Source organism: Ricinus communis, chromosome 5 (genome assembly GCF_019578655.1).
Source record: "Ricinus communis isolate WT05 ecotype wild-type chromosome 5, ASM1957865v1, whole genome shotgun sequence".
In the NCBI taxonomy this organism is placed as follows: domain Eukaryota; kingdom Viridiplantae; phylum Streptophyta; class Magnoliopsida; order Malpighiales; family Euphorbiaceae; genus Ricinus; species Ricinus communis.
In genome coordinates this window covers 1,304,320-1,445,131 of record NC_063260.1, presented here as the reverse complement: position 1 = coordinate 1,445,131, position 140,812 = coordinate 1,304,320, and the positions used below count along the sequence as shown (strand labels likewise).

Sequence of the window (140,812 nt, the reverse complement as noted above, 5' to 3'; positions counted from 1 at the left end):
CGTTTTGTACCTCCTGTACTAAACTGGACGGGTACCGGGTTTCCAGCCTATAAACCTTTGGATCTGTCTGAATCTCCGTTCTGCAAGCTGCAGAAGGGGGTTTGCCATATTCAATATTGAGTTGTGCCATAATTTCCTTGAACTCATCATAAGAAACGTCCATGACTGTTTTTCCTTCTTTGGCAAGAAACTCAATTGCCTCATCGAACATTGGCAGTGGCTTTTTATTTTTTCTCTGGGAACCATCTGGATCCCGATCATCTGGCTTAGGATGAATCTTTGAACAAGAAGTATCCAAAGACATCTTCTTTGGATTCTTCTGTGGATGCTGAAAGCAAGGTTCAGCATAATCCATATCATCATTACATAGGCATTCTGGCTTACACATTTCTGGGGCTACATCCCAGACAAAGTGTCCTCTGACTTGTGCAGCATAGATCTGGTTGCCAGATGCTTGAAAGGAGTGAATAGGGATCTTCTCCCTAGGCCGTGATACAGGTTGTATCATTGATGCTTGGAAAATTGATGGTGCTGAGGAAGATTCCTCAGTTCTTGTAAAGATTGTCTTAACAGTCCCATCCTTTTGCTGAATAAAGAGGGGATCTGTGGCTTGTACTGGTTTTGATTGAGATGCTTGGAGCTTCTCATAATTTGTTACCCACTCAATAGGAATTAGTTTCTGTAGATCTTCCTTTTCAAGCTGTCGAGGAGCTTGAACTATTGTAGGGGTCTGACCAGAATCAGCCATGATGTACAAAGCATCAGATGAGGCTTGAAAGCCTGGGATCTGCAACTTAAGTGCATGATCCTGCAATCGATAAACGATCTGATGGTGAAGAGTCGCTGAGAGAGCATTTTCAACCTGACTAGCTCCCGTGATTTGGACTTGTACTTTCAAGGCAGTGGATAAATAAGGATCATTCAGAGAGAGGACAAAGTTTTGGAAGAAAGTCAAAACAACACTACCAGTGTTAAGTGTTGTGACTATTGTCCCAATCACTACATGCTCGTACTTGAGATAACGAGTGTCCAGAAGCGACATCCGTGCTGTAACGGGCAATCCCATCCTTCCATGATAGGAAAGAACAAGTTGCACAGCTCCAAGATGGAGATGAGAGTAGCCTTGTTTCCGCCATTGTTCTATGAAAGAGGTGGGAATTTCTAAAGTAACATACTGCTCTTGAGAAGTAGCAGTAAGTGAACACTGAGAAAGTGAGGAAGATTGAACATATTCTTTTATGGTGAGGGGTTTTTTGTGGATGATTTGGTTAAAGGTTTTTCTGACAAAGTTCTGTTTCTTGAATATGTTGTAAGGGTTGATGATAGGTACCAGAGTATCTTCTATCTGTACGTTATCAGGGATATGGGAGATCTCAACAAGATGGTCTATCTTGTTAGATATAGTTTTCTTACAAGAGGGAGATAATTGAAGAGTAGAAGTATGTGAGGTAATTTCTGTAGACATGGTGTTTAGGGTTTTCTCTTCTTCTATAACCAAGGCTCTGATACCAATTAGAAGCCGAGAGCTGTTCATTCTATAATCCTCATGATGTAAACTCAAGGTAGAGAGTATCCTCAAGCTAAGACCACAAAGAGGCACCTCGCCATGGGGGTCTTTCTGCTCTTTTGGACCTCGATAACCGAGTTATCCCTTTTGGATCATAGAAGAAACAGATCGTAGCAACAATTAATTCATTGCCAATAGATCGAGAAGAAGAGAAAGAAGAGGTTTATAAAGCCATAAGAGAGAGTATGATAGACATACATGAAAGGAAAACTTGCTTTTTCTTTATTACCACAGACTTCTCCTTATATAGAGTGGAGAGTCGGTACAATCATTTAAAAGTTAGTGAATATCCCACTAATACTTACAAATAAAAAGTTAGTGGATATTCCACTAAGGCTAACAAACAATAATACACCACAACTTTAGCAGCCTATGACGGCCCACCATTATCACAAATAATACACTCCACTAACTGAGTGAATAATAATACAAAATAAAGACAAACACAATAATACAGAAGAGTGGCCGACAGTTGCATGTGATCAGAAGACATCATCATATGAGTCATCATCCATTGGCTGGGAGTCTTGCATGAGAGCTTCTTGTTGTGCCCTGGTTAAGGTAGGGTCATCTAGTGGAGTTGGAAAATCAGAGGAACAGAAATGTTCAATGGATTGTCCAGTTGATTGATGTCCATTGAATGTACATACTAATGGTGTTGAGACATTAGTTATCCTTGATTCATTTCTGTATTGCAGGACCTGTTTTAGGTCTTCTGTGATAGCTGGTGAAGCAAGATGTAGAGGGCTATTAAGTGTTCTCCAATGGTAACAGATATTCTGGGTTGCATATGTATTTTCTGTCAATCGGAGATAAGGCCTGTGTAATATAAAAATAGCATAGTATTCCGAAGCTTTGGAAATGTTGTCTGAGAATAACCGATGCTCATGGATAAGTTTCAGGAGATCTCCTGTCCATTGATATGGCGTTTTGAACCAGGTAAGGAATCTCCATGGATATGACCCCGAGTTTGCTTCATTGTTGAAGAAGTGTAAAAGATTCATAATAGGTACTTCTATAGCATGATGACAGACTGTAGATAGGCACCATAGAAACCATAACTCACTTTCATGCTTTGGATGTTCAGGAGATAAGTGATAAATCAAACACCAAGGGTAGTCTGGAAAGAAGAAGTTGGGTTGTATTAGGAGTGAGAAGGTTTGTTGAAAAGTTGCCAAATAATGGAACATCATGTTCCGGGCAAAGTCAGTGACTTGTTTGGTTGTGAGGTTGTTGGGAAGATCTGGTGGTGAAGGAGGTTGCAGGTTGGATCTGGAAGATGAAGAAGCCATAAAGATTATGGGAAGATTTGTTGTAGAGGTGAGGAGGACTATAGGCTGATTCTGAGGTTTGGAAAGTCTGGATAGGAAATCCGGGATTAGGTTTCTTATCCCTTTTATATGCTCAACCTTAAAGTCATACATGCTGAACCATGATTTTAATCGCAATAGTTGGGGTTCAGGCAAGGTCTTCTGGTTGGATTCAAGAATCTTTGGGAAGGAAAAGTTGTCCATCCGAACCAGGAAGTGCTGTCCAAAATTTCCTTGTAGGTCGTGTGATAATGTTTTTCTGAAGAGGAAAACTGACCCGATGCATATCCACATAATTGTTCCTTGTCGTGGAGCTTTTCTAAGAGGATGGCCCCCCATGCATAGTCAGATGCATCTGTTTGGAGAATAAGTTCTCCTGCTGACGGGATTGTAAGAGGTGGCGGATTGTGAGCTAGCTCTTTTAATTTTTTGACAGCTGTTGTTTGTTCCGCTCCCCATGGAGGAGGGTTCTTCTTGAGCATCTTTGAGAGGTGACACGTGTAACTAGACAGGTGTGGAATGGCCTCTCAAACATAGTTCAGGATTCCAAGGAACTGTTGAATTTGTTTTACTGATAAATTCTCTTCTAGAAAATTATCAAGTTCCTTTGTCAGGTGGGGACCATATGTGTACTGGCCATTCTTGAAATGCATTCCGAGAAATTTAATTTCTCGTTGGCCAATAGTGCTCTTCTTTTCTGACAGCATAATGCCATATTTCTGGATGATGGCAAGGAACTGTTGTAACAGTTGGTGATGGTCCTCTGCTGTTTTTGAGAATAGAAGGACGCCGTCGATGTAGATCAAAGAAGAGTAAAGGATAGGCCCAAAAATCTCAATCATTGTCTTCTGGAATTGAGATGGGGCCGTCTTGAGCCCAAAGGGCATAACAGTCCACTGGTATTGGGCATTAGGGATACAAAATGCAGTCTTGTATCTCTCTGTGGGCTGGATACCGAGTTGCCAAAAGCCCGCCTTTAGGTCAAATTTGGAATAGTATTGGGCCTTTTGGATGTGGACCTTGAGATTTGAGATCCGAGGGAGAGGAAATTTGTTGTCTTGAAGGAAATGGTTTAAGGGCTTGTAGTCTATGACAAGCCTCTTCTTTCCTCGGATCCTTTCAGACCTTTTTTCCACATAAAAGGCTTGGCAAGCCCATTGTGAAGTAGTGGGTTCAATTAGACCTTCTTTGTAAGGTGTCGGGCATTCCCGATCGGGCAAGGGCTAGGTCTGTGGGAGACATTCCCATGTGTGTGGCTTTAGTAGGGTTAATGTCTTCATTAAGTTTGAAGGGGAGGCTGATATAGAACTGTGGATTTTTCCACAGAGGAAGAGGATGTTGAAAATGTGAATGAGATTCTGGACAGAGCTGAAGGAATTTTTCTGTGTATGGAAGGAATAGTGAAATAGTATCTGTCACAGAAAACAGATTTGAAGTTTCAGTGTATGGCCGAAACTGTCTTTTGAACTTTATGCCAGTTGGAAGGATTTGGAGCTTTTGAGCTTGGTGATAAACATCAAATCCTATCAGGATATCCTTATTTGGAAGATCTGAACCAATGATATGCGTCCATACAACGCAATCAGGAAAGAACTGTATTCCGATCTTTTGTCTTGTGATCAGAGTGGTTTTGAAGGTTTGACCATTGGCTGCCCTGAAGAACTGATCATGGGGCTTCCAATACTCTAATGGGAGAACCATTGGGTTCATCATGCTTCTTTGTGCTCCAGTGTCAAAGAAAGCTATTACTGGTACAGGCTTGGAGTATTTTGAGGATAGTATCTGTATGGGAATATATGGGACAGGAGGAGGTTTTGTAGTAAATTGAAAAGTTTCAGGAGGTGGAGAAACAAAGAAAGAAGACAGTAGGGTTGGAGAGAGAGGATATTGTATTACATCTTCCAGAATACTCTTCTGACTTTCTTCATGCAGACCAATCATTAAGATTGGTATTTCACTATCGTCTGAGTCTGAAGAAGATTCTTGTGAGGACTCTGTGGAGTCTGAGAATTCCATTTCTAACCCAAATAAGCTTTATGGGGTAAGATCTTCTTGCTCTGAAAGTAGAGATTCTATCTTCTCTTCAAAAGAGTCTGTAAGAGATAAAGACATGCTGACTTGTTGAATCATCTTTGCTGACTTGTTGAATCATCTTTGCTGACTTTTCTGGATTTTTAGGACAATTTTTTGCATAATGTCCCTTCCTTTTGCAGATGAAACATCTGTCAGACTTATACCCCTGGTTCCGTTTTTTACGGAAGTATTTGAATCTCTTTGGGTTCTTTTCCCTGAACTTCTTGTTGCTGCGCGTGTATTTCTGGAAATGATGTCCAGATTTCTTCTTATGGGTTGTACAGACGCAGTTGGCGGCTTTGCACTTAATCTTGAGGTGGTTCTTGTTGCAAGCCTTTTGGACTATCAAGTCCCTTTGAGACAACCTTTTGAACAACTCTTGTTGATCACACAGTCTCTTAATGGAAGAGAGTGTGAATTGCCAGATTTCGCCAAGTGTAATAGAGGTGACTGGTCTCTTTGTAGCTGCAATCATATTGTTAACCTCAGGTTGTATTTCATCTGGCAGAGAGGTGATAAAGGTATACTTTAGTGTATCGTCACCATCATGTCCTCCAATGACATAGTAGAGCTTGGACATAGCCGAATAGTGCTTTTCCAGATCCTTCATTTTGAATGAACAGTATTTTCGATCAAAGAACTCTTGTTTCTGCTGTCTTATGACAAAGTCATAACTTCCAAGGAACTGGTTATGGAGGATCGTTACTGCTGCTGATGGAGTTGGCAGAGTGACAAATTGAATCCTAGTGTATTCAGGCTGGGACTGAAACCAATCTCTTAAGCTTCCGGTAAACCTTGTGACAAATTCGGCAAGGACTTTTTTGAGTGTGGCCCCTTCAAGGGTCATCTGAAGATCAATCCATGCCAAGAATTCGGAAAGCTTATCCTTCCATTTTGATGGTGGTAAGTCATCAAAAGTGAACCAAGGTCCTGTACTAGCTGATTTTGACCTTGGGTTTGGAGCTCCGGTGGGAGCAAAAAATGACTGAGCATCCTCATCTTCAGGTTCCACTATTTCTGGACTGGAATATTAAATTTCGATAGGCCATAGTTGAATTTCGACAACTATCGACTAGATTTTGATAATCGGTGATATTTTTTAAAATATAAATTTTAATATTATTTTTAAATAATTTATTTTATATTTTATTTTTACACCAATTAGTATAAATAAATTAAATATTTTTTTAAAAAATAAGTAAATAAAATATTAAAACTATAATTATAATTACATTATAATATAACTATTATTTTACTATAACCAAACAAGAAAATAGAATGATTATTACATTAACTTATATTACAATTTTTTTTTATATCACAAAATTAATTATATTACATTTCTCTATAAAAAAAAAAACATTATATTGCATTCCATTTCCATCTCTCTAAATCAAAATTTCATACTAAGATAAACAAAACTAAAACAAAAAAACTCGTGATTCGCACAGCCAGCAGTGGGCAGTGAGAATAAAGCAAGAAATTCAATTGCTACCTCTTTCACTCTTTCACTCACTCACTCTCTCACTTTCTCTTTCTATAACAGAGTTTTGAGGCAGACTTTTTGGACTCTCTCTTTCTTATTCACTGTCTTTTAGTAGCCTTCTACTGAAAAAAAAATCTATATAAATCACTCTGAATTTGGCAATGAAATAAATGGGATATCCTGTTTTAGACAATGTATCCTTTTCTACACTGTTACAAATTAAAATCCTTTAAAAGGATAGCTAATCAAGAAGTGAGAGAGTGAGTGAGCAAATGCAAACCAGGAGCAGTGTAGCATAGCTAGATAGTACTAGTAAAATGTAATGACCCATGAACAAGCACTGGTTTTGGTGCCCAATAGTCTCTTCTGGTTGGCTGTCTGTCTAATCCTTTCTGACAATACTTAGCTGTTCTTTTTAAACTTTACCTGAAAACTGAGTGACCCTTCTGCTAAATTCCAAACTTAATTTCCTTCTCCATTAGCATTCTCTTTTTATCAGTTACTACTGCTTGATAGTGTGTACAGTTCTTCTCTTCAGCTTTTTTTTCCAGTACTACACTTTTCTGCTATGGCTATTATCACAAACTTCCTCTATTTTAGCAATATCCCATCATAGTTTTTTTTCCCCACATACAAAGACAAAAGCTTTTCTCTTTTTCTCCTTCAAGAAATCGCATAATAGCGACAAATTAGAGATGGGCTGTGGTTTGTCAAAGCAAAATGAAGAAGATGATGTTGTAGCATTGTGTGGAGAAAGAAAAAGGTTGCTTAAATTGGCTGTGGAAAAAAGGTATGCTTTTGCAGACGCTCAGTTTAAGTATAATCAGTCTCTTTATGCTGTTGCAATGGCTTTGAGGTTGTTTGTTGCTAGACATTCTTCACCATCTTCTCCTTTTCTTCTTACTTTCCCTTCTTGTTCTGATACTAATGGTGATACCAATGAGACTATTCCCAATGACCCAATGTTTCTTCAACAAAGTCCAACTCAACCTACGCTTGAAACTACTGCATGTCAGCCTCTAGAGACAAAAGCACAAGAAACCCAAGAAGATAATGATGATAGTGAGGAGGAATCTGCGGAAGAAAGTGAAAGTGAAGAGCTTTGTGAGCATTTTTATGGGGAGAATGATCCACCCGAAGTGCCATCACCAAATGGGCAATTTGGGTGGGATTTCTTCTACTCTTATGATGAAATGAGGTCAGAGATGCTAAATGGGTTTACCCAAATTCATGATGACGATTTAAGGGCTGTGAGAGAGAAAGAAGGGATTCCAGAGCTGGAAGATGATGGAGAGAAAGTAATGAATGAGGATAAGAATGTAAAAAATTATAGTATGGGTCATAGAGAGAGTGGAATTGCAAATGCTAGAGGTGAAGATAATAATAATAATGTAGGCCAAGAGGAGACCAAGGGATTGGGAGTGATTGATACACCAGCAAATGGTAGGGAATTGTTGGAAGCACTAAAAGATATTGAGGACCATTTCTTGAGGTCTTATGATTCTGGTTTGGATATTTCAAGGATGCTAGAGGCCAACAGAGTACCATTGCAATCTGGTCTAGAGGAAATCAAAGGTGGGTTGTCTTTGTTGTTTCTTTCCCCTCACTGCTGTGCTTTCAATAATGGCTTGCAATTCATGTCTTTATATGGTTCGATAAGAAAATATAAATTTGTTCCATCAATTTACAATTGGCCAATGACATGAGTCTATGGGTCCATTAATTGTAACTTTGTTGGCTGTGTTACTGATTGTTAAGGAAAACTATCACCTATTTGGGACGAAGCTATTTCATTGATTAACATACAAAATCTGAAAATATGTATAATGTATAATGTATAATGTATTGCTGTCACAAATTATTCAAGAATGTTCACCAAAGAATGCTGTCAGTTATAGTATGATATTTGCTTATTGGCTTCATAACATAAAATCTTTTTTTTTCTTTCATGTTCTAGCTTAAACTGTTAAAAAAATGGAAATCCTTATTGACAATTGAAATGAAAATGCACATATTTCTCAATTACTTTACCAGTGTATCTTTGATGTTTTGCAATCAGAGAGCTCAAATAAGCTCATCAGATCAATTACATGGAACCGATCCACGTCATCGCGGTCTTCCTCCAGTAAAAGTCTCCTCACATCTACTTCTACTAATTCATCAGTGTGGACAGATTTCAAGGCTGATCTATTTGATGACTTTGGGATGGAAGCAGGGAGTCATTCATTGACTCTAGGGAGGTTATACGCTTGGGAGAAGAAGCTCTACCAGGAGGTGAAGGTAAATTATCATCAATCTATTATGTTGATGCTCCCTTTCTTTTTTCCTTCTAGTGCTGGTTTATTTAATTTCTATTATTGCATGTTAGGATCCCTCAAGATGGCTGGAGCCATTTCTTGTACTTGACAAATGAAATTTGATAACAATATGAGTATTATTACATTCTTTAACCAAAAATAGGGAAGAAGGAAAATCCTCTTTAACATGTTCTGCTTGCTCAGGCTGGAGATAAGACCCGGAAAATATATGAACGGAAATGCTCTTACTTGAGACGCATGGATGCTACAGGAGATGGCTTCTACACCATAGATAAATCGACGGATGAAGTAAAAGAATTACATTCCAGGATCTCAGTTGCAATAAGAAGTGTAGAATCAATCTCTGAGAGAATAGAAAAGCTGAGAGATACAGAGTTGCAGCCCCAACTTCTTGAGTTGCTCCATGGGTAAGAAACAAGAGTTAATGTTATAATTTTAATTATCTAATTACTTTTAATTTCTTCCACTTCTGCAGTCTAATGAGAAACTGGAAGATGATGTTGGAATCACATGAAACACAAAAACAAGTCATGCTTGAAGTGAAATTCTTCAACTGTCCAGCATATGAAAAGTTTTCTAATGACTGTCATCGTCTTGCCACTCTTCAGCTTGAGGCAGAACTTGATAATTGGTGTGCCTGCTTTTCAGCATATGTAACTACACAGAAAGCCTACATTGAAGCTCTAAGCGGCTGGCTTTCGAAGTTCATCGCTCCTGAATTTGAATTCTACTCCAGTAGAAAGTACATATCTCCACCTTGTAGAATTAATGGGCCGCCATTACTAGTGATTTGTCATGAATGGTTAGCTTGGTTGGACAAGTTGCCAGATAATGCGGTAACATATGCCATGAAAAGCTTTGGGAAGGATATTCATGCTCTGTGGAGTCAACAAGGAAAAGAGCAACAGCAGAAGAGGAAGGTTGATGACCTAGCCAAAGAACTTGACAGAAGGACTCTGGCTTTTCAAAGAGCAGAGAGGAGGATCCTTACGTCCAAGATTTCTGAGCAGGAGACAGAGGCTAGTGTGCGCCATAATATAGAATACTTAGTAGAAGGGAAAAGATTATTGAATTTGTTCAGAAATACACTAGATGAAGAGAAAGAAAAGCACCTGAACAGCATGCAGGGGACTCAGCAAATCACTGTAAGTGGATTTCAGACAGGTTTTTCTTCAGTTTTCGAGTCATTGGCGGAGTTTTCTAAAGCATCTGTCAAGATGTATGTTGATCTTGTAACATACAGTGCAAATGCAAAGACAGCTGAGAAAAATAATGGCGATGTATCCTATATAGATGGGATATTCTCTTAGGCTCTGAGTTGAAAAGAAGTGAAAATGGCAAGTAGATAATTGTTTGTGAATCTTGAAGTTTCTCAATCCTTGGTTATGTCTCAAAGATAAGTTGTGTGTATAGTGAGATTTTGTCAAAGCATTTAAAGTATTTTTTTTTAAAATCATGCCAGAAGTTACAGCAGGCTCTCCTCAGCAGGTATTTCTGTTCTATTACCAACCTTTTTCTTTCTTTTCTGATTGCCAGTAAATTTATCTTAACATTCCTACAATGCATTCTTTTCTGCAAGTATATGTTACTCCTTTATGTGATGGGGAAAGAACAGAAGAAACTAAATTGTGGCCTGCAAATTTAGTGTTGAAATTTAATACAAGTCTTTCTTGTTTATTCCAAGTAATTGTAAATTTGTATATCTGCTTTATATATTTACAAAAGCAAAAGTTTCCAATATCTGATCGTCTTTTTCCTAATTTCTGTAAAGATCAAATTGCACTGAAAATATTAAATGAATTATTTTCAGATACAGGGATGAATACTCATATATGTTCAACTGATATCTTCCTCTCTGCCTGCTTCTTCACTACTTTATTTCAAATTGTTATTATCAATATCAATGCTAACAGTACTAGCCTCAAAACACCTCAAGCTTACACTTTCAAAAGAGGGGCTATCCATCTCTATACGAAATCGTTGAAAACCTACACCATCAATGCTGACAAAGCTTTGAGAAGACTCCCAGTCTATTAGTCTTTGCCGTCCATGATTGTTCTGTTGATAACCAGACGATGATCGAGAACGCCTTGAAGGTTCTTTGTAAATGAAATTATCAGCTAAATATAAAGCCTCTTCTATTTCTTGCCACACCTGAGTCATTGTGGGACGGTTTTTGGGATTCTGCACTACGCATCTTAGACCAAGTTTCCCCATCTTTAGCATTATTTCCATGTTGCAAGTTTCTGTCAGAAGATTGGCATCTAATATTTCTGCAACGTTTCCCCTATCTAAGCTAGGCCTTGCCTGCAATTTACCAGCATTTACATATTATCCTCCACTTCATCTGTTGGCTATAGCCAAAAACTATTTAGTTGAGATGTTCATAGACAGTGAAATTAGTTTTACAAATGTAACCAAGTCCTCAGGTGGGCAATAATGATGTATAAAACAAGAAAAGAAAAGCAACTCAAGATAATTTATGGGCATCTAAGCATTTCTGGATGGACCTTGCTTACCCATTCAATTATATGATAGTTGGATTGATTCCTGCTTGAATCAACTGCAGGCCGAGCAGAAACAAGTTGCAGGAGTATAACTCCGAAGCTATACACATCGCTGAAGGGACTCAAATGAAAGCTAGAACAATAAGCAGGATCAAGGTAACCTGGTGTTCCTTTGATCTGGCTGCTAACATGAGATTGGTCTCCAATAGGCCCCAGCTTCACCAGTCCAAAGTCTGAAACTTTGGCTTCAAAATTACTTCCTACTAGTATGTTGCTCGGTTTTATATCACGATGGATGATGCTAGGCGTCACTCCATTATGCAAATGAGCTATTCCTGAAAAGTTCGCAGCAATACATGAATACCAGATTTTTTGCTGATAATGTTTTTCATAGACTGTTGCAGGCAGAACGCTAACCTTTAGCGGCTCCAATGGCTATATTAACTCTTTGCCTCCAAGTTAAGCTCCTCCCTCTGTTTCCTACATCCATTATGTGATTCAACCATTTCATATACAGGAAGGTTAAAAAGAGATTATGATGGAAATGCTACAAATAAAACTTACTTGTAATGTACTCGAGCAGAGAACCATTCGGAACATACTCATAGACCAGTACTTTGGCCTTTCTGCCTCCTATTTGAAGCACCAAAATTGAACAATATCTTTAAGATCTTCTACTAAATATAAAGGGCCCCATATGCATGGATTTTCTGTAAGAGAAATGATCTCATGAGGTACTAGCATCTACTTACCAGTTTCTTCACAAAATCCCACCAAACCTACAAGGTTTTTGTGCTTAACTTTGGAAAGTAGCCTTACTTCTGTTTCAAGGAAAACAAAAAGAAAATGAATTACTCAAGAGCTATGATTTTCTTTTTTTCTTTAAAAGGCTGCTGGCATCTTTGCATTCAACAAATTTATGATCTTCAGCAAATGAGCCTGTATATATTCATTGACAAAAAGATGATTATTACCATTTCTAAATTCTTCAACACTTTGGCATGAATCATTATGAGCCCTCTTGATTGCTAGAATACCTTCAACATCAAAAGTCCCTTTATATACATTGCCAAATGCACCAGATCCTAGCAGGCATTCTTCACTGAAATTCTTGGTAGCCTTCTCTAATTCCTCCAACCCAAATCTCCTCAATGATAATTCTTCATTTTTCAAATTTCCTAATTGATTTTCATCCAAAGTTTATTAGTAAACGATATCAAAGTTACATTACAAATTGCATAAAGTTCAAGCATTACGCATCGAGCAACATGTACTAGCAATTAAGAAGTACAGATTCAGATTAGAGACGCTGACACGATATGAAGGATAGATTCAAATTAGAGACAATGACACGATAAGACACGCTCACATAGATAGAACTATTTCTAAAATTTAGCGCGTGATATTAATATCGTGTGGATGTCGATTTAGTATCGGAAATGATATATGAATGCATACCAATAGAAGCATCGGTACTTCTTAAACTAGTGCAGTCAAGAATTCATACCCTCACTTTCTTTCTTTAATATTCATTCAAGGACTATAATTACAAATCAAGAATTCAAGAGTATTAACAAGAACATTAGAGAGTAAATAACCTTTATGCTTCCATCGTTGGAAAAAATAAGGAAAGAGCTTTCTCCTGAAAAATAAACATAAAGAGGTAGCCACGGAGAGTACTACAGTGACAATGATTAGAGCTCCTAATATATGTTTATGCTTCGAAAGAACTAAAACGGTTTCTTGAGGTGGTGATGGTGAATGAGCCACCAATATCGGTGGCTCCGCCGACAGAAAATAGTACTGCTTCTTCATCTCAACATGTACTATGAAGCTACCCTATTCAACTATAACTTGCATCTTTTGTTTACCTTTTCTCTGAATGAAATTTTCTTGACAAGAAGAGATAGAAAGGAAAAGGAAAACTGGGAAGCAAGATATTGTTTAGTCACTAAGCATCGCCGGCAGACCATATTGTCCAAATTATTGTTAACGAGTCAGCTCAGGTATTCATGTCATACAATTATGACTTTTGTTTTCCTCTTTGGACGGCACATCGGCCAAATAATAAGCATGTAGACCAACGTATATTATATTACTCCCAAGTTTTTGCATGTATTCGTTGGGGATGAACCATTCATAACCTTTTAACAATGTTTATGTAAATCCTTAGCACACTGGTTCTTATAATCTCTTAAAACGCTTTTAATTTTTATTTTAATCCAACAATCATTTAAATTTTATTTAATAATATTAAAATACTTACATGTAATATATACGTTAACACGTGAATGAAGCTAAATGTCAAAAAATAAAAGAGATTATAAAAAATGTAATTTAAGACATTTATCATATTAAATTAAAAATTAAAGTATTAAATGACGAAACGACTAAAATTCAGGTGTTCAAATATGCATTTGACGTAGCTTCTTTTTTAGGATTTATTAGTTTCTATGTTATGCATTCTTATTTATTAAGGTTGCACCCTTATTTTCTAATCTATATTTTGTCTCTTTATCCTTTAACCGTATGGTGGGTGATAGTATGAAATTTAAAAGGTGGTACCCTTTTTCTCTTTTAGAAATGGTACAATACTTGAAATTCTGTCTTATTAAAAAACCAATAGATGCAATGAAGAATTCATGTGAAATCGAACCATCAGTGCTCTGTAGCTTTCACAAACTCTAATGTAATTAAGTACTAAATCACATCATTAATTGCTTAATTGCTTGTCCTGTTGGGATATGGTTCTTGGATGTAATGCAATAAATAGTATTATTCTTCACAAGCTTAGGGCCACATGACGACGACAAATATTCCTAAGGATAGAAATATACATCCAAAACTTGGAAGAAATCATTGTAATTTTATCAGAATAAAAGACACAATAGTATCTACAAATCTTTATAAACAAGTCACAAGCTCTAATGGACCCAGTAAAAAGGGTTAATTTTATTAATTATGATTGTGATTGAAAGTAGACCGCATTATATAAATATGAATTCAAATGATGTCCATTAGCAGTTGTTTTAATCTATTAACCAAATATGTCTGACAACCAACTGTGTATTCATTTGAACCATAACCATTAATTTAAGACATTCTTAAATTTTCTCATGTATTATTGTTTGTGATGTATACAAGCACCTCAGACTTTAGATCTTGCTCATCAAATTAGGTGAAAGGGTTTTCTAATTGGGACCAAAAATTGAGGTATCTGAGACAAATAATATCATCCTCCTTAGAGATTCACTCTTTTCTTGGTCGCCTGTTGTGACTAGTAATTTGTTCTATCTAGTGGCTTCTTTTGCTTATACGCATTCATTAAAAAAACCAATTAATAAACCCATCGCTAAATTGATAAAAGGATCTGAATATTAGCGGATCAATGGCGAATTTTATTTTAATAATTATTAGATTTTTAATGACATAAAAAAATTTGTCTGTGGATAAATTTATAATTTACCTTCCCGATGTTAAGCCATTTTATTAATAATGAGAGGAGAGCAAGAGGGACGTTACGAAGTTGCACCTGCAACACCAGCTTATTAAAAATCAAATCCAAAAGAGTTATTAATAGTGTTTAGATGTTTAAAAACTAGATTTAACATCTTTTAATTTGTTAAACCTGTTTTAAAAGAAATATTAATTTTTCTGATTTTTATAAAAATAATTTTTAAAATTTAAAAAATAATAATAAAACAAAAATTAAAATTAGAAAACTCAATTTATACATATTCCCCACAAACACAAGTAAATGATGATCAAACTCCTCCAACGAGGTATAAAAGATAGAAAAATATCAATGATATTTATTTTTTATTAAATTTATGGTTTTTTTTATTTTTATTTTTTTACTGTATTAAAATTAAAAACATAATTTTTAAATTTTTTCGAATTTAAAATATAGATTTTTTTATTTCTCTTTAGTTATTTTTGAATAAAACAACTAAAAAACAATTGAAAAATAATTAAAAAAAATAAAAATAACTACATCATAGATTTGAAAAGAAAGAAATTTAAAAAAAAAAAAGACAGTTCTTTGAAAAATTTATATAGATAGTAATAATTTTTTTTTAAAAATTCTCATAAAAATCTCTTTATTTATCAATATTAGAGTATCGTAATAAAGTACGGACGGATCTCTTCCTTTATACAAATGCGTAAACGTTTAAAAAAATCGAGTACTCTATCACTCTGTTAGCAATTCTTTCCGACCCTTAAAAAAATAGAATTCTATAGATATAGCTGGAATCAAAATAAATAAAGAATATTTTCAAGAATTATAGACTTAATTATTAATATACTATAATTAATGGGTGAGTATGGTGTATGAAATTGAAAATAGCCCTCATCCATGTTTAAGCATTAATGTGATGAAAATAATATCAGCAATTGCAAATGTTGTGATAAAACTTGCCCTAAATTCTGAACCCATTTTGTTCACTACTATTTTGGGAAATTCAAGACAGGAAAAATATCTAACCCCAACCCTATCTGTTCCCATATGGAAGGCATTAATTGCAAAGAACTAATTATATATTTGTCTTCAATACTAAGATAAAACTGAACCCAAAAAGAAAAGGGTAGAAATAATGCTATTACTAATAAAAATGGTTCCCTTTGCGGCTTCATAAATGAGAATAGAGATAATTCATTGGGGGGTACAAAGACAGAGTGGGGCTTTTTGGATGAAGTCTACTGACAAACCTGAATGCTGCCCTTCACATAATAAATTTTGCCAACAACTATCCTGAAGAAAGTTTAGTATATGCACAAGAACACCAAGTATTTCAACCAAATTAAATCCTAAACAAAATATCAAAAACAGTCACTGCTATTGTTTTCAAAATTTAAAAATGCAAAAATTAATTGACACAAAATAAAGCAGCCACTCAGATTTGAATGCTTTTGCCCTTAGGTTTAGAATGGACCCAAAAAATAATAATAATAATAAACCAAATATTTGTGTGAATTATAATTTTATTAACTCCTCCTTCTTCGTTTGTTTCATTTAAAAGATGGTCATCTCATCCAAAGACAACACTTCCATTGCTTTATGTTTATGTATCGATGCTCTCTTCTTTATTCTCTATTGCATGAATTAATTAACCAAGTCCTGGTATCTTTTCATGGCTGTCAATTAATGGTCTACTTCCTATCTTTGTTCTTATTCTTAAGATCTTAAAAATTGCAAAGAAACAGGATTCATGTCAAGAGTACAGGAACTAAAATTACTATTACTCAAAAAATTTATACATATATTATATGACTATTCTAGTACAAAGATCGTGGGCATTCCAAACTACCAAGGCAACAAGATTACTACTCATCTAATCATCAGAATGAACAAAACAGAAAAAGCCTCGAAAGGTAATGCCGATATAAATAAGAAAAGCATTTCTGATATTGTAATTTACAGGGTGAAGAACACATCACAGATCCCTTCTGCACAATGGGCAAGATGCATGCCTCAGCAGCCACTTATCTATGCAAGGAAGGTGAAACATGTGATGACAATGAGGCAAGCTTCTAACTGTCTCACCAACCTGAAAGTCCTGTATGCACAATGTGGAAAAAATGTCAATTACACAACTTCTTTCTGATTTATCACACTTCTAGTCACCAGTCTAAAGAGAGATCTAATTGCCAAGATAATTAAGGAATCATACCTGAAGACAAACAGAACAAGCAACTTTCTCCCCTGAAGCATCTATAGTGTTGTTGCTTGTGATTTTGATCTTGGGTATTTTCTCAACGGTATCTCCGGTCAGTCCCTTGGCGCCGCCAGTATCAAAAATGTTCTGGACCTCCTCAAAACTAGTTTCAACAGCACCCATCTAATTGAACATATTGAGCTTTTAAGTAAAGGACAATAGATATTGACGGTGACAGTAATCAATCAAACATATTTTGCTAAGATAGTAAATTACCTGGCTTTGTACTGCACTTAGCATGGCTGGACCAATTCGCTCACGCACAAGTCTCCCACTAAGGAGGCTTGCAATAACATCAATCTGCCACATTAAAGACATTTCGTTAGTTGGGTGCTAAATCTGACCAGATGAAACATCAAACTTGATAATGTTAGCCGATTGCTAACGTATACACAAAAAAAAAACAGAGAATCTGAACTGCTCACCAAGTAGAGTAGACACCCAATACCAGATTCATCCGATTGCCAAAGAAGTAGAGAAGATTCAAAGACCTCAATTGAGAAAACAGCTCCTGATATGGCTCCTACTGCAGCCCCTCTGACAAACCCACTTTCAGTTTCTTGGCCTATCAAAGCGCCAGTCATGGCACCTAACAAGGTACCCACTGCAGACATTGATGCAAATTCCTTTAGCACATACTCTCAACACAGCAATTGCTTCTTAATAATTTAAATAAAACCTTAAAAAAAAAAGGAAAAGGAAAAAGAAAAAATAAAGCAAGAATAAAATAAAATAAATGGAAAAAGATAGCAAATGGTTTTTGAATAAAGACTTCATCTTTAATTCTAAGAAAACAAACAAGACTACTTAAAATAATACATGTTTCCTGAAGCATGATGATGGATACAAAGACAATGATCCCAAAACCCCTTTTGTCTCATATTGAAACCTTTTTAATTATAATTGTAATCCTACAAAACCTTGATATCCATATGATTCTCACCATAAAGCTCATGATCCTTTTAGATAAACCTATCAAGATTTTCAATACCTGGACTCAGAACTAATAACAGAACATACTAATACAGTTAAATCAATAATTAAAGAGAAATCCCATACAAGAACCCATATCCAGTTTAAGAAAGAAAGAAAAACCATAGCAACAACACAAATAGATCCAAGAATCAGATTCTATTTAATCAAGAAATTGAGACAACTTCATTAACAAGAATAAGAATTCCAAGGAACATAAACCATATGTTAAAGAAAACAAAGAAAGCAAAAAAAAAAAAACAATAATAATACCAACCTAAAGCAAAGAAGAAGGTAAAGATCGCAGAGAAAATGTTTCCAATTACAGCAGAAACTGCAAAATTGCAGACTTCTTTGATCTTTTCAACAAAATCTCCAAAGAAGGGCAATGAAGACATAGAAAAACGAGATGGGTATGGATAAAACTCCATTCTCTTTGGCTTTCCAGTTGTACAAGAACAAGAAATTATAGCTAAAAGGGGTGCAGTTGATCTGCAACAAAAGTTGAGTTTAAACAAAAATACAGACTTATTAGCTATATATACCTACAAAGGAGAGAGAGAGAGAGAGGTGGTGGATTTTATTGGGTATGCTTAGTCCTTAAGAGAGAAATGAAATGAAAAGAGAACCCTTCAAAACCTACTCGCATTTAAAGCTTCTAATATTTTTCTTTGGCACAACTTTCTCTATCTACCTGTTTTCTTTGAAATAGCAGCTATTTTCTTCTTTTTCCTTTTCAATATATAAAAGTAGGGTGTAATTAACATTAACATTTGAGGTTTGACATATTTCACCATCATCTCTTAGCATCATCATCGTATATTTATTTTTGAAGTTGAATTTCTTTAAATATAATGATTTATTTCCATTTTATTAAATATCTTTATTCTCTCTTCTAATTTATAAATATGCTAACCATACAAAAATTTTAACATATTTTATGATATTTTAGAAATATTTTATTTTTTATTTTAATATATTATATTAAGTTGTGTTTTAAAAACCAAATAGGTGTTTTTTTTTTAATTAAAAAATAAAAAGATTTGACCTCTATATATACTTTTATACATAATATTCTTTTCATGTAATTTAATATTTTTTATTTTAATTAATATCTTGATTTTATAGTTTTAAATATATTAATTATATTTTAATATAAAAATACGTTACTTAGTATATTAATAATATTCACTTAACTTAGATGGTTTATTATTCCTATTTTATTCAATTAATATTATATGCATTCAATTTTATATATTATAAAATTTATTAAATAAAAATTTTAATAATATAAAAAATTAAAAATATTTATAGTTAAAATAATATAATAGTTAGTCAGATATGAATTAATATAGATTAATAAAAAATAAATATACATATAAAAAAAGAAATCATTACTTAGTATCGCATCACATCTATAAAATTTTATATTTAATAAAAATAAAATTAATAAATTTAAAAGAATTATATAACTGATGAAATAAAATATAATTATTGTTCTATTTTTTATTGATATTGACTATAATCGATAAAGAAAAATAATCTCTTATTTTATTAGTAAATTTAATGATTCAAAACATTCATGAAATCGGACGAATAAATTGAAGTACATTTTTTAAGTGGAAGTAAAGTTAAGGGGCCAACTCAATGGACATGGAAAAAAATTTCAGGGGGGTATAGTAGGAGAAACACTCCCATTACCCCAATGTAGATTCTCCGATGGACGCCATGTCCACCATGTTAGCTCTCTGGCTTTTCGTCTAGAAAAAGAAGGGAAAAAAAAAACCTTACATCCACACACCAAAAAGATCATCTTGATATCATAATTACTCAAATCATCACAAACAAAATCCACTTATTGGCCGTAGACGGTGATGGTGGTTTTAGCGATGAGAAATCGACGACCATAGGGGAGACGGAGTGGGTGCAGTTTTATACTCAGTACAAGTATTGGACATGGAACTCATTATTTTTATCTTTGTATTTAATGGATGAATTACTGAGTTTTTTATAACAAACAAAAGACAGAAGGAAATGAGGGCGGTGCTGGTGCTTGTGGTGGTCGTCACGGTGGTGATCTAGTGTTGATGGTGGCGATCATCGTGTATGGTGGAGATGGTGGTTGTCATGGTCGTGTGTAGTAGTCCTTATTACGGTAAAATCTCTCATTAATTATATCCAACATCATTATAAAAAGTTTCAACTTAAAATTAAGACCAACCGTAAATGAGAATAATAAGAATTAATTTTTATAAAATTAAAACAATTTTATAAAATATATATTATACTATTTATTTTATCTTATTAATAGTATTTATATAATATTATAAAATATTAATATATTTTATTTTTATTTATTATTATTTTATTAAAAAAATTAAATATCTAAACCTCTATTGGATTATGGCTTCTTCATATTATAAATTTTATTTAGTCATAATAAATTACTATAAAACGATTTTATGATTTTATTATTTTGTATTTACATGTTTTATTTTAGTTAGTTATTACATTAACTAATAATAATTTTAATTCAATAGTAATTTTGATTCTAAAATTAGTACGTGACTAACATATTTATTAATAAATTAATTTTATTAAATAATAATTTTCAATCTTAAAAATATAATTATATGTTTAATGTTAATTAATACAAATATAGTTAATTTATTAATAAATTGACAAAATTTCTATTTTATTACTATATATTTTTAATTATGCTTTCTAATAAACTATTATTATTACATATATTTAATTTAGTGAAAATTAAGCTTTACATACTTATATAAATATTTTTATAAAATTTAAAAGTCTAATGAAAGAGTAAACTAAGAAAAAAATTATAATTTTCCTTTATGATTTTTTTAAAATTATTTGATTTTATTACTTTCTAACTAAACTAACTAAAATATCTCATTTTTTTAAAAAGAAAATATCATTTATTTCATACCGATTAAAATTTTAACCATCTCAAATCGAAACGAGTAAAATAGCTATTGTGATTAAGATGAATCGAGATAAGGCAATTTTATAAAATAAATTATATTATTAAATTATTTTAATAGTTCAGTAATAATTAATTCTAATACAATAAAATCCTACTCTCTATTTATAAAATAAATTGAAATTTAAAACCTCAAAATAAAAATCTAACAATCTTCAAAATAATATTTTTAAATTTTAACTATCACCTCATTTTATATTCTGAAATTTATCCATATATTACCTTCATTAATTTTTATTTTTTAGTCATAACATCTCATAATTTATGTAATTTAATTTTTAATATCATTTAATATTTCTTTTGGTCGTATTATAAAAAGAAATTTCATTATAATAATTTTATAATGATGAAAGATTTATATTTACTTTTTACATGTTAACATTAGTCAATTAGATTATGAATAATAATTTAACATATTTATAAGCACAATTTGTAATATAAAGTAGAATTTATAGATTTTATCTTTTAAGTACTTCTGACATTTATATAGCCTGCCTTCAATTCTTTTTTCTTTTTTCTTACTTACACATAGTTAACAGAAAAATATGTGTTACAAAGACTATTAATGAATTTATTTATATTTTCGTTTTGACGGTTTAAAAATATTATATATATATAATCCAGAACCGCGTAGTATCAAAATATCTCCTTTCAAACGACAAATTCGGAGTAGCAACCCCAAGCAAATGCATTTGGTTTGTCCACCTCAAAGTCATCACTTTCTTCACCACCACATTAGCTCTTTGGCTTTTCCTCTGGAGAAAAAGGAAGAACAAAATTGCATCCATCCTCCGAAAAATTCATGTTGATATCATTACTGCTCAATCAACACAAACAAAATCCGTATTTTATTTCTAAAACCCACTCTCTCCTATCCCACATTTTAAAAGAAATACTCATTTCACTCACAGCCACAGCCATCTCACTTCTCATAGCCATGAGAGTCTTAACTCAATAATCTAAGAAACATAAGCCCTGGGTTTATCACAGTAGAGATCAAGCAGTCTGTGACTGAGGGTGGATGTTGTTGAGCTGTGAAGCAGTGGCTGAGTTAATGACGTCTAATAATGGCTATTAAGTGAAGGAATAGACAGCTGAATGAAAAAGAGGTGTGGGTCTAATGAGTTGTTGTTGGTTGGTCGGAGGATGTGGGTTCAATGGGTAGTTGTTGGTTATAGATGGCAGTGGTAGTTTTAGCGATGAGAAACCGACGACAGCAGAGGAGATGGACTGGCCGTAGCTTTTGTACTTGCAGTATTTAAAGAGTCTCGTACGTGAAGAACAATTTGTTGGATGAAATAGAATTGGATGAAATTAATTGCTTTTATCTTTTTTGTTAAATCTTGATGGTGATATTGGCGTTGGTGGTGGTGGCAGATGCTGGCGGTGGTGGTGGTTGTCATGGTTGTGGCAGCTGGAGTAGAGTTGATGGCATTCATAAAATAAAATAAAAATAAAAGAGAGAAAGAGAGAGAGGGAGAGTTAATGTTAGATTAAGGTTATAAAGAAAACCGAATTTGATGATTTTAGTTATCAGTAGAATAGTTTGGTTAATTCGTACACATATCATATATATATACATAAATAAATATTATATGTCTAGATTAATTCAATAAAAGCAAAACTAAATCAACCTTATTTCTAAATCAAATTTTTAGATTAAGAACTAATGGTTGTAATATCAAGTTTCATCTTTCAATCCATTACTTGGATATCTAGATCAAGTAAATATAGGTACCAACACATTCACAAGCATTAAGCACATGAGTACTTAAATCATCATTTAATATCTTCAACTCAAATAAGATTCATTCAAAAATCATGGCAAAAATGAGAGAGTACATCCCCTTCTCTAAAGGGAAAGGGTTTCAGCCACACACAACTCCTAAAATAACTAAAGAAAAAAATTGTAGATTGAGCATACATAAAGTGACAGCAAAGTAAGTAAAAGGAAAGGTAAAAAGTGAATTAAAAGGAAACATTAATTATCTTTTCTCTCCTTTAATCTCCTCATTGATTACTCTAAAATGGCTATTTTTTTCTTTTATTTTCAATAAAAACACATTAAAAGCATCAATATTAAACAAAAATCTAAGTTTATTTAAGATTATAAAGAAAAATGAATTTGCTGACTTTAGTTATTAATAGAATATAATTTTCTCCTTAGAAATAACATTTATTTATTAGAAATGAAAAAAAATCATACTTTAGTTAATTATTAGTTACACAAAATATATATATTGATATTAGGTGATTTAAATATATTTAATAATTTAAAATTAACAGATAACTTTTTTTTATCTAGATCAAATGTATAAACCATAACTAATAGACATACACTATAACCAATAGAAGAATAATATGTATATGGTGTTAGAAAATCGACACATACTTCGTTATTTAAAATTAATAAATATATGTCAATCATCTAAGACATACAATTATATTAGATAAAATTTTTCAATAATAAATATATGTCAATCTTCGTTAGTTTAGTGTATAAGTAGGATAATTAAAAAAGAGGATTAATTTGTTAATGCGATATTAATTCAAGGGTGAAACTAACACTTCATCACATAGAAAGAAGGGGATTGGTAAAGAAAAGAATTCATAAAACTTCAGTCAATTAAAATAGAACCTTCTTTCCTTCTTCTTTTTCTTTTCCTGTCTCTTTGTGGAAGTTTCATTTGACCACAAAATAATGATCACAAGAAAGAAAGTTTCTAATTTTTCAATCACTCGTTTTGCACAAGAAGAGAGCAAATGTGATAGGCTCAGCTTGACAATGCCATTTATGCTTGACTGAATTTATTAAAGAAAGCAATTTTTGTGATTAATTATATTACATTATTCACACTATTAATAATTTCAAATTATTTATTATTTATTATTTAATGAAATGAATTATTACATTATAAATTATTAATTGTTTCAAAAGTATTTATTATTTGATGAACTCTTATTATATGATATAAGAATAATAAATTAATATAGAGGATAATTTAAGAGATTTTAAAGATCCGAATTTGTGATACTCAATTTTAAATTAATTAAAAATATTAAAGAAAATATAATAATAATACACTAAGTATTTTAAAAAATTAAAATTATGAAATTTTATATATAGTTTCTTTTTTTTTTCTTTTTCTTTTGGGCATTTGGACATGAGAATATCCTAAGTTGATGAAGCAAGGAAGCAAGTAGATGGGTTATTGTCTTAATTGGTTCATTGGATAGGGTAGATTACAATAGGCCACATAGAATAATTCCCATTTGGACCCAAGCATTACTTTCTTTGTCTCCCTCTTTTCAAGAAAGAGATTATCATTGTTTTTTTTTTTTCTTTTGTTATTTCTTTTCCTTTTTTCACTGTTGCTTTTTCTCTCAATTGCATTGAATGCTGACCATGATAACATGAATCATTTTTTATTTGGACTATACTTTGATTTAAATCTTATATCATATATTCTTAATCAAGAACGAATACCATCACATCCCATTAAAATCTTAAAATTAAACGCGGTCGGATAAGAATAGTATTTATAATTTTTAAAAAAATATTTTTATTATATTCGAAATATATCTCAAGTGATAAAAATATTTGTTTCCAAAATAAAAAATTAATTATTATTATAATATTACTCAAATATTAAAGAATATTAAAGAACTAAAATTAGTCAGTTAGATTATTTCGTTATATATGTTCTACAATGTGATTAGAATTATAAATTAAACATGTTAATTAATTTTTGCATGAATTTGATTGAGTTTCAATAATTTAATTAATTATATTGCTTGTGATTGTGATATATAATCTATTTTAAAAAAATGATATAAGCAACATAATGACATCCTTAGTCCAACCTTAGCTTGATAATGGTAATTTCTTTTTATAAATAGTAACATGTTGTTAATTCTTCAAAAAGAATAAAATAATTGTTTAGGCTTTTTTAAAAGAATTGTTGTTGATGTTAAAAAACACAAATTCAGAAATTTTATTTAATAAATTAATTTTAAGAATTTTTAATAGACTATTTTTGTCAAATCTATTTTTAAAGAAAATACATCAGTTTACTTTTTTATTTTCTAAATTTATTTTTAAAAGCAAAAAAATGAACAAAAAACATGAATATTAAAAATTAAATTTTATTATATGTGTTGAATTAAATTTTAATTATCAAAATTTTATTTTATTGTAAAATGTTGAACTCCAAGAAATTTCCATTTGGTAGGTGACAATTTTAAATTATTGTTTCTATTGATTTCTTTTGGTGTCGGTGAGATTTACACGTAATTTCACTACTAGGATTTTATTTATTTATTTTCTTTAGGTGAGGTATTATCTCTGTATTACTTAATTAAACATGTATGTTTCTTTATATATAATTAGGCATTAGCCCGCACAAATCAATAGAAACAATAATTTTTAATTCAATTAAGAAATATTATTAATTATAAAGATGTATAAATTAGTTTGTAATTCTAAATATAAATTTACATTCATATTAATTATATTAGAAAAAATTATAATGTTAAATATATAAATAAAAAATATAAAATTGTATTTTAGAAGTTTCTCTATCATTTTTTTATTCAAGGTTGAGAGTTTTTAATATATCTTTTGTTTGACTATAATAAAAGTTCTATTTGATATCTTCATGTGTAAAATTATAATTTTGATATAATCAATAATGAAAATAAATTTAGATCTATAAAATTATTAAATTAATTTACATATGTTATTAATTAAGTATAAATAATTTATTGGCATTTGGTTTGGTAACAAATAAAAAATAAATGAGAATATGGAAAGAAGAAGTATCACTTGTAAATCCCCATATTTCACAGAAATAGAAACAAAAAAGTTCAAATTACACATTATAAATAAATCTTTCTCTTGAGTAGCATAATTGTTAGAACCCAAAACAAAAATAGTAGTTGTCAAACAACTTTTTAAAATTATCTATTTATTTGATTAAAGACATATATAGTTTATTGAATTTTAACTAAACAATTAGGAAATTAATATTACTATTTTTTAGATTATTTTAGTGCATACAAATATTCTTTTAACTTTGATATGGCTTCAAGAATAGAATATACTAAAATTATGTTATTTTCTATTTGAATAAATATTATTTTTTGTTATTTCTAAAATATTAAAAAAATTAAATTTGAGTAAAGTTCAATATATATATGTCATCCAATTTACCGTAATCGAACACGGAAAAAATCATTGGCTTATCAAATTATCTTTCGAGCCATGAAAAATATAATATATATAGTATATTGTTTTGCTAAATAAACGGTCACAATTTATGAATTGCTAGTGAATGATTTATGATTTTATAATATTTGAAATTACGTCATAATCGACCTACTGTAATTTACTGATTTAGTTCTAACAATTATAACACAGTATAAAAAAGATTAATATTTTTTACAAATTACATATTCTTTTATTTAAGAAAACGACAACATTAAATTTTATTTTTTCAAATCATTTTTATTTCTAAAAATAACTATTTTGTTGATTCCTTAATTATTTTATTAATTTTTTTTATTTTATTAATTCTAAAGATAAAGTTAACATATAATATAAAATAAAATATCATTATTTTACTTGAGGAGTGTTTTTCTTATGCTGCGGTGGTCTAAGATAATGTAATAATTTATTTAGATTTTGAATATCATTATTTCACTTGCGAGAAATATTTATTGAGAGAGAGAGATGAGAATCAACGTAAAGATTCAGTTTGTCTTTGTAAAGGTCCAATTGCAGACGTGCGTCTGATCACATGCCTTGTTTACACGTTACACTGAATGTTATCCACAAAATTTTACTTCAATTTACTACTAAATTCTCTCTCGTTTAATTTCTAGATGCTTCCAATCAAATTAAAATAATCCCATGACTTTGCAACTACTTGCCATTTTAGAAACATTGCTAACCACAAGAAATTTAAAAATTTAAATTCAAAACTTCAACTTTTAAATCACTTCTTCCTAAGAATTTATTTGGTAATTAGAAATTACCCTAATTGGTATTGAAAATGTTTTAAATTCGAGTTTTAGCCTTTAATAAAAAAAATTAGGAATTTATTTTCTATGTATCTTATAGTAAATTGTGTATTTTCATTTCAATTGACAATCTCTTCACCGAATTCTTGTACATTGCTCTAGGCATATAGATACTTTTCATTTTTGGGGAAATTTCTCCTCACATTTTTTAATTTTAAGTGTGTTTTTCTTTTTATTATAGTCTCTAAATTTTAATTTATATTATAAAACCCTTTCTGTTTTAATTTAATAAGAATAAAATTCATTTTGCCTCATTTTTTAAATAAAAATTTCATCCATCTTAGTGAAACTATTCTCGAAATCAAGCCAAAAGATTTTTTTAGTATTATTAAAATTAAAATATAACGAATTTTATAATACGAACTGAAAATTAAGAATAACAACATAAAAAAATACGGCTAAAATTAGAAACATAAAATATATATAATATAAGAAAAACCATTTTTACTTAATTTTCAATAGTTGGACGATGGAAATGAAACTTTGAGGATAATTAAAACATAAAGGAGATTTGGGTTAGGAGACTAATCACATCAAAATAAATAAAAAGAAACATCACTTATGGCTGCCATTCTTTTCCATACAAAAAAGAAATGAAAGTTCGAATTGGGTGCTACATTAAGTAATTAAAATATATATAATTATTTATTTCCCAAGTAATCTTTTTTCTTTTAAATATTCATTACATAATGATGTCTCATCTAATCTTATTTCGGAATTGTATACTATTTTATTCAAGAAGGGCTCTAAGTTTTACACGTTAATTTATGATCCTTCTAGAAGCTCCGGACATGGTGTTTATACATGCGCCTCGTTACATAAAATAAAAATTTAAATATTTCTCTTTTTCTATAAATTTGATTTATTTTTAAACTTTTATTTAAATAGTTCAATTTTACTAATTAATTGTAATTATAATTAAATTAAAATTTCGGTCAAAATTAGATACTACATTCTTAACCTTAGATACTAACAATTTTTTTACTTTATCAATATCGTTTGTCTCTTAAAAAAAATATAAATCACGGTAAAAATGAGAAAAGAAATGATTTGACCATTTTTTTATTTTTCGTTTATGATTTTCATGTATCATTCATTTTCTTATTTATATGTAATCTGACTTTAATAATTCGTGGTGATGTATAAATATATATAGTAGTGATATATAAATTATTAATAATGACACATTATTATATTTTAATCGAGATTCTAATTTGACTATAATTATAATTAATTAATCAGATCAGGCCATTTAAATAAAAATTTAAAAATTAAACTAAATTTACAATTTTATATATATATATATATATATATATATATATATACATGGTCTATACGATTTCTGTGAAAAGAAATGAGACATGTTTGTTCCATATATTCTCATTTTTCATTAACAGTAAGTCAATATGATTTAAAATTTTTAAATATCAGTATATATGCATGTAGGCTATCTAGTCATGAAAAAGAGGTAGAGAAAACTAAAAAAAGAATTGCAAAATTTATAATTTTCTTATTTCTCATTTTTTTAATATCTAAAAATATTTATTTTATTTTAAAAAGAGAAGTTGGATTCAGTCGGATAAATTCGATTCCGATTTTATTATCAATTATAAACAGTGTTAGTATAATCTATCTGAAAAGAAAAGCTAATTGAATATATAAAAAAAAAAAATCATAAAATAATGTTTAATAATTTCTATGAGAGAGAGACAGAGAATGGCTGCTTCAAAAAGGATTGAAACTTGGAAGGAGAAAAAGAATAAAGAAAAGAAGAAGAAGAAGAAGAAGAAGATTTTGTTAAAATCCATGATCCAATAATACAACGTGCCAGGCTGCTTTTTGACATGAAATAATTAGGCCTATTTGCATTATTCTGATAATTCTTTTTCTTTTTTTCTTTAGTGGGTGGGTAAGCTAAATAAGGACCCACATTCTATGTCATTTGTTCACAAATGTTGTCTTAAGATTAATAAACAAATTTCCAACATGGATTGACCTCTTGTCAACATCCATGAATGAGATGTAAAACAAAAGACAACTTCATTGTACTACTACTGTACATTGGTGGTTTTCAACCAGTATCTCTCATCCCTGAGGTCTAAAACCTGTGGGCTGTGGACAGCCCAAAAAGGTTAAATTTCTTCTGAAGATTTTTAATGTTTGTTCTCTTTTCAGTTGGAAATTATAACATCAGTCTCATAGTGGGTTGGAGAATTTTAGAGTGTGTTCTGGCAGCAACTATGTACCCAACCGAATGGCAACCACCCAATTCCAAGTAGATGCAAAGGTAAAACTGTCACCCACGACAATGAAAAGGAAAGGAAGTTGCTTTCATTATATAAAAATAACTAGTTAACTAAAAGCATATCTTTTACTAATAACTTGTCAACAATATCAGCAACTTATCTGCAACAAAGGTAGTAAAGCATCCAAAACTGTTATTTTACTGCTCACTTTAATAGCTAAATCAGAAAAAAAAAAATTATGCAAGTTGAGAGTAATTGAATTATGTAAAAATATTACCTACTTAGTGTATTGTACTTCAATCCTTTATGCAAGAGGACTGAAAAGTCTTCACAATTGATGTGTCTTTTTTAGTACTCGCAAGTGCACGAACTGTTCCTATAGTAAGGGTAAGTTCACCACGAGGTCGATCTCTCAAGGAACTATGAGGCCACTTATTATAAAGACTAATTATCAACACAAAACAATATAAGTAAATCTAAACACTTTAAATCATTTATTTGAGAGGATAATGGTCATAAAGTAAAATAACTAAATAGTAAATAAAAATGCAATGCAAATGCAAATGCTTATGATCTAAAACTATATGCTAAAAATAGTATTTAATCTAGCCATTTACTTAGTAATCTCCTTGTTTTATTTTAAGCCTAGATCTAATGAATGAGACAGTGATGTGTCTTTTCCCTAAATCACTTAAGCTAATGATGCAACTTAGGTTTCTTATACCAACGTAGATTAAAGTAAAGATGATGTTTCTAACACTTTTAAACCTAAAGATTTTCATAACAATTACTATTGCTAAATTAATATGATGGTTAACTAACAATAATAACTGAAACTAATAAAGATATGAAGGTAAAGAAATCATTCATTAAATAAATAAATAACAAGGTTCGTACAAAAGTAGAAAGACTAAACTAAACACTTATGAAAACTAGCCTAACATATTTAACCCAATGATCATGGTATTAAATAGAAAGACATAAAACAATAAAATAAAAAGCTCCCTCAAGATCCAGAATTTCTTCAAATAGGAAGAAGATTGGTCCTCAGTCTCCACTTCTTGAAAAACTCATTAGATCCTCAAAGAACAATGAAAACTAAAACTAAAGTGTTTATGAAGAACAATAGAGAATTATGGAGAGAATAATGGTAGCAAGTGTAGAGAACAGGTAGGAGAAAACTCCCCTCCTTCTTCCTTCCTCTCCTTAAGGTTTTGCAGAGATTTATATAGAGGAGAGTTCTCCTCTAAATAAATATCTCTAGAGATGAGTATACTAATATAAGTCTATCTAATAGATAAGACTTTAAGTATCTTAATCTCCACCAAATACTATCTCATAAATAACTCTTAATATAAATCCTAATAATTATACAAAATGACTAAAATATCCCTTGGGCCTCATAATTAGCAGTCCATGCGTCTTAATCTTGGGCCTTGGCACGAATATGTCCCATTAAGCTTTTTTTAGCTCCATATTTTCCTCTTTTTGCTAATATTCCTGAAAATAGACAATTAAACTTAAGTGAGGCAAAAACACATATTTTCACCATTTTATATATAGAAATATATAATTAAAGCTTTAAAATACCCTTAAATATCTATACATAATTTGGACCGATCAATAACTTATGCGAATTAGAACGAATCATATAAAGAACTCTTAATTAAAGTGCGATCAGAACTAGTCCTTTTAAAACTTGTAATTATAATAGAACTCGTACTTGGTCAACATCTTATTATTCTACTATATAAGTTAGGTGTGTCTTCATCGATTATCAATAATTTAGTTAGTATTCTCATTTTTTAGAAATGAAAGGTGATAATTATGATATCGACATACCGCTCATTCGAATTCTCATGCAAGCTAATAATATTTGTTATTTCTTTTAAACCATAGGCAACTATTTAAGCCTATTATTATAAAGAGATAATTACAATTTTTTCCTCTGCAATTTGCTCTTGTAAAATTTAATGCTGATATGGTGTCGACTACAATGGGAATATGGTGTTATTTTGGTCAAAACAGTAACAATTGTGGTGGCCTATAATTGGCAGTATTGGTTTAATTAATTTGAATTTGATTCATGTGATACTAAATCTTTAATTTAGTGCGAGGAATCTATAAAATTCCGATGGAAATTAAATAAAATATATGTAATTAGCTCTTTATTGGAAGAAAAGTTTTACTCAATTTTCTTATTCTCTCGAACAATTTATTATTTTTATTTTTAGTCGAAGAAAAGGCAAAAGACACGAATAAGTCCTTGAACTTTTGATTAAAGTGCACTTAAATCCTTAAACTTTAAAATACTTCAATTATATCTCTAAAATTTGAAAAACTGAACAATTACATCCCTTTAGCTAAATTTTTTTTAACTAATGATAGTGGTTTTGATTTTTCATTGTTAAAGAGAAGAAGAAATTATCATTTTATGATTTTTATCCATTAAAAAAATAGAATAATAGTTCCTTATATGTAAGAGAAAATATGAATTCGAAAGAGTTCAAACAGTTTTTTAGCGCCTAAAATTAACTGGGTCTTATGCTATTGAATGGTGAAATAAATGGAGTTAACTTCAAGGATGTAAGTGTTCTCCTTTATAAATTTTAAGGATGTAATTAAGCTACTTTAAGGAGTGTTTTAATTTTATATAAAAAAATTAGGAGCTGCATGACATGAAACAAACCCTAATGAAAATTGTTCCAATCCTTCCGCCTCTTTCTTTCTCTCTTTCTCTCTTTCGCAATTTCTTTTATTCCTTCTTTTTTTTAACACAAAGAACTTCAATTATTGGCACTTAGCCATTGGCAAAACATACATCTCGAAATTTCTCTCGTCTACCAGATACAATCTATTCTTGAATTTGCAGCAAGGGGTAGCTTCCAATGGTTGTTCTCTGCTTTGTTTTTTCTTTGTCTGTATATATTTCTTTTTCATTCTTCTTTGTTTTGTTGTTATGTTTCATTTCAAAGTTTTTTAGTTTGAACTTTTGGCCGGTATAGTCTTTTTGTTGGTTGTTTTTGTGACGGTTTCAGGTTGGTTCAGCCTAGTACCATGTAATTCAAAACCCCTGCTAGCTTAGGTCCTGCAGGGTACTGTCATTTGATGGGGGTTAGAAGGGTTATTAGAGAATCTTGAAGGAATTGAACTGAGATTTATAAAAATTATGAAATATCAAAAAAATTGTAAGGAGATATTGCTAATGGTTTTATTCAGTTTCGCAAGTGAGCAGTAAGCACCTAGTGGATATGCTGAGACAATAAAATGACAACAATAATTGAAATTAGACAAAACTATACATGGGATGAGATCAAAGGAACAAATGTAGATGACGATGTTAATCATAATATAGTTAAAGAATCTGAATACTTAAGAATCATGCAAGTAAGCCCATGAGAACGAAGAAACCTTCACAACAAGTTGCATAATTAGTAGTTCTTGAAGGTATATTTTCTGAATTTTTAAGGTCAATCTTTTAACCACGAGCAACGCTACAAGCCCATCCTAGCTCACATCCAGAAACCCAAGAGCTCAAATTACACTTCTTGTTAGGTTGCAAATAGTGGGTTCTCTTTGATCCTCTTGAGAAGAAACTATTGAAGTTGAACTTTATTTCTGCTGTTGTGCATATGTGTTGTGTCAAATCTCCTTGTCCACCAAAATCTCACAGGAAATGTTCAGGATAAAATATAATCTCTAAATCAGTTTCCATAAAAGGAAATGTAATTAAGAATAGGTTTTTCATGGAATCAAATTACCGAATTCTATTTAACTACGCCATTCCTCTATCGAAGAGGAACAACTTATTCATGTTTCTATATGCACATATACATATTCTATGAAGATATGGTACCTTTGGTTTTCTTGGCACAATTGGTAATGAATATTCAGCTAGTCATTATTCTTGTAGCGCTGTTACAGAGAAAGATAATTACAACTTATTTATGGCAATTCAACAGAACAAGCAACCCTTCAACTACAGAATTGTGAGTGACGTTTCTCATTGTCCCTACTAGTTCATTTATTTCCTGAAGTAAAATTGTATATCAACAATCTCTGTCACTCCATCCGGTAATGCTCATTTAGCAAAAAATGCCAAGGCTCCAGTTTTTTTTCGAACATTTGCATTGGTGGGCCTTTTCCCTGTAAACATCTCTAACAAGAGAATCCCATAGCTATATGCATCACCATGTATTGAAATCTATGCACACTGTCAAAGTTATTCTAGTGGAGAACTCTAATCGGACAACAATACAACTAAGACTAAATGTATCCATGGGAGGAAGAATGGAATGTTGCCTTAAAGATTATTACCATGTGAAATCAGTTGTTAAGTTGCCTAGAGAAGAAGGGATGTCTTCTAAGAAATAGTTATCGCCTAGCTGCAGAATTGGTTGTTCCACAAGTCAAGTCTCCCTAACTTGACAAGATTGCCTATCCCTTATGGCGATGCTTCCAGATATCATGTTGTTATCTACTGCCAACAATCCAAGCATTGTTGACAGATGGCTGATGCATTCAAGTAAAATTACTCTAAAGTTATTGATATTTTACAGCAAAGATGCCTAGTTTAGTGGCATCTATCATAGAACATGGGAAGCTCAAGTCACTTCCTAGAAGATTCTCAGCCATGGTTAGTTCTTCAAGTCCATGAAGGTTTTCTAAGGAAGACACTTCCCTCATAAGGATGTGATGCACAAGCTAAAGACTCCCTTATGTTTATTAGGGAATGTGATGCCAACACTAAATGGAAGACTCCTTTCTGTTTATTAACACATTAAAAGCTTCATTAATGAGAGATTGAAGAGTGAAGAAGGATTGGTTCCAGAAACCATGTTAGAGCCCACATCAAACAACCTAAGATTTGTTAGTCTTCCTAAGGCATCAGGAATCCTCCCACCAAGATTATCAGTAGATTGCAAAAGTAGCTCAAGGGATGCTCCAGATAGATTATTGTCACTTAAACCAGCAAATATGATATTCGACAAAGAAATAAGTGGAGTCATTGTGCACTCTTAGTTCTTGTAATCTGCTCAGCTTCTAAATTTCTGAGAGGATTTCTTCGCTCGGGCTATTATTTTGAAGATTCAGTACCCTTAGAAAGCTTAAATTTCCAACTTTCATATCGAGTAGAGATCTGATCCATTTGATTTTTGGCATGTACAAAGATTGTTGAGCAAAGAAATCATGGGAAGAGAAAAAAAGTGTTGCATAGGTGCAGAAAATTGACCAAGACAGTGTTGATCCCATGTGTGGCATAGGCTGATTGATCATCAACAAGTATTTAACCTGATTGGAAGTAAGCAAAAGAAATAAATGAAGAATCATAGGTTCTGAATTCAGAATATTAAGATGTTTTGCATGAATCTGTGCTTGCTTTTCTTCTTTTTCTTTTGTTCCTAGAATTTGAAACATACTGAAATCTTTCCTATAGAAATTGGAACTATAATTTTTATAAAAAGCTGTATATATAATATTAATTTATAATTGTAAAGGTAGAATTGGTTGTAATTTTCATGAGATAAGTTGATTCAAAATTAGTTAAGATTTATTTATTTTTTCTCACTTTTCAATTTAATCATTTAAATTGTATTATAAGGTAGAAAATGTTATATGAATTAATATAAAAATTAGTAGTATATGTTAAAATAAAATAATTAGTCATTTATTAGTTACTAGTTTCTTTTGCTCATGTGTATTGCACATAAATATTAATTATTTTTTTAGTTATAATTTAAAAATAAAATGATACAATATTTTTAAATATATCATCATAAATTGTTAAGATTATGACAAAAGTCTTTTTCTATTGAACACTCATATTTAAATGCACATATTTATAACTTATGAAATTTATACTGATTTTGCGAGTAGCTATTAATAAAAAAATTAATATATTATTAAAAAATTAAAATTAAAATATTTTATGAAAATATATTAATATAATTAAATAATTATATGATTTATAATAATTATATTTAGCAACTAGTATGAATTATTTTTTCTTTTCTTACTTTAAAAAATTATAAAACTAAATCTTTTTAATTGTAATCATATAATTACGTTAAGATATTTAAAATATATTGAAGTCATTATTAATGTTTAGAATAAGAATAATTAAATGGAATTTGATAATTTATTTTTTATGAATTTTTAAAATGTAAAAAATTCCAAATGATTATAAAAATTTTGCAAAGCTTCCGTGTTTAAATCATGTCAATTACTTTGAAATTATTGTTAAATTTTAACAATGAGTTAATAATTTATTATGTTAGATGGTATATATTGTTCATAGCACTAATAAATAAATTTTAATTATAATTTTCTTTTAATTTTTCTATATAACCGTAATCCTACTTTAAAGAACTTATATTCATATTATTTTAAGGAAATATTAGACTTGATTAAGATAAAAACTTATAAGATTTAGAATCATTAAAATTATAATTCATTTATTTAAATTTTATACTACTTTTATAAATAGAAGAATCTATTTATTATTAATAAAAATATTTTTACTTTCTTAAATTTAAAAATAAATAAATTTATCATAGTTTTTAAATTACTGCTAATTCTTTATAGTTCTATGATCATGAAAATTGATTGTTTCATATCCACAACAAACAACCTTTCTATTTAATCATAATAAAGGACCTCATTTATAAGTATTTGATCAGTAATACATTACAAACTTACTCAATATTTGTTATTTTTGTGTTGAGCATTCAATTTATTTTGTAAATCTCATTCAAACTCTTAAATAGATCAGAGATGTCCATGGTGAGTTTTATGAATCTCTAAATATATTTATACTCAATATATAGCATTTAAAATTTTTATATTAGTTTATTTAAGATTATAATCATAGAATTATCTAATTTAATATTAATATGGTATCCTAACAAAACTTAAATTAAAAGTACTTAAATAGAAATTGATTATAACACTTTCGTATGATTATGCATGTATATTCTAATTGTTATTGTGTTTGTTTTGCTTAATATTATTTAAAAACTCTATTTTACAACTAATGTTGAAATCCTAATAGAGTTGGACAACCAATATTGAATTTTCAATAGAGTTAGACAACTAATGTTGAAATCCTAATAGAGCTAGAATCAGACTTATACTTAACAAATATAGGTATTTATTTTTAATAAAAGTAATCAATAAATGATATAATTAACTTAATTAATTAACTAAATAATCAATAAAGTTATTAAATTTGTGTGTCCTCCTCCCTTTCACACTTTTGTATATACTGACTTTTTTACTCATGTGTGTTGCACGCGAATATTAACTATTTAACTCATTATATTTAAAAATAAAATAATATATATTTTTAAATTTATCATTATATATGTTTACATTATTAAGATAATGACAAAATCTTTTTTCTATAGTAAATTCATCTATAACTTATGAAATTGATAGCAATTATTTGTATGACTTACCATTGATCGAGTTCGCTTATAACAACAGCTACCGTACGAGTATCGAGATGGCCCCTTATGAGGCATTGTATAGCCGGAAATGCAAATCTCTTGTGTGTTGGAATGAAGTTGGCGAACAGAAGTTAGTAGGACCGGAGTTGGTTCAGATCACTTCAGAAAAGATTCCTATTATCCCCGAGCGGCTGAAGACAGCTTTCAGTAGGCAGAAGAGTTATGCAGATCCGAAGCGGAAGCACGTAGAGTTCAGTATTAGGGAGTATGTGTTCTTGAAGGTATCCTCTATGCGTAGTGTGATGCGGTTTGATAAGAAAGGCAAGTTGGCCCCTCGTTATGTGGGACCCTTTGAGATTATTGACAGGATTGGAGAAGTAGCATATAAGTTGGACTTTCCACTGGATTTCTCGCATATGCATCCGGTATTTCACATATCCATGTTGAGAAAGTAAATCTCGAATCCTTTGCACGTGTTGCAGCCTCAATATGTAGAACTAAGTGAAGACTTTACCTATGAGAAGCAGCCAATTATGATCGTGGATACTCAAGTTCACCAATTGCACTCTAAGGTTATACCGATGGTCAAGGTGTTGTGGTAGAACCATTTGTCAGAGGAGTATACCTGCAAAACCGAGCAGGAGATGAGAGACCTCTACCGTCATTTATTTCAATCTTGAAGTAAATCTTGCTTATTTTAAAATTTGAGGACGATTTTTTTAAGGGGGGAGAATGTAATACCCGTGAATTTAAATTTTAATTGCTTCAATTTTAATAGAGGGTAATTTGATAAATTTTTTTAAATTAATAATACATTAAATATTGATAAGTTAATTATTTTATATATATGAATAAATAAACAATAAGAATATAATAATAATAATAATAATAATAATAATAATAATAATAATAATTAGATCAAAGGTGTCATTGTAGCAACTTCTTAGAGGGGGGACTTATTTGTATTTTCCTATTTTTTATTAACAAAATAAATAAATAAATAAAATAACAAAAAAAATTCCCGCCCTTTCTTCTTCTCTTTCCCCCGTCACTCTCTTCTCCCTTCTCCTTATTCCCTTCCATCTCTAGCCACAACCCCGCCACCGCCAGCCACCCAACTTCCCTCCTCCTTCCCATTCTCGCCCACGCTGTCCTTTTCCCCTTCCTCTCGCCATTCCTTTATCGCAGCAAGGAGAAGAAGCCGCCTCCTATGCTGGCACCGTCCTTTCGCCTGTCCAACGCTAAAAATGAGATTTCCACCATCGACAACCCTAAGTCAGCCTTTTCCCCGCTGGTTTTTCTCCGCCGGCAGCCTTCGTATAGCCTTAGTGGAGCCGATTTTCTCCTCCACAATCTAGCATTTTCGATAATAGTTTGATTTTGGTATTTTTGAACTCCCTGCAACTCAAGCTTCACGTGGCAGTCTCCGGATTAGAAATCCGACACCGTTAGCGGTACTGGCTTTCGGACCCCAGTGTTTCTCAAACGCACAGAAGTTTGAATTTCGACTCAGTATAATTTTATTTGGATTTTAAAAATTATTTTAAAATTATTATAAAATTTTTGGTGTATTAATTGTTAGATATAATTAATTAATTAAATTATTTATTGAATTAGTACCTGATTTTCGAATTACTGTAGATTAATTTCAGAAGGAGTTAATATTCTATTATGTAAAATTAGGCTGTGTTTAATTGAATTAAATGTGAGGAATATTGTGTGATTATATCGAAGATAATATTATTATTTTTTCCGGACTTTTATCTTTTTGAATTGTGATTTGGATTGTGTTGCAGAGTCGGGAAAATAATGCAGTTTTGGTGGCCCGACTCCCGTTAAACAAATGTAGAATATTTGAAGTGTTTCTAGCTGGTTCTGGACCTGTTATACGAGATATAAACGTTCATATTTTAGGGGGAGATTTTATTGAATTTTGGTAGAATTTTCGATTCAAAATTTCTTAGGCAGTCTAATCTAAGAGTCTAGGTTTAGGAAAAATTAAGAATATCTTATTAATTGAGTTATTTTTGTGAATAGATAATTCATCCGTCTAGCTAGTTCCACCTAAATCGTAGGAGCAAACTGCAGAGCACCACAGAACTGTGAGTTAAAGTCATATATCCTCTATACATGTGCCATGCCAAATTTTTATATAGCAATTTCAATTAATTATTACTATATATATTTGTTACGGTAGATATTACTGAAAATTTTTATTAATTCTATTCTATATTTAATTATTTGATTTATAGATTTAAGTTATTTTTTTATTTTTTATCCAATTGATTGATTTATAAATTTTAGATTAGCTATTTATTATTCATCTAAATAATTATTTTATAGAATTAATTATCCATTTATTATTTATTTGGTTAATTAAATTTATGACCGCAAATTATATGTTGTTCAATATTATTTAATAAGTTATTGAATAATAGTTAAGTTGCTTACTATTTATATATCATTTTTCGTAATGTCAATATTATGGTTGTATATTGACTCTGGATGAGGCGGCAGTAAAATATGCCACATGATGGGTTGCATCAGGACCGCATGCGCACCGACATTAATCAGAGACAGCTAGTAAAAGAATACTTTTGGGATTTGTCCTGGTCGAGTACAACTCTCTGGGCTGTGAGAATTTGATTGCTAGAGGAAATGTCCCTAGTCAAACACTATTTTTTGGACCCTGGTTGAGCTTCGTTCTCTGGATGCCAATCCTATTGGAATAAGAGAGCCGAAAGGCTGTTAGAATTGAAGTTAGGGTTCTGCTAAAGTGTTCGTCCCTTATGAGTCAAAAATCAATAATTTTAGACTATACTATCACTGTAGCACCCCAACTCAAACTTTCCATTGAATAACAATATATATATATATATATATATATATATATAACTTTATAAACATAATTTACTACTTAGTTACAATATACATTCATACAATTTAAGTGGCATGACATACTTAATGTATATAAGAAATATTTATACAGTACTTTAATTCACACAAGTTTCCAAAATGCCCCAATGCTTTAGATAACTCCTCTGGCCCACCTGATAATATTGACTGATGCAAAGAGAGCAATGCACAGCTAAGGCTATCTACAACTGCACTAACCTGAAAAAAAAATTTGCTAAGGAATGGGCTAGCGACTCAATAAGCATTTAATTTACTAAACTATAGTATATTAGGCTAGAATTATCAAATCTTTATCAATACACAAAATTATACCAACACTTAACTAACAATCACAAAATCAACCATTTCAGTTATTCTCATAAACATATAATTTCATCTCACGTAATGCAAATAATCTCAAACTCAACCAAGTCAAATAATTCAATTCCACATTATTTCTATCAAATTAGGATCAGATGACTCATCCTTACATTTCCTCACATTTTTAAATTTCAGTAACCACTTGACAAGACTATCCCGGTCTTGCCATCTCACATACTCGGGTAGCTATCCGCCCGGCTCAGCTTTCCCGATCACACAATATCCATACAAAAGTCATCAATCCTTAATCACAATCAATTCACTTCACAACACATCACAATCAATTCACTTTATAACAAGCCAAAAACATAACTAATATCAACTCAGTCAACCAAGAAATTATCAAGTAATCAAACAGCAGTCCCTACTCAATAAACACAAAGTTTAGTCTATTAAATACTTACCAAAAGTTATAGGATAACAAAGTAATCCTATTCTTTTTCTCTTACCACTTCCTTGCCTTTGGATGAACCTATTCACATATTCAATACAAATACAATTCAATCACAAGGCATATATATATATATATATATATATATATATATATATATATATATATATATATATATATATATTTACTATCAATAAAATATCATATTTTAACAAAATAACATATATTCTAGATATTAATATGATGCATGAGATGAATGACAACAAATCAACATATTTGTTGATGAAGGCAGCTTGTAGGTACTGACTTAGAAATTACACCAAAACTTATGTATAATTAATAAAAATCTCATATTTTTCAGAATTATACTTCCATTTTTATAGAAACCATAGCAGAAAGAATCACTTCAAAATCATTGGTATAGAAATAGTTATGGCATTTTCTATACAGCTGCTCAAATTTCCATTTAAACAGAACAGCAAAAAGTTTCCTATTAAATGACCAATCAAACGAATGAATTTTCTGATGAAACTCTCCAGATATAAATTTAACATTCTAAAGTTTCTATAGACACTAATTTTACTTAATTTGGACTTCTCTAGCTCAAGTTGTGAAACACACAATTAGCAACAAATTTCTGAATCCTAAGCCCGATTTCTGCTTAAAACAGTTTCGGGCAGGCCATATTAAGTTCAACATATCTCACGTTAAAAATTATGAAATTTTGCAGACATATACTAGATATATAAATGAACAACTTTCATGTTTAACTCTCTGCTTGGTTCAGCCTCTAAATACCTCAAAATGTCAGCACAAAAACCAGGTCACCTGCTGAACTAAAAACAGAGCAGCAGCAAAATCGAACCTCATAAGTTCCTACTCACTCAACAATCTTCAAAACCATTTTACAGAGATATTCTTGAGACATATACCTACAACTTTTATGTTTGAGAATTTTCGAGATAAAGCCTCTAAGGTCACGAAATAATAAGTGAAAAATCTGCCCAGAAATTTCAGCTTCAAGATCACAAGTAAAAGCATGTTTACTCTTGATTAAACAATTCCAAAACACATAATCATCAACAATTTCATATCATTAACCCTAATTTACAGCAAAATCAAGCAATTAAATTTACTCACCTTTGTTTTCCTTGATTAAAAAAGCTCAAATCTTTCAAGCTTAAAAGAAGAATTTGATTTTTACTTACTAAAAGTTTTGTAGAGTTTGATTTGGAAAATCAAAGTTGAAGAAGGAAAGGAGAAAAATGAGAGAGACAAAGAAGAAAAGGAAATTGGAAAGCATACGTAGATAAGAACAAATGAAAGAGGTGGTATATTGGTGTAGAAATAGGCAAATTACAATTTAATCCTCTTTCTTTCTAACTTTTCAATTTAGTCCAAAATCATTACTTTTCAATTAAATCAATATGTAACTAAATAATTTATTTATCTACCACATAATATAATAAAATAGATCATATATAATCATGATGCAAATGACATGTTTAATGACATGCTAATGAATATTAATTATTAATAAAAAGAAATAAATAAATTTGGTTGTGACAATCACACTTACCTATTAGTTTGTGATGTATCACATTATTTATCAACCATTGCACATATGGATATTTATTGCTATTTTATTTCAAATATATGTTTTTAACTCACTCTCGAAACTGACGATCTGAATTTTAAATTTTTTAGATGATAATTAGGTTCTCCATTGACTTCTTTTTGCAGCCCGATTTTCCCTTCCACTTCGGGCTTATTGTAGTTAAACCTTAACTTTTGTATTTTAACTTTTTTAGAATTTTAGACTCTTCACAGTAATGTATTTGGTATCTTATATTTTAATTTGATTTTTTAAAGATTATGGGATATTTGCTAGTAATCTAGCTGGAGAATTAATTTAATTACGTGCAGATTTATGAGTGAAATGTTAGGTTGTTTTAATAGTATATAATCATGTAAGCGTTTAATTGGATCTTTGGCTAATTAGTCTTGCTACGGATTTCGGTGGCTTTAAGTCTATCCATTTCCTAGCACTGGTCACGGACTCACAGATCGGTCGTAACAAAGTAAAGATTAAAATTGCTATATGTTGTAAAAGCATATTAATAATTAAATAATTATATATTTCATAATAATTATATTTAGCAAATATTTCTAGTATCTTTTTTATTTTAAGAAATCAAGAAATTAAATCTTTTAATTCTAATATTATATTTAAGTTAAAATATCTAAATATATTTAAGTTATTGATAAGTATAACTAAATGGAAGCTTGATAATTTATTTTTCAAGAGCTTTTAAAATGTAATAATATTATTCAAATCAATTTTAAAAAGTTTTTATATTTAAATTATATTAATTACTTTAAAATTATTGATAAAACTTAATAATGAGTTAATAATTCATTATTTTAGATGATATGCGTTGCTCATAGCACTATTAAATAAATGAACATCAATTATGATTTTGTTAAATTCAAATATTTTATTTTATTATTTATTATTATAAAATTAAAGAAATAAATATTTATTTATTACTCATGTACGATGCACGTAAATATTTGAAATAATTAATTTAATTAATTAATTGAATAATTAATAAATTTATTTTTCTCTTTTAATGCTTATATATATATATATATATATATATATATATATATATATATATATATGTCATGACAGGGAGTTTTAGAATTAGCTGAAACAAAAAGATAAATATTTTTTCTAATTTGATAAAAAAAATTCAGAGCTAATTATAAATTAAATTTTAAACTTTAGTCTTTTTAATAATTTTATTCAATTATTTTAAAATTTTAAAATAAATGCTTATTTTCTTAATTTATTTTTAAAAATACTTTCCAATGATATTTTGAAATGTTATAAAAAAAATGATGTAAGAAGTCGATTGTACTTACTAAAAAAATAATAATTATAAATCAATAGAAATACTTTATCCTAGATTTAAGAATATAATTATTAAAAACTCCATGTATGTGCATTCTTTTACGTATTTTACATCTAAATACAACATTTTTTATTAACTTTCTAATTTTTATGTTAATAAGTAAAATTTACTTGACATATTATTATTTTTTCATTGTAATATTTTAAAAATTATTAGTAAAAATATTTTTAAAAATAAATTAAAAATATAGATGTTTATTTTAAAATTTAAAATAATTAAATAAAATTACTAAAAATATAAAATTCAGTATTTAATTAATAATCAAATCAAAATGTTATTATAAATAAGTTTAATATTGTACTAAAAGTCTGAGAGCAAAGCTTTGAATTTTGTCAGATTGGCCCATCAATTGAGGTGACATAAAAGAAGATAATGGAAAAGTACATAATCAAATTGTTCAAATAGGACTGCATAATATTATAATATTATAGGAGTTCCAATGTAATATGCTAAATTTTGTGGGTATTTGTAATTCAAATTTTTTTTATCAAACATCTTTTTCTTTTTGTTCTGGAATGGGATAATATGGTTGAGCAAAATGCTAAAGAAAAAAAAAAAAACAACAAACAGAACTAATAATTTATGGGGTGTTTGTTATTATTTTTGTTTGATATTATTTATTTATTTTTAAATAAAAAATGAAATATTTTTATTAAAATTATTTTTATTTTCTTTGTTTAGAATTTTTAATATATAATATTTAAAAATTATTTATTTTTAATAAATTACTAAGTGTTGCTTTGATAATTTATGTTTTCTATTTTTTTACCTTCATAATTTTCTTTTCTATTTTTTTCACTTTTTCTCTGCACAATTTATTTTCTTATTTTTTCTTATTACATTTTTATATAAAATTAAATAAAAAATTATCTAACAAATAATAACTAAAGACATTAAATATTTTTTAATTATTTATAAATCAAAATAAAAAACAAAGAATTTTAGTTTATTTAATTTGATCATTTTAAAATTATAATAAATTCGATTAAATTTATTTGTAATCTAAAAAATCTATTTAATGCAATCAAATGGAGTATATTTAATATTACTTAATATATATTATGAAATCTAGAGTTTCTAAATAAATTTTATATAATTTGATTTATTTATTTCTATTTTTCACTTAATCTTTTATTTAGTTTCTTTTATTCGGTTTAATTTTTAATTTAATTAGATTTTATATTTCTAAAGTTGTCGTTTTATTTAATAAGTCACAGCCGAACGAATAAAATGCTCATCTCCACATACGATATTAATCAAGAAAAAAAAAATTAAAAAAAAAAAAAGCAAAAAGATCTGACAGAGGAACACATCACGTGAGGATCACTTGTCAGAATAGTCGTAGAAAACTTTGAACATAGTGAATATACTTCTAAAACGACAGCGTCGTTTCTTGGAACTCTTTTGAATAAAGAAGAAATCAAACGCCTACCTATCTCTCTAAATCAAGAACTATCCCACTGCTCTTCAATCTCACCTACCCCTTTTTTCTTTAGATCTCTCTTTATTTCCTCGCAATCCATTCAACGTCTCGTTTTCACCTTGGAAATTTAGTACTCTCAGATCGTGATCATGGGTACTTACTACAACTACGAGCTCTGTTTTGCTTATTTTTCCTTCTGTATAAGCTCCATTTTGTTGTTATTATTATTTGAGATTAGTTGCTGAGTCTGATGTTGATATGTGTGATTTTTTTTATTGGTTTTTATAGTGAATGAAAGCCCTTTTAAGAGTATACTGAAAACACTTGAGAAAGCTGATGGTGGTGCTTTTGGCAAGTATTATAGCTTGCCTGCTCTTAATGATCCACGAATCGGTTAGTGATCTTTCTGATTCTTTATTCTTTATACTTATTGTTTATTCTTGTTTTTCCCTTTTTATTATGTTCTATCTTTCTATTCATTGCAAGAAATGGGTGGTTATGGAAAGTGATACTTTGATTAAAAGCTGGAATCTTTTTCTATCATAAGTTATAGTTGACCTTGTCTTAGACTATTAGAATATGTCAAAGGTCAATTTCATTTTTCTTGTAAATAATAAATTCATGATTTAGAGTTAGAGAATTGGGTTGGCTTCTGTACTAATCTTTTTTTTTTTTAAATAATAATAATAAATATTATTAGTGAGTGGAGAGTTGATGTGATGGAGATTGGTGTATATGTATTGCTGCAGATAGGCTGCCATATTCAATTAGGATTCTCTTAGAGTCGGCCATCCGAAACTGCGATGAGTTTCAGGTTAAGAGTAATGATGTTGAGAAGATCATTGATTGGGAGAATACTTCTCCTAAACAAGTTGAGATCCCTTTCAAGCCTGCCAGAGTACTTCTTCAGGTCAAGAACATTGCTTTTTCAGTCTTTTAATGTTTTGTTATATGCAAAGTATTATCATTGCTAAATGGTTCTTGTTTATTGTTTGCTGGTTTCACCATCATTATTGAAACTTCTGCTGATAATGATGTATCCTTGCTGTCTCAGGATTTTACTGGTGTTCCTGCTGTTGTTGATCTTGCTTGCATGCGAGATGCAATGAATAGTCTGGGTGGTGATTCAAATAAAATTAACCCACTGGTGAGCTATGAATTGATTGCCATCTATGGTTATTATTAATGTAAAATAGCTAGTATTACTTAAAGACTGCTTTTTTTTTAATATGTGAAACTGTGTTCTCTGATGCTCAAGGATGGGCAAGTTGGTACTTTCCTTTTATTGTGGGTTTAACAAATGAAACTTGTACACCAGGTTCCAGTTGATCTTGTTATTGATCACTCGGTTCAGGTCGATGTGGCAAGATCAGAAAATGCAGTGCAAGCAAATATGGAACTCGAGTTCCAAAGGAACAACGAAAGATTTGCTTTCCTCAAGTGGGGCTCAAATGCATTCCATAATATGCTCGTTGTTCCTCCTGGATCTGGGATAGTCCACCAGGTGGAGCAAAATTTTTTGCATTCTATTGGTGATGCATAACTTACTTTTGGCCTTTTGTTGAATTGACTAATAAAATAGAAAGTGCAATTTGCTTTTCTGTTCTCCAATTAATACTTCTTCCTGTATTTTGAACTCTATTAATGTGATTTCCAGGTCAATTTAGAATACCTTGGGAGAGTTGTATTCAACACAGATGGCATGCTTTACCCAGATAGTGTAGTTGGAACAGATTCACACACAACTATGATCGATGGATTAGGTGTTGCTGGCTGGGGAGTTGGTGGAATAGAAGCAGAAGCTGCAATGCTTGGCCAGGTAAAACTATTTGATATGATAACTGATCTCTACTGTTTTGCAAGTTGGATAAACTGTGAGTGTTTCCTTGTTTATTGGTTCATCTTTATTACCTGCACCAAAATTGTCCATGAAAAATCTATTAAGTGCAAGTATGTTTGATTGCCTTGCCATGCTATGCTTACCATTTATTGCCAATAATTGATTATGTAGCAATTGCTGATGTATGCAGCCCATGAGCATGGTCTTGCCTGGTGTGGTTGGGTTTAAGTTGTCAGGAAAACTGAGAGATGGTGTTACAGCTACTGATTTGGTTTTGACAGTAACACAAATGCTGAGAAAACATGGGGTTGTTGGCAAGTTTGTGGAATTCTATGGTATGTCAACTGATACAATGATGGCTGTTGTGGTTGTTATAGGTTTTATTGTGAATCGTCGGCTTAGATGTTTGGTTCTTACTTTTCTGTGCAGGTGAAGGCATGAGTGAACTATCATTAGCAGACCGTGCTACTATTGCCAACATGTCTCCAGAGTATGGGGCAACCATGGGTTTCTTCCCTGTTGATCATGTCACACTGCAATATCTAAAACTGACAGGCAGAAGTGATGAAACTGTAAGTGATTAGATCATTGTAATATTTTGCATGTGGACAATTCATTTGCTAATGGAAAAATACAAATGCTGCAGGTCTCCATGATAGAATCCTATTTAAGGGCTAACAGGATGTTTGTGGACTACAGTGAGGTAAATAATCCACGCCATCTGTAAATTCTTTCTTCAGCTATACAATTCATATGCTGTTGCTTCTTCAGTGCTTGCTTGTTAGATGTATATAACAATCTCATTTTTTTATGTGAATTTATTGCATGATCTCAGCCTCAGATTGAGAGAGTATACTCCTCGTATTTAGAATTGAATCTTGAGGATGTGGAGCCCTGCATAGCCGGGCCCAAGAGGTAAACATTCGAGACCATGTCAAACTTCCTTTATATAAAGAAAAGGCATGCTCATAGTTTAGATTTGTTATATTCCAATATTTCCTGTGCACTCCTCAGAGATGCATGTGTTTTTGCAGGCCTCATGATCGAGTTCCTTTGAAGGAAATGAAAGCAGATTGGCATTCATGCTTAGACAATAGGGTTGGATTTAAGGTGAAATTTTTGTAAACTCAGAAAGGCTAGACACTACTTTATGCGCCTAAAACATTGGTAGTGAGTTTTTTGCCATCTAATTACAGGGAAATATGAAAAAAGAGAACTTTTATTTTTGTTCTTTATAGCAGTGCTAGTACAGCAATCAATAGAGAAAAAAAATCAAGGCTTTTGTTCTTGTCAAAGTAAATTTAACTCTACTTGTATAATAGCTTGATGTTTGTCTTATCATGGTTCCTTGTACCCCAACGAAGCATTTTCCGCATTAATTTTCTTGTATGGCTTTATAGGGATTTGCTGTACCAAAGGAATCTCAGAGCAAGGTTGCAGAGTTCAATTTTCACGGGACTCCAGCACAACTTAGGCACGGTGATGTAGTAATAGCTGCTATTACTAGTTGCACTAATACCTCAAACCCTAGTGTAATGCTTGGAGCTGCTCTGGTTGCAAAGAAAGCTTGTGAACTAGGATTGGAGGTTAGATGTCTCATCTTCAAATCCTGTTTTGGTCTTGATTAGTAAAACATAGCAAAAGAAATGGAAACTACAAGCTCAAATGGGCATGATTGGTTCAAGAGGCAAAAGTACGTGCCTGAAGCAAAAGAAGTACATTAAGATTGGCTTCTTCAGAGCTAGTAATATTATTTCTTTAAAAAAATTGTGCTTGCAGAACTTCGGGACTGGATTCTCATCTCTTAAACTATCTTATATTGAACATCTTTAGAACTTCTTGTTCAGTTTGGAAGCATTTTTTGTGACTGGGAAGTTGTATCTTGAGTAACAAAAAGTTGTTTGTTAAAACTCTGTTGCACATTTTATCAGGTGAAACCATGGATTAAAACAAGTCTTGCTCCGGGTTCTGGGGTTGTTACCAAATACTTGCAAAAGAGGTATTATCATAATTCCATTTGCTAAAACTTCTCCAATTGTCTGTGATATGTCTGAATTGTACATTACCTTTACAGTGGTCTGCAGAAGTATTTGAATCAGTTAGGATTCCATATAGTCGGTTATGGGTGCACCACCTGCATTGGCAATTCGGGTGATATTGATGAAGCAGTGGCCTCAGCTATTACTGAAAATGGTAGTCTTTTTTATGCATAGTGCTTCTTACTCTGTCTAGTGAGCATCATAGAACTGGTTAATTTCTATGCAAATGGATCCTAAGGAAAATAGGGCTTTTACTTCAGCTCTAAATGAAGCTGAATGGAGAGATGGCTCTAACTAACTTTACAACTGAAACTTAGTTAAATTAAGTATGACTTTTGCATTTTCAGATATTTCTTTTGACTATCTTTTGAACTCATAATCTTGTTAAATTTGTTCATCTCCAGATCTAGTGGCAGCAGCTGTGTTGTCTGGGAATAGGAATTTTGAGGGCCGTGTACATCCCTTAACAAGAGCTAATTATCTTGCCTCTCCTCCACTTGTGGTTGCCTATGCACTTGCTGGAACGGTACTCATCTCGTCTTTTTGTTAAACACATACATGCAATTGATATTGTGGAAGCCATATCTTTAGAACATGTATTAGTATGCACAGAGACGCTGTCTGGCGGCATTCGCTTTATCAGGTTGCTTGTTTTCTTTTGAAATTTAATATTATCTCATAAGGGGACAATGCTGCAGGTGGATATTGATTTTGAAACAGAACCTATTGGGGTAGGAAAAGATGGAAAGAAGATATATTTCAGGGATATTTGGCCATCTAATGAAGAAGTGGCAAAAGTGAGCTATTTAACATGTTATTTTGATATTACCTGATGCTTGGCATAAAGGAGCAGGTCTCTTATGGTTATGTTTCCATTCTTGCATGGACAACAGGTTGTACAATCAAATGTGCTGCCTGACATGTTCAAGGCTACTTATGAGGCAATCACTAAAGGAAATCCCATGTGGAACCACTTATCTGTACCTTCTAGTACTCTCTACTCATGGGATCCAAAATCAACATACATACACGAGCCTCCCTATTTCAGAAACATGACCATGTCACCCCCTGGACCACATGGTGTGAAGAATGCCTATTGCTTGCTTAATTTTGGGGATAGTATTACAACCGATCACATTTCACCAGCTGGTAGCATCCACAAAGATAGTCCTGCTGCTAGATACCTCATGGAACGTGGTGTTGACAGAAGGGACTTTAACTCTTATGGAAGCCGTCGTGGTAATGATGAGATTATGGCAAGGGGAACCTTTGCCAACATTCGTCTTGTCAACAAATTTTTGGGAGGAGAAGTTGGACCGAAGACAGTTCATATTCCTAGTGGGGAGAAACTCTCTGTTTTTGATGCAGCCATGGTAAGTTCTTCCAATCTAGCTATCCTCTTTATTCTGTTAGAAGACAAGATTTTCCCATGCTCAACTGGAGATTAAAGTTTGGTGTTGAAACAAAGAAGAATAATGTAAGAGAAAGCCTGTAAAGCTAATTGATTCTGTCTTTAGACATTCCATGTTTGTTTGGGTTTTGGTTAGCTTTTTGATGCTATGCAGGTTATTAGGGTAAACATATAATATCATTAAGAAATTTACCTAATTTATGACCCTGTTTATAACAGTTCTGGATGTGCCTAAAACATTGAGTTTAGAAATTGTACATATCTAAACCACTTTCCCAGGAAAATAGTAAATGGGGAGTTGCATTCTTTTGCTAATGCTGTTATAATCTCATTTTGGTTGTAATTTTTACTTTAATCCTTTTTCTTACCAGAGGTACAAGAGTGAGGGACATGATACAGTTATCTTGGCTGGTGCTGAGTATGGGAGTGGAAGTTCTCGTGATTGGGCCGCGAAGGGTCCAATGTTACTGGTACATTCTTTACCAGCATCTCATTTCATTCAATTTCTGTATTTTTCTTAAAGCTGTTATACTAATTTCTAATTCCTTAAATTGTAATTGGACCAGGGTGTAAAAGCAGTAATAGCAAAGAGCTTTGAGCGAATTCATCGCAGTAATTTGGTTGGGATGGGTATTATTCCATTATGTTTCAAGCCTGGTGAGGATGCTGAAACATTTGGATTGACAGGTCATGAGCGCTACAACATCGATCTTCCAAGCAGTGTGGCTGAAATTAGACCTGGTCAAGATGTCACAGTGACGACAGATAATGGCAAGTCATTCACGTGTACTTTCCGTTTTGATACGGAGGTATGTTGAGAGTAATTCAATCATCTTATGCTCTGAAGCTCAAATACAATGATTGCTTCTATGCCTTCATATTTGCCCGCCACCCATTCTTTACCTTGTTGCAGGTGGAACTGGCGTATTTTGATCATGGTGGCATTTTGCCATTTGTCATCAGGAACCTGATTCAAGCAAAACATTGAAATGGCAATGTATCAAATTAGCAACAATGTTGGTCTGAAAATGCTGAGCGAACGGGTAATAAAAAAGACCGGCTACATGGGTGCTTTCTCTTTGGTGCAGAGCCCTGTCAAATTATGAATAAATCAAGAACTGAGTTTTGATCATTGACACAGAAGATGATTAAATACATGGTCAATCAGGTCACTATTGATAGACATTAAATGCTTGCTTTGATTGGAGAAAAGCTATCTGGTTCCCCCTTTATTTGGTTGGAAATTTGTAATTGAACTGATGTTGGATATCTATAATTTCTATAAAATCATGAAAAATGTATTTCAATGCTGGTTATTGCTATTGCTCTTTCAGTTTTAATTAGTAATTCCTTTGGCTTGGTTACCTACATTCAGGTCTACCTTAAACTTTTTTCGAGCAATTCGAAGTTCAGCTCGATAGACTTTGTTTCAGCTCATTTAATAAGATTTTGTATTATAATTAAGTTAAAGTTAAGCTAGATGCCTCGTCAGCTATTTGTTAATAATATGTTATGAGTTAAAATAGCTCATAAAATATAATATTGATATTCTATTTGTTTTAAAAAGATAGTTATTTCTTTATCTGGTTTAGTAAATTATAGTTAATATATGTTTTCTTAAGTAAAATATTATCACATGTAATAAATTTTTATATTATATATTTTAAAACTATAATTTTTATATTAAAAAAAAGTTTAATAAGAGTTTTTAGAGAAATAATGGTAAAAATTAGTGACATCAATTTAAATATTTCTTATTTTTCAATCTGTGTGTAAATTAAAAGTAGGTCATCTTCTTGAGATGAAGGGAGTATTTTATTATTTTATTTATTACAACTGTATGAAACTCATTCATGCTTATGAGCCATCAAAAAGAATAATAATGAATTGGAATTGGACTCGGCTCTTGAAAAAGAAAAAAAAAAAGTATAAACTAGCTAAATTTTGGATTATTATTTAGTATCAAATGACACCAATGTCAAGTTAAATTTTTAATAGAAGTAGAGTTAATTTTTTAAAAAAACTTATATAATTGGTGAAATAAAATATATATATATATATATTATTGAAATTTATAGTTAAATTATATGTACCTGTTAAAAAAAATCTATTATTATATTAATAAATTTTTTATATATAATTAAACTTAACAAATCTAATGGTTTAAAATATATCTGACACCAATGTTATTTAATATCGAATCAATTGTCCAAATTTTGGGTCAGATTGATTACATTTTCTTACGGTACAAATAACTGTCAATAAAGAAAAATGACAAGATATAATATCATGTCTCTTACTCAAATCACCAAGTTGGTGAATTGAATACATAAACAAAACATATATATATATATATATATATATATATATATATATATAATTGTAACTATTTATAATATATTTATATTTATTTTTTATTAATATAACTTCATCACTTCTAACCATCGCCAACTATCCATGGTGATGGTCGATAATTGGATTTCAGCAACTAGTGACTTGATTCCAACAATCGATTTTCTGTTTCGGATAAACGTTGATCGGTTATAAATTTTCTAAAAAGAATGGACGACTTTGATAATATTTTTTTAAATAGTTTATCCTTATTTTATTTTATATTCACTGCTATAAATAGATTAAATCTTAAAATAAAAATTGTAATTACAGGACATATATATATATTTTACAATATCGAATACAATGAAATAATTATTAAATTATATTACATTATAATTTTAATTAGGTCACATGATTATTATATTACATTTCATTACATCATTTATCAAATATAATCTTAAATCCATTGATAATTGTTCGTGACAAATAAAATTAAGTTGAAGTCATCATAAGTTTATCATATTTCTGTCCAAGTCTTTGTAGGATTTGATAAAGCATAAAAAGTGATTATAGAAAAGAAATGATATCATTTTATAAAAGAGCTGAGGAGTTGTTCGGTATTTCATGTCTAAACAGTGACTGCAAAATAGGTATGGCTTTACTGTTACTAATATATTCTTCAATGACAGAAACAGAAATAACGGGAGAATATTGTCTCCAACAGAGATTTATTTCGGGGTAGAAAACAAATATTATCACAGTTACAAAATCAGGACAGAACAAATGTCTATGTATCAGCAACTCAAATTCACATATTCTATTTCTGCTGTAACCATTAATAAAAAAGACTAATTTATCCTCAAAGAAAAGGCTCCAAATTCTCACTGTGGGATGTCGAAGCTATTGATAGGAAGGCGTATCGCTGTATATAAGAAGATTACACATCGATTTTGAAGCCCATTTTAGTGATGGAGCCTTTTCCTGGAAGGGGCAACTTACAGATGAGATGTTTAGTCATACAATTAACTGCATAGAAGAAAGGAAGTAATGTTAGGCTAAAATCTGATGTTTGCATTGTGCCAATAGATACATAGAAAATTGAAGGGTACTTCGCTTGATTATTTACAAGGGTTTTGCATGTGGAGAAAGTAAACCGGGATATTGAAATATCCTAACCAGCTTTGTGTATCATGCAGCAAAAGCATACCCATACTTATCAGCTATAATTCTTAGTTTCAGTTCATGAGTTACAGCTCATTCAGTTTTGAGGAGAAAATACATTGTCATTGTTGAATTGAGAAGATATCAAAACCAAAGTAGTAGGTTAAGAAAAACAATTTGCAATCATATTATAAATATTTTCGTACAGATCATTTCTCACAAACTTTATATTTGTTAAAAATCCTATGGAGCTTGTGCCAAACAAGATATTTATTACCAGTCGGTTTTAATCTAAAAAATTAAGATTATTGTCCTCTGTTTTGAGTAGTAATAGTCACCTTCACAGCCATAACTCAGACTTTGTACTCATTCACACGCATCCACTTGGTAGCTGACCACTTATTCCCATTAATCACAGGGCAACCACCTGAAGAGAAGAAAAATTGAACTCATCAACCATTTAAAATTTGGATCACTAAATCCAGCAAATCCAACAAGCAAACGCAGTTCTATAGATGGATATCTGATAACTAACCATGCAAACTTGAAGGATCCAGAGTGGCATCAGGCTTCATGCTCCAGAAAAGCAATGCATCACCCATATTTGGTTTAACAGAAAGTCCTTTTTTTCCGCACTCAGACAATTCGTTCCACCAAGGAACCGCACTAAAATTTCCTTTGGCAGCAGGGAAGACAGTCTCACCCCCTTCTTCAACATCTGAGCTGCACAGGGTGGTGAAAATGAATATATTAGAGAAGAACAAAAACTTATATTAAATACATTGGAACTGGAACCTTCTCACTCACAGATACATAAGAAGAGTAGCTACGCGTTGACCCCCATTCTTTGTATTGAACTCATCATTAAAGTAGTCAAAGTGAGGCTCATATTTTTGCCCAACTTCATAGTGGAGAACTTGAAGTCCTTCCCCGTGCTCTGTAGACATTGCATTGGCTTAAGTCAAACTAATTGAATTGCATAGCTACATAAAAAGAACTATCACCATTGACCTAAACCAAAAGGGAAAAATGCAAAATTTCAAGAAATTATAGCACTTGAACAAAATGCTAACTTCTGAACTTGGAAAAACTTGTTCTTTGCTAGATATCTGCTACAATTAGTCGAATATATAGTATGTTCTAGAAATTGTATAAAAGCTAGTTTTACTCCAGTTAACTTCAATTTTGCAGTGTAATATATTTTATAGTGACAATTAAAATTTGCATTAGTGAAGGTGTAGTAATTGGTTCTAAATATAGCACCTGCGTGATACATATTTGATGACTGAGGGACCACATATTCCCTGGTCTGATTGTACATTGTGCTAGTCAAGTATCAATGCTTCAGAAGCACTAATAGTAATTACACTTAAATTAAGTTGAGGGTTAGAAAGCAAACAGCGTATATATTTCTTTTGATATTGATGACTAAGGAGAATTCATAATATAGAAAGAAGATTAAGATGGGGGTTTTATTCTCCTAGAAGTAGTTTTTACAAGGTTGAGTCATGTAAATGAAAGTGGAACTCCATGATACTAGTTCCAAGGTCATGGCCCTAGACTTTCCAAGTCAAATTCATATTTCGTTTTAGCAGTTCTTTTTTCTAAAAAAAAATGTAGGGAAGTTTTTTCAACTCCAAAAAGCAATACTACTTTTGTCAGTCTGTCAAAGAGCCATAGAAAGGTGAGCAGTTGATATTTCAAATAGCAGCACATTTACCTTTCCCCAGTTCCACTAGAAGGGCACATGCATCTTTGATAGTTAACAAGCAGCTATTATGTACTTACACCATTCCTAAATTTCTTACCATCCAGTAGCACCATTATAGGCGCAACATAAGCATAAAGCAACCAATAATAAATAGAAGTTGTGTATGAAAACTAGAAGCTAACCGCAAAGAATAATATGGTAAAGGTGAAAAAAAAGAGGGCAAAAGAGAATAAGAAGAAGAGCAGGGGGTTTTAGATTGGATTGGGGTGGTTAGCGAGGCAGGACAGGAAACAGAAGGAGAAGTATCAAAGTCTTTTCTTTTTTAAAAAAAGCCTGCATTAAAAAGCAGAGATAGAAGAAGCTCAAACTGCATACCTACAGGTATGAAGGAAAAATCAGCAATCCTTTTCTCAATGTCCCTGATCTTTTTGTCACGGCCTCTGGAAAGGAAAGTGCCAGAGCTTGTCCGCACTCTGCATATAAACAACTTGCAATTTGAGCAAAGCAGGAGCGGGACAATAAAAAGAAATGTAATAAAAGAAGTTCAATTGACAACACTGAACTTAACTAGCACAAGAAAAAGAAAGTAAAAAATCTCACCTGCTATCTTTACTCCTTCCAGTTTCACTATCAACAACTGTAGACTTCTGCATATTTGGCTTGGCAAGATTTATTAGGTATTCACATTCCTCCTTGGTCTGCCCATAAAAACAATCAAATTTACTAGCCATATATTAAAACTTAAGAATTCTAAAAGAAGCATTTCTCAATTTCAAAATAAATTAGGAATTTCAATAAAAGCTTAAACTGTAAGGAAACAAATGCGAAAAAGCTTCACAAATCTGTCATAAATTAGACGTTTCAGGATAGGATCCAAATATAACGATTTACCCCCTTGCCTATTCAGCACAAGATCCACTTAAAGTTCTTTACGTAGTGCTCGGACAGTATTAAAAATACAAGAATTCAGTGCCTTTTTGGTCATCAATTCTTAGTTGCTAGAATTCAGTTATAGCAACATAAAAGAAACAAGGCATTTTGAAAGAAAGGAAACAGGAATTGAATGGCCAAATCATACTTTTGATTTTCGTAATCTGAATTCACAAAATTGACATGAAAAAAATTATAAGAAAAAAAAAAAAACTCACCAAGAAATTATGATAAACAAAAGCACGAGGCTCCCAAGAGATCACCTCAGCCCATCTCTCTCCTTTCCCATCATCTCCATCAAAACTGCAATTAATAAACATAAATAATTACGAGACTGCCATTGAGTCTAATGCAACAGCAACAGCAACAGCAACAAGTGAAAATGACCTTTGTTCTTTATTATGGACAATAGTGGTGAGATCGTGAGCTTTATCACCGGAATTACTAGGAACTGATAGAATTCCAAGAGCCAGAAGAATCAAGATCACGAATGTGAACATCAAAAGCATTGTCAGTATCATTGTTGTTGGTGATGACGATTTTCTTGCTGGAAGACGTGAATATCTTGCTTTTGCCATTCTTTCTGCTGTTTCTTCAATTTGTTTTATGGAAATTCTTTTGAAACCCTAATTTTAAGAAATGATTAAATCGATCGATTTGGGGATATCTTTCGACTTTGATGTTTCTGAGTACAATTTTCTTTGAGCATCAATAGAATCAAGATCTAGCAGCCAGGAGACTGACTCTGTCTTAGCAAACGCGCCTTTTATTTAATTCATCTTTTCTTGCCAAATATGATGCTTCTTAAAATTAATTACTTGTGAATTTATTTAAGTTAATAATTTACCATTTATTTTATATATATATATATATATATACTAAAATATATATTTATATTTTTAAATTTATATCGATTACTCAATTTAATATTTTAATTTTTAATTAGTGTAATATGTATTTTAATTTTAATTTTATTAAATATCTAAAAAAAATTATTTTTTTAATAGCTAATTTAGTTTAATTCGATATATATTTATAATATTTTATAATATTTATACACTTTTATATAATATACGTTGACGTATTAAATAAAATATATATTAAAAATATAAATATTTTTTATTTATTAAATTATTTTAAAATTTTAAATATTAAACTGATCAAATATTAAAACTTAAAAATATAAATATACATTCTATTTTTATCTATAAAACTTAAAATTATTAATTTTATATTATATATAATTAGCAATTATGTTCTTTTTAATTTTTTTCAAATAATAAATTGATTTGAGATCGATGATGTTAGGTGATTTTATCATTGATGTTTTTGAATTTTATATTATATAATCTTATTTATTTAATATAAGTTTCTTTCTCATATACTGCAATACTAATAAAATTTTATTAATTTATATAAATATAAATATATAATTTTTAATAATTTTATAAAAGATTGTGAGCTATATAATAATATTAGATGACCACTTATTTAACTATTACCTGATAATTTTTCTTAAAACAATTGGTGAGATTTGAGATCTAATAGCCATTAGCTTACCCTTTAATTAAGGCATCAAATTATTATTTAATAATTTTGAAATTTACGCATTAATCATAATATATTAACTAATTATTTATTATATATATGATTGTGCAAGTGCAGCTAAATCGGATGTAACCTAATTAACTTTTTGAGGGAATAATTTTCACATGAATGCCTTTGTTGTTTATCAGTTTCACACTTTTATGGTTGTTTGTTTGTTTTGCATAAATTTAGTACCTTGAGGATTTCTTCAGCAACAATTCAGTACCTTATAATTTAAATCTTATATTTTATATCGATAATTCTAATTATATAATTTTATAAAAATAATATCAAGAAAAAAAAAGTTCATACCTTGAGTTTATGCTATTATTAATTATTTATAATATGCTTGCTATTGAAAATTATTACTTATACTTTATGAAAGTAATCTCGCAATTTCAATTATTTCAAATCACATAATTAATTACTTTAAAAATAGATAAAAAGGTGAATTTAACTTAAAAATTAACTTAATTGAATATTAAAAGAAAACCAAGATATGATTGAGTTGTCATCAATGATGTAAAACAAATCACAATTCTTGAAGTGTTAAATTCTTAAAATACTGATGTGAATGTTTTTACATTTTTTATTTTAAATTAGGCTTAATTGTTGAAAAAATTGTGTATTTTGTATTTGCTATTAATAAAGCACGTAGTTTTCAAATTTTTAATTTTAATACTATACTTTATTATTGATTTCAATTTTAGTATTTGGTGAAATTATCGATCAAATTTATTCAAATGACGTAAACTCTAGCAACAATAAGAAAATGATGGACTGAGTTAGCATTCTCATTATTAAAATATTCATGAAACTTCAAAAAAAATTATATTTGTTTAAACGATAATATTTTAGTAATAAAATGAGTCAATAAATCTAATATTGAGTTAATTTTTTCTTGATATTACCAGAATTCACTCAACGTCAATAATTTAGCGACTAATTTTATTGCAGGCTAAAATTAAAATTAATATTAAAATGTGATACTGAAATTAAAAATTTAAAAATTATATGCTAAATTTAATAAAAAGTATAAAATTCGAGATTTTTTATTTTATTTTACAGCCCTTGATGTATTAAATTCTTAAAACCCTTCAGATTTTTGATTTTGTATTATATATATTATATTGCGATATTAATTATTGTCGCAAAAAAATTTGATGTAATAATGCAAAAATATTGAGTTAGCCTTAAAGTGAGCAATAAATATCATGCCTAAATATTCCTCTTTAACTTATACCTACCAATAAAATGCAAGAGTTGGATGGAAATTAATTTATACAATTACTAGAGTAGAAATAGAAAAAAGAAAAAGAAATAACATGCATAGAAATTAATTCTATTTATAACTTTATTTTTAGGAAAATAAATAGGTAAATGGTGATCCATTGTTCTATTTTCTCCAATTAAAATTCATATGCCATTTTTTTCAACCCTGAGTTTAAGAGCTAAACTAGTAATATAAATGTGTGCCCTTTATTTTCTTGAAGTCATTAAATCTCTTTCTATAAACATCTCAAATTTTTCTTTATAGCAATTTTATTCTTAGGACCTAATAATTATTAAGGAAATGGAAGAGAAGTGCTAAAAAACATGCATGGTGATTAGATAATTGGACCAACATATAATAGTTGGGTACATGCAACATTATTATAAAACAAAAATAAATAAAGTCAACATATAAAAGAATTTATTTTCTTTTACTTGTGGGTTATGATCTACAAAGGATCATGGACCATTTTTTTTAATAAAATTAATTAAGACTTTGTAATTGTAACTAGTAGACTTTATATTCTCTGAAAGTTTTTTTTTTTAATATATATTTTTCCTTTTGCCAATGGAGACAAAATAGTAGTTGTGAAATATTAAATTAAACATTTGTAATGTATAATATGATTGAGCAATCCTTCTTGGAAATCTCCTTCTAGTCAAGCATCGCAACTAAGAAAGTTGATTTCTTTTTTTCCATTTTCTTTTTAAACCCAAAAGATGATAGAACAAGTCAATTAAAATTACTCTATGCTATATATACAAGTGGGAATCATCAATTATGCTCATGATCAAGTTTTTCTCCAATCAATAAATTACCATAACTCAATTTTGTTTTTTTTTTTTTCATAAAGAATTATTTATATAAATGAACTTGAGTGCTTAATTATGAAATTCATAAATTGAATATTTGATTTAAGGGAAAATCAAGCAATTACACATTTACATTAAAATATATAAGATGTTACAAGAAAACACTTCATTTTATCCCTGCTAATCCAAACATGACAAATACTTTATAAATAACATGTAGAAGAACACACTTAAATTGAAGCACCAGATCATACATAGCAGCAGCAACTCAACTGGTGTGTTGTGCACAATCAATAGAAGCAAATGGCAATTAGGGCTCAAAAGACTCCTAGAGAGGCAGGATAAAGGGCAGTGGGCTTAAATGAGAAACAATTTGGAATATAATTGGAATTTCTTCTTCTTGGAGGGTCCATTGTTTCAAGGGCTGGCTGGTTCAAGTATGCATACTTGCTCTTGGTCCACCTGCCATTTTTAATTAAAAAATCTGTCAGAAAAAAAAAAAACAAAAAAATGGAAAACATTAAATAGTCTTATCCTCCATTATTCATATGTTCTTCCTTTTTCTATTGAAGATCATGTTGCTATATGGTGGTTAATTTTCATTGTTAAAGTCATATTTATTTCAAAATTTAGGTTATTGACATGATATCGAAAAGGACATATCATTAGTTATCAGACTGTGGAACTTAATATAGTATACATATCTTAAATGAAATTACATCTAATAAATATAGAGTTTTTATTAGAAATCCAGCATTACTAAAAAAATAAAAATTACAAACAATTTATCAAGATTAGAGTCCAACCAATCAAATGGCTAGTTCTAGTCATTTTAGCATCAGTTAGACTCAAAATCCAATCCTATTAATCAGGCTTTACACTCTCTCATTCATTTAACTCTCATTTTAATTAAATTAATTCAAATTTCTAATATGATCTCACTCATTCATTACCCGATAAATCCGATCCTAAACTAAAATTTAAAATGAAGAATATTTATTTTGTTTCGCTCAATCGTTCTAGTCTGATTCATTCTAGTCTGTTTCGATCGAAATATCTAATTTCATTGCGGATAAAATTAAATTTTTAAATATTTATGCTTCCAATTTATACTATAAAATCTGCAAAATTATAATGATAATGAACATTTTTTTATAAAATATTTAGTTAATTATAATATTTCAATTAATAAAAAGAATTAAACATGTAATAATTAAATTGATATGTTTAAAAATAGAATATTTATATTTGTGTAATATATAAATCAAAAGGAAATATTAAAAATAAGTTAGCACCCAAATAAACTCTTCCAGTAAGGAATCCGAAACACCCATGGAAACAATAGTCATATCCTAGCATCTTAAACTTATGGAATCAAATTGCAAAGTAGCTAATTCCTTTTAACTGCTACATCAGTTAGAAGAAAATTGTAGTTTTGAGTGGAGCAAAGTCAATTTCCTTCCATTTAAATTTTTCTTCTTTCATGATAGATAAAATTATCTGAAATAGAAGGGTAGGCAGAGAAAGAAAGTCAACTAACCAATCCTTTATGCCAATGCGCACTTCCTTGTTCTCTTCATCTTTGTTGAGTGTGGCATTGGATTTTTTGTCCAGCTTACTGTCCTTGGTATCGTCATCATCATCCTTCAAGGAATCTTCAAATTGCCTATAGTCTTCTTCCTGCACCATGAAAACTCTTTCAATCAATTATGCAAGTTGAGGAAGTTAAGATGTCACTATCACATTATTTAAGCTAATCCAACCATTATTCATAAGTTGTTGACAACAAAAAGAAAAGATTAAGGACTGATTCGACATTGCTGCAGGCAAAAGCAGGAGCAGAGAAAAAAAAAAAAAAAAAGCTAACCGAGTTTGTTGCTGCTTTACTACTAGTTCAAAAGGTTAACTACCTGATATCAGAGAGAAGAAATTCACTAGATTCTAATAGTAAGAGAAAAAGAAGTCAGAACATTAGTTTGTGCAGCCAAGTTGAAAATGGACTGGTGGTTGTAGCAATATCAACTTATGCTATATCTTCATAACTGAAACTTTTGTTAGATACAAACCTAGAACATATTTCAGCTCAGTGCTTAGTCATTTCTTTAGGGATCATAAATTTTTTCTCATGACCGGGTTTCAATCATGGTTCAGATTAATTTCTATAAGCCATAGGTGCAATTCTGCAAGACTGCAACCAGTGTTGAATCAGAAGGCAATAGGGTCAAACCATTACTTGAATCTATGTGCAGAGAATAAAGGGAGAGGATTATGAATAGTCATCATAGTTATTGTATGCATCAAGATCTTATAATCACAATCAACACGTCATGCTGAATTTTGACAGTGGCATAACAGGAGCCCAGTAAGAGATATAAAGATACAGTTCATATGTTCATCTAGGAAGTAAGTAATTGATCAGAAGATCTGAATGCAACTATGAACATCTTACAGTGAGATTGCGAGCTCTGATACGTGCAGCAGCCTTGATAGCAGCAAGAAGGTGACCCTCTTCCTCAGTGCGTTTTTTCCTCCAAAACTTGGCAATTTCTTGATTCGTCACGCTTTCAGTGCCATCCTTCCGAGTCCAGAATCTTGGAAGGGGTGGTGGTGGTGGTGGAGGGGGAATTAACCATTTTGATTTTGTGTTGCCATTTTCTCTTTCCATTTTGGTTTGCTTCATCTTTGGGCTAATCCAGTTGCTTACTATGTTACTGCGAGCAGTATGAGACTACAAAAAGGAGACATCAATCAAAGACAATGAGAGCTACTTGCATGACCAACCTTTGTAGCTACTAATCCAACCTAACTTTCAACTGACTGGTGGATTGGCTTGCCGGTCCTGATGCTTTCTTTCTATTATATATAGGAAGGTTGGATATGTGCATATGAGAATCTCTTGAATCTAAACAGCTTCTTAGAAGATGTAGACTTGACTTACTTTAGCCAAATAAAAATTGACTTGGGAATTCTATTTCTTTATTAAAAAAAAAAGAATACCGGTAGGTATAACTTAAAAATTGTATTACCTGGCATTATAATGCCAAGTAAGGGTTTGGATGATCTAGAAATTCTAGAATGGAGAAAGTCTCTATTTTTATAACTAGACAGAAGATGTTCCTAGAAAAAGATAGCAGCCAAGGATTATATAACCATCTGTTTCTTGTCTAAGGTTTATCTCATGAACAGAATCATGAACGATCTGCGGTAAGAGGGAAAAACTCACAGGCCAATATTTAAAGGAATTATTTTTCTCCATGTCTTTTAAGATTTAAGACCCCGCTTCACCACTAAGGGGCACCTAGTCCCCAAGAATATGGCGCCCGGCCAGTTTGACACCATATAAGGGCGGTAGAACTCACCTTGAAAAACAGCTTGTCAAGGAAGGGTGTCCATCTACATACAAAGTATATTTATCTATGACTTTCCAATGTGGAAATTTTTTCCACATCATTGTGTCTCATCGAAAATACCTTCAAGTCAATTACTATCCCAAATCAGTAGCTAAATAATCAGATGAAATGGTAAACATACCTCATTATTCTTGAATCATCATAAATAACTGCCCAACAGAAACTTATTTTTGTAAGAGGAGGAGGTCAGCAGAACTGTTTATTACCAATAATAACTCAAATAACCAAAACAACTACATGTTCTACATATACAGTAATTGCAAACTGCAGAGCTCTATTCTCCTTCTTACTTCAAGACTAGTGTGCATTTCATGAAGCAGAGAACAAGCTCACATGTCAGCAGAAATCAGAAAAGTTAGATCTGTCAAATAAAAGCATTTCCAATATTCTAATAGCTTTGGTATGACCTCCCTGCAACAGTCCCTACATAAATTTACAGAACGCTCTGAAAAATGCAAGAGCTTCTAAACATAATTGCACAAGGGACAACTAATGCCACTCACCCAAAAGCATAAATGAGACCTGTACCAAATTGATCAAGCTATTACTATGATCAGGCTTCTCTAGTATGTCAAACACTCATGGCTGCAAAGTGTCAATTTCTCAGTTTGATTAGTTCATTCATTTTGGTTCAATTAACTCTTGAAAGTTTAAACCTTGACTCCAATCATTGATAACTCCTCTATCTCCCCTTGTTCCTTCCTCAAATTTAATCCATTCCCATCCACCAACCCCATGGATAATCTTTCAAATACCAGTGTCAATACTAATATCTAAGAAACTTAAATTAGCATAAGCAATTATTTTGAGAAGAAATGCTACCATTTATATCAAGAATGCTCAAAGACACAACAAGAAAACCATCTTTTTAAACAGGTAAGAGATGCAATACAAATTTCAAACTTTATTAACATATATACAAGAGTCCCAACCAAGATTAACCAAACCAACCTATTTTACCCAAAACCCTTTTACTATCATAAAATTAAACTTAAGTCTCTGAAGCGATCCTAAGAGCCTTGATCTTGAACCGATACCTAGGAGCCCTGGGGATTACTTGACTAGGACCCATGTGAAACTGACCAGGACTGTCAGTCAGAGGAGGCCCATCATCATAAACATAACCCACAAGCTTTCCGCAGCTATTACATATAATCTTGGTCCTTTTTCTTTGAATTCCCCAGTAATTGATCGTCTCAAAAAAGGGTCTCATCTTATCTTCCTTCTCGAACCTGAACTTGGTAGAATCAATTGAAGCGAAGGAGAGTGTGCCTTTGTTGCCTGCGTCGAAGTAAAAATCCTGTGGGTAGAGACAAGCAGTGTTTAAATTTAGATTGATGCCGCATTCTATGCAGGTATAGATGGAAGCCATTGTTACAGTTGGATCAATTGTTGCCGTTGTTGTTTTTGTTGGGTATTTATGAATTTTTGGATCGGTGATGATGTTACGAGTTGCGTTTGAAATTGACGAAGAAGTGGAATCGAAATTTCAAAAGCGCGTCGTTTGGAAGTTTCGGTTGACGGTTAATATCGCCGGCTGGCACTTGCTGCAAAACTTTTATACCTTTTCCTTTTGGCATAATATACAAGTAGACACCTCAGCTACTAAGAATTAGTGACCTAATACCTTATATTTTAAGTTTGATTTATTAATTTATTAGACATTTAAACTCAATAAAATCCTACCACATAAAATACCTAATAACTGACATCAAATTCTTTTGGGCGATTGAAGTCCTCTTTTACGAGAACATAATTATAATTCTTTTGTTAACTTTTCTTAAATAAAAGATTTTTTACCTTCGCATTTATCTTTCTTTTAAAATGATACCACAATTCAATCTAAAAAAGTTTCATAGAAAATAAAAATAATGACAATTAATCACACATGTTGATGACTGTCTTAGAATAGAAATCCAGTTGCTTTCCAAGCTTCATAATCCAAATCTTGTTACTTTAACTGGCTACTGCGATGATCTCGTCTATGAACATAGGAATTGCAGCAAGAGGACTGGATTATGTCTATACAAGTGTAAAGCCCTCGTTCATTTACTGGGATTATTTCTATACAAAAAGGTTACATATGCTGGTTAGGCTTACATGTCAGATTTGATTGAATGAGTCGATGCACGTGTCTATCAAATTTTATTTTTAAATTTGTTAGGTGTTTAGATATTAAAAATTTATCTAGTTGAAGTGTTTAATAGATTGAATTTAAAGTATCGAGGGTTATCTGACTGATTCTTATAAACATAGGTGTTTGTGCATGTATAAGCCTTTCCTTTTGCTTTTCTTTAAGGTTAATAGATATGTAGTTATTTTATTTATATTTTATCAATTTAATCTCAAACATATTTCTAACTCATTATTTTAACCTTTTCTTATTTTGTTTATCTATTTTTATTTATCATTAAAAATATATACAGATTAAAATAATAATTAGAAGATATTAAAACCTAAATTAAAAATAATATATGACCCTTTTATTCAATTGGTTTCCACGTAAGTTCTTATTGTATAAATCTGTTCAAAGTTTGATAATCCATGCATAATATTGATTAAAAATTAAAATATTAAAACTATCATAAAATATAAATAATAATAAAGACTTTTTTTATTGTTATACTTAGCAAGATAAAATAGTTATTTGAGTTAATAGGGTTTTCGATAAAATTGAAAATTTGGAAAATCAACTAATGGAATATCAAAACTATCTACTATAATTTTAATCTTTAAAATGCTATCAAGACAATAATATTATCATTTCTTTTATATAATTAATTATTAATCTAATCCATTTAATTTCAAAATTTTACTAACGTCTCAATTTCTTTAAAATATAGTCTAACTATCATTTATTCAACTACCAATTTCAAATTATTTATTAAATATGCCAAAATTAATTCAGAAATCTACAATTAATCTAAAATTCCCACTTAAATCCAAAAATAAATAATTGAGACAAATTCGAGAAAATCAATATCGCAAAAATTTCGAAATTACTCGGCGAATTTCTGTACGCAAACCGGAGCGCTACCACACATGTTAGTCGAAAATTTACACCTCACGAAAATGGAAACAGAGGTCACCTTCTTGAAGCTCTCGACGAGAGGAATCCAACCGTACCAAGATCGTTGCCAGATTCCACGTCGTCATTGCCAATCGGGCCTTGAAAGCTTCGGCTTCGGCGAGCGGCGATCTCACTCCACCAGTGATGGCAACACGCAAGACGCTCTAGACAGACATTTCTGGGGGCGAGGAGTCTACTGGTGATAGCTGGTTGGCTTGGACGACGGTGGTTTGGCCGGATTGAGAGTGACAGTCGTGCGTCTCGCCTTTGCCTCAAACTCGATTTTTCGGTGAGGGTAAGCTGCAATTCTGGTCACCCAAGCTAGGAAAAAGTTAACGAGACATTTTACCGGTAGGATGGGCTAAAAATGTGGGTGTTACAATGTGGCAGTTCAGGAAAGCTAGGAATTCCTTACTCAAAATTGTTAAAGCTGGTTTGGTCTACCATAATGAGTCTAAGGCAGCCGTATTTCCTCTTAAGAATTCCTCTCCCTCTTTAAGCCAAGATCCTTTTGCTGCTTGGAAGGCTCCTTAAATCCAATCAGCACTGATCCTTATTGTTCGGAAAGTGTAGCAATTAAGGGAATCAGTACTTTGGGCGCTCTCCAGAGGTTGGAATAATATTATTTTCGAATGAGACCATAAGTGCATTATTGATGCCATCAATAGTTCGAATGGTAAATTTCTCTCTAAAAAATTATATAAACAAATTGTATTAGATATATTTTTTTATGAGAATGGTAATTTATATTTAAATAGAAGTTATAATTAATTTATAGTTAAGGTATTATAAATATCTAGAACACTAATTTTTATCTTTTAGTTATCTTATTTTCTATTTAATAAATAATAATGAGTTCAAATATTAATTTCACATGAATGCACATGAAAAAATACTAGTATATATAAAAGAAGTATATACATTAAATTAAGTTTGCATCTTTTTTATGATTAATGAGGGAAATTCTCTTCTAGCTAAATATGGATATAAGTAAGCAATTTGATTTAATACGAAAGCACGAGCCAAGTATATATTAAGAAGTTATATGTATTTAATTTAACTAGTTACTTAACTAATTGAAATTATTTTTATTATTTATGTACTTATTCTTTCAAATGTATTTTTTTAGAAAAGTTTCAACATTTATTACTTTTATTTGTAGGGTTTATAAGAAGAGTAATAGTATCATATTAAGTTCAAGTGAGTAAGAGAGTTAGAAAAATTGAAATTTAATTTGTCTCTCAAAAAATTAATAATTAAGTTAACTTTTAAGGTTATAAATTAAAAGAATATGTCATTTATGTTTCTTTGGTTTTAAATTTAAGATTGAGATACTTCTTTAGAGTATTTTAAAGTACTCATTTAAACTGGTACAAGATTGTGTAAAAGTTCACCTTTTCAATTTATGATGTATGCTAATAACATAAAATGTAAATAAATAAATAATGCAATAAAAAAGATTACTAGAATACTAAAAAATTGTATAATAATATTTATATTTTAATACGTAGATAAATAATCTTATTTACCAACATCAATTTATTAACACAAATAATTTATTATATTGGTAACATATAAATATGCACAACAATATTTTTCTAGCTTTATTTGGTAATAATTGAGCTAAATTTAAGTAACCAAAACTCAATTTAACTCATCTCCAGAGGCCTAATGTCACGTGAGTTTTATTTTGTTCACAAACTTAGGCCACCTGCTTTTTAGCTCACTTGAAAGGGGTGAGGGCAATGACTTATCCAATCTTTTTATAATTAGATTTTTATCTATAAATTTTTAAGTAATTTTAAAAAATATATGATTAATTCCTCCAAAACTTTTTATATTTTTATTTCAATTCAAATATTGTTAATTAATTTTTATAATTATTTCTTAATTATTATATTTAAAACTTTATAACTTCTTAAATTTTAATTTTAATCACTCTATTCTTAATATTTTTATTTATATCCTTTTTTATATTTTATTTTAGCTCTATATAGATCCGATTAAAACATTTCTAATGGTACTCTTTATTTTAAAAAGTATAATTTTTATATGAAAATATTTTAAAAAATATTATAATTTAAAAAATAAAATATTTTATTTAAATACAATATATTTTTTATATTATATTTTTTATTTTGCTTTTATCTTCATAAATATTAAAGGCTTTAATTTCTCTTTTTTTTTTTTACTTTTTACCAATATAAAAATAATAATTATAAATATCAATTAATCACGTGCATAAAAATTTACAGTGCATTTATTAAATATAAAGTAAAGAATAAAGTTTGACGCTTCATTTATAAAGAGTCGAAATGACTTTTTACTTTATATTTAAATAACAAAAAATATATTAAAATGTCCATTTATGACACAATTTTTTAAAAAGAATGAAATTAACATATAAAAAAATTGTATTGAAAATACTCTTAGTTGAGTTATAGTTTTGCCGTGCTCATCTCCTTTACAACTTTATCGATATTTTTTATGTAAGAGAATTGATATTACATTTTTTTAAAAATAATTAAAGTTTATTTTTTTCTTATTAATCTTATTATTAATAATAATCACTTGGTATATAAAAATTTAAATTTTATTTGGCTTAATTGTTAAAAACATCTTATATTTTATATTTATTATCAAATTTAGCATATAGTTTTAAAATTTATAATTTTAATATCAGACTTTAACATTAACTTTAATTTTAAAATCTCATAAAATTATTAACTAAATGTTGCTTACCCGGTATGAATTTTAATAACAACAAAAAGAAAAAAAGTAACTTAATACTTTTATTATTTAAATATTATCATTTAACTATATAAAATTAATAAAATTTAAAATTAAAAAAATAATTATATATTTAAACGATAATATATTAATAATAATATAAGTTAATAACTGTAATATTACTAAAATTTTATATTATCAGGTAAATTTTATCATATTAATAAATATATCAAATAAATATTGAGATTGATATCACAATTAAATATGATACCGAAATTAATAATTTAATAATTACCACCCAGATTTGATAATAAGTGAAGACTTAAGAGTATTTCTTTGGCAATTGAATCTTTTTATTTTGGGCAAATTCTTAACCCGTTTTCCCGGTAGCCTGTAGCAAAGTCGGTTTGGCTAGGGCAAGTTCGTCTATAAATAAGAGGCTTGGGGGTCCTCGTTTGCTCTTTGTTTCAAGGGTTCTCTCTTCTTGGGGGAATTTTCTGTGAGAGATCTCTGGTCTTTTGCAGCTTTAGATCTCCCTTCCTAAAAAACGGCACCAAAATTTGAAAAATTAAATACAGAAGAAAAACAAACAAAGAACAGCAAAGAGAAAAAAGGAACTGTAAATCGAAAATAAAACAGCAACAACTAAGAAAACATTTAATTCATTGAATTAGGGTTTTTGTTTTTTGTTATACAAAACACGATCGCAAAATGGATATGAGATTTCCGTACTCGCCGGCGGAGGTCGCTAAAGTCCGCATGGTGCAGTTCGGCATACTCAGCCCCGACGAGATTGTAAATTTCTCTCTCCATTTCCCCCTTCTTTTTTTAAGTTTTTCATTTTCTTGAAAAATGAATTTAAGTTATAGTGAACTTGCTGTTCTTATACTCTTCCGTTATTATTGGATTTTGTTGAAGCTGGTCTGTTGTTGAGTTATTGCGCTGTGAACCTCGAAATTTTTGAACTCATGTGCTTAGATTAGTTTTTCTTTTTTGGTTTTTTCCAGCTGAAATGTTATTGAAATATAAATCATTAGTCTCTATGAATGAGTTATTGTGATGCGAACTAGGGTTTTAGTATTTTGGTTGTGGTCTTGTGCTGCTGGAAATTATAAGAAAAGTCAAAGCTAAGCAGTGAAAATGATTACTAGTTCTAGTTAGCGCTAGGATTAATACTTTGACCTGGATATCTGAATGAGTTGTATTTATGTTGTGAATTTAATTGTTGAATTTATGTTGTTGTGGTTTCGGTTGGCAGAGACAAATGTCTGTGGTGCAAATTGAGTTCAGTGAAACAACAGAGAGGGGAAAGCCTAAGCCAGGTGGTTTAAGTGATCTTAGGCTTGGTACAATTGATAGAAAGATGAAGTGTGAGACTTGCACAGCAAATATGGCCGAGTGTCCAGGTCATTTTGGTCACTTGGAGTTAGCGAAGCCAATGTTTCATATAGGCTTTTTGAAGACGGTGCTGAGCATTATGCGATGTGTTTGTTTCAACTGTTCCAAGATTTTGGCTGACGAGGTAATTATTTGTCTTTGGAATTGAATTGTTGTAGGTTCCCTGCATATTCTCTATCTATCCCATTGTTTATATAAATACTGGAGGAGGTGGATTAACTGCTATACCTATAAGAGTGCTTGGTATCAAAGTGCTAATGTTTAGCAAGACTTTAGCAGCTTTTCAAGTGGTATTCTGATACCTGGATTGTTTATTTCGGTTGACTGAAGAAACTGAGTGCAACTTATTAACAGGAGTCTATTTCGTATTTATTATGTTTGAAACATCATCTGGATCATTTATTGACTGGCATGAGAATGAGTAGCTCCATGAACAAGTTGGCAAAGTTGAAACCTTACAGCTGCTATCTATCCTTGCTGGATTGATAATTCAAACAAACAAATCATCAAGTCTGCATCTATCTCATGGATAGGCCAGTGGCTTTTCTTTCTTTGCTGTTCATGATGTTGGCAATGCTCTCATTCCAGTTATTGTCCTCCTGCAGGAAGACCACAAGTTTAAGCAAGCCTTGAAAATAAAGAATCCCAAGAACAGGCTTAAAAAGATCCTTGATGCATGCAAAAATAAGACTAAATGTGAAGGTGGGGATGATATAGATGTCCACAGTCAAGACACTGATGAGCCAGTGAAGAAGAGTCGTGGTGGGTGTGGTGCTCAGCAGCCAAGGATGACTATTGAAGGTATGAAGATGATTGCAGAGTACAAGGCCCAAAGGAAGAAAAATGATGACCAGGAACAGCTGCCTGAACCTGTTGAAAGAAAACAGACACTTACCGCAGAAAGGGTAATTTATTGTACATTTGGAAATCTCCTGCCTTAACTAGTACTTGATGCTAATCTTGCTAATGTTCTGCAGGTTCTTGGTGTTTTGAAAAGAATAAGTGATGATGACTGCCGATTGTTAGGATTTAATCCAAAGTATGCTCGTCCAGATTGGATGATTTTGCAAGTCCTTCCAATTCCACCACCTCCTGTGAGGCCCTCTGTGATGATGGATACATCCTCTAGGAGTGAGGCAAGCTTTCATTTCCATTGTTTATGGCTTATGAATTACCTGTATTTATAGTTATTTATTTGTTTTTTGGGTATATCGAGTAGTGATCTTCAGGCTTCAGTGATGACTAGGCAAATAATATACTTTCTGGAATGATTCTCATCTCTTGCCTTTGCTGAATCCAGGATGATTTAACTCATCAACTGGCAATGATTATTAGGCATAATGAGAATCTGAAAAAGCAGGAGAAGGGCGGAGCACCTGCACACATCATATCGGAGTTTGCACAGTTGTTGCAGTTTCATGTAGCCACATATTTTGACAATGAGTTGCCAGGACAACCAAGGGTATGTATTATTGAATGTTCATTCTCTTGCTTGCCTGAAGTATAAATATCCAAGCAATGCTAAATTGGTTGACTGGCTGACGGATCTTTTGTGCAGGCTACACAGAGATCTGGGAGACCTATTAAATCGATTTGCAGTAGGCTCAAGGCCAAGGAAGGCCGGATTAGGGGTAACCTGATGGGGAAACGTGTGGATTTTTCTGCGCGGACAGTTATAACTCCAGATCCCAATATCAACATAGATCAGTTAGGTGTGCCTTGGAGTATTGCACTGAATCTGACCTATCCGGAAACTGTGACTCCATATAACATTGAAAGGTCCATTCATCATCATGCTTTAGACTTCTATACATTTTATATTTTATTCTCCTTTGCCTTTTCTTTTCTCTGTCTCATATTAAGTATTATATTAAGAACAGGTTGAAGGAGCTTGTTGAGTATGGACCACATCCTCCACCTGGTAAAACTGGTGCAAAGTATATCATAAGAGATGACGGTCAAAGGCTCGATCTTCGTTATTTGAAGAAAAGCAGCGATCACCATTTGGAACTTGGTTACAAGGCATAGTCTTTTATCTGAACTTTAATTATTAACCTCAGTGACTTACTTTTTGTTTATCACTTTACTGAACTCTTGAACTGTGATCTCAGGTCGAGAGGCATTTGAATGATGGTGACTTCGTGCTCTTCAATCGTCAACCAAGTCTCCATAAAATGTCTATTATGGGGCATAGAATCAAAATTATGCCATACTCAACATTCCGTTTAAACTTGTCTGTTACGTCTCCATACAATGCTGATTTTGATGGTGATGAAATGAACATGCATGTTCCTCAATCATTCGAAACTAGAGCAGAGGTGCTGGAGCTGATGATGGTGCCTAAGTGCATTGTGTCACCTCAATCAAATCGGCCTGTGATGGGAATTGTCCAGGATACACTTCTAGGATGTCGTAAGATCACCAAGAGGGATACCTTCATAGAAAAGGTGATAATTGGATAAATTTTACCCATTTGCCATTTTAGCAGTATAGTTATCTTCTTCATGGTTGGTAATAAAACTGACCACCCTTGCTTTATTGCAGGATGTTTTTATGAACATCTTGATGTGGTGGGAAGATTTTGATGGGAAAGTTCCTGCTCCTGCAATTCTGAAGCCCCGACCACTTTGGACAGGGAAACAAGTTTTTAATCTTATTATCCCAAAGCAGATAAATCTTATTAGAACTGCAGCGTGGCACTCAGATTCTGAAAGAGGAGTTATTACTCCAGGAGATACTCTGGTCCGAATAGAAAAGGGGGAGCTACTATCTGGAACTGTTTGCAAGAAAACTCTTGGGACTTCTACTGGAAGTCTTATTCACGTCATTTGGTATGGATTTCCATACTTTATGTATAAAGTAAAAGACACATTCTCAATGCATGATGTTTAGTTTGTGCGAATAATATGATCAAATTCAAACAATAAAATATATGACAGTCTGATCTAATAGAAGACTAATTTTAGCATTCACGGATTTGAATTTCGAGGAACTTAGTATACTGGTTCGTGTATATTGTTCATGCATGCAGGGAAGAGGTTGGTCCGGATGCGGCTCGCAAATTCTTAGGGCATACACAGTGGCTTGTGAATTATTGGCTGTTGCAAAATGGTTTTAGCATCGGAATTGGTGATACAATTGCTGATGCAGCAACTATGGAGAAAATCAATGAAACTATCTCAAATGCAAAAAATGCAGTGAAGGAACTTATTAGGAAAGCCCAAAACAAGGAGTTAGAGCCTAAACCTGGACGGACCATGATGGAATCATTTGAAAATGAAGTTAACCAGGTACTTTAAATTGTTTTATATTGGTTTCCATCTGTCTGGCTGCTCTTTGTTGTTTTCTAATTGTATTTTAAGCTTCTAGGTGTTAAATAGAGCTCGTGATGATGCGGGAAGCAGTGCACAAAAAAGTTTATCTGAGAGTAACAACCTCAAGGCCATGGTTACTGCAGGATCAAAAGGGAGTTTTATTAACATATCACAGATGACTGCTTGTGTGGGGCAACAAAATGTTGAGGGTAAGCGAATACCATATGGGTTCATTGATCGAACACTGCCTCACTTCACCAAGGATGATTATGGCCCAGAAAGTCGTGGTTTTGTGGAGAACTCATATCTACGTGGATTGACTCCTCAGGAGTTCTTTTTTCATGCTATGGGTGGTAGGGAAGGTCTTATTGATACTGCTGTGAAGACTTCCGAGACTGGGTACATCCAGAGACGACTAGTGAAGGCCATGGAGGATATCATGGTTAAATATGATGGCACTGTTAGGAATTCACTGGGGGATGTTATTCAGTTTCTATATGGGGAGGATGGTATGGATGCTGTCTGGATAGAATCACAGAAGCTGGATTCGCTGAAAATGAAGAAATCAGAATTTGATAGAGTTTTCAAATATGAACTTGATGATGAAAATTGGAACCCTACTTACATGTATCAGGACCATATTGATGATTTGAAAAATATTCGTGAATTGCGTGATGTATTTGATGCTGAAGTTCAAAAACTTGAAGCAGATAGATACCAGCTTGGAACTGAGATTGCAACCACAGGTGATAGTTCATGGCCATTGCCTGTTAACCTCAGGAGGCTTATCTGGAATGCACAGAAGACCTTCAAGGTTGATAAAAGAAGGCCCTCAGACATTCATCCAATGGAAGCTGTTGAAGCTGTTGATAAGCTACAGGAGAGATTGAAAGTCGTTCCAGGGGATGATCCTCTGAGTGTGGAAGCGCAGAAGAATGCCACACTTTTCTTTGGAATTTTACTTCGCAGCACTCTTGCCAGTAAAAGAGTGTTGGAGGATTACAGGCTCACTCGTGAAGCATTTGACTGGGTTATTGGAGAGATCGAATCAAGGTTCTTACAGTCATTAGTAGCGCCAGGGGAAATGATCGGTTGTGTTGCTGCACAGTCAATCGGAGAGCCTGCAACTCAAATGACTCTTAATACCTTTCACTATGCTGGTGTTAGTGCTAAGAATGTGACTCTTGGTGTTCCCAGGCTGAGGGAAATTATTAATGTGGCTAAAAAGATTAAAACACCTTCTCTTTCTATTTTTTTGATCCCTGAATGTAACAAAACCAAGGAGAGGGCTAAGAATGTTCAGTGTGCTTTGGAGTACACTACTCTACGGAGTGTTACTCAAGCTACGGAAGTGTGGTATGATCCGGATCCCATGAGTACCATTATAGAAGAGGATGTTGATTTTGTGAAGTCATATTATGAAATGCCAGATGAAGAGATTTCACCAGAAAAAATCTCTCCTTGGTTGCTTCGCATAGAATTGAATCGTGAAATGATGGTTGATAAGAAGCTTAACATGGCTGACATTGCTGAGAAGATCAATCTTGAATTTGATGATGATTTGACATGTATTTTTAATGATGATAATGCTGAGAAACTGATCCTTCGCATTCGTATCATGAATGATGAAGCCCCAAAAGGGGAGCTGAATGATGAGTCAGCTGAGGATGATGTTTTCCTGAAAAAGATTGAGAGTAATATGCTGACTGAAATGGCTCTTCGGGGCATTCCAGATATCAACAAGGTTTTCATTAAACAAAGTAAAGTGAGCAAGTTTGATGAGAATGAAGGATTTAAGACAATTGAGGAATGGATGCTGGATACGGAGGGTGTCAATCTCCTAGCTGTTATGTGCAATGAGAATGTTGATGCGAGGAGGACGACCAGCAATCACTTGATTGAAGTTATTGAAGTTCTTGGTATTGAGGCAGTTCGTCGTTCACTTCTCGATGAGTTGAGGGTGGTCATATCTTTCGATGGATCTTATGTGAATTACAGACATCTGGCTATATTGTGTGATACCATGACCTATCGTGGCCATTTGATGGCAATTACCCGTCATGGTATCAATAGGAATGACACGGGGCCGTTAATGAGATGCTCATTTGAAGAGACAGTGGACATTCTACTTGATGCTGCTGTGTATGCTGAAGCAGATTATTTGAGGGGTGTCACTGAAAATATAATGCTTGGCCAGCTTGCACCAATTGGCACAGGAGACTGTGCTTTGTATCTCAATGATGATATGTTGAAAAATGCTATTGAGCTTCAGCTCCCAAGTTATATGGATGGCCTGGACTTTGGAATGACTCCTGCTCGTTCTCCAGTCTCGGTTACTCCTTACCATGATGGAATGATGTCTCCAAGTTATTTGCTGAGCCCAAGTCTTCGTCTATCACCCACAACAGATGCTCAATTTTCGCCGTATGTTAGCGGAATGCCATTCTCTCCTACTTTATCTCCTGGCTATAGTCCATCATCTCCAGGTTACAGCCCATCATCTCCTGGGTACAGTCCTACATCGCCTGGGTATAGTCCTACATCCCCTGGGTACAGTCCTACTTCACCCGGTTACAGTCCTACTTCACCCACCTATAGCCCAAGTTCTCCTGGCTATAGCCCAACCAGCCCTGCTTATTCTCCTACAAGTCCATCTTATTCCCCTACTTCCCCAAGTTATAGTCCCACATCTCCCAGTTACAGTCCCACATCTCCTAGTTACAGCCCGACCTCTCCAAGTTATAGCCCAACTTCCCCAAGTTATAGCCCTACATCACCCGTATACAGTCCCACATCACCTGCATATAGTCCCACATCACCTGCATATAGTCCTACCTCGCCATCATACAGTCCGACTTCTCCTTCCTACAGCCCGACCTCTCCCTCGTACAGCCCGACTTCTCCTTCATACAGCCCCACATCACCATCGTACAGCCCAACTTCGCCTGCTTATAGCCCCACTTCCCCAGGTTACAGCCCAACCTCCCCAAGCTATAGTCCGACCTCCCCAAGCTATAGTCCGACCTCCCCAAGCTACAATCCTCAGTCAGCAAAGTACAGTCCATCGCTGGCATACTCACCTAGCAGTCCAAGGTTGTCACCTTCCAGTCCGTATAGTCCTACATCTCCTAATTACAGGTAGTCCTAGTTCCCTGCTCGTTGTCCATTCAAGTATTGGAATTTTTTGTTTTTCCTTAATAGTTCCTGTGATTTATTTTCACGCTGTCTCCTCTGGTATTAATTTTTTGCTCCTTGTTGCAGCCCCACATCCCCTTCATATTCACCTACATCTCCATCATACTCCCCTTCAAGCCCAACATACAGTCCCAGCAGGTGAATCCTACTGTGCTGCAATTTTTCCGCCTCCTGATCTTGTTTATAGTATCTCCATTTTTTTTTTTAATGTAAAGCATTCTAATTATGCTATCATTTGTTTTCCTCAGTCCTTACAATTCTGGAGTCGGCCCTGATTATAGCCCGAGTTCTCCACAATACAGGTATGCCAAAATGTCAGATCCACAGATTATACATTTATAGAAATAGATCAATACATGTCAATCCAATTTCCTCGCACTATACATAATCTAAATAGATCAAGCTGATTAAGTTTAACATTCTTTTTATGTCAGTCCTAGTGCTGGGTACTCACCAAGTGCACCCGGATACTCGCCCTCATCAACCAGCCAATACACTCAAACGAGTACAAAGGATGACAGGACTGATAAAGGTGACAGGAATGGGAGAGACAATAAGGATGAGAAGAGCAGTCGATAAGACGTATGTTTTTCTAAATTGCTTTTCCGATCTTCATTTGGCTCATAATCAAATATGAGCTGCTTAATTTGTTAACTATCTGCAAATTAACTACTCCAGATCTCCTCTTATATTTCTTTCTCCACATCTGTGAGCAATCAATGCTGATTTATATTTTAATTTTATTCAACTTGCAGATTTGGAGAAGTTGCAGTGTCTGTCAAGGAACCCATAGACCACTATTGCATAGCTTTTTGATTTTCAGAATCTCGTATTACTGTATTGAGCAAACTGTTGAAGTGGAACTAAAATGTTTTCACTACTTTGTAGTTATCATTTGCATTTCAAGTGCACATGTCACCCTTCACATAAAGCGTGCAAATTACAAGTGGTTAATCTTTTGTAATCATATATACAAATATGTACATGTCTTAATGCAATTTCCTGTATCTGCAGCAATTCTGCTGGCTAATTGGTTAGATTCATTGGGTTCGTAAAATCCTGATTCGAACAGTTGGTTATGGGTAAAAACGATTGCTTGGCGATTCTGAGCTTGTACTCATTGCTATGCTCTTAATTTTGAGTAGGATATAATAATTTTTTTTTTTTTGTTTTAATTTTTTTTTCTTTCTTATGGATGTGGTTAAATCTGCTAAGGGTTACATGTAATCTTTGCGTGTTGCTATTTGCACTATGTGACAGTAGTATAAAAAGAGAAGAAAACGTGCAAGGTGGAATTCTCACTTCTACAAATGTTGCTTTCACAAAGTCAGAATTGAAATGGCCTTGCGAATCATGCGTATGTCTGACTATGAAATTGCAATCTATCTGAATCATTCAAGCCGGCGAGTAAAGTCAACTAAAAACCCACCTCTATTTGATCCTGAAGCTTCAAAATCTCTCTTTCTCAAACCCTGAAACTGTGGTTCCTGATACAACCTGATCTTGATGGGCAAACTGCAGAAATCTAAAAGCAAGATATCAGACCTTCTACCAAAAGCAGCAGGTCCTGTAACTTTTCTGAGTCCACCTCCTAGTCCTGCTAGAGCTAACTCCTGGAAAGGATTATCTAGCCCTAGAGTCTCGCTTATTCCCAAAGAAATTCGTAGAAAGGCAAGAATTCTAAGCTTTGACGCAAGAGAGCCTACTTCTCCTAAAGTTTCATGCATGGGAAAAATCAAGAACAGGAAAAGGAACAAGAACGAGACCAAGAAGTGGAATAACCCTACAAAACTAGATATGTTGGTTTCTTCACTTTCTCGCTCTGGAGCAATGATATTGAAGATCTTTAAAGGAAAACAAGAAATTGAGGAACGTGATGCTTCTGATAAGAGCCCAACAACCATAGCAGAAAGGGCAGTAAGAGCGAGTTCCTCGAGTCAGGTGAAAAAATTTGCAAGTGGCAGGGGTGTCTTGAAGGATTTTGACTGGAAAGCTCATGTTGCAGGGGCTGCAGATGCTGAAAGTAACTGCCCACAAGATGATAAAAATCAGGATAAGGAAAGGGATGTTGAAACTCGTACTGAATGCATTTCTGTAGAGCCAAGGAAAGAAGTAAACTTGTGGAAGAAACGAGCCATCTCTCCTCCTAGACCTCTTCAATTGTAAAAAAAACTTATGTTTGAAACTTGTCGATTCAAGTACAGATGTGATTTTCACATTCATTAATTTGCATTTTTCCTGATCAGCAGTAGATCTGCACATTTTTTCTTAATTGTATTTGTCACTTAAATGTTAAAAAGAAGTGTGAATGATATAATGGGCACAATTGATGGACTGAAGCATTTTTCTGTTGGAGAAAAAAAAAACCCAATCGGAGGAATAGACTGGAGTTTGTTGTTTAAGCGAGAAATTGTCCCAATGGTCTCAAAAAATTAAAAAAAAAACATTGTACTAATTCAACCTTATGAAGCAGCATATATATGTATATATTTATGTATATATACCTCCAAGTCTTTGCCTTTCATTTTAGGCAACAGGTATATCAGAGCTCTTCGATCTTCAAGTTCCTATAAAGAATAAACATTTTATTCCTTATAAATTACTCAAAATGGAACTCTTTTGAAGTATTCACACTGCTAAAGCTACATCCTGTGTTTGCCACAGGCTTGGGAGGAACTATAGCATGTTTGGATAGGAATTTTTGCTATATAATTACCGGGTTGAGACTGCAGTGATTGTCACACCATTTATAGAGCACGATCCTTCATTCCCACCTGGTGAAATAGTATTGCTGGAAGATGCTCTAAAAATGAAAGCAGGTTGTTTTGGAGAAGGAAGACTCGAATCACTCTTCAACATTAGGACAACTTCTGACATGATTGGTCTGTCCACTGCATCTTCTTGAACACATAACAAACCAACCTGAATGCATCTCAAGACTTCATCAGAATTACAAGAACCTGTCAATGATGAATCCACTATCTCCAGTGCTCTCTCTTCCTTCCATAACTCCCACACCTGAATAAATAGTTCATGGGATTAATTGACATACATGCTATGTACATATATTTATGGATGAATATAATGAAATGAATATATGGTAAAGTTTTACCAAATTACCTGTCCAATCAAGTTTAGTGAAGCATCCTTTTGATTAAAGCCATTGGTCTTCTTACCACTTATAATCTCCAATAATATGATCCCAAAACTAAAGATATCAGATTTTACTGAATATTTTCCGAACACAGCATACTCTGGTGACATATATCCACTGCATGAATGTATTATGTTAGAAATTCAGTTTAGTTAGTGATCAAGTAAAATATATACAACATTGTATGGACTGCATATCATATTTTATGCGTACACTTACTATGTTCCAACAATTCTATTTGTCTGGTCTTGAAGTTCATCACTTTTGAATAATCTAGCCATGCCAAAATCAGAGATTTTTGGATTCATATCCGCATCTAATAGAATGTTACTGCTTTTTAAATCCCTATGGATAATTGTTAATCTTGAGTCTTGATGAAGATATAATATCCCACGAGCAATTCCAACAATAATATTGAAGCGTGTTTCCCAACTTATCAATGATCTTTTTCTCTCATCTGGTTAAAGAACAGTAAGAACTTTCATTTCAGTTTCTATACTTCAATGATATCTTTGTGTCTGCAGCATATAGAATTCAGATGACTAGTAGGGACTTGGATGCAATCTAAGGAAGAAAACCATAAAATACCATAAAACAAGAGAGTGGAAAGACTTTACCAAAAAGAAATGTGTCTAAACTTTTGTTTGCCAAGTATTCATATATTAACATCTGTTCATTCCTCTCAACGCAGCAGCCTAGAAGTTTCACAAGATTCCTGTGTTGAAGCTTTGCAATCAACATCACTTCATTTTTCAATTCCTCAATTCCTTGCATTGAAGTTTTGGACATTCTTTTAATAGCAATCTCCTTTCCATTAGATAGCTGACCCTAAAATCATGATGTAAGATAGATGTTTAAAATTCACTATGACTTGGACAGATGCACAATCACTGAAGCCATTCATTACTAAGAAAATTCTCAAGTCCATACCTTGTAAACAGTCCCAAAACCACCCTGTCCAATTTTATTAACTGGAGAGAAATTGTCAGTGGCAACAAGTATGGTGCTGAGTTTGAAAAGTACCAAATCTTGATGACTCCTACTTCCTCCCTCAAGCTCATCTGCTGCTGCCATTGTACCTCGGTAGTAATTTGAGCCATTTATAGGGTGGTCAAGTACTATTGTATTCCAGTTTCTCTTCATTTTACTTGGATGAGAAAATGGAAACAGATGTGTATTTTAGTCCTTACTGTTTTATGATTCAAAGAATTGGTTTGAAGAAGAACAAAGACTTGCATTAACATGTTTCTTACCGTTTCTTTTTCTTCTTTTTGAGCCAGCAGTAGATAATTAAGATAATTATAAACCATACTGATGCAACAGACACTATTAGAATCCTCTTCGTTTCAATAGAACTGCTTGATCTTCTGGCACTGTCAGCTATTGAAAAAGAACAAAAAAGCAATAAAAGAAAAGTCTACAAAGAAAACAATTATATATCAGTTTTCTCTTTGAATTGTCGCTTTTATTCTGATTAAGCAAGAATTAGAGTACCTAATTCAAGAGCATCAACACGAACATACAGATCGTAGCCTACATCGGGCGGGTATGTTTTTGTATCAATCAATTCTCCATACCAAGCTAAACAACCACTTCCATTCCCAGTAATAAATATGGTAGAGTATGCAGAGCATGCACAGTTCCTTTTACATTGTTGCTCGCAGTCAATATGGCTCGTACTCATGTCCACCCAAACTGCTGCTGATGCATCTGGAAGTTTAACACTTTCCACTTTTATAAATCCTTCTCCGTGCCCACAAACTGAGGAAGACTCCTTTCGCTTCCTGACACACCCATCTCTCCCATCCCATAAATTCCAATTCCTTGGGGACTTGGGTTCATACCCAGGTAAACAAGCACATTCATATCTAGTAACAGTATTAGAATCACACTTCCCATAACCACCACACCGTCCATAATTGTCGCATCGATCTCTAGGTAATGACAGGAACTCCTTCCACTGATCATCATTTTCTTGCCATACTAGCCACCTCATGATTCCTAAATGGTCCAACTGCTGTCTTGAGATAACAGAGGTATTGCGAAGAGAACAGTTATAACATATCTCATCCTGATTGTTAATAAAACTACAGTAGTATACCTCTAGGTATATTCTCCATGGCCATGGATTACTTCGCCAGTAGCGAGTTGTATCATTATACAGAAATATTTGAGGTGAGCCATTCGGGTTGAGTCTATAGAAAAAGTTTCCGATTCCTGGGTCATTTTCTGATCTCCATGATTTCAGCATCCAGTTCTGACCTGTTTTCCTATTTACTCCAATCTTCATTCCTGGTAATAAGGTATCTGTTGGATGATCAAAGCTTTGCCATAATATGCTTTTATCCTTATTACGTTGAACCAAAACCAAATTTCCTGAATCCAAGAGCTGAGCTGTATTTCCTGTTATCTCAACCGAAACATTTGTCGACCAGACTGGATCACTGTTTTCACCAAAGAGGACAAGGTTTCCCTGTTGATTAATGGACAGGAATCCTGAAGAACCATTGATGGGATTGTTCCTGTTTGCTACCCACACCACCGTTTGCCCTGGTATCTTGTGGAACCAAATTCCAAGATATCTGTAGCTAGAACTGCCGGGGCCAAAGAACCCGAATGCAAAATTTTCTTCTTTAGAGATTAGGAGGTCCCCATCTTTAAGGATTTGGTTTATGCTTATGGTATCGTTGGAAGCAGTACGTACTATGGATCGGACCAAGATTAGAAGAAATGAAAACCATGTTTTAGTTTCCATGACTATGAGACCAGATGCCTTGAAGAAGCAGTTTTTGTTAATGGAGACGAAATCATTTCTGTAATAGTATCAGTCCAAGTCATTGTATTCAAATTCGGATGGTTGACTATTAGAAAATTTGTGGATGAGAAAAATGATATTATATCACTTTGACAAAATTAAGCTACGATTTTTTTTTTTGGAAATAATGTTTCATGACTATTTTTTTTAATTTTTTTTTTTAAATATTATAAACTCTTATTTTTATTTTTTTTTATTTTACGGTTTGTATTATCTTTTTTTATTATTCTTCTTCTTCAACACCGACTTTTTTAATTTTTCTGATTTGCTCTCACTCTCAACTGGTGGGTGGCACCAAAGAATCGTCATGGTCTAATTATATATAATCTTTCTAGCAAATATTCTCTTCTGAGTACCTTATACTCTCACTCATGGGCGTCTGATAAATTTGATAGAAAAACTGTAATGGTGGGAAGGATTGATAGGAGGAGTTTCATTGGTATATCTTTTTGGCTTTGAACGTAGGCTTGAGATTGAGCCATAATACTTCTTCTTTTGAATCTAATATGGTGGTGTTGACAAATTTTTCTCATTTCCACAACCAATAAGGCTGCTCATTTATGAAAATGGGACTATCATTCTTTGCTTTGGAAAACTCTTAATACGTACAACTACGAATTTGCCCAAAAAAAATCTCTTGGTAATATGAGTTTTAGTACTAACTTGAAAGAAATTTGTGAGGTTTCTTTTTATTATTGATTAATGGTAGAAAAATAATATATTTGATCCTTTTGATTTGTTGGTGATTTTATTTTTAAAATGTTGAATTTTAATAATTTTGATGCAGTGATTTAATCTTTTAGTGTTAGAGAATGCAGAGAATTAGATGATTACAACTAATATTTAAATACGCATTTAAGGTGTTTGATGAATTTGCTGAATAATTTTTTTGTTTTATTTTTTATAATTATTTTAATGGGTATGGTGCCGATGAATTTGATATATAGAGACGATGCGAAGATGCTTTTAGCACTTGTGGGACATAAAGAGTTGGTTGTTGTTCAATTTGAAATGTCATGAGATAATATATTTAGAAACACACTTCTTGCCATTAATTTGATTTTTCTTTTTCTTTATAATGGTATTATCCATGTATGGACAAACAATGAAATAATAATTTTAGTTGGCTAATATATTGGATTAAATGGTATTATATTTTGCACTGATGATGTTTGATATTATATTTATTGTAAGAAATTAGCTAAATTTTTTGAATAGTAACCAAATTTACATATGATACCAAAGATACAAGCATAAACTAATGAACAGTTTCACATATTATTCATATATTATATGTATACCAAATATATATGGAATATATACTAAAATCTATAAAATATATACCATTTACTGTAACTTTTGCTTATATTGTTCTAAATATATAAACATAGTAAATATATTATATATAATATATGTATATTAAAATAAATTGAATGTATTTCATTATATTGAATGAACACTTAAATTATATTCTTTGCTATCGAAAAACAATCTAAAGTAACAATTTATTAAATAGATTAAAATTTTAGTCAAAAATTACCTAACATATAGCTAACATATACATTTAATATCAAACATATAATAAAGTAAATATAATGTATATTATTTTCTAACATTTTACCTTTTCATTTTTATAAATATGCAATCTATATGAATTAAAATAATTATAAATATCAAATATATATTTAATCAATAACTTCTTTTCCTCAAGTTTTATATTTCCAGTATTTATCTATTTATAATATATAAACTTTTCTAAATTAATATCTCTCTAAATTAATAATCTATGGTATTTAATAAAAAAATTAAAATTGAGCATGTTCTGCAAGTAGAGTTTAATATTTTATTATTTAATAATTAATATAAAATATTAAAAATATATAATTTTTTATCAGAGGCATGTCCAAATAATTAATACTCTCTTATATTTCTTAATCTAATTTTTTTTTTATTAAAGATATGCTATACAAACAAAACAATATGTAATATTAAAGATAATATGATAAAAAACTTTCTAACTAATTATAAGTACATAATGACATTTTTATATAACAATTGTATACTAAACATATATCAAGATATGTGAAATAAGTGTAAAAAATATGAAATAGATACTAAAAAATAATCTCATATATATATATATCAGTTTCAGATACTAATTATATATCAAACATATACGAAATATTTTAAATAGCTACTAAAAAATAATTTTAAATACTAGTTATTTACCAACTATATAAATAATATATATTAAACATACACTAAAATATATAAAGTTGATATAAAAAATATTAAATAATAATTATATATAAAAAATTAATATTATTGAATGGATCTCAATCATATATTGATCTCTTGTAGAAAAGTCTATTAAAATTAATTGAGTGTAGATGATAATTCTTGATGAGCTAAAATAAGCAATGAAATAGCATTCATGATTGATAAATAATTCCTCTACTAAATAATCTTTTTCATAAATCTTCTAATTGCTCTCCTCAATCACAAATTTTTTCTCATTATATTATTAAAATTAATGTTTGAGTAAAAAGAAATTATATTTCATCCTTTATGTTTTCTAATATAACATGTGTTTATATTTTTAGTCCATTTTTTAATAACCAATTAAAGAGAAACATTATCGACCTAAATAGTATACATATACTATATAAATATATAACATATACCATATTAAGTGAAATAGATACCTTATTCTCTGTATGCTCCTTTTAAATTTAAAAAAAATTATTATTACAAATATAGAACCAATAATAGATAGTAGTTATATAATGGGTATGTAAAAGAAGAAATTAGTACACATCAAATGAATACCAAAAGTACAAAGTAGAAATAAAAGAACAGTTTTTAGATATCGGTTATATACTAAATGTAATTCAAATATATAAAGAAATAAATACCAAAAGCTGTGAAATATATTATCATTTACTGTATCTTTTACATGTATTATTCTAAAAATGTAAATATATTAAATATATTATTTTTAAGGAACATATATTAAAATAAGCTGAATGTATTTCATTATATTTTAATAAACAAATTGGTATTTTATCCTTTGCTATTGGAGAAAAATATACTTTGCAATTAAAATATATTACATAAGTTAAAAGTTACTAAATATATAGCTAACATGTACCTTATTGTACATTTATAAAAGATTTTTTATGGTAATTTTTTAAAATTTTTGTGTTCAATAAATTATATATTAGTTAAATACCTAATGTATATTAAATATATACGAAATTAATACTGAAATCTATAAAATATATATAATTTGTTGTTACTTTTGCTTATGTTTCCTTAAGGAATAAAGTCCAATTTGGTTACTCACCTTATTACTTGGGTTTATTTTAATTATTTTCTAAATTTGTAGATATTTTAGCTCAAACCTTTATATATTTAGCTTAAATTAATCCTATTTTTTTATAAAAATAAGAGAGTGAGTTATACACTCTCTAGAAAGAGAATTGATATAATTAAAAAAAAATTAAATTTTTACATTAAATTAAAAGATATATATTGATATTTAAATAAAATAAATATTGCTACTTTTTAGTGTTCTTACTATTTTTTCTTTTAATAATAACGATGAAGAAGATAGTTACGGTGGTGGTAATGCCGAGGACAATGAAAGTAAGAGCAATTTCAATAAAAATAATGGTGGTAATAATTACTTATTGTTTAATTATATTAATTGTGCTAAAATTATAAAATAATTTTTAAATATTATTGTAAAATTTTAATTATTTTTTATTTTAAAAAGAAAGTGACTCCCACTTAAAACTAATAAATATGTATCAATAATCTATAATTTGGAGTATAGATAGGGACACGTACCGAATCTGGGCAAGAATTTTTCATTGATTTAAGTATAGCTGTGATTTTTATATTTACTAATTTGCATTTTTTCTGATAAGTAGAAATCTGCATAATTTTTCTTTATTGTATTTGTCAATTAAATGTTAAAAAGAAGGGTGAATGATAAAATGGGCACAATTGATGGATCAGAGGAATAGACTAGACTATAGTTTATTATTTAAGCAAGAAATTGTCCCAATGGTCTCAAAAAATTTAAAGAAACCATTTTGTTGTACTAATTCAACCTTATGCGGTTATCCGCAACTGAATCTTTCTCAAGATTATATTCGGAAGTTAATGGCTTTGCTCAATGACTATACTGTTACTGCTTTAGTACCATTTGGCATTTGAACAAAACAATTAGAAATAGGTTTGTAAGAATTAAACAAAGTAATAGATGAAATAATACAAGGGTTAATTGTACCGCTGGTATCAAATTTTTGTACTTTTTTTCAAATAGTACCAAACTTTTAATTTGATTCTTTTTAATGGTTTTGCTCAATGACTATACTGTTACTGCTTTAGTACCATTTGGCATTTGAACAAAACAATTAGAAATAGGTTTGTAAGAATTAAACAAAGTAATAGATGAAATAATACAAGGGTTAATTGTACCGCTGGTATCAAATTTTCGTACTTTTTTTCAAATAGTACCAAACTTTTAATTTGTTTCTTTTTGGTACCACTCCTATTATTTTTGTATCTTCCGCTAGTATCAATGAAGAATCAGACACTTATTTGCTGATATGGCTGCCAAATTTATGAAGGATAACACACTACTTGCCACGTCTCTTGCTGACTCCTTCATTTTATCATAGTCAGCAATTAATTAGATTTAAAAGATTAATCTCACACTCTCTGTCTATGATCTCCCTCTTTACTCCTCTCTCCCAAAAAATGTCTTTCGCTTTTACCAAATCATTATTTAAATTTGAACTATGAGACATGGGACTTTTCCGACGACTTTTTGGTCCCAAAAAAGCAGGTTCCGGTTCTTCCCCGACGGCCAAGGATAAAAAGCGATGGAGTTTCGCTAGATCTTCAAACACAATTCCTTCACTTTCCAATAAGCGTGATATTTCTTTATCAGGTCCATTTGATGATAGTTTAAATGCGAACAAGCATGCTATAGCCGTGGCAGCAGCCACTGCAGCGGTTGCTGAGGCTGCACTTGCCACTGCTCAAGCGGCTGCTGAGGTTGTCAGATTGACTAGTGGTGGAGGGAGAAGCACCATTACTAGTAATGTCTCCGGTCACGTTAGTGGAAGTCACCGCCGGTGGCAAGTGGTTTTTAGTGAATGTTTAGTTCATATTCAGGAATCTAGCCACCAAAGCTTTTCTGGGTTTTAATTCCTTGTTCTTGTTTTACGATTCTAAAATTACCAATGGTTGCTCTTAACTTGGGGTCTCCGCCAACAATGGGAGTGTGGAATGTGTTAGTGAGTTCAAAGGGCAGTGGTCGTCGTCTTAAAGTTTTGGCCACCGCAGGTGGTGATGGTGGTGATGGGGAGTTTCCTTCGTTTCTTCCAAAAGAGGTAGAGAAAATCAAAGACCCATTTGCTAGATCTTAGAAATCCATGAGAAGAAGATGATAATAATTTCTGTAAAGATGCGAGTGGAAAAAGGAGTGTTTGGAATGGAAATTCCTCATAAAATTAAAGGTTTTTAGTTAATTGCTGACTAGAATAAAATGAAGGAGTCAGATGTGGCAAGTGGTGTTATTTTTTATAAATCCGGCAGCCACATGAAATAAATCTTGGGATTCCCATTGAGTCTGGCGAAGATCTGAAATAATAGTAGTGCAAAGAAACAAATTAAAGGTTTGGTACCATTTGAAAAAAAATGTAAAGGTTTAGTACCAGCGGTGCAATTAACCCAATGATATGATCACTAGCTCCAGTATCCACTATCCAAACAAATGCATCTTATGTAAGACTAGAAAGCATAACATTATGAAGGTAAAATGTGTAGTTACCTGCAAAGTTGACAAAGCCAGTGTTGGATGAAGAAGGTTCAGTTGATCTTTATAAAGCCACGCTTGTTGCCAAAGGCTACACTTAGGAAGTAAGATCTGATTATAATGAGACTTTTAGTCCAGTTGTTAAGCATACCATAGTTACAATCTTTTTGGCTTTAAGTATTATTTATGGCTGACATCTATTCCAACTCAATATTAGCAATGTTTTTCTCAATGGTGATCTACATGAAGATTTTTATATGAAAATTCCAAGTGGGTATAAGCTTCTGGGGGAGAGACAGAGTTTATAATCTGATACTAATGGTACACTTATTTGTAAATTGCACAAGTCCTTGTATGACTAAAAGCAAGCCTTGGGGCAATAGAATGAACAAGTTTTCACAAAGTTCAAAATTTCTTGATTTTTTCAGTCAAAAAGCAGATTATTCCTTGTTTACAAAAAATAAAAAAGTTGGTTTCATTATTTTATTAGTTTATGTTGATGACATAGTTATAGCAAGTTCATCAAAAGAAATCGTTGATGAATTGAAAGACCAGTTAAAGAAAAATTTTAAGCTAAGGGATTTGAGGGTTTTGAAGTATTTTATAGGATCAACTGTTGGTATTTCTGCTTGTCAAAGAAAATATGCAGTAGATCTTTTGCAGGAATATGGATTTTTTGAAGTAAAACTTGTAAGAATACTAATAGAAGTTAACCATAAACTAGCTTATATTACTGATGGCTTGTTATCAAATCCTTTGACTTATAGACAGTTAGTTGAGAGATTACTTTATCTAACTTTCATTAGGCCAGATTTGTGCTATGCAATACATGTTCTTGCACAATTCATGGACAGACGTGCACAGGTACATTGGGATGCAACTTTTAGAGTGTTGAGATATATTAAGAATGCGCCGGGTCAAAGGTTTCTTATGAAAGCTTCATCAGATTGTTCTCTTAATCTTTACACAGACAGTGATTGGACAGGCTGTCTTGAAACTAGAAAGTTTTTATTTGGATATTGTACGTAGTTGGAGAATTCCTTAATAAGCTGAAAATCTAGAATAATAAGCTTAAAGAGATAAAAAAAATTAAAAACTAAATAATAATATTTTACTTTACTGAAAATAAAATAAAAATATTTAGCTCATAAAAAAAGATTATTGCATGCCATCTATCTTTTTTAAGCTTTAGCTCATAAAAAAAGATTATAAATTTATAATGAATGTGAATTTATAAGAGATATATCATAATTATGTACAAAATTTTTGTTTTGATTTATAAGAGATTTGTTTAACTTTATCTTTATTATCATATAAAAGAATTAATTTTAAAATATATATATATATATATCTTATTATATTATTATAGATAATTTAAATTATATATAACGAGCCTAAAAGCTCACGACCATGTCGAACGGAGCTTTTGTCTTCTCAAGTTCGGCTCAAACGCTTAACGAGTTTAAAAATAAAATCAAGCTCGGATCGTTATACTTTTTGAATGAGTTAAACAACAAGCTAAATCGAGTCAAGCTCAAACTATTCAGATCATTTTACAGCAATTAGAAATTAGGAGGTCGCCATCTTTAAAGATTTGGTTTAAGGTTATGGCGTCGTTGGCGATACATATTGTGAATCGGCGCAAGACTAGAAGAAAAAAAAAACCATGTTTTAGTTTCCATAACTATGAAACCAGTTGCCTTTGAAGAAGCAACTTTTGTTAATGGAGACGAGATCATTTCTGTAATAGTATCAGTCCAAGGCATTGTGTTCAAATTCGGATGGTTGAGTACTGGTGAAATTGGTAGATGAGAAAAAAATGATATTATATCACTTAGTCTCAGGGACCTGTGATGGATTGACCATTTCCAAACCATGTTTTAAGACTATTTGTTTCAAAAATGAGAAAAAAATGATATTATATTACAACAAAATAGAAAAGAATGGTCTAATGAATCACGCCATTTGCTTTTTGTTCTATTGCTATGGAGAATCAGACATGAATACTTTATGAGCATTCAGAAAGTCTTTGAATTTTATAAAGAATCATGCTATTGTTTATAATTTAGTCAAAGTCACTAGCCATTAGTCTTCTGAAGTATTCACACCCTCCTAAGTCATTAGTCTTATGTTTGGCACAGGCTTGGGAGGAACTATAGCATGTTTGGATAGGAATTTTTGCTATATAATTACCGGGTTGAGACTGCAGTGATTGTCACACCATTTATAGAGCACGATCCTCCATTGCCTCCTGCTGAGTTGGTATTGCTGGAAGATGCTCTGAAAATGAAAGCAGGTTGTTTTGGAGAAGGAAGACTCGAGTCACTCTTCAACATTAGGACAACTTCTAACATGGCTGGTCTGTCCATTGCATCTTCTTGAACACATAACAAACCAACCTGAATGCATCTCAAGACTTCATCAGAATTACAAGAACCTGTCAATGATGAATCCACTATCTCCAGTGCTCTCTCTTCCTTCCATAACTCCCACACCTGAATAAATAGTTCATGGGATTAATTGACATACATGCTATGTACATATATTTATGGATGAATATAATGAAATGAGTATATGATGAAGTTTTACCAAATTACCTGTCCAATCAAGTTTAGTGAAGCATCCTTTTGAGTAAAGCCATTGGTCTTCTTACCACTTATAATCTCCAATAATATGATCCCAAAACTAAAGATATCAGATTTTACTGAATATTTTCCGAACACAGCATACTCTGGTGACATATATCCACTGCATGAATGTATTATGTTAGAAATTGAGTTTAGTTAGTGATCAAATAAAATGCATACATTATTGTATGGACTGCATATCATATTTTATGCATACACTTACTATGTTCCGACAACTCTATTTGTCTCGCCTTGAAGTTCATCACTTTTGAATAATCTAGCCATGCCAAAATCAGAGATTTTAGGTTTCATATCCGCATCTAATAGAATGTTACTGCTTTTTAAATCCCTATGGATAACTGTTAATCTTGAGTCTTGATGAAGATATAATATCCCTCGAGCAATTCCAACAATAATATTGAAGCGTGTTTCCCAACTTATCAATGATCTTTTTCTCTCATCTGGTTAAAGAACAGTAAGAACTTTCATTTCAGTTTCTATACTTCAATGATATCTTTGTGTCTGCAGCATATAGAATTCAGATGACTAGTAGGGACTTGGATGCAATCTAAGGAAGAAAACCATAAAATACCATAAAACAAGAGAGTGGAAAGACTTTACCAAAAAGAAATGTGTCTAAACTTTTGTTTGCCAAGTATTCATATATTAACATCTGTTCATTCCTCTCAACGCAGCAGCCTAGAAGTTTCACAAGATTCCTGTGTTGAAGCTTTGCAATCAACATCACTTCATTTTTCAATTCCTCAATTCCTTGCATTGAAGTTTTGGACATTCTTTTAATAGCAATCTCCTTTCCATTAGATAGCTGACCCTAAAATCATGATGCAAGATAGTTGTTTAAAATTCACTATGACTTGGACAGATGCACAATCACTGAAGCCATTCATTACTAAGAAAATTCTCAAGTCCATACCTTGTAAACAGTCCCAAAACCACCCTGTCCAATTTTATTAACTGGAGAGAAATTGTCAGTGGCAACAAGTATGGTGCTGAGTTTGAAAAGTACCAAATCTTGATGACTCCTACTTCCTCCCTCAAGCTCATCTGCTGCTGCCATTGTACCTCGGTAGTAATTTGAGCCATTTATAGGGTGGTCAAGTACTATTGTATTCCAGTTTCTCTTCATTTTACTTGGATGAGAAAATGGAAACAGATGTGTATTTTAGTCCTTACTGTTTTATGATTCAAAGAATTGGCTTGAAGAAGAACAAAGACTTGCATTAGCATGTTTCTTACCGTTTCTTTTTCTTCTTTTTGAGCCAGCAGTAGATAATTAAGATAATTATAAACCATACTGATGCAACAGACACTATTAGAATCCTCTTCGTTTCAATAGAACTGCTTGATCTTCTGGCACTGTCAGCTATTGAAAAAGAATAAATAAGCAATAAAAGTAAAGTCTACAAAGAAAACAATTATATATCAGTTTTCTCTTTGAATTGTCGCTTTTGTTCTGATTAAGCAAGAATTATAGTACCTAATTCAAGAGCGTCAACACGAACATACAGATCGTAGCCTGCATCGGGCGGGTATGTTTTTGTATCAATCAATTCTCCATACCAAGCTAAACAACCACTTCCATTCCCAGCAATAAATATGGTAGAGTATGCAGAGCATGCACAGTTCCTTTTACATTGTTGCTCGCAGTCAATATGGCTCGTACTCATGTCCACCCAAACTGCTGCTGATGCATCTGGAAGTTTAACACTTTCCACTTTTATAAATCCTTCTCCGTGCCCACAAACTGAGGAAGACTCCTTTCGCTTCCTGACACACCCATCTCTACCATCCCATAAATTCCAATTCCTTGGGGACTTGGGTTCATACCCAGGTAAACAAGCACATTCATATCTAGTAACAGTATTAGAATCACACTTCCCATAACCACCACACCGTCCATAATCGTCGCATCGATCTCTAGGTAATGACTGGAACTCCTTCCACTGATCATCATTTTCTTGCCATACTAGCCACCTCATGATTCCTAAATGGTCCAACTGCTGTCTTGAGATAACAGAGGTATTGCGAAGAGAACAGTTATAACATATCTCATCCTGATTGTTAATAAAACTACAGTAGTATACCTCTAGGTTTATTCTCCATGGCCATGGATTACTTCGCCAGTAGCGAGTTGTATCATTATACAAAAATATTTGAGGTGAGCCATTCGGGTTGAGTCTATAGAAAAAGTTTCCGATTCCTGGGTCATTTTCTGATCTCCATGATTTCAGCATCCAGTTCTGACCTGTTTTCCTATTTACTCCAATCTTCATTCCTGGTAATAAGGTATCTGTTGGATGATCAAAGCTTTGCCATAATATGCTTTTATCCTTATTACGTTGAACCAAAACCAAATTTCCTGAATCCAAGAGCTGAGCTAAGTTTCCTGTTGTCTCAACAGAAGCATTTGTCGACCAAACTGGATCACTGTCTTCACCATAGAGGACAAGGTTTCCCTGTTGATTAATGGACAGGAATCCTGAAGAACCATTGATGGGATTGTTCCTGTTTGCTACCCACACCACCGTTTGCCCTGGTATGTTGTAGAACCAAATACCAAGATATCTGTAGCTAGAACTGCCTGGGTTAAAGAAACCGAATGCAAAGGTTTTTTCTTTAGAGATTAGGAGGTCGCCATCTGTAAAGATTTGATTTATGGTTATGGTGTCGTTGGAAGTAGTGCTGGTACATACTGTAAATTGGAGCAAGATTAGAAGACATGAAATCCATGGTATAGTTTCCATGACTATGAAACCAGTTGCCTTGAAGAAGTGACTTTTGTTAAAGCAGTTGAAAAAACATCTTAGATTTGTATGAATGGAACACATTGCACTTAAATGAAGAATTAACCATTTGCATATTTTCTCCAAACAGTGTGAAGACTATTCAAATATTAGACAAAAGAAATATCCTGATCATTTTAGTTGCTTATCGTTCAATTGACTGCAAGTGCTCTGGAAAATCAGACATGAGAATATGGCCCAAAGAAGCAAGCAGGGAGTAAGCGCCACGGCAACGGCACTTTCACACACTTATAGGATGTCAAGCGCGGCTTTATGATATCAATGTAACATATTGACTTGGGAAAATTATATACGACTATTCTGTAATTTAAAAACATCATGATATATTAATTATTTTCTAAATTAATATTTTAAATTTTTATTAATTAATATATTATAATATTTATTTCTAATAATAAAATTATTTATTAATATATGCTTTAAATTTTATGAGTAATAAAATGAAATGATTTTAAAATAAGATTAAAATATTTTTAAAAGTATCTTGATAGTTGATTTAGTGATAAATCACCAAAAATAATTTTATTATTAAAAATGAATATTATACTATAATATTAAATTATAAAAATATTAATTTATAAAATATAAAAATTTGAAATAAAATACTCCTTTATCACAAAAAAACTAATTTTTTTACTAATTTGAGTTTATTAATAAATTTTGTATTCTTTTCTATAATTTGATTACTTTTATTTTTTACTTTTACTCCTTTAAATTTAAAATTTACATTCATCTATAATGTTTATCTTTTTGTTTTTTATTTATTAATTGTAGAAAGAAATTGAAACATTATATAGTACTAAAATATTATTAACAAAGTCTCAAGTATGATTTTTTTATTTCCTTTTACATTTCATAGATTTCTATATTATTTATTTTAGCTTTTAATATTTAAGTCAATAATTTATAAATAGACTAATATCGCCTCAAAACCAAAAGACCGATTCAAGATTGATTTTTCATATGCTAGAATCGGAGCTATCGTTTTCAATTCTAACTCGTCAAATAAAATAATTTATTTTAATTAATTTTTTATCTTTTAAAAATTGGTTAAAATCATCTAGAACTGGAATTGTGACCGGAATCGGTTGGCTTTATTGCCATAAGGTCTACATTTATATATACTAAAAAAGTCATTATATTTACGTTTGATATACGAACTAATATCAAGATGAAATATTTAACAAATACACTTTATTAATTATGTAATCTATAGTAGAAATTCTTACTAATATAATTATTGTATAAGATATATAAATTTAGCTACAAAATATGAATATAAAATTAATTCATACAATAAAACATATATTTACCAATGAAATATTTAATTAGGTTGCATGCAAAGCGCATGTATTGAAATAGTTAATATTATAAAGATAAAAAATAAACTAAATAAAAAAAAATTAATAGTTTTTAATAATTATATTAAATTTAATACTTAATAATTTTTAAAATTTATTTATATTCAGTACTTAAGATTCATATTTAATTTCTTTCAAAATAAAGATTCATATTTAGTTTTTTTCTGCAAAATTCTTATACACGTGTAATTGAAAAGAGTTAATATAGGATGAATACACACTTTATCAAAACAAACTGATTTCATATCAGTTAATCGACATTCCGGTTCAATTCATTCCAATAAGAGACGGTGCCAAACATAGCGTTAAACTTTAAAGATGGATTATAAATTTTTGGAAAATATGTGAAGAATAAATTGAAATATAAATAATATTAGTAAAAGTACTGGAAAGTTTTGAAAAGCAAATTTAAGAACCTTAAAAAGTTTGTAAGATGAAGTTTAAAATATACAAAAAGTTAATAAAGATATTGGTTAAGAAAAATTGGTCCACTTTTTGCTTCATTTTTTTAATTTAGTAATCTAGAATGATATAAAGTGTTTTGTGCATAGTTTTACAAATGGTAAGATATTATTTTAAAAATTTTAATCAATTATATATATATTTAAAATTTAGATTCGAAATTAAAATTTTAATTAAATTAAAAAAAAATTGAGTAGTGCTATTTAGGGTATGTTTGATTCGACTGGCGCGTTGGTAGCTGGTGGCTGATAACTAGTAGTTGATAGATGATAGCTAGTAGCTGATGGTTGATAAATAAATAATTTAGTAAAAATTTTATTAGCGATTGTTGTTAGTATATTAAATGACCATTAAATGTATAATTTATCGTTAAATATATTCTATTTTTTTATATTATATTTGATGATACAAATTAATAAAAATAATTGATAATAATTAAAAATATTATAGTTAATTTTCTTTAGCTAAACTGTATTTATTATTAAAAATTAATAAAATTTTCATGACCAAATATTTTTAGTGAACAATTTAATAGATTGCATATCATAATGTAAGGAATACTGTACACCCTTACATTTAAGAAATCTATTGAATAATCAACATCTCATCATTTGGTGCATTGTTTCACGATCGTCTAGCATTTCACAAATCAACTATTAAAGGTGTTGCAGTAACTTGCAAAACCTGTTGCAAGGCTTACTGCACGGTCTTGCATTTTGTAAATCAATTGATGTTGTGATTTTTTTAGCAGTATTTGTCTAAATGAATTTAAAATTATAACTTAATGATATTAAAATAATAGCTTAAACTAATTCAGTGAAGATTTTATACATACAATCTATGGTAAAAAAAATTCATATTCATACCAACAAAAAAACCAACAATAAAGAAAAAAAATATATCATGCAAGAAATGCAAGTGAGAGAAAGATATGGAAGTGAAGCAAATCTATGAAGAAAAAAAAAGATATTTATAATATGTGAGGAAGAGAGTTGAACAAAAGAAGAAAATAAAAAGAAATAAAGTCAGAAAATTAAGAAAAGTTAGAAATTTGAGTAAAAAAGTTACATTATCGACTTGTACAAAATATAAAAAGTAATGGTATATATTCATAAGATAAAGAGTTAATTAAGGATTAAACCTACAGATGACATGATAGACTGAATCTATCTAACAATTTATTTTAAACTGAAACTCTATCTTTCGACTTACTAATAAGACGGTCGATCTAAAAGAGATACTTTTCTCCAACATCAAAGAGTACACTTAAAACCCTAACACATATATGGTAATTACTATGGAAATAAAGGATATAAAGGAAATTATGGAGTCAAAATTCTTTAAGGACACGTCATCTGGTTGTGATGCAAGAAAACTATTTCAATGGTTCCCTACAAATGAAATGTTAAAGTGACTACTTAAAAAGTAAAGTAAAAATTTATATTTTTTTATATTATTATAGTTAAACTTATTTAAAAATCAAAACATCAATTTATAATTTAAGATAAGGAGGCCGAGAGCTGTTCATTCTATAAACCTCATGCTGTAAACTCAAGGCAAGAGAAATCCTCAAGCTAAGACCATATAGAGGCACCTCGCCATGACAGGTCTTTCTGCTCTTTTAGATTTTTGTTAGCCGAGTTAGCCCTTTTGGATCATAGAAGAACAGATCGTGCAACAATTAGCTCATTGCCAATGGATCGAAAAGAAGAGAAAGTAAGCTTAGAAAGCCATGAGAGGGAAGAATATCGGAGTGAAGATGAAAGGAAAACTTGCTTGATTTCATTACATATCGACTTCTCTTTATATAGAGAAGTGTAAATACAATACGACAAGGAAAGATAAGGTGGGAATCTTATCTTTGACACATGTCTTCCTTAGAGGAAGAGATGAGATTTCCCACAAGATAAGTCTCATTATCTACTGACAGCTCACATGCATATTAAGACGACAAGTCCTAATAATGCATTTTACTTTACACATGTGAAAGACAGGAAATAATGCACCGAAAGATGAAATTGACATCTCATCTTTTTATTACATATCATTATTGAGGAGAAAGCTTGTCTTCACATCCAGCGCACACACCACTAGCTTTGAATTATTGAGGAGAAGACTTGTCTTCATGTCCAGCGTACACACCACTAGCTTTAAAAAATATTATCATAGTCATTGTCATCCATAGGCTGAGAATCTTGCATAATGGCATCCTTTTGTTCACTGGTCAGATCCGGATCATCCAGTGGGGTTGGAAGTATGGGAAAAGTGGAATATTCAATGGGGTGCTCAGTCCACAGATGTCCGTTGTAAGTGTAGACTAATGGGGTAGAGACATCAGTCGTCCCTAATTCATTTCTCAATTGTAGAGCCTGCTTTAGATCCCTTGTAATTGTAGGAAGGGCAAGATGCAAAGGTACTTCAATCGTCCTCCAATAATGACAGATATTTTGAGTTGCATAAGTGTCTTCTGAGATCTGAAGGTAAGGTCTGTGGAGAATAAAAATGGCATGATATCTTGAAGCCTTAGGATTATTATCTATAAATAATCTGTTCTCATGAATAACCTTGAGGAGTTCCCTTCTCCATTGGTATGAAGTTCTGAACTAAGCAAGGTATCTCCATGGATATGTTCCCGAATTTGTCTCATTATTAAAGAAGTGTAGAAGATCCATAATGGGTATTTCAATAGCATGATAACAAACTGTAGAAAGGCACCATAAAAACTACAATTCACTTTCAATCTGTGGATGGGTAGGAGAAAGGTGATAAATCAGACACCAAGGGTAATCTGGGTAAAAGAAGTTGGGTTGAACGGGTAGTGAGAAAGTTTGTTGGAAAGTTGCCAAATAATGGAACATCATATTTCTGGTAAAATCTGTGACTTGTTTGGTTATGAGGTTGGTGGGAAGATCTGGTGGTGAGGGAGGTTGCAGAGTGGTTTTTGAGGACGAAGAGGCCATGAAGATTATAGGGAGATTGACTGTTGAGGTAAGGAGGACTATAGGTTGATTTTGTGATTTTGAGAGTCTGGATAAGAAATCTGGGATGAGATTTCTCGTTCCTTTTATATGCTGGACTTCAAAATCATACCTGCTGAACCATGATTTTAACCTCAATAATTGAGGCTCTGGTAAGGTCTTTTGGTTGGATTTAAGGATTTTTGGGAAAGAAGAATTATCCATCCAAACTAGGAAGTGTTGTCCAATCAGGAAAAACTCGAACTTCTTTATCCCGTATTTGACTGCCAAGATCTCCTTGTAGGTTGTGTGGTAATGTTTTTCTGAAGAAGAAAATTGTCCTAATGCGTAACCACACAGTTGTTCTTTGCCATTGAGATTTTCAAGGAGGATGGCTCCCCACGCATAATCAGACGCATCCGTCTGAAGGATAAGATTTCCTGTGGATGGGATAGTGAGAGGGGGAGGATTGTGGGCCAATTCTTTTAGTTTTCGGACAGCTGTAGTCTGCTCTGCTCCCCAAGAAGGAGGGTCCTTTTTTAGCATCTTTGAAAGATGACACGTGTAGCTGGACAGATGCGGTATGGCTTCTCTGACATAATTGAGAATCCCAAGGAACTGTTGAATTTGCTTTACTGAGAGATTCTCCTCTGGAAAATGGTCAAGCTCCTTTGTCAGATACGGACCATACGTGTATTGGCCATTTTTGAAATGCATGCCAAGAAACTCTATCTCTCGTCGGCCAATAAGACTCTTTTTCTCTGACAGCATGATGCCATATTTTTTAATAATGGCGAGGAACTGTTTCAGGAGTTGATGGTGTTCCTCAGCTGTTTCCGAAAATAGGCGAATGTCATCAATGTAGATCAAGGAAGAGTGAAGTATAGGCCCAAAGATTTCTATCATGGTCTTTTGAAATTATGAAGGAGCCATTTTGAGTCCAAAAGGCATGACTGTCCATTGATACTGGGCATTTGGGATACAAAAGGCTGTCTTGTATTTTTCTGAGGGCTGGATACCCAATTGCCAAAAGCCCGCTTTGAGGTCAAATTTGGAATAGAACTGGGCCTTTTGGATATGGACTTTAAGGTTCGAGATTCGAGGAAGAGGAAATTTGTTATCTTGCAAGAAATGCTTTAAAGGCTTGTAGTCTATAACAAGTCTCTTTTTTCCTCGTATCTTTTCAGACCTTTTCTCCACATAAAAAGCTTGACAGGCCCATTGTGAGGTTGTGGGCTCAATGAGGCCTTGTTGTAACAGAGTCAAGCATTCTGATCTGGCAAGGGCTAGATCAGTAGGAGACATTCCTAGGTGTGTGGCCTTTGTTGGGTTGATATCTTCATTGAGCTTGAAAGGGAGGCTGATATAAAATTGGAGATTTTTCCACAGGGGAAGAGGATGTTGGAAATGTGAATGGGATTCTGGACAAAAGGGAAGGAATTTTTTTGTGTATGGTAAAAATAGTGGACCTGTATCTGTTATAGTGAACAGATTGGAGGTTTCTGTGTATGGACGAAATTGTCTCTTGAATTTTATACCATTGGGAAGAATCTGGAGCTTCTGAGCCTGATGATAAACATCAAACCCTATCAAGAGGTCTTTGCTTCCGCTTTTCTCGGAAATATCTGAACCCTTTTGAGCACGTCTTTCTTTCTCTGAGTTCTTTGTTTCTTCGTGGGTATTTTTAAAAATGATGCACGATCTTCTTTTTATGACTAGAACATATGCAGTTTGAGGCCTTGCATTTGATCTTGAGATGATTTTTGTTACAGGCCTTTTGAACTATTAAATCTCGCTGAGATAATCTTCTGAATAGTTCTTGTTAGTCACAGAGTCTCTTAATGGAAGAGAGAGTGAATTGCCAAATTTCTCCAAGGGTGATGAAGGTGACCGGTTTCTTTGTTGCAGCAATCATGTTGTTGACCTCTGGTTGTATCTCATCTGGTAAAAAGGTGATGAAAGTATACTTCAAAGTATCATCACCGTCATGTCCTCCAATGACATAATATAATTTGGACATAGCAGAATAATGTCTTTCCAGATCCTTTATCTTCAATGAACAACATTTTCGATCAAAGTATTCTTATTTTTGTTGTCGTATAATAAGATCATAACTTCCAAGAAACTGATTATGGAGGACTGTGACCGCCGCTGATGGAGTTAGGAGTGTCACAAATTGAAGTCTGGTATACTCAGGTTGGGACTGAAACCAATCTCTTAAGCTTCCCGTGAATCTCGTGACAAATTCAGCAAGGACTTTCTTAAGTGCGGCACCATCAAGAGTCATTTGGAGATCGATCCATACCAAAAATTGAGAGAGCTTATTTTTCCATTTTGATGGAAGCAGATCATCAAAGGAGAACCAAGGTCCCGTGCCAGTTGTCAGTTTTGACCTTGGGTATGGAGCGCCCGTAGGAGCAAAAAATGACTGTGCATCCCCATCCTTAGGTTCCACTGCTTCTGGGCTGGGTTCAGTAGTAGAGGTATTCATCAGGATTTCTGTGATATCAACCATCTCTGAAGTGTTTGAGGAAGAATCAGAATCATAAGGACTGATGAGTGATTAGTCTGGTAATTTTTCCTTAGAAACTGGAGGAGGAGAGATTTTCTTTTGGTGGGTTACGGAGTCTTTTGGGTAAAGATGAGAGAAAGTGTCAAAAGGTTGGTAGAGGATTTCTTGTTGTTCTGGTTGTGGGAGGAAAAGAAATGAAGAGTAATATGAGGGGGCAATAACAGAAGATGTAGAGGCTGCTGATGTGAAGGATGGGATTGTAGAAGACTGATCTCTTTTTAGATCGTGTTCAATCTGATCAATTTGCCTTTTGAGCCTTGTAATCTCCTTTTCTTTCTGGATGAAGGCTGGAGTGATTAGCTGAGGAACTCGAAGCTCTTTATCCAGAGCTTGATATTTGGCTGTGAGAGATGAATAGAATTGGAGTACTTCCTGAGAGAATGTATCCAACTTATGGTCCAGCTTATGAGCCAAATGTAGAGCCTGATCCAGTTTTCCATCTATTTTCTTTAGATAGGAATTCTGAACTATAGAATTTGAGGTTTGCCAATTCAGAACCTCTTCTAGTGGAGTGAGAGGCTCTATAGATCCGGAAGGAGTAATCCTTGAGGGAAGGATTTCCGATCTTTTATTTTCAGTCTTCCCTAAAGGAGAGAAGTCTTCTAGCTGGAACATGAAACAGCTTTGGATTGCATGGGGTGGTTGTATCGCTGGCAAATCAGACTGAGTCTCTTCTCTGCAAGTTGCAGGAGGACTTTTTTCAAACTTAACTCTCAATTGGGCCAAAAGTGCATTCATTTCATCAAAAGTGATGTCAAGGACAGTCTTTCCTTCTCTTGCAAGAAGATCCAAGGCTCCCTTGTACATTGGAAGAGGAGCTTTACTCTGATTGTCTTTTTGTCTCTTGTGGATGCCAATCCAAGGGCCGTCTGGATCTCTGTCGTCCGGCCTTGGTTCCATGATTGAGCATGGAGTCTCTGGAGTCATGTCTATTGGACGTTGCTTGGGGTGCTGAAAACATGGTTCGGCAAAATTGAGATCATCACTACAGGTGCATCCTGATCTGCACATTCCTGGGTCAACATCCCAGATGAAGTATCCTTTTACTCTGGCAGCATAAATCTGATGTCCAGAGGACTGGAATGAGTGGATAGGGATCTTCTCCCTGGGTCTAGATACAAGTTGTATCATTGATGCCTGGAAGATAGAGGGTGTAGAAGAAGATTCTCCTGTCTTTGTAAAGATCGTCTTTACAGTACCATCTTTTTTATTGACAAAAAGAGGGTCGGTGGCTTGAACAGGCTTGGCCTGATATACCTGAAGCTTTTCATAGTTGGTCGCCCATTCAGTTGGGATCAGTTTCTACAGATCTTCCTTTCCCAGCTGCCTTGGGGCCTGGACTATTGTGGGAATTTGGCCAGAGTCAGCCATAATGAATAAAGCATCATAGGAGGCTTGAAAGTCAGGGATCTGGAGATTAAAGGCATGATCCTGTAATCTGTAAACAATCTGATGGTGCAGGGTCGCAAAGAGAGCATCAATCACTTGATTTGCTCCTGTGATCTGGACTTGGACCTTGAGTACAGTTGACAGATAGGGATCGTTGAGAGATAGGTTAAAATTGGGGAAGAAAGTCAAAACAACACTCCCAGTGTTAAGGGTTGTGACTATCGTGCCAATTACTGCATGTTCGTACTTAAGATATCTGGTATCCAGAAGCGACATACGGGCCGTAACTGGTAGACCCATCCTGCCATGATATGAGAGGACTAGCCTGACAGCTCCAAGATGGAGATGTGTGTATCCTTGTTTCCTCCATTGTTCTATGAAAGAAGTAGGAATCTCAAGAGTGACATACTGCTCCTGAGTGGTAGAAGTCAGAGAACATTGTGAAAGAGAGGAAGATTGAACATATTCTTTAACAGATAGGGGTTGTTTGTGGATGATTTGATTGAAGGTTTTTCTAACAAAGTTTTATTTTTTGAAAATATTATAAGGGTTTATTATAGGTACGAGAGTGTTTTCGATTTGGACATTCTCAGGAATATGAGAAATCTCAACAAAATGATCAATTTTATTGGATATGGTTTTTCTGCAACAGGGAGAGAGTTGTAGAGTAGAAGTGTGAGTTGTAATTTCTGAAGTCATGATAACTGGGTTTTCTCTTCTCTGTCACCATGGCTCTGATACCAAAGGAGGCCGAGAGTTGTTCATTCTATAAACCTCATGCTGTAAACTCAAGGCAGGAGAAATCCTCAAACTAAGACCATATAGAGGCACCTCGCCATGACAGGTCTTTCTGCTCTTTTAGATTTTGTTAGCCGAGTTAGCCCTTTTGGATCATAGAAGAATAGATTGTGCAACAATTAGCTCATTGCCAATGGATCGAGAAGAAGAGAAAGTAAGCTTAGAAAGCCATGAGAAGGCTTTCTAAATTAAATTAAATTTTTATTAATGTGAGAAAAATATAAACATAAAATTTTTTTAAATACTTTTTATTGTAATTTTTTTATTTTTTATTATTCATCAAATTATATTTTTTATTTTATTAATAAATAAAAGATTCATAATTTTTATATATATATATAAAAAAAAAAAAAAGTAAAGTAAGAACCATGTGATATATAAGGGGATTTAGTGCTGTAAAGAATTGTGCTTGGGACAGGAGTTGTCTTTTTTTATGCTTGGGATAGGAGTTGTCTTTTTTTATGCTTGGGATAGGAGTTGGGAAGTGACAGAAATAGAGATTATATTTTGTCATTTTCCAAAGTGGGAAACAGGCTATTTTGTTGGAAAATAATAATTATCCTTAAACGGTTGTTTATTCAATTCGACAATTATAGTGGACAGGCAACATCTCAATTCAATTCAATTGACCACCGATCTAAACTAAATCAATTCTCCAGTAATACGTGACTATATTTATTAATTATTATATTTTTATTAATTAAATTTTAATAAAAATTATTAATGATAATAAATAAATTAATCAATAAAAATATAATAATTAATAAATAAAATTATATGTCACTATACAATTATTTTAGTCTACGAGTAACGTAAAAGACTAAATTTATCTAAGAATTTCTCAGTTTATTTATTACTATTAACACTTATTATTAAAATTTAATTAAATAAAACTATATATTACCATACAAATAATTTAGTTTATAGATAACGTGATAGATTAAATCTGTCTAAAATTTTCTCATATCTGTCAATTGATCATTTCTATTTAAGTGTGTGAGAGAAAGAGAGTAGAAATTGAGAAAATAAATAGATTACTTTTTAAAAGTATGAATAAATTTATACAAATTTTTATATTAAATAATTATACAAATTTCTTCATATGAAGTATAGAAAAAGAATGATATTTGTTGAGTATTTTTTTTTTCATAAAATGTAAAATTTCTTGTATAGATAAGGGATGAGGATTTGGTGCACAAATTTATCTTTTCTTTTTCCTTTTTTTGAATTGGGTACATTAGCTAAATTCCCCTTTCTTTTACTAAAAGAAGCACATGCAATCACAAAGTGTGCAAGTTTGAGACACCTACCTTGAGTGAGGAGAGAGAAAAAAGAAAAAACCTATGAATATGAATATACCTTAAATTCCAAAGGTGACATATTATTATTTGAAGATTCAATTTATATGAGTATTCATAAATTCTTTTGTTATGATTTAATTATAATTTGACTATGGAAATGTGCCTTTACTCCCACAGAAAAAGAAAAAAAAAAAAGAAACAAATCAATGGCAAATTTGAGACTTTTGTTTCCTCTTTCTGTTATTTTTTATTTATTTTTAACAAAACATACTTTAGTTATTTTAGTAATTAAATTACTTCACATATATAACATGTTTTTTCAATTATTCTATTTCTGAATTGTCTCAACACATATTTATGGCATATTTAAACCCTTAAATTATTACACTATAGGATTACTTTTTTTTGCTTATGGTTCCTAAACTTAACCCTTTTGTCCTAATAATATCCCTCAATTTCAATTTCACTAATTCCTTAAAATCCCTAAATTTCATTTTTGGCCACTTGGATTTAACTTAATTGCAAAATATCTTTGCTAACATATGCATTGCAAAGATGTTTTGCAATTAGGCTACCTTCTCCGGCTTCCATTAATAATTGCAATAGTACACATATAATCAAATTTGGTTAGTGGCAAAGTCAATTAAGCAACTTTGACATCTGATTATATAAATGAGATTTCTTTGCACTTATTTACCAAACCCAGCAAAAGAAGTTTGAAAATATATTAATATTGTGTTTAATTGGAATCTATTAAAAAAATTTATTTTATATAAAAAAATATATAAAAAAAGGTAAAACAAAAGTAACAAAATTAAATGTGATATTTTGATGTTATAAAATATATTGATAAATGAATGCGAAATTTACTTAGAATTTTTATCTGATTTGGTAGAACTTAGTTTAGATATAGTCAATTTCATATAAATTTAAAAATATAAAATTATAAATTAACTTTCACTATATTTAAAGTATATAAGTTTTAAATTTATAACAAATTTTTTAAATTTTATATAATATAAGTATTATTCCGTTATCTAAAATAACTATTTTGTCTTAAAGTTTTTAGACTGATAGATAAATTTAAAATTTAAAGTGTAAACAAACATAAATTTATTTAATTTTAAATCTAAATATTAAATTAAAACTAACAATTTTTTAAAATTTTAAATATTTCAGTACTATATTAAAAAATTATTTCATTAAAAAACTGACATCCAATATTATTAAAATAATATAATATCTCTAATACCATCGCCGGGAATCAATGTGATTCGCCTAAATCCAAATCTTATCCAAGTGTAATGCGTTGTCCTATTCCTTAAGGGAATTAGTTGGTTCCGCCATAATTGCTTTTTATATTTCTTAATCATACTAATTAATATTAGAAGTGGTTAAAAAATAAGAGTTATCATTCGAGACTTCTATTAGTTAAGTTTCCAACCTTTTGCCTTCGTTATCATCTTCCAAAGAAATTCTTGAATTGATCAAAATACTTTTAGAATTAATCTAACTTCAACTTCGTAATATCATAATTTTATATGTATTTAGTTTAATTTAATATATTTCTAATTCTATTAGTGTTTATTAATAATCAATCTAATCTTATTATAATTTTATATGTAATCAATCTAATTTAATAGATTCTTATTTTATAAATAATTACTTTTAATTTTATTCTATTGATGTATTAATTTATGTATTTGTAGTATATAAATTTTTTATTAATACTTGTTGGAGTATATTCAAGTGACTTATTTTAAGTTGTCAGTATATACATATATTAAATTAATTATTGCATCAAAGTATATATGTATATATATATAAAATTGAGTTATATCGTTATATCTTATTATAAATTTAATTTTTATTTTATATAGATACAAATTTAAGATGTTTTGAATTGAAATAACTTACTTTTACTTTTACATTGTGTACTTGAAATTCTTAATATAAATAACTTAAAATAAAACATTCCCGAAAGGTGATATCAAAATAATATAATAAAAATTCTTCAATACATAAAATAATATATTAGTAACTACACAATAAAAAGTATCTGAAAAAATCAATTAACACTTCTTTATTAATATAATGAATCATAGATGATAAGTTGACTTATTTATTATAATTTGTAAAGAATGAAAAAAGATTTGAATTAAGAAAGCATTAGATTAGAGTATATATTATCTAAAAGATAACATAGTTTTATTGTATTATTGGTTCGTTTTGGTTTTATTAAATTTTTATTTTCTTAAAACAAAATCAAACCAAAAGTTTAGTTTATAAAATCTTTAAAATCATAACCAATTATAACACAAATTAAATCGTGACTTTTGATTTAAATTGAATTAAATCAAATTGGTTTGATCGGTTTGGTTAATTTTTGTGCTCCCTTAGTGCTTATGTTGTCTCTTTTCTTGAATAAAAGTAGAGGACTTTCAGGAAAAAAAATTATAAATTTATGCAAGAGATTTGACAAAAGCAAGCTAATAAAAAAATATTCAAGAGTATCCAAAAAGACAATCACTTTTTCATATTTAAGCAATTATTACCACTAAGTTTGACTACATTCTTTTTTAAAAAAAAATATTTTATCAATAAAATAGAAAAAGAATATGTTTAGCTACACCTTCCACTTTTTTCTAAGAACAAAATATAAAATTAAAAAAAAAGAATTTGGTATGTAGTAGAAAGTTGAAAGTTGATCTTGCTCATAATAAAAATTAATATAAGATTCATCACATATATAATTAGCTTATGTTATAAGTATTAGATTTATATTAATTAATTTTACATAAATTTATTTGCAAATGTTTTAAATGAATTACTTTAGTATAAAGAATATTACCCAATAATTTATTAACTTCGTAGTGTAACTTTAGAATTAAAAAAAAAAAAAAAAGAGAGAGAATTAAAAAAGGAAATTTAAGACACCAACATTAAACTAGTCGATAATGTATAGAGCTAAAGTAGGGGTGAATATCCAGCGACCACGTGGACCCTACTCTAGATTAGATTAGAGACTCGTTATTACTGGGTACTGGAGCCTGCCACTCTATTTTAGTGGGGACAGAGAGAGAAATGTGCAATACTTCAGAACATTGAGGGTTAATGTGTAACTTTTTAGGGTTTAAGTTGAAATATAGGTGAAACATTGGGGTTCTTATTGTAACTTTGTAAGTACTTGATTGACATTTGGGTACAACTATGTGGGTTTGGAAACTGAAACTGAAAACTCCCTATATTTTGTAACTGTCCACATTGTGCAACATTTTCCTGAGACAATTTCCATTTTCTGTTCTACATGTATTTCCCAAATCTCTCCCAATCCTGTAATTAGCTTAATGCACAATTTGGCAACAAATTCTCTGCATTTTGAATTTCTGAATCACACTCTCACTCTCACTCTCACCCCACTTCCCCACCCCCTGTGATTGTCTCTATCATCCAACCAAACCAACCACCATCGTCATCAATCAACCAAGAACTTATGTCATCTATTTTCACACCTTTTCTTATTATCCTTGTCTAAAATCCAAGTCCTCCTTCAAAACAAAACAAGAAATAAAATAAATCTGAGACTCATTTGATTACATTATTGAAGACTTTCTTGGTTTTGAATTTATCTTTTTTATTCATTAAATTAGTCCCTGAATTGGCATAGAAACCTTTCCTTGTCCCTGTTCACAATCATCCTTTTCTTTGTCTTTTCTTCTTCTTTACCCTTTTTCTTTTCTTTTCTTTTTATAACGTTACCAACACGAACCCATCTTCTTAATTTCTTTCAAACTTCATCAAGTCATACGCTTGTTCTCACAAAACATTTAAATCTTTCTTCAATGGCTGAGATCTCTGGCAGTAATGACCAACAGCCCATTATTCTTCATGGTGACTTGGATTTATATATCATTGAAGCAAGAAGTTTGCCTAACATGGACTTAGTTTCCACAAGAATTCGCGGTTGCTTCTCTGCTTGTAATTGTACTAAAAAATCCACCTCCGCCGCCAGCGGAGGCGCTTCCACCGACGAAGAAAACGAAGACCAGAAACTTCACCACCACAGGAATATTATTACCAGCGATCCTTATGTCACTGTTGTTGTTCCTCAAGCTACTTTAGCGAGAACTCGTGTTGTCAAGAATGCTAAAAACCCAAAATGGAAACAAAGGTTTTTTATTCCTTTAGCTCATCCTGTTACTAATCTTGAATTTCATGTTAAGGATAATGATCTTTTTGGAGCTGAAGTTATGGGAATTGTTAAATTCCCAGCTTCTAAAATTGCTTCTGGTGAGTCAATTGCTGGGTGGTTTTCTATAATCGGGTCCTCTGGTAAGCCTCCCAAACCCGATACTGCTCTTCATTTGGAGATGAAGTTTACACCTTGTGAGAAGAATGTACTGTACAGACATGGTATAGCTGGTGATCCTGAACATAAAGGTGTAAGGAATACTTATTTTCCTTTGAGAAGGGGAAGTAGAGTGAAAACATATCAGGATGCTCATGTTACTGATGGAATGTTACCTAATATTGAACTTGATAATGGGATGGTTTATAAGCAAGAGAAATGTTGGGAAGATATTTGTTATGCTATTTCTGAGGCTCATCATATGATTTACATTGTTGGTTGGTCTGTGTTTTATAAGATTAAGTTGATTAGAGAACCCACTAAGCCGTTGCCGCGAGGTGGAGATTTAACTCTTGGTGAATTGCTCAAGTATAAGTCTGAGGAAGGCGTGAGAGTTTTGTTGCTGATTTGGGATGATAAGACTTCACGGGATATTTTTGGTTATCAAACGGTGAGAATTCTGATAAAACATTGCATTTTTTAATTTTTCTATTTTTGGTTGACTTTGTCTGTGTGAATTTATAACGTAAAATATGACAACATTTTGATCTTAGCTGGGAGTCTGTAGGATTGTGAACACCTTGTGTATGTGGAAAGCTGAGATAAGACTTTCTAGGTTAATTTATATGTCATTTATAGTAATATGATAAGAGGCACAGGTATCTATTTTAACCAGTTGTGCAGTTTTGGCAAGAATTTCTTTTCTTTTTTCAGGAGAAGTATAGTGCTACCAATGTAGTTTGTATCTGGCGATAGTTATGACCTGAAATGTCCTTGGCTGCAGGTAGGGTTGATGGACACCCATGATGAAGAAACCCGGAAGTTTTTCAAGCATTCATCAGTTACCTGTGTATTGGCCCCTCGCTACGCCAGTAGTAAGACTGGTCTTTTGAAACAAAAGGCAAGCTTTATTCATTGTTCAATTGCGCTTTATAATAAGTGCAATTATTGGTTTAAGATGTTCGCAGACGTGTGTTGATTATATGACAGAGACATGGAGTGGTTTCTAGAAATTAAAGAACACATGGTGCACTATGTGAATAGATTCTGATTGTACTTCTACTTTAACTATAGGAACAGTATGGGTTAATTTATGGATGGTTATACACTTCTTGTTTTCACATCTGCAAAGTAATTTGCTTTGCTGCATAAATTTAAAATATTAATTATGTGTCGTTCTATCCAGGTTGTTGGAACAGCATTTACACACCATCAAAAATTTGTTCTTGTGGATACACAGGCATCCGGTAATAATAGGAAGGTTACTGCATTTTTAGGAGGTATTGATCTTTGTGATGGACGATATGATACTCCAGAGCACCGATTATTTCATGATCTAGACACTGTATTCAAGGGCGATTTTCACAATCCTACTTTTTCTGTAAGTGATTGACCAATGCAGTCTTTTGAACTATGATGATTCTTCTAGATTTGTCCTAAAGCATTTGATTCCTTTGCACTTGGTCTATATTTCCCTTGCTTCCTTATTTTATTTCTCTTTCTTTTTTCTTTTTTATAACTCTCTTTTCCTTCTTTTAATTGTTGTGTTTATAAGGCTACTTTGAAAGTGCCAAGGCAACCATGGCATGACTTGCATTGCAGAATTGATGGGCCTGCAGTATATGATGTGCTCATAAACTTTGAGCAGCGCTGGAGGAAATCAACAAGATGGTCCGAGTTTGGACTGAGTTTTAAAAGGGTAACTCATTGGGATGACGCATTGATAAAGATTGAACGGATTTCATGGATACTAAGTCCTCCCTTAGCTGTAAAGGATGGTGTCACAGTAGTTCCACCGGATGATCCGACAGTGCATGTTTCCAGTGAAGATGATCCTGAAAACTGGCATGTTCAGGTTGTAATAATGCTGTACTCTGTTTTAAGTGAAAGTATAAATTATGTTTATTGTCTTTATTGATTGTATTTATATTTCTTTCCCTTTTGCAGATATTTCGTTCTATTGACAGTGGATCATTAAAAGGATTTCCTAAGAATGTCCATGACTGTCAGGCCCAGGTTTCTACAACGCACTGGCAAATTTCCCCCATTTTTTTCTTATTTCAATAGAAGCTACTACTGTTTCTAGCATGTATACTGTTAATTAACATCAAGTTTATCCCAAAGGTGTCTTACTTCTCAATGAAACTTTTGTATTGTAGAACCTCATCAGTGCAAAAACTCAGGTGATAGACAGGAGCATTCAAACTGCATACATCCAGGCAATCAGATCTGCTCAGCATTTCATATACATTGAAAATCAGTATTTTCTAGGATCTTCATATGCATGGCCATCATACGAGAATGCAGGTTAAGATTCTGATAGTTTGTTGTAGAATTTCTGCTTTTATACTTTGGTTGCCACTTTTTTGATTGTTGAGACTTAAGGTTGTCCAGTGTTGAGTGTAAATTTTATTATAGAAATGTATTCAAGGAAAACATGTTTCACATTATTCTGTGTTAGGCCGCTTAGGAAAATTGAACAATCGAAATATTTATTTTTGGATCAAAACTGAAAAACTAGTGGTTTTGTAAAACATCCTGTTCTCAAATCAGGTCGACATTTTCCAATTAGAAAGTCATTTTCCGGATTTTTCCAAATTTATAGAAAGAAATAAACCTGTTAGAGAATTGTATAGGCACGTAGCAGCTAGTGTATTGACAGTCACCAATCATCTCCAGCCATCACAATTACTGATAGTAGTCCAGTTGACTTTGCTTTTTTTTTTTTTCCTTTAATTATTTTCTCTTCAATTCAACTGTTTATAGTATGTCCGAGCTTTCTCTTATAAGCGCAAACATATTAGTGCTCTTGTTTGTTTAAAATTAATGCTTCAAAACTATGCTCAAAATAGTGCAAAATCAGAGATGTTTATTGAGAAAAAGAATCTCTGATTTAGAATTGAAGAATGAAATGTTACTAGTACACTTGCTACTAATCTAAGCTATCTGTATACGCTAATCATGCAACAAACTCGTGAGATGCTAACATGCTGACTCAGCATAGTTAAATCTAAATTGTAGAGTGGAATGAAAATAAAAATATTCTTCATCACTCTACTGTTATTGTTGCTACTCTGTGCTGTTTATCTTTATTATCTTGAGTATGTCCAGAAAATAATTTCAAACTAATGTCCAGTATTGCAGCCAAGAATACAAAGCAAGTCATTTTCTAGGAATATGTTCTATAAGCTAGTTGTTCTCATGAAACAAATATGGCTCTCATTTCTAACATTTTGAAATTTTGTTAATCTAAGTACTACTATCCTACTTTATTGGCTGCTGTTATCTTTGTCTGAGTTTGTGCTGCATTCCTTTGTATCATATAAATTTGTCACATTATTGGTTTATGACTGCTTTGATAGATCTTTAAGCAAGGGCAACAATAGTGGAGTAAAATTTTGTGCATGCATATAATTTTGCAGGAGCTGATAATCTGATCCCAATGGAGCTGGCCCTAAAGATTGTCAGTAAAATTAGGGCCAATGAGAGATTTGCAGTATATATTATACTACCAATGTGGCCCGAGGGTGATCCAAAGACTGAAACCATGCAAGAAATTCTCTATTGGCAGGTAATGTTCTTTTAAACTGTAGTAATCTATTTGAAACATCTTTTGATTTATACAAACTAAAATGAGTTTCTATCATTATACACTTGAGAATAATCTGAAAAGGGTAATATTCATTTCGAATAAAAATATGTAGAAAGGTTTTCTGCCAACTTTGCAGTTGTTGTCCTCAATTTAGATACGTTTATGCTTTTAGAAACATACGAGGGTTAAAAGTTTCTGGCCCTGTTTTTGTAGTTCTAATTATGATCTTGGAGTATTTATCAAGAATATTTTTTAAAGTTGCTGCAAACTTGTGGGATAGTGTTGGAAGCATTGGCTAAGAATTTCAAGTTCAGTACATGATTAGTTTGTGAAAGATGTCAGGATCTTTTGTGAAAGTGGAAGAATATAACAAATCTATATTTCTCATATTTGCAAATTAACATTTTTGCAGAGCCAGACAATGCAAATGATGTATGATTTAGTTGCGCGGGAAATTAAATCAATGAAACTTGTAGACACCCATCCTCAAGATTACCTTAATTTCTACTGCCTTGGTAATCGAGAAGAAAATCCACAGCCAAGCACTAATGGTGAAACGGTAATTGTCTTAAATAGTCTCTTGCACTCCATGAAGTTTCTCGTCCATAGCATTACCTGAATGGTTATGGGTAGTTGGATAAAATTAGTTTGCTTTCCATTGTGATGGCTTAATAATTTTGTTGCTTCCGACTTGTGCTATGATTATAGTTCGTGTGTCATATATTTTAAATTAAAAGTGACTTCAATCATGTTCCATGACCCAAGAATTGCTATTCAGATAGAAATTTGTAACATCTATATATCTGAAATTTAAAGTCACATTTTCTAAGGCCTTTCAAGTTCTAATTTCAGTCATCAATTAGATGATTGTTTTGCATTATGCAATGTGAACAAAGTGAACTAAATACCAATTCAAATGTTTCTTTTAGCTCATAAAACTCTCATAGTGTTTTAATTTTCACAATGGTTAAGTCTCAAGCAGCAATTAGCGAGCCATTTGAAACCTGCAACCTGTAATAATTAGGAATAATTCCCACAATGGGCGGAAACCAGCAATTGGTAGCAGGGGCTATATCCCATTTATGTCAGGGATTTTCTTTATTTTTGATGTACAATTGCCCCCTTTTTCATATGTCATCTCATTTCCTAATGGACATTGTACTTTCTTTGCGTAAATGCTTTGAGTGGATCAATTATATAATCTTCTAATTACATGGTTCTGTTTGCTAATTCCTGATTATTCTAAGGTGTTGGCACCCTAGGTTCATCTTTCACAAATCATAATCTTGCCTTGTGCAATTTTCAATTCAACTCTTTTTAACAATTTTTTTTTCTTACACTGCACATTTCACATTTCTTTCTGCCATTTACATGCTTAAAAAATTACACTTTCTATGCAGCAACAGAGTGCTATGTTCTTTGAAGTTTGAATTATTGCTTTTATTTGCTTTTTGCATGAAACTCCTGAAATATTTCATTTAACACAATTTCCCTACCAGGTCTCTGATGCTTATAAAAATCAGAGGTTTATGATTTATGTCCATGCCAAGGGAATGATTGTGGATGATGAGTATGCCATTATTGGATCTGCCAATATTAACCAAAGATCTATGGCTGGTTCAAAAGATACTGAGATAGCTCTGGGTGCATATCAACCCCATTACACGTGGGCTGCAAAAAAGAAACATCCACGAGGACAGGTTGGTTTGACATTTATATCTTGTTATGGCAAACTTTTATTTGGGTTTTTTACAGCTTTTGGTGAGGAGGTGGTCACCCTTATTAATGCATTTTGCAGATATATGGATATAGAATGTCGCTGTGGGCTGAGCATCTTGGTCAGAAATTGATTGAGGAGCCCGAGAGTTTAGATTGTGTGAAGACAGTAAATAACATTGCTGAAGAAAACTGGAAAAAATACACAGACCCGGATTTCACACTGCTGCAAGGCCATCTTCTCAGGTATCCTTTGCAGGTGGATGCTGATGGGAAGGTAGGCCCCCTTCCTGGGTACGAGACCTTTCCTGATGCTGGTGGTAGGGTACTTGGGGCTCCTGCCATCAAAGTTCCTGATATTTTAACAACATAATCGGCCCTCAAATTCATTGAATGACAGAAGAACAAAAAGTATATTACGTTGCTGGGTCTCATAGTTTTTTTTTATCAAATTCAATGAACTATGCTTAGTTTGATGTTTCCATTCTTTCAGTTTGCAACTTAGTGTAATTTTGTGATGTGCTGTTGCCGTGTAAAGTGTATATGGTATTGTTGTGCAAGGCTTGACAGGGATGATATGTGAATATTGGCTCGTACTAAATTAATGGTTTGGAGATTGTCTTTCACAATTTCGTAGTCCCAAGTTTTAAATGGTTTGTTCTGTGTCCATTAAAAAATCGGGAGATATGTCACATTTGCTTTGCATTTGCACTAAAGAAATGTTTGGCAGAAGATGCAAGCAAATTATTGACAGCAAAGATGGCTTCAATCTGCAGCCATCTCACCATTCTTGCATCTTCTTGATCTTGCTTATGTGTTTTCCAGCAATTATCAAGGTTTATAACATAAGGGTATCTCTGCAAAGTCATATAAAAACTATATATATATCTTTACATACTCAATATATAAAATTAATAAATATATTATTTATTTATTATTTTAACGTATATACAAGGCACACGCATAAAACAATATAACAAAAGGGTATTAGATTAGTGATACATACTTAATATATAAAATTAATAAATATATTATTTATTATTATTTTAATGTATATATAAGGCACACGCCTAAAACAATATTTTATTAATATGAACTTCAATATATATTTCTAGAATCAATTTACTTGGATTTTCAAGGAAGAGTACGCAACACTTTTCTCAGCTTTGTCCATAGAAAAATATTGTTTCTTTTATATAAAGGAAAAGTATAAAATTTAATTCTGAAATTAACCTTTTAATTTTTATGTAATTTTTTTTTTGATATTTTGGTACCTGAAAATTATGTTATTAATAATTTGTATTTAAATTCATTAATACAATTTATTCACTAGTTGTAGCTAATTCGTTCAATATCAAATATTAATACCACCGTTTAATTTTTTATTAACTTAGCTTTTATCCAAGGCCAATCATATCTATTTTTACTGAATTTAGAAAAAAAAAATTATTTATTTTCTTAACTTTAGTTAGATCTTATAAGTTTTTAATGATCAGACAAGACTAGAAAATTATACTCTTTATTATCTATATATGTGAATGGAGGCTAATGTTAAATGCTTGTTAAAATATTTGTTAATTAAATTTAGAGAAAAGGTTTAACCTTTTGATATAAAAGGTTTTGTAATTTTTTTTGTAACACTTTAATACTTTTAGAATCTAATTGTTAGCAATTTGTATCTCAATATCATTCCCACTATATCTTTAATATTCATTTTATAATTATATTTAATATACTAACTAATAAATTTTAATTTTAATCCTTTTCTTTAAATAATTTTAATCCTTAAAATAGTATACTAATGATATTTTTACTATTAATATATAGATTAAAAATAATTAAAAAATTTAACATATTAAAAATTCTGTTACAAAATAATATTGAATATATTAGATTTAATGAGTTATTGTCAATTGTACTATTTATTAAATTGTAGTCAGTTAAATACATGTATAACAATTATATATAACTAGTTTAGTATTCGCGCTTTATGTATAATTTAATAAAAATTATATATATTTTATTTATAAATTAGTATTATATTCATATTTTATAATTAAACTTATTATACTTTATTTATAATAATTTATTAATAAGTATATATGTTACATATTATCTATTGATATTGATTTGTATATCAAATATAAATACAATAACTATCATAGCATATATAAAAGTAAATGTTGTGACAATAGGGTTGGTCAACTTTGATTCGAACTTGATCCAATCAATTTTTAGAAAATAAAAAATAAATTAAAATAATTCTTTTGTGAATTATATTGAAAATAATAGTAAAATAAAATAAAATAAAATAAAAATATTAAAGCATAAAATAGAGTTAATATAATTTAAGAAAAAATTAAATGGCTTCAATATCTTATTAAAATAAATTTTTTTATTTTCTTCTTTAAAGCCTTTTCTATATAAAAATTATAAAAATTATAAAATATTTTATAATTTCTATATTAAAATGGCAATATTTAGAATTTTTTCTATAATTAATGAATTAATAGAAAAAGAAAAAATAAATCACTAAAAAAAGTATAAACAAATATAAATTTTAGATTAAAATGAGTAAAGAAATAAAAAAAATAATTAAACTATAGAAAAATATAAAATTCATTAATAAACTTAAATAAGTAAATAAATAAAAGTAAAAATAAAAAAAAAATATGAATTAGATGATTAAGTTTAAATCAAATTTTGTAATATAGCAAAATACCATCTAAAATAAAATTAAACAAATAAATTAATTAAAATAATAACAAAAAAATACAGATAAAAATTAAAATTGAAAAAACGTTATTATTATTATTATAATTTTAAATTAAAAAATTAATTTTTATTGATTGATATTATAAACTATGAAAAATTTTATCAGTCTCAGGATAAGCAGGTCCAAGCTATAGATCCTCTCTTTATCAAAGAGAAAGATGGCATTGTAAAGACCATATTTAAAGAAACCGAAGAATTCTCATCCTCCTCTCTATCCATCTTCCAAGTATTAATGATACAACTAGTCTCATCTTTAAAATTTGGCAAAAGTCTTTCAGTATATACCTTTTTGCCTTCACGACATCATGTCTATCCAGCCAAGATCAATGGCCATCTTATTTGAGATATGGATCCTTCAAAGTGTGACCCAAGATGCAACTGTGCAGAAAAAATAGGAGAACCATGTTTTCAGAGACCAAAACCTAAAAAGCTTAGATTGATTCCAAATGCATTCTACAGTTTTCCATGTTCACATAAAAAATTCAAATGCGATGATCAGGACTTAGATAATACATCAAAAGTAAGGACTTTGTTACCTATCCATGAAAAGGCTCTAGAGATACTACAAAAGGAGAGACCTCTTCCCGGTAAAATTTCTCCTTCATTTTGTTACTCGAGATTTTCTTTAATCTCATTCTTTTGTAATTTTATATGGTTAACTATGGTTAAACCATTGTTTCTATTCATCTTTATTATATATATATATATATATATATTAAATTTTCTTAAATAAAATAATCTTCAATTTTTTGAATTAAAATGCACTACATAATGGTTACATGACAGAAAAAAGAAAAAATATATGTATATAAAACGGCACGTCGTTAGTTTTGTAACCGTTTGAAGTGCCACCTAGATACCCTTTCCTTTATATAATGACAGAAAATCGAGACCTCTGGTCTCCTCCCTTCAAAGCCCTAACTCATAAAATTCTCCTCTTTCGTTAGCATCGTAACCATGGTGAGCCACTTTCTTTGATAATAATTTTAATGGCTATTGATTTATAATAGCTTAAAAAAATCTAATAGTTATCCATTTTCTTATTTCACAGGCCGATTCTCCTGCCAAAAGGTAACACTCTTCTCTTAATTGCATCTTGTAGATTCATACATTAGGGCTTCTGAAACATAATATTATATCTTTTTTTTTGGTTGCTTGCTTGTGATTATCAGAGTATGCTAGATTGATTTTTCTTGTTTTTTTAATAGCTTGTTAAAAATTATCGGAAAAGACAACAAATTTTAGCGACTTTTTAATATTGAAATTAATATAAAAATTGTTCTTTTATGCTTCTATTTGTCTTAAAGTTCGTGTACCTGTTGTTTATATTATAGGAATTCACATTCTGTTTCGCCATGGAGAGAACAGTCGAGGTCTAGGTCAAGGTCTCGTTCCAGGTCCAGGTCCAGGTCTAGGTCAAGGTCTAGAGCAAGATCATTGTCTCCACAGCCTAGGCATAGATCACGATCACGAAGTCGTGGCAGGTACTGTATGTTCATTTTTGGTTTTTGCTGGTGAAATTTATATTATTTGTAATTTTTGTTGTTTTTAATTTTCTGTTTGTTGACATGTATGGTGGTGCTCCTCTTCAGATCAAGATCAAGAAGCCATGGCAGGTTAGTTGCAACATGTGTTGTTGCAACTCTTGTATTTCTTGGACATTTTGTTAATTGCTTAATGTGTCATTATTCTTCTCTTATTGTTTTTCTGCTCTTTGGAATCTATATGGCAGGACTGAAGCTGTAAATCCTGGAAACACACTTTATGTGACTGGTCTGTCTACAAGAGTAACAGAGAGAGGACTAGAAGAACATTTCGCTAAGGAGGGAAAGGTTGACATTTATCTTTATTTAAAATGGATAGCAGTTTACTCATTATACTTCTTCTTCTAATGCTGTACATCTTAAAATGGAGCTACTTTTTCTATATCTTTTCCCACATTTTCATAGTCTGACTTATACCAATAACAAGTAATTTTATTTGGTTAGGTTGCTTCATGTTTTCTTGTTGTGGAGCCCCGTACTCGCATTTCTCGTGGTTTTGCTTTTGTTACGATGGACAATGTTGAGGATGCCAATCGTTGTGTTAAGTATCTCAACCAATCGGTTCTAGAGGGCCGATATATAACAGTTGAGAAGGTAATGTGATTGTATTGTTGGCGCTAAACTCGAGTCAGTTTTGATTGGACATTTCTTCTTACACTGGAGGCTTTCTGGTTATATTCAGAAGACATTGCGTCAGCCATGTTGGCAGCAATCAAAGATGATGAGTTCATCCTTGTCAACTTAAGTGAAACAGCATGATCAATGGCCAGCTTAAACAGCTTTTCAAATGCTTGTGCTCAACTAAATATAGCAACTATTTTGTTCAACTATACAACCTCAGCATTCAATTTCAACTCAACTAATCAACGGACATTACCAACAGCATTCACTCTCAACTAATCAACGGACATTACCAACAACTTTCTAATCAGGCTTATGGTATTTCATAATACCTGGCACTTAGTTAATGAACACTAGTCCTGCATGCCCGGCTGTTTACTTCATTTTCTTTAGCAGCTTGCTTTTTCCTCCTCCTGTGGACATTTTCCTGTGAGAGATGTCTTAATGCAATCCGCATGTGTAGATGTTTGACAAATAATTTATATAATCTCAGATGCTAGCCTCTTTTGCTCACATTGGATTTTTATCTTTGTAATTTGTAGAACTAAGGTGACTTCTTTATCTTTCAGTCACGAAGGAAGCGACCAAGAACTCCAACACCAGGACACTATCTTGGGCTGAAAAGTAATAGGGACTATGGTAAGATTGAATTCTGCATTGTTCATAAAGAGAAGCTACCGTTTCTATAGTTTCAGCAAACATCCTAACTTTAATTTCAACTGTTCTTTCCCTTGAAAAGGCCATCGGGGTGATCGTGGAGATCGTGGTAGGTATCGAGGCCGTGATGACTACCATGGTCGAGATGATTATCGTGGCCGTGATGATTATCGCAGGTCTCCAAGGCGTTCTCCTTATCGTGGGGAGCGTGCAGGTCGTGAATACTCTCCTAGGCGCTCTCCCTATGGTGGAAGATCAAGAAGGGACAGGTCTAGGTCACCATATTCTCCTTCTTATCATGGTTCTAGGTGAGGCTGTTCAGCCAGTTATTCTACATAGGCAAATCATGGTATGTAATGATGTATGTTTCTGGAACTTGGCAGGTTGCGTTGATTGTTAGTTTGTTGGCTTTCTAAGTGGCTAGTAGCTTAGTTTGTATTCATTCAGGATGTGTGTAGTTGTGTGTTGCCGCTGAACTTGGCAGTTATGCAGTTTCTAATGAAATGGTAATGATGTTGTGTTGGGTGAAGGAAATGCCGTTGTTTTATTTCTTATACTTGACATACTTGTGCCTCGAACTTGCTGTAAACATCTCTCAGGCTCTGTTATTTTGCACCTAAGTAATACCCTATGTGATTATTCTGGCTTTTGTTTTGAGAAAGTGACTGGAATTCTTAAACAATTTGACCGATGGCAATCATTTGGAGGTTTTAAATACATTAGTAAATTTTTGCATGGAACGGATTTGAGTTTATAAGAATGTCAATTTTCCATTTGAGTATCCATTGTATACGGCTAGGACTTCTTGTGTATCTAATTCCATTCGCTCTCCTAGCTTTTGTCTCTTAGTGTCGGCCCAGCAGAGTGCTTTCGCTGTTGGTGTTCTTTCCAATCTCCACACATTTCACTGCTCTACCTGAAATTTCCTCTGCCCCTACCGTACTCCAGCTTGGTCAATTTTCCATTTGGTTTTTGTCAATTTGAATAAAAGATCGAATTGAATTGAGGGAGATCAAATGGTGATCCATCCCCTAACTAGGGTGGTGATTGATGGTCTGTGATCCATGGTTTAATGTATGGGCAGAATTGAATTCCAAATTCAGCGAATTTCAAATAACTCTAAATGTGTTGCTTGAGTCACTGGTAAAAATTCATTTAGTTTTGAGGAAGCGCCAACGTAAAAATATGTAACCATGAGCTGCTGGCCGTAGTGAGCCAAAGCACATAGTGCCCCTAATAGATGATGATCATGACAGTCTCAATGATCTCAAACTCTTTCTTTTCCTCCTACCAGTATGCCTGCGGTCCTCTCTCCTGCATGATGATTACATCTTACGTCAGATTGCTGCTACTTAAGAGTATTGTATATATATGATTGAAATTGTCGATGCAAATAACCCATCTAAACCAAGAAAAATGCGTGGTTAATTAGGGTTAAGAAGGATGCGAATCATCATCATCATCATCTGACTTACTCTTGGTGGCACCCATTCTATTCTGGTAGTGCTGCTCGTACCCAAGATTTTACTCAAAAACTATCCCAATTTATTAATCCAGTGGATTATAGGGTTATTTTTTGCGTAGAACTTTCAGTTTTTGGTAATTTTTCCCAAGGAAAGTGACTTTCAGTGTCACAAAAAAATTCAACAGTTTTGGAGGGCTGAAGCTTTGTCTTCCGAGGAAAGAGGTGAGGATGGTTGGTTGGTTTTTGTTGGAGGATCTTAGTTTATATCAAAGAAGGTGAACAATGTTCGATTCCACTTTTATGGTTTAGGGTACTCTTCAACCACTTTCTGGCTCTGGAAAATGGGAGGACTGTTTCAGAACTCTACTTTGGTTCAACTTCAAGGTGATCCCATATTAATATGTGTACTTTCGTATGATAATAACCAAAAAGCTGAAGTAAAACTTTACAAGCTTGATGAGGAGGAAGATCGCTAAGAAGGAGGCTACTGCTTTGCATAGTTACTCATTGTTTACTAGAGAGGATGACATGGATTCTGCTCTTTTTGGCATTCATCTTTGGTTCGATTTCAAGTAGCATATATGACATAGACATACGCTTGATGGTATCATCGATTACTTTTTTGGCTTAAGGATATTACTTTTTATTTTCAGAAGGTATTTTAGAACCCTACCAAGGTATTGTAATTATGTGTATCACATGATCGCAAATGTGCTATATATTAAGGTTCTTGTAATGTTAAGACTTGCCTTTAGTCAATGAGTTTGTGTCAGGTTTTTGACTCAGTCAAGGACCACATGCATGAGAGTTTAGAATACTTTTATCATAAATTGAACCTGATTTAGCAGATTCTGGTGTTTGAAGTTGAGCTCTATTCCCTCCATGACATGTAAGTTCGCATTCAGCACTAGCAACGCGGCCATTCACAGACCTAGTCTTGTTGTTCGAGTAATTCTTTTCCTTTAATTAGTTAATTAGTTTAGTTATAGATTTATTGATTTTGATTTGTTATACAATATTTTAATTTTTCTTAAAAAGAAAGCTTTAGATGATATTTAAGTCTGCCGTCAATAATGTCATCTTTTGATTTCCTATTTTAGAGAAGCTAGATTTGACATTTGAGTTCTTTTCTTAGAGTTACATATTGAAATTGTTGATAATTTGTGTTTACTATATTCTTTCATGTGTTTGTCCTATAGAAAATTTGATAATATTATAATGCTACACTTAGAATATGAGAAAATAAATAAGGCATGTGTCGTTGACATGTCTTATTTAATAAGGTGAATTTCTATTTTTTAAATTTTTTTTACCATCTGGACTGTTCCGTCAACTTTTCGTTAATGTGATTAACGAAAGTTAAAGAACAGAAAGTTTAGTATTACCACATTAGAAGTTTAGAAAGTTTAGTATTACAAATTAAAATTTAAAGACTTTAGTGATATTAGGGTCAAAATTCAAAAACAGCAAGAGTAATTTAACCGAAAAGATTTTGCAGAAGACTTATTAAAGATGATTGATGAACCTTTAGTTTTGCATGTAGATAAAGTTCGATTCTCTTGTGTGTGAAAGTCGAGAAGACTTATTAAGGATGATCAATGAACCGTTAATTTTGCATGTAGATAAAGTTCGATTCTCTTGTTTATGAAAGTTATGGCAATCTGCCTTGCCAAAATTCTGTAATGCTCGACATAATCAGATTCCTAATTTGTTGATGCCAATAACAACATGCAGTGATGGTGATGATGATGAAGATGCTCTTAACATAGCAACAAATGGATTATTCAACATTAATTACAGAGAAGAAAACCTATTACCTTAATTTGCATATATAATGTTGAAGTAAATATGATTAGAAGATCATCTAGGAAACATTCATGATCCAGCTTCATATCACACAAGTATGATTATCTTACAATCAAACCCTAACTTAAATTGATGATTATATTGTTGTGGCAGCATATAGTGAAGAAATTAATTATTTTCTTACTAGATTGGCCTATTATAATTATAAAAATAGTATATGAAAAGATCCTCGAGATGAAAGATATTGTTATATATTACCGTTTGCCAGATCTATTTTAGAAAATATTAATTTATATATTTTTTTCTAAAAGTTATTTTTAAAATTCAAAAGAATTATTTGAAAAATATTCTTACAAACTATAATGCTAAACCATTTGAAAAATATTTTTTGCTATTTTTAATCCCAAATTTTCTTACTTTTCTTTTTTGTCATGAAAGAGTTAAAAGGGTTTCTACGAAAATACATAAGAAATATAAAATAAATGCAAAACTACGGTGCCATTTTTCTTTTTTTCTTTTTTTTTTAAAAAAAAGTTACATAAAAAAATATAAAAATATGCTAATTTATGTTTGATTTATATTTTTAATTGGTGGATTGTTTTGCTAAAATTTTTGTTTGGATCTACTAAGTTTATGTTTGGTGTCTGTTGAATTTATCTTTAGTCTATGTTGGTTTCTGTTTCTTTCAGTAAAGTTTTTGTTTGGCTTTTACTAAGTTTATTGTCTGATTTCTATTGAGTTTATATTTTGTTTCACTTGAATTTTTGTTTGGTTTGTATGAGTTTATATTTGTTTCTATTAAGTTTATCTTTAGTTTATATGGAGTTCAATTTTTAATTATAATTAAATATGTCTTTCTGTTTTCGGTTCATTACATTGGAGAATGAAATAAAAGTTCAAATAATATCAACTATGAAGTAAGTTAATACATTACTTCCAAAAGATATAATCGAAAAATATGTAGAAATCTACCCAAAAAAAGTAATATAATAAAGTTTCTTTTAAAACAAGAACACAATGATATAAGCTCTTCATTTTTGTTATTATTTTATATTTAAATTCAAATTTATTAGAATAATATATGATACTGAATTAGTTTCTATTTAGTTTTGGTGTGATTTTAGTTAGTTTATATTTGCTTTATTATATGTTAGGTTTATTTTATATTTTTCTTAATATAATTATATAAGAAAAAAAATATAAAAGTGTTAATATAAATAGATAATATAAAAATTAAAAAACTGAAAAATATTGAGGAAAAATGCAAAAAAATAAAAAAAAAAAGATAGAAATAAAAAAATTTGATGTTTTTATAAGAATTAAATAAAGGTGTAAAGTTGATAAGAAGATGAGCCCATTAGTCTTTTGGGCTAGTCATCTGTTATGAGCCCATCTAACAGCTTGGGCAGATCCATCTTTATCAGTTGCAAATAACTGTAAAGAAAAACTGAATCAAACTCACAAAGTTCTTTTGGTTCACTCCATTTTGAGGTCTTGAAAGTTTGAAAGAAAATCAGAAGAGTGAAATGTCACTCCCTTCTCTCCTGCTTCTAAACCCACAAATCCCAAAAGTTCCATCTCCTCTCTATCACTTCTCTAAGCCATCTCCAGTGCTCTTATCTATCCAAATCTTGAAATTCCCAAGAAAATTCTACTCTGTTTCACCTTCTCTTCAATCATCTTTTCCCATTCAAAACGATGACTACGACTCTGCTGTCGAAGAGCATGTTATTGGCGACTGTCTAGTCTTTGAAGAAGGTGCTTTTGAAGGCCCATATCTTGAAAATGCTTCTTCATCAGTTCTTGATCAAGAGTCTGATCCAAAACAGAAGACCAAAAACAAGAACAAGAAGAAGAAAAAGAATGTAATAGAAATAGAGGCAGAGAATTTGGTTCCTGATAAATGGAGAGAAGTACAAGCAGAAATTAACATTACCAAGAAAGAAAGGCGCAAGATTGCTCAAGAATTGGAATTTAATAGTAGAGTTGAAAAGAAAAAGAAAGGGTTGCGTCCTATTAGAGCTTTGAATTTGGAGGAGTATAAGGCTTATAGAGAAGCTAAGTTGGCTCAATTGAAGCCACTTGTTCTTGATAATCCTTCAAGCTTTCAGGTAGAGAAAGAAGATGAGAATGAGGAGGAGGAGGAGAAGGAGAAGGAGAAGGTGGAAATGAGTGAGAGTTGTAGTGAGAGAGTGGCACCCAAGAATCCAAGATGGGCAGTTTATGGAAAAGGTTTTGATGATGTTAATGAGTTCTTTAATAGTGGCCATTATGAGCCTGGTGTTAAGAACTCTGAAGGTAAATGACAATTTTTTGTGTCTATTTAACTGGGTGCTGTTTATTTCATGCTAAATAATTTCATATGCTTATGTATGTACTTGCTGACATTGATAGTATATACTATGTTTCCTGTTTCTGACCTTCAAGACCTTGCCAGTAATGTCTTCCTCTTCTTCTGTTCTTTGGTATTGCTTGGTAGGCCGTCGCAAGTTGTTCACACAGGAGGAAAAACTTTTGCTTAATAGGAAGATACCTGATGTAGCAGCTGCTACCTCTGTGAGTTTTCCGTCTACTAGATTCACTGCTAGGTGTTGTTTTAATCTATTGTGGGAAATGGATAGTAGTTAATTATAGTTTGCACCATTTGCTTCTGACACTCTGGACTGCATGGTGTGTATGTGTGGTTTAAAGAGTAAAAAGTTTATTGTTGGTTTGCATGGCAGTAGCTCTTTTGAGTTCACGAACTGGTTAACATGCTGATAAATGTGGTTAAAGCTTCAATTATTTATGACTTCAGTGATATCCTTTACAGGGCAAATGGCTGCCTCTGCACTCGCTTGCTGCATCGGGCGAATTCTACCTTGTGGATGCTTTGTTGAAACATAATGTTGATATTAATGCTTTGAATGTGGTATGTAGAATTTCACTTGCTGAATAATAGAACTCTACTATATATGGGCCCAATATCTGTGCTGGGTCTCGTGTATGTCACTGTAGGAAATGAAAGAAAAAAGAAAAAAGAAGAAGAAGAAGCTTGGCTTAGTCTTTCATTTTTGCTCTTTTTAAGCTTTTTGGATAATTGTATTCTCTTCAGGATGGCTTGACTGCACTTCATAAAGCAATATTATGCAAAAAGCAAGCAATAACTGGCTATCTTTTGAGAGAATCAGCAAATCCATTTGTTCTAGATTCAGTGAGTACAGACTTTTAACTATTTCTGAATTTTACATCTGTTTATTATTAGTTAAAAAGTGGTATTTGTTTTATGTTCTTATTTGGTCACTTTGAATTTCCTTATGTGATTTGTAATTTAGCCGCATACTAGGTCCCAACTTCATATTTTGTAATCCATATGTTCTCTCTCCGCCTCTCTGATTTCTTTTGGTTATCAGTTTGTTATTGAAACTTCTTTTGTCAAATCTGCTGCCAAAAGAAAATCTTTATTAGCTATTGTCATTATGGGAGTCTAATTACCAATTTCCTTTAGCTTTCAAAGTTCGCTACTATTAAACCACAGAATAATTATCAATTACATATTTACTTCAAGGCGGATAATTGTATGGGTTTAGGTGGTATCTCTTGTATATGCTTTTACTTATTTTTGGCAAGCTGCTACTTACAAAATGTAACTTTTATGGCTCTGATTTTTGCATTATTATCACTCGCTTGTATTTAATAGGTCAATTTATTTGTAGTGTTGATTCTGTTTTTCTTTCTTTCCTTGCTGGCAACAGGATGGTGCTTCCTTATTGCATTATGCCGTCCAAACAGCATCTGCCCCTGCTATTAAACTTCTTCTGTTATACAATGTTGATATTAACCTTCAGGACAATGTATGCTTAATACTCTTTTTCCATTTTATTTGCACTTTCTCTTTAAATTTTGATGTTTCATGAGTCTATGGACTCAACACATCTACTTCACCCTTTCAGGATGGATGGACACCACTACATGTTGCTGTGCAAGCCCGAAGAAGTGACATAATAAAACTTTTATTAATTAAAGGAGCTGACCAGATGTTAAAAAACCAGGTGAATATCTAATGATTCCAGGGGATCCTTTCCTACCCCTTCATTGACTGTGTTCATTTACATTTTGTCTTCTAACTTGCTTTTATAACTTTTGCTGTGATCATTATGTGCTATTGGATTGTGTGTTTATGTTTTAGTCTTCACTTGTCCTAAAGTTGCCACTTGGTTAGTAGCAGATTTGCTGCATTGTCCTCTTTCCCTAACTGTAGCATTAAAGTTTTCAAAACCGTAGTTTCCCTATCTCCTCTCTTGAATTCTCCCTGGCTCCTCCCAAGCCCCAAGCCCCAACCAGAGAAGAACAAACATAGATGTGACTCTTCTATGATACAGTTTATATTGAGATTTTAAGCTGGTGTTTTATGCAAAACATGTAATGTTGTGGAATAGTTCATTGTAATCAAACAGCGGAAACCTATTAAGATGCAGAAATGTTTCTATAAATTAGCTTAAATATTTATGCGATAATTTGTTTTGAGGGAACTTATGTGAGAAATTCATGACTATCATACAAAGGTGGTTATAGTTTATTACAGCAGCAGATGTTTATAGTGATTCTGGCACAATACAGAGAAGAAGGGCATCTTTTGATTACTCTTGAATGTGATTTCCCGGTTTTTGGAAGTCTTCATCTCCGATGATGTGGCTGTATTGGTTTATTTATTTAATTTTTTCAGGATGGCTTAACCCCACTTGATCTTTGCCTCTATTCTGGAAGAGACACAAAAACTTTTGAACTTATCAAGCTATTGAAGCAATTCGCGAAGAAATAAAAGGTTATCTTATAGCGTCGCAACTGCTCTGACAATGCAACTACAGACTTTGCCCTCATCCAGATAAGCAAGCACATCAGTAGGAAAGGTGTAAAAATCTAATTTGATCCATCCAAACTCGATTGTTCACTGCAGAACGAACATGAATGTGGATAAAGAGAGCATATAACGGCAAGAAATGAAAAGAGTGCTTTTCAGAACTTCTTGTAACAGAGACAGGTTTAGGATGTCATCTTGTAATTATCATGTATCCATACTGAAGCATTGGTAAAAAATGTTATAGTGACTATTGAATTTAGCTCAAGTTCTTTTTTCCTTTCAAAAAATGGATGTCATGCTGTTATTATATGGTACTTCAGAAACTTGTTGAAGGAAAGTAGGCTGCCAATTCTGAACCCAGAATTCTTGCACAATTATGCAGGAACTTGATCATTGATCTGCTAGTCTAACTGCGGATGCTGTACTGCCGAAAGGCTTCTAGCAAAGCAAACATCAATAGCCTATGCATTCAAAAAAAAAAAAAAAACTTCCAAATCATTATGCATTCAAGCACTCAAAACTAGTCGAAGTTTCTTTAAAATATTCTTATCAAATTTTCTATAACAGCTGTAATTTAAAAGAATAAAACATGAAATTTAATAGTATGTGATAATTTCTACATAAACTAACAAAGGCAACTTTTATAATTACTTATTGAACTAAAAGAGTGTAGAGAAGTCATTGTTACATTACAATGGATAAAAAAGAATGACGTATAACGATATATAATATTTGAGAGCTTTTTTTTTATATTTTTATTTAGATAATTTTTAACAACATTAAGTATCTTATCTCTTCTCAGAGTCAGATAAAAAAATAATACGAATAATAAGTATTTAATACTCTACATTAAATAAATGATACATATTAAATTATTTAAAATTAATAAATAAATATATTCATCTATCGATTTGATGCATTGGTATAAAACTACCGGTAAATCTAAACCTAAAAAATTTTAAACACTTGAGCTATGTTGGGTATGGAGAAGGAAAGTAGGAGGGGTATGTATAAAGGCCACAAAATTGACTAGGTACAAATTAAAGGGAAAACACAATGTAACTAGTGTATATTAGGGGTCTAATACAAAAATTGACTAGGTACAAAATAAGGGGAAAACACAATGTAACTAGTCTATATTAGGGGTTTAATACAAAAATTTCCTCCATTCCTTTCTTTCAGACAAATACAAGCTTAGAATTGAAGTTCAGTCAAGTTAAGTTGGCTTCACTTGAAAGAAACAGATGTTCTAGCTTTCTTGATTATGCATTTAGGCACCCTCCAAATCAAGGCTTAGTCAATATATAGCTCTAATTGAAAATTCAAAAGTTCAATAGATTATGTATTTTATATCTATTAATATTAATAAGTATGAATAGAAATGTTCGAATTTAAAATTAAAATTTCTGTAATTCGTAAAAAAGAAATTATCGAATCACTCGGTAAATAATTATTTTCTTTCATTATTTTTTATAATAATAAAATTGTGAATATAATCATAATTTATTTATTAAAACTGATCTCATGATTATAAGGTCCATAACTCGAATCTCAATTACATATTATATTCATAAAAAAAAAATTTAGTATGAAATCAATGTAATTTGCATTTATGAATTTATGGCCTTTTAAATCTTAAATTTTATATTTTAATAATTAAAGTATGTTCTATGATACTCACTAAATAAATAACAAAATCAGAAATAATTTGTCGTATGTGTAGAAATAAAAGTAAAGAGTGACTCGTTCAATATATTAACCCACTTTTCACCTACGTGTAGAAAAATTTACAAATATTTTATTACACAATTAAATATAAAAAAAGACAGCTCTTTTTCGTGTCCAGAATTGTTGGTCAGCGGTAAACCCATGACATAAGCATTTCATTGGTTGAGTCAAACTGCCATTGCTGTGCCTTGAGTTGCTGGTCTTAACTTGTGTAATTATTTTTAATTCGTTGACGTAAATCTGAATCTAGGGTTTCAGTGAATTTCTCTTTTTGACTATGAAGAAAGTGTAAACGTCAATTACTGATTCGAATTTGAATAAGATTGCATTTCTTTTATTTATTGAACTATGAGATTTCAAGAAACAAACACAAAATGATAAGCCTTTTAGTATTAGTGACATCCGACAAAGTGAAAGCCAAAATGATAAGAAAAAGATCCGACAAAGGATTGAATACTCCTTTTCAACTTTTACCTCCAAGCCAAATGAGTATGCTTTCAATTATTTTAGTAAACTGATCTATAATTTCTATTTAACGGTTAAATAGATTTATATTTTAATTAAAATTAATGAAATTGATAGTAATAAAAAGTCGATAATAGTAGTGAAATAGAAACTATAATTCTTAATTTTATTTTTTTTCAATAAGATAAAAAAATAAATTTTAATATATAAAAATAAAAAATTTTACTTTCAATATTAAGAATTAATATTTGTTCGAATTTTTTTATTTAATTAATTTAAATAAAAAATATGACATATAAACTTATAATTTTTTTTAAATATGGATCTATTTGGCATTTAAATATAGATTTTTGATCTATTTGTTAAAATAAAATAATTAAAATTAGGCTTATTTAATCCTAAACTATAAATATAGGAAGATATTTAACTCTTTATTGGATAACATCCTACATTGTAATCACATGATTCTTTTTTTTTTATTCTTTCTCTTATATTATTCTATAATTCTACTCTGTATATTATTAAATATAAATCAAACTAAATTATAGACTTAGTCGGATTTAAATTTTTATTATATTATTCTTCGTATAAAATATCTGAATTGAATTGAGTCGAATTTAAATATATCAAATAAATTATTAAATCGAATTGAAATTAAAAATAATAAAACTTAATTAAATTTGAGTAAAATTTTAAAATTTTAATTTAAATTTATGTCCAACTTGATTCCAACGATAGCATTTTAACTCATTTTTTTATTGTAGCTCAATTTAACTTTGTTAATACAATTAATTTTTCTTTTCTTTTTTGGAGTCAAGTTTAGCTATGATAATCATACTATTTATTAATAAAACGAACTTGGAGTAAATGAGTAATTTATTCAAATTTTAACTTTCTAGCTAATTTATACAATAACTTATTAAATGTGGTGAATTCATTCTAATTAATTATTTATTCTAAAAGATTTAGTTTAATCCTTATATTATATTAAATATCAAATTTTACGGAAATATCTTTTAATTAACTCTCGGTTTGAGAAAGAAAAATAATAGCATTGAAACAAAATTAAGTAGTTTTAGATAGTTTAATCTTAATGTCTAATGAAATAATAATTTACCAATTATGATAACTTATAACTAAAATTATAAAAATTAATTAGCATTGTACGAATTATACAAATAACAAATCTAAGAAATTATAACAAAACTTTTTTTAAATAGGTTTAGCATATTAAGTTAAATAATTTTAAAAATCTTAAGTTATACGTGTATATGTATATAATCAAATGGACATTGGTATTACTTTAGTGTAAATTAAATATAAAATAAAACACTTTATTCTAACTTTATGAAAATATTATCCTGGATGATTTTGGTAATATTATTATATTAAAATTTTAATTAAAAATATTATTTAATTATTTTTATTAGTTTAAATTTAATTATTTTATTTTAATTTAATAAATATTTTTATATAATTTAAAATTTAGTGTGAAGGTTAAGGATGGTATTGAATTTTTTTATATAAATTTGGCTAAGGTGAATTAATCATCATTTTTGGCAAAAAAGATCAAAATCTGAATTAATTATTTATTGGCTCCAAATTCAAGGTGTACATTGACACTTTAGCCCCAATAACACCATAAACTATCCAGCAGGATTAATTAATTTCTCCAATAATAAGACAAACCACATGGACAAAGGATATTGCATTAATCAAGCAAAGAAACAAAAAAGGATAATCTTATTAATTAATCTATTAATCCAAGTTAAGCACATATATGATCTCTCTAGGAGAATAGAAAAACTTGATAATTATGTATAATTAATTAATTACTTAATTAATTATAAAGTCCAATTTTTTTTAAAAAAAAGACAGAAATTACCAAATCTTCTAGAAAATGTTACTATCTCTATTATCTTGTTTTGTTCCTTGAGCTTTATAGCTCTTAGCTTACCCATTAACATTACCTCTAATCTCTCTGTTTTTGTGTTATTTTCAATCTTCTAGAGACATATTGATGATGTTAGGAGCTCAATTTCAAGTCCATGTAGTGAATAATTTGAGGGTTTTAAGAGATGAAAAGAATGCATATAATGGTGGTTCGATGTCGAATTCAAGTGGGTTTTTGTCAATTCAATTGGGTTTTGAAAGAAGCTTAAGATTACAGTGTAACCGTGTTAAGAAATCAATCTTTATCTCTTGTAAATCTTCTAGTGGAAGCCCATTTGATGATGGTAGATCCACCAATATTCCTGATGATCATGATCATGACTTTCTTCAAGCTTCTCTTCTCATTTCAGGTCCCTTTCTTTTCTATACCTTATAAATTTTTGTATTTAGATGTGCGAGTATGCTTCTGTTTCTTGTTCTTTGTATAAAGTTTTGATTTTTTTTTTTTTTTGTATAAAGTTTAGATATTTGGGTTCATGGAATCTTACTTGCTCGAGGATTAAATTGATCGATCATTTTGTAATGGCATAATGTATCTTGGAAATATCTTGTAGCTTGATTCTTTTATATTGTGTTGGATATGAAAAACTTGAGTGGATGATATGTTTTTACCAGTTTCTACGTATATACATCTACATATCTATGTTTCTACCTAACGGTATTCATTTCTGAACCATTTACTGGTTCAACTAGTACAGAAACTGCGTTGCACTATCGAATGCGGAGGCAAGGATTTCAAGAAGAAACAACATGGCGATTACCTGGTAGATGGAGCCCTTTTTCTGCCATGATAAGGGAATCAAGACGTGATACTAGTTTTGTAGGATATGAATTTCTTCGTCGGTTCCAGAGTCCTACTATTTTTCTTAAAGTTTCATGTGATGGCGACTTCCTGTTACCAATTATTGTCGGTATGTTAATAAGTAATCTAGCATCAGTGCTATTTTGTTGGTAGAATGCTTGCTATTATTAACTTTATCTGGTTCTCAATGAAGGGGAGTTTGCTATTGAGAAACTTATAGATGCCTTGCGCGGAGGAGATGGAAATGATGATGGGGTAATTCTGACTCCTGGTCAGTGAATTTGGCTTTTTCTTTTTTTCTAATTTGTCAAAATCTCAAGACATATATGGTTTTGCTGCAGGATTGTCCAGACCAGTTTCAGCTCGTGAGGAATTTGGTGGATAGACTTGGATATGAGGTATGGATTCTATTCCTTAAGTAGATACAATATGTTCATAGCTTGTATTGTTGATCTTTTTCTTCAGTTCTGCAAGTTAGCACCTAGTTAACAGTGAGTGATTTCTATCTCATAGGACATGAATAAACTTTGTAAACCTTTTCCTGTGGTAGATCCAAATTCAGGATGTTAACGTGGTACATTAGGAAATGCACATGCATCAGTATTACTAAGTTATTTATTACTTCCCTTCGTTTCAGGTAAAAATGGTGAGAATTACAGAGAGAGTAGCTAATACTTACTTTGCAAGAGTTTTTTTGAGCAAGGTGATTCTAAAGTAGTGAATTCTTTTACCTAATTATTCAAAAACCACAACTTTGTGAAATTCATATTCATATTAACTGGAAAAATCTACAGCCAGGGGAAAATGAAGTTGTGAGCATAGATGCACGACCCTCTGATGCCATAAATATGGCACATAGATGCAAGGTATTGTATTCTGCACAGCTAGGCTACATAATTCTATTAATTCTTAGAAACTTTTGTGTTTAACTTCAATGGGGATAATTAAGCCCCATTGTTGCTGCACTATGTTGGACAGTGTTTCCCCTCATTCGATTTTACTTACCCCAAATCAACAATATTATATCTCTTGGTCCGTAAAGAAGTTGCTGGTTCCAGTATTTTACTCCCATGCACTTAGCTTGAGACACCTAAATTGCTAAGCCAATGAATGTGTTTCATACTTACAAAATTAAATGATAATTTCTTTCCTTTTTTTGTTACTTGTATGCACATTAGCTTTATATTCATACCGAAGATTTCCAAATCTTGTCTTTAATTGCTTTTTAAAGCTAAATCAGCAAAGATTTGTCATCCTGGATTGGCTAAATTATCTTAGGTATTTGAACTTGAATAATATGTAGAATAAGTGCATTGGTCAGATGGTTATACTTTCCTTCTTCAAAATCTAGTGGAAATTTGGAAACTTAGCATCCCCATCCTTTCCCCCTTAATCCTCTTTCTCCTCATTCTTACCTCTCATACATCTGAGTTTTTAGATCTTAACATATGCTGGTATCGATGTGAATATCTCACCAAAAAGATGTTGATTTTAGTTTAAATCTTTTCTTAATTAGGCTCCAATTCATGTAAGTAAACAAATTGTCTTCACTGACGCCATCAGAATTAGTTATGGGATGGGAAGAGTGCATGATAGGAAGCCTACTTATGATGTAACCCTTGACAGGTATTGAGTCATGCTCTCTTTTTGAGATCCAAATATTAATTTTAACTGTTTTCTTGTGATTCTAAGCTTGAGTTTATGTTCTGTCCAGTGCTGCTGATGGTCCAGATTCACTAGCTGAGGAACTGGAGCTTGTCAGAAATATGAATTCAGCTGTTAAAGAGGAAAGATTCAATGATGCAGGTACTTCTAAAATGTAGAATCAATTTATGTTTCCAGCCCCTGTTGTATTCATCTGAAGATTAAAATACTTGCACTTCGCTTTTGATCATGTAGTGAGTGCTTGTGCATAATAGAATCATTTTAAATTGATTGCTGATTCCTGTAGCCATGTGGAGAGACAAATTGATGCAGCTTCGCCAGTCAATGCATGACCATTAGCTGATCTTTAGGTAAGTAAACTTTTCAATAAGTTCTTCATAGTGTGAACTTTTACTTAGCCTTAATGTGTATATAACTTTGTTTTAGGATTTGATTTCTTGGAATCCTGACTTCCCGTGCATGGTTTCTGGCTGAGTTCGTTGCTGGTCTCTCTATCCTTCATTGAGATGCAGTTTCCCCAAAAATGTCTGGTGTAGCATTTTTTTCTATAGGCTTATGCAAGTGAGAGAACAGTCCGAGGCATTCACGTATATTCAAAGAAACTCGAAATGATGGTATGTACAGCTAAATACTTGCATCAAAATATGATGTGCCTGATGAGCAAATTAAGAGCTTGTGTTCCCTGGAATTGTTCAAAATCAAGAAGATGATCAATTCTCTAATGCACGGGGATATCATTAGTTCAATTAGATTGTAACTTTTTGTATATGCTGTTACAATTAATAAAAGGTTGCTTACTGAGAAAGATGTATCAAGTTGATTCTTGTGATACTAAAGCGAAGACTTCCTTGGTTCAGATGTCTTTCTACAATGATGATGAGATGTGTTTTATGTGCCTATTCTAGCTAGCTACTAAACTCTGGCAGCAGTTGCCAAACTTCTATGATGTATTTCCTCAGTAAGCTACTTTGACTAGACATATAAAAAAAAAAAAAAAAAAAAAAAGAAACACAACACTTGCTTCTTTGTGCTGATGTTTGCTGGAGCTAAAGTTTATGGTCACAAGGTTTGACGAAAGAGAGAACAGAAGCCTTGAATTTTTTTGGCAAGCTCTAGTATGGTTGGTTAATACTTAATATACAACTTATGATGTAAAGATATTTGGATGGATTTTAGCATGTTTGGAACTGTTCATGTATTTCAGCTCAACCCCTTTCCTTTTTGTTAAATAGTGATATATAGGACATTACATTCAGTTCTCTTTAGTCTACTTTCTTGTGCAGGTAAAATGGATGTTGTAAACATCTAAATTAACTTCAGTACCAGCAAAATTTAATATTATGTTTCACATAATATATTCTCTTCCTAGAGAAGATTTGTTCTTTTGAATTGTAAATTCGTATAAAATTGATTGTACACAATAATCACAAATATCTCTCTGGAAAATGTCTTGCAACATTTTCCTAGTTCAACATGAAAATTGACAGTGCATCAATATACTGCAGTAACGACTATTACCACATTGTTAAGAGCATCAGCTGGAACTTATTAGATACCCATTACAGATTCGAGTTCAGGGTCGATGTCAAGCTCCGCACCAGGAAGGAAGCTTCGGATGCAGTCGTCGATACAGATTCGGCATTCTTTCTCCATCACCCCATAGTGCATAAGCTTCTTCACCATGCACAGCATCATCACCTATTTCCAGGTGATCTTGTGGAAGCCTAAGATCAACAATGCGACTTATAAGGATACATATCAAGCTCGTTAGAACCACATTCCAAGCAGTAACAAAAGCTGCTCCTTCGATTTGGGAGACCATTTGTTTAAGGCCATCTTGGTGTCTTCCATTTGTCAAGCTATAGAACAACCCTGTGCCATAGGTGCTCTGTGGATACATCATCATCAGAAGGGAGGGCTTAGCAAAGAGGCCGGACAGAATCCCTCCAAGAAGGCCAGCCACAGCATGCGTGTGAAAGACTGCCAATGTATCATCCACACTTTGGAAGAATGCAGATCTCCTGTGCAATACCATCATGGTGTACCACGTCACTGAACCAGACATTCCTCCCATCAAGAATGCTGCCCATGGCTCTACTATTCCTGCCCATTTTATCATTTCATGTTAAATATCTGTTTCATATTTGTATGTTCTGTTTATCCTATCAACTTGAATTTGATGTAAGCTCGAATCATGGAAGCAGCCTTTTGTAAAAAGCGTGGAGAAAACTGCATGCAAATTTCTACTAAGGACACCCTTTAATAGTTTATCTTTAGGAATGAAGCATATATGAACGTATTGAACAATTCTAATGGTATAAGAATGATGCCTATACGTGTGAGAAAGGGCTGACCTGCGCCAGGAGTGATGCAGACTAGGCCAGTGATCATCCCTTGGACAGCACCAATGACAGAGCTTTTCTTGTAAACAATCATGTCAAAGGAAACCCAGACCAAGAGGCTGGTGGCAGTGCAGAGGTGAGTATTGACAACAGCCAGTGATGCCACCAGCCCAGCAGCAAATGGAGACCCACCATTGAACCCTGTCCACCCTAGCCATAGAAATCCTGCACCCCCTAACATGTGAATTATGTTATTGGGTGGGAAGTGCTGCCTATCATGTGAATGCCTGGGTCCTACCTAAGTACATCATCATCAGCAATCATTATTCACAAATTTAATCAAATCATTAATTCTTTTGAATGTTAGGGTCTCTAATGACATAAGTTAAGTAATATGGAATGCAAAAATGAGGTTTATTTAGTTATTTAATTTAATAAATATACTTTATCAATTACATTTATAGTTATTTAATTCGATGAATATATTCAATTAATTATTAAGTTTGAAGCGTAAACAAGCACAAAATTATTTTATTTTATATTAAATTATTTAATTAATAAACTAAATAAAAGTCTAGATTTTTTTTTATTATAGAAGCTCTGATACGTAACTATTTCCCTCACAAATCTAATATGTTAGAAGATATTTTGAAAATAATTATATTTCTATGCAATTTATAACTATTTCATTTAATGAATATTCTCTTAGAGATTGTTGTAATTAAATTTGTATGCATTGTGCGAAAGAGTTTACTAGTAGTTTACTAATAGGAACTAATTATAAACAAAGAAGTAGAAAAAAGGATCAGCAAAATACATGTCAAATTACCCAATAAGCAGCAGTGAAACCAGCCACACCAGAAGACAGATGAATCACATAGCCTCCTGCATAATCAATAATGTGCTTTTCAAGAAATCCTCCACCCCAAATACTGAAAGCCCCAACAGTGTAACTAAAGGTAAGCCATAAAGGAACAAAAAGCATCCAAGCATAGATGTTCATCCTCCCAAGTAAAGATCCAGCTAGCAAAATAACAGTAATGGCAGCAAAAGCAAACTGATAAAGCACATAATCAGCCATAGGGACATGACCCAACTTAGATCGAGACAGTACAAAATGTTGAGGAAGTGCAACATTAGGCTTCCCTACAAGTGGACTAATCTTGGTACCAAAAGACATGTGATGACCCCATAAGACCCAACAAACAAGGACAGCTGCAAATGCATAGAAAGCCATAAATGCAGAGTTGACGGCCCATTTCTTCTTCACCATGCTTCCATAAAGAATCACAAGGCCAGGAACACTTTGTAAGCAGACCATTGTCGTTGCTGTGAGTTGCCATGCATTGTCTGCTTTGCTGTTCCATTCTGGAGAAGATTCATCTGGTCTTAACCCCGACGGAAGAGAAAAGTTTTCTTGAAATGTATAATTCATAGCTTGGACAAGAAAGATATCAAGAACTTGTTTCTTGGAAACATAGAGATATAATGGCTTAGTCTTTATTTTTTTATTTTTATTATTATCATTATTATTATACCAATGTAGAGATGAAATGCTTTGGAGGTTTGCATGGAGAGGTACAAGCATTGAAGTAATCTCCACATTGTGATTATCATTACATAGAATTAGAAGGTACTTAATTAAACATTAGTAGCTGTCCAAAAAAGGTTGGCTTAATTAGCTATTACAGCTACTTGGTTTTTAACAGATTCATTGGAGAATCCTAACAGGGAATTGCAAGTGAAATGCATGTTATTGTGCTCTCTGTTGTTAATAATTATTTTAAAACCAAAAATAAAAATAAAAATAAAAGGTTCTTTTATGATCTATAGAGAATTTGCCCTTTCACCTTGACTTAATATAATAAAACATGTTATCCCATAATTATAAATTAGTGAAAAGTATAAAATTTGACTCGTGGTTTAATCTTTTCATATAAAGGTTGTGTGATTTTCTTTTTTCTTATACTTTATGCCAAGAGTTAAACCTAGCTGTTAATATTTTTACATCTAAAAAGGTTATTAACATTAATTCAATAGTCGTACCTCATTCATTCTATATTAATTATTTCTAATTTTACTATCATTTGCTCCTTATCAATTTATATTCAGGACCAATCATGTCAATTTTTATTGAAATTTAAAAAGAAAAATCAAATGAAGAAAAAATAGTTTCATAATTCAATTTTCTCTTTTAATTCTAATCAACTCGGACAATTTTTAAATGATCTAACAAAATTAATTGTTTTCACCATTAAAATCAATTTTATAATGATCGAATTTTATTTGTCTAAACTTATTAATAGTGTTAATACATTTTGACATAATTTACTAATAGTGTGATTCTCATATAACTAAAATGTCACTGTAAACTGTTGTGTCAAAAAAGTAAATAACATGATTGAATTTTATAATTTTCCATATAAATTATATAACATCTCTAGAAAAATATAGGAATACTCTTTTTATTTTATTTTTAATTCTTACATTGCATATTTTTATTTGAATGATCTTATATAGCAACTCTATAAAATATATATCAACCAAATTAAATGCTGAGGATAATGTGGGTAAATGATACATAATCACCTCTTTGTATTTTGGTGTATTTCATATTGTGTGTCTTCATTTTAAATTCGTTATACTAAATGTTCTTCTGTCCTATTTTATCATTAATCAATCGGTTAATGGACCAATTTAAAACTTAAACATTCTATTTAATTCCTAAACATTTGATACTATATCCAACTCACCCAAAACATAATTTTTTGACAAAAAATGTATTATTGTTTTCTTAATTTAGCTATATAAAATAAATCATTTTACTTCAACATTTAAAAATGATTTTTCACATTGATTTACATAGGTGATAGAATGAAAAATTTTAAAATAATAGGTTGAAATATCTAAATTAGTTTACTACAAAATTATGACTAATTTTACTTTATAGTAATGCTATGTTTGGTTGAAATTCATAAAAAAAATTCATCTCATTTGAAAAAAGGACATCAAAGAAAAAATAAAATAGAAATAATAAAGTTGAAAGAGACGTTTTTATTTTATGGAATGTATTGACTTACTAATACGGAATTCATTTAGAAATTCTACTTATTTTATTAGAATTTAGTTTAGCTATTACTAATTCCACACAAATTTGATTATGTAGAATACTATTCATTCCATTTAAAACATATAAATTTTAGAATTGTAAATAAATTCTATTAGTTTTTTGAATTTCAACCAAACACTAATATATAAGTATTTTTATGTAAAACCAAATATATATTATTCATGATCTTGATAGCTGAGCCAAAAAAGAAATCTATTATAATCGAAAAGGAATACTTCATTTGGATCGACTTTAATATGGTTTTAAAATTTTTTAGA

At 31.5% G+C, this 140,812-nt stretch overlaps 17 protein-coding genes across 20 annotated transcripts; 8 read left to right on the top strand and 9 right to left on the bottom strand.

Annotated features, from left to right (window-relative positions):
- Positions 1–3,404: 3,404 nt before the first annotated feature.
- On the bottom strand, positions 3,405–4,893 carry LOC125370115. The gene is made up of 2 exons (XM_048374496.1): positions 4,061–4,893; positions 3,405–4,002 (listed from the first exon to the last, which is right to left on the bottom strand). Exons 1-2 carry the CDS (start codon positions 4,891–4,893, stop codon positions 3,405–3,407), a joined length of 1,431 nt encoding a protein of 476 aa, XP_048230453.1.
- Positions 4,894–6,473: 1,580 nt separating this feature from the next.
- On the top strand, positions 6,474–10,207 carry LOC8267695 (protein ALTERED PHOSPHATE STARVATION RESPONSE 1-like). The gene is made up of 4 exons (XM_015726276.3): positions 6,474–8,011; positions 8,496–8,716; positions 8,938–9,161; positions 9,230–10,207. The coding sequence occupies exons 1-4, from the start codon at positions 7,132–7,134 to the stop codon at positions 10,062–10,064; spliced, it is 2,160 nt and encodes a 719-aa protein (XP_015581762.2). The 5' UTR covers positions 6,474–7,131; the 3' UTR covers positions 10,065–10,207.
- A 358-nt stretch (positions 10,208–10,565) lies between these two features.
- On the bottom strand, positions 10,566–13,338 carry LOC8267694 (probable serine/threonine-protein kinase PBL11). Its single transcript, XM_048374969.1, has 7 exons — positions 12,860–13,338; positions 12,236–12,439; positions 12,014–12,082; positions 11,826–11,894; positions 11,679–11,741; positions 11,274–11,596; positions 10,566–11,061 (listed from the first exon to the last, which is right to left on the bottom strand). The coding sequence occupies exons 1-7, from the start codon at positions 13,074–13,076 to the stop codon at positions 10,630–10,632; spliced, it is 1,377 nt and encodes a 458-aa protein (XP_048230926.1). The 5' UTR covers positions 13,077–13,338; the 3' UTR covers positions 10,566–10,629.
- A 3,130-nt stretch (positions 13,339–16,468) lies between these two features.
- LOC8267696 (NEP1-interacting protein-like 1) lies at positions 16,469–18,647 on the bottom strand. The gene is made up of 5 exons (XM_002530585.4): positions 18,228–18,647; positions 17,404–17,582; positions 17,195–17,278; positions 16,934–17,101; positions 16,469–16,819 (listed from the first exon to the last, which is right to left on the bottom strand). The coding sequence occupies exons 1-5, from the start codon at positions 18,379–18,381 to the stop codon at positions 16,697–16,699; spliced, it is 708 nt and encodes a 235-aa protein (XP_002530631.1). The 5' UTR covers positions 18,382–18,647; the 3' UTR covers positions 16,469–16,696.
- A 26,075-nt stretch (positions 18,648–44,722) lies between these two features.
- On the top strand, positions 44,723–51,394 carry LOC8267700 (aconitate hydratase 1). Its single transcript, XM_002530589.4, has 20 exons — positions 44,723–44,950; positions 45,086–45,190; positions 45,547–45,707; positions 45,852–45,944; positions 46,116–46,301; positions 46,455–46,616; positions 46,828–46,972; positions 47,067–47,209; positions 47,284–47,340; positions 47,473–47,552; positions 47,672–47,747; positions 48,038–48,223; positions 48,569–48,636; positions 48,712–48,830; positions 49,081–49,202; positions 49,375–49,473; positions 49,570–50,049; positions 50,459–50,557; positions 50,654–50,896; positions 51,001–51,394. Exons 1-20 carry the CDS (start codon positions 44,947–44,949, stop codon positions 51,073–51,075), a joined length of 2,703 nt encoding a protein of 900 aa, XP_002530635.2. The 5' UTR covers positions 44,723–44,946; the 3' UTR covers positions 51,076–51,394.
- Positions 51,395–53,119: 1,725 nt separating this feature from the next.
- LOC8267701 (probable prolyl 4-hydroxylase 10) lies at positions 53,120–56,998 on the bottom strand. Its single transcript, XM_002530590.4, has 8 exons — positions 56,611–56,998; positions 56,442–56,526; positions 55,894–55,991; positions 55,669–55,766; positions 54,390–54,519; positions 54,118–54,305; positions 53,921–54,009; positions 53,120–53,447 (listed from the first exon to the last, which is right to left on the bottom strand). The coding sequence occupies exons 1-7, from the start codon at positions 56,799–56,801 to the stop codon at positions 53,936–53,938; spliced, it is 864 nt and encodes a 287-aa protein (XP_002530636.2). The 5' UTR covers positions 56,802–56,998; the 3' UTR covers positions 53,120–53,447; positions 53,921–53,935.
- A 2,998-nt stretch (positions 56,999–59,996) lies between these two features.
- LOC8267702 lies at positions 59,997–63,968 on the bottom strand. The gene is made up of 3 exons (XM_002530591.4): positions 62,345–63,968; positions 61,436–61,575; positions 59,997–60,357 (listed from the first exon to the last, which is right to left on the bottom strand). The coding sequence occupies exons 1-3, from the start codon at positions 62,573–62,575 to the stop codon at positions 60,213–60,215; spliced, it is 516 nt and encodes a 171-aa protein (XP_002530637.1). The 5' UTR covers positions 62,576–63,968; the 3' UTR covers positions 59,997–60,212.
- A 140-nt stretch (positions 63,969–64,108) lies between these two features.
- Positions 64,109–64,888, bottom strand: LOC125370113. The gene has a single exon (XM_048374462.1). It carries the CDS (start codon positions 64,675–64,677, stop codon positions 64,297–64,299), a length of 381 nt encoding a protein of 126 aa, XP_048230419.1. The 5' UTR covers positions 64,678–64,888; the 3' UTR covers positions 64,109–64,296.
- Positions 64,889–69,551: 4,663 nt separating this feature from the next.
- LOC8267704 (DNA-directed RNA polymerase II subunit RPB1) lies at positions 69,552–78,049 on the top strand. The gene is made up of 15 exons (XM_002530593.4): positions 69,552–69,900; positions 70,364–70,627; positions 71,109–71,408; positions 71,481–71,639; positions 71,804–71,965; positions 72,062–72,282; positions 72,384–72,525; positions 72,615–72,950; positions 73,048–73,334; positions 73,535–73,793; positions 73,873–76,955; positions 77,079–77,150; positions 77,261–77,314; positions 77,447–77,594; positions 77,768–78,049. Exons 1-14 carry the CDS (start codon positions 69,817–69,819, stop codon positions 77,589–77,591), a joined length of 5,568 nt encoding a protein of 1,855 aa, XP_002530639.1. The 5' UTR covers positions 69,552–69,816; the 3' UTR covers positions 77,592–77,594; positions 77,768–78,049.
- Positions 78,050–78,186: 137 nt separating this feature from the next.
- LOC8267705 (uncharacterized protein At1g76070) lies at positions 78,187–79,346 on the top strand. The gene has a single exon (XM_002530594.4). It carries the CDS (start codon positions 78,519–78,521, stop codon positions 79,176–79,178), a length of 660 nt encoding a protein of 219 aa, XP_002530640.2. The 5' UTR covers positions 78,187–78,518; the 3' UTR covers positions 79,179–79,346.
- A 98-nt stretch (positions 79,347–79,444) lies between these two features.
- On the bottom strand, positions 79,445–83,537 carry LOC8267706 (G-type lectin S-receptor-like serine/threonine-protein kinase At1g11410). Its single transcript, XM_048374316.1, has 8 exons — positions 81,661–83,537; positions 81,420–81,546; positions 81,097–81,313; positions 80,784–80,994; positions 80,386–80,623; positions 80,133–80,283; positions 79,729–80,030; positions 79,445–79,579 (listed from the first exon to the last, which is right to left on the bottom strand). The coding sequence occupies exons 1-8, from the start codon at positions 82,919–82,921 to the stop codon at positions 79,555–79,557; spliced, it is 2,532 nt and encodes an 843-aa protein (XP_048230273.1). The 5' UTR covers positions 82,922–83,537; the 3' UTR covers positions 79,445–79,554.
- A 7,179-nt stretch (positions 83,538–90,716) lies between these two features.
- On the bottom strand, positions 90,717–94,372 carry LOC107262159 (G-type lectin S-receptor-like serine/threonine-protein kinase At1g11410). The gene is made up of 7 exons (XM_015726272.3): positions 92,940–94,372; positions 92,699–92,825; positions 92,376–92,592; positions 92,063–92,273; positions 91,665–91,902; positions 91,412–91,562; positions 90,717–91,309 (listed from the first exon to the last, which is right to left on the bottom strand). The coding sequence occupies exons 1-7, from the start codon at positions 94,288–94,290 to the stop codon at positions 91,004–91,006; spliced, it is 2,601 nt and encodes an 866-aa protein (XP_015581758.3). The 5' UTR covers positions 94,291–94,372; the 3' UTR covers positions 90,717–91,003.
- Positions 94,373–108,470: 14,098 nt separating this feature from the next.
- LOC8267707 (phospholipase D delta) lies at positions 108,471–115,391 on the top strand. The gene is made up of 10 exons (XM_002530596.3): positions 108,471–109,905; positions 110,239–110,355; positions 110,641–110,835; positions 111,010–111,309; positions 111,402–111,470; positions 111,614–111,761; positions 112,877–113,025; positions 113,459–113,605; positions 114,546–114,746; positions 114,845–115,391. The coding sequence occupies exons 1-10, from the start codon at positions 108,949–108,951 to the stop codon at positions 115,133–115,135; spliced, it is 2,574 nt and encodes an 857-aa protein (XP_002530642.1). The 5' UTR covers positions 108,471–108,948; the 3' UTR covers positions 115,136–115,391.
- A 2,979-nt stretch (positions 115,392–118,370) lies between these two features.
- Positions 118,371–120,893, top strand: LOC8267708 (serine/arginine-rich splicing factor SR45a). The gene is made up of 9 exons (XM_048374777.1): positions 118,371–118,497; positions 118,589–118,608; positions 118,872–119,021; positions 119,130–119,153; positions 119,270–119,369; positions 119,526–119,675; positions 120,272–120,341; positions 120,442–120,667; positions 120,743–120,893. The coding sequence occupies exons 1-9, from the start codon at positions 118,495–118,497 to the stop codon at positions 120,750–120,752; spliced, it is 753 nt and encodes a 250-aa protein (XP_048230734.1). The 5' UTR covers positions 118,371–118,494; the 3' UTR covers positions 120,753–120,893.
- Positions 120,894–125,045: 4,152 nt separating this feature from the next.
- On the top strand, positions 125,046–128,729 carry LOC8267709 (ankyrin repeat domain-containing protein, chloroplastic). Its single transcript, XM_002530598.4, has 7 exons — positions 125,046–125,928; positions 126,110–126,186; positions 126,443–126,541; positions 126,725–126,823; positions 127,365–127,463; positions 127,563–127,661; positions 128,336–128,729. Exons 1-7 carry the CDS (start codon positions 125,157–125,159, stop codon positions 128,429–128,431), a joined length of 1,341 nt encoding a protein of 446 aa, XP_002530644.1. The 5' UTR covers positions 125,046–125,156; the 3' UTR covers positions 128,432–128,729.
- A 3,844-nt stretch (positions 128,730–132,573) lies between these two features.
- Positions 132,574–135,982, top strand: LOC8267710 (bifunctional nuclease 1). Of its 4 annotated transcripts, none has more exons than XR_007216109.1 (10): positions 132,576–132,966; positions 133,315–133,527; positions 133,612–133,673; positions 133,760–133,816; positions 134,056–134,121; positions 134,213–134,284; positions 134,935–135,044; positions 135,133–135,224; positions 135,318–135,433; positions 135,510–135,982. XR_007216109.1 is itself a non-coding variant. In XM_002530599.4 (10 exons), the coding sequence occupies exons 1-9, from the start codon at positions 132,684–132,686 to the stop codon at positions 135,420–135,422; spliced, it is 1,008 nt and encodes a 335-aa protein (XP_002530645.2). In that variant the 5' UTR covers positions 132,576–132,683; the 3' UTR covers positions 135,423–135,433; positions 135,510–135,982. The 4 variants fall into 4 exon arrangements, 3 of the variants coding, with proteins under 3 accessions (XP_048230882.1, XP_048230881.1, XP_002530645.2); XM_002530599.4 differs by having other exon boundaries at positions 135,370–135,433; XM_048374924.1 differs by lacking the exon at positions 134,056–134,121 and having other exon boundaries at positions 132,575–132,966; positions 135,370–135,433.
- A 589-nt stretch (positions 135,983–136,571) lies between these two features.
- On the bottom strand, positions 136,572–139,273 carry LOC8267711 (ammonium transporter 2 member 3). The gene is made up of 3 exons (XM_025159385.2): positions 138,255–139,273; positions 137,438–137,723; positions 136,572–137,186 (listed from the first exon to the last, which is right to left on the bottom strand). The coding sequence occupies exons 1-3, from the start codon at positions 139,011–139,013 to the stop codon at positions 136,669–136,671; spliced, it is 1,563 nt and encodes a 520-aa protein (XP_025015153.2). The 5' UTR covers positions 139,014–139,273; the 3' UTR covers positions 136,572–136,668.
- Positions 139,274–140,812: the final 1,539 nt, after the last annotated feature.

What these genes read in the sequence shown, in the direction of transcription:
- LOC125370113 (XM_048374462.1), bottom strand. Translation starts at nt 64,677, where the DNA reads ATGGCTTCCATCTATACCTGCATAGAATGCGGCATCAATCTAAATTTA.
- LOC8267694 (XM_048374969.1), bottom strand. Translation starts at nt 13,076, where the DNA reads ATGAAGAAGCAGTACTATTTTCTGTCGGCGGAGCCACCGATATTGGTG. An exon ending in CCAACGATGGAAGCATAAAG is followed by an intron (nt 12,440 to 12,859) that starts GTTATTTACTCT and finishes AAAATCAATTAG; the next exon opens with GAAATTTGAAAAATGAAGAA. An exon ending in AGCCATTGGAGCCGCTAAAG is followed by an intron (nt 11,597 to 11,678) that starts GTTAGCGTTCTG and finishes CGAACTTTTCAG; the next exon opens with GAATAGCTCATTTGCATAAT.
- LOC8267709 (XM_002530598.4), top strand. Translation starts at nt 125,157, where the DNA reads ATGTCACTCCCTTCTCTCCTGCTTCTAAACCCACAAATCCCAAAAGTT. An exon ending in ATCCATTTGTTCTAGATTCA is followed by an intron (nt 126,824 to 127,364) that starts GTGAGTACAGAC and finishes TGCTGGCAACAG; the next exon opens with GATGGTGCTTCCTTATTGCA. An exon ending in ATATTAACCTTCAGGACAAT is followed by an intron (nt 127,464 to 127,562) that starts GTATGCTTAATA and finishes TCACCCTTTCAG; the next exon opens with GATGGATGGACACCACTACA.
- LOC8267705 (XM_002530594.4), top strand. Translation starts at nt 78,519, where the DNA reads ATGGGCAAACTGCAGAAATCTAAAAGCAAGATATCAGACCTTCTACCA.
- LOC8267696 (XM_002530585.4), bottom strand. Translation starts at nt 18,381, where the DNA reads ATGGAGTTTTATCCATACCCATCTCGTTTTTCTATGTCTTCATTGCCC. An exon ending in TACCTTCTTCTTTGCTTTAG is followed by an intron (nt 17,583 to 18,227) that starts GTTGGTATTATT and finishes CAATGTCTGCAG; the next exon opens with TGGGTACCTTGTTAGGTGCC. An exon ending in TAAGTGCAGTACAAAGCCAG is followed by an intron (nt 17,102 to 17,194) that starts GTAATTTACTAT and finishes ATGTTCAATTAG; the next exon opens with ATGGGTGCTGTTGAAACTAG.
- LOC8267701 (XM_002530590.4), bottom strand. Translation starts at nt 56,801, where the DNA reads ATGGCAAAAGCAAGATATTCACGTCTTCCAGCAAGAAAATCGTCATCA. An exon ending in TTGTTTATCATAATTTCTTG is followed by an intron (nt 55,992 to 56,441) that starts GTGAGTTTTTTT and finishes TTTTATGGGCAG; the next exon opens with ACCAAGGAGGAATGTGAATA. An exon ending in GGAAGGAGTAAAGATAGCAG is followed by an intron (nt 55,767 to 55,893) that starts GTGAGATTTTTT and finishes GTTTATATGCAG; the next exon opens with AGTGCGGACAAGCTCTGGCA.
- LOC8267706 (XM_048374316.1), bottom strand. Translation starts at nt 82,921, where the DNA reads ATGGAAACTAAAACATGGTTTTCATTTCTTCTAATCTTGGTCCGATCC. An exon ending in TTTAGACACATTTCTTTTTG is followed by an intron (nt 80,624 to 80,783) that starts GTAAAGTCTTTC and finishes TTCTTTAACCAG; the next exon opens with ATGAGAGAAAAAGATCATTG. An exon ending in AATAGAATTGTTGGAACATA is followed by an intron (nt 80,284 to 80,385) that starts GTAAGTGTACGC and finishes ACATTCATGCAG; the next exon opens with TGGATATATGTCACCAGAGT.
- LOC8267700 (XM_002530589.4), top strand. An exon ending in TCTTAATGATCCACGAATCG is followed by an intron (nt 45,191 to 45,546) that starts GTTAGTGATCTT and finishes GTATTGCTGCAG; the next exon opens with ATAGGCTGCCATATTCAATT. An exon ending in CTGCCAGAGTACTTCTTCAG is followed by an intron (nt 45,708 to 45,851) that starts GTCAAGAACATT and finishes TTGCTGTCTCAG; the next exon opens with GATTTTACTGGTGTTCCTGC.
- LOC8267708 (XM_048374777.1), top strand. An exon ending in CGATCACGAAGTCGTGGCAG is followed by an intron (nt 119,022 to 119,129) that starts GTACTGTATGTT and finishes GCTCCTCTTCAG; the next exon opens with ATCAAGATCAAGAAGCCATG. An exon ending in AGATCAAGAAGCCATGGCAG is followed by an intron (nt 119,154 to 119,269) that starts GTTAGTTGCAAC and finishes TCTATATGGCAG; the next exon opens with GACTGAAGCTGTAAATCCTG.
- LOC8267707 (XM_002530596.3), top strand. Translation starts at nt 108,949, where the DNA reads ATGGCTGAGATCTCTGGCAGTAATGACCAACAGCCCATTATTCTTCAT. An exon ending in CTGGTCTTTTGAAACAAAAG is followed by an intron (nt 110,356 to 110,640) that starts GCAAGCTTTATT and finishes CGTTCTATCCAG; the next exon opens with GTTGTTGGAACAGCATTTAC. An exon ending in GCCATCATACGAGAATGCAG is followed by an intron (nt 111,762 to 112,876) that starts GTTAAGATTCTG and finishes ATAATTTTGCAG; the next exon opens with GAGCTGATAATCTGATCCCA.
- LOC8267711 (XM_025159385.2), bottom strand. Translation starts at nt 139,013, where the DNA reads ATGCTTGTACCTCTCCATGCAAACCTCCAAAGCATTTCATCTCTACAT. An exon ending in GTTTCACTGCTGCTTATTGG is followed by an intron (nt 137,724 to 138,254) that starts GTAATTTGACAT and finishes TGATGTACTTAG; the next exon opens with GTAGGACCCAGGCATTCACA. An exon ending in CTGCATCACTCCTGGCGCAG is followed by an intron (nt 137,187 to 137,437) that starts GTCAGCCCTTTC and finishes TAAAATGGGCAG; the next exon opens with GAATAGTAGAGCCATGGGCA.
- LOC8267702 (XM_002530591.4), bottom strand. Translation starts at nt 62,575, where the DNA reads ATGAAGCAAACCAAAATGGAAAGAGAAAATGGCAACACAAAATCAAAA. An exon ending in TCAGAGCTCGCAATCTCACT is followed by an intron (nt 61,576 to 62,344) that starts GTAAGATGTTCA and finishes TTCATGGTGCAG; the next exon opens with GAAGAAGACTATAGGCAATT. An exon ending in CGCATTGGCATAAAGGATTG is followed by an intron (nt 60,358 to 61,435) that starts GTTAGTTGACTT and finishes TAAAAATGGCAG; the next exon opens with GTGGACCAAGAGCAAGTATG.
- LOC8267710 (XM_002530599.4), top strand. Translation starts at nt 132,684, where the DNA reads ATGATGTTAGGAGCTCAATTTCAAGTCCATGTAGTGAATAATTTGAGG. An exon ending in CAAGAGTTTTTTTGAGCAAG is followed by an intron (nt 134,122 to 134,212) that starts GTGATTCTAAAG and finishes AAAAATCTACAG; the next exon opens with CCAGGGGAAAATGAAGTTGT. An exon ending in ATATGGCACATAGATGCAAG is followed by an intron (nt 134,285 to 134,934) that starts GTATTGTATTCT and finishes TTTCTTAATTAG; the next exon opens with GCTCCAATTCATGTAAGTAA.
- LOC125370115 (XM_048374496.1), bottom strand. Translation starts at nt 4,893, where the DNA reads ATGGAATTCTCAGACTCCACAGAGTCCTCACAAGAATCTTCTTCAGAC. An exon ending in CCCGACACCTTACAAAGAAG is followed by an intron (nt 4,003 to 4,060) that starts GTCTAATTGAAC and finishes TGTGGAAAAAAG; the next exon opens with GTCTGAAAGGATCCGAGGAA.
- LOC107262159 (XM_015726272.3), bottom strand. Translation starts at nt 94,290, where the DNA reads ATGTGTTCCATTCATACAAATCTAAGATGTTTTTTCAACTGCTTTAAC. An exon ending in TGTTGACGCTCTTGAATTAG is followed by an intron (nt 92,826 to 92,939) that starts GTACTATAATTC and finishes CTTTTTCAATAG; the next exon opens with CTGACAGTGCCAGAAGATCA. An exon ending in GTTTTGGGACTGTTTACAAG is followed by an intron (nt 92,274 to 92,375) that starts GTATGGACTTGA and finishes TCATGATTTTAG; the next exon opens with GGTCAGCTATCTAATGGAAA.
- LOC8267704 (XM_002530593.4), top strand. Translation starts at nt 69,817, where the DNA reads ATGGATATGAGATTTCCGTACTCGCCGGCGGAGGTCGCTAAAGTCCGC. An exon ending in GGGATACCTTCATAGAAAAG is followed by an intron (nt 72,951 to 73,047) that starts GTGATAATTGGA and finishes GCTTTATTGCAG; the next exon opens with GATGTTTTTATGAACATCTT. An exon ending in CCAACATACAGTCCCAGCAG is followed by an intron (nt 77,151 to 77,260) that starts GTGAATCCTACT and finishes TGTTTTCCTCAG; the next exon opens with TCCTTACAATTCTGGAGTCG.
- LOC8267695 (XM_015726276.3), top strand. Translation starts at nt 7,132, where the DNA reads ATGGGCTGTGGTTTGTCAAAGCAAAATGAAGAAGATGATGTTGTAGCA. An exon ending in AGCTCTACCAGGAGGTGAAG is followed by an intron (nt 8,717 to 8,937) that starts GTAAATTATCAT and finishes CTGCTTGCTCAG; the next exon opens with GCTGGAGATAAGACCCGGAA. An exon ending in CTTCTTGAGTTGCTCCATGG is followed by an intron (nt 9,162 to 9,229) that starts GTAAGAAACAAG and finishes CCACTTCTGCAG; the next exon opens with TCTAATGAGAAACTGGAAGA.